Below are 144179 nucleotides of genomic sequence, written 5' to 3' on the forward strand. Positions count from 1 at the left end.
TTGCCCGTGTATATTCTGCAACCTGTCACTGACGTAATAATAGAGCATAGTAGTGAATTTATACTGGGCCGTCCACATCATTCCGCTTTATGTTCTGCGACACAGCATTACTGCATGATTGAGGTCTGGAAGAGCACTTTTGCGTTATAGCGCAACGAAAGCAGGACACACACACCATTTGTGGTTTGGAAAAGTTACAGGATTTCAGCAGGAAGTTACCGGGCTTGCACTGATTGGAAACCGGGGTTTGAATCCCCACTTAGCCATACAGCTCGCCTTGAGGCCAGTCACTGTCTCTCAGCCTAACCTCCCTCACAGCATTGTTGTGAGGATAACATGAGGAGGGGAAGAACCATGTGCGCACCACTTTGACCTCCTTGGGAGACAGGTGGGATAAAAATTGAGCCATAAATAATCATTAAGAAATCATCATGAATGCCCACAGGGGTGTAGTCATCTGGGGTCTCAGGGAGTCTTAGACCCCCTTACTTTTTTGGGAGCAGGGTACCAGCAGGGTCCCTATGCCTCCAGCATCCTACGAGCCAATCAGCATGAAAGGGGAGTGTGTTAGCCACTGAGAAGAGTCTTCTAACATGCTTTCTTGTCTCTTCCCTGCTTATTGGCAACAATCAGAATGAAAGGAGGTGAGTCAGACACTGAGATGACTCCTTTCAGTAGCTAACACTTTCATGCTTATTGGCTCCTAGGGATGTCTATTGTTGTGGAAGAAGGCATTAACAAGGATCAGAATCCAGTAGCAAGAAAAGAGGCCGTCACTATCATGAGCAGATCCTGCACTTCTGAATTTGCCACTACACAACTGAATGCACAATAAAAAGGATGCCTCACAGTGCAGTCCTACAGGTTTTTACCACGGAGTCCCACTGAACATGTAATATTGCAGCCAGAGGCTTCTTCAGCCTATTCCTAAATACAATCGGCATAAGAAAACCTGCTGGATCAGAGCAAAGCCCTCTTTATCTCGCCCACTATCCCAATTCCCACTGACTGGTGGTAACCAAATACCTAAGGGCCTCCTGCAAGCAAGAGATCAGCACAAAAGCCTTCCCACACTGTTGTTCCTCAGTGACCTCCCCCCCAGTCAGAGGCATGAAACCTCAGATCCAATGGCTAGTAGCCACTGATAGCCTTCTCCTCCATGGATTTGTCTAACCACCCTTTTAAAGCCATCTAAGTTGGTTGCTAACACCACATCTTGTGGTGGCAAATTCCTTTTTTTTTTAATAATTTTTATTCAAATTTTTCCAAAAACAAACAAAACAAAGTCAAAAAAACAGAACAATACAACAACAAAAAATGAAAATAAAATAGTTGACTTCCGATTTGTCACAGATCAGCTATAAGTATATAATATACATCAAACCTGTCCCTTAATATATACATACAGAATCCCTTTTCTCCATAGGCTGTCTTAATTAATCGTCAAATCCCAGTATCATCATTTTATTTTGATCTTTCAACAAAAAGTCCAAGAGAGGCTTCCATTCCTTAAGAAATGTATCCGTCGATTTTTCTCTAAGTAAACATGTCAATTTATCCATTTCTACTAAGTCCATTAATTTCAATAGCCATTCTTCCATTGTTGGTGTTGATTCCATTTTCCACTTTTGTGCATATAATAATCTTGCTGCCGTAATCATATATAATATTATTCTTCCATATTTCTTTTCTATTTGTTTATCCATAAAACCCAATAAAAAAAATTCTGGTTTTGACTGAATATTTATTTGTGGTGGCAAATTCCATCGTTTAGCTGTGTGAAGAAGTCCTTCCTTTTGTCTGTCCTGAATCTCCCGCCGTTCAGCTTCATGGGATCCCCCCCCCCGAGTTCTAGCATTATGAGAGATGTAGAAAAGCTTCTCTTTATACAGTTTCTCTGTTGGAATATGTGGTTCAACTCCATCTTGTGGGTTGAGGCTGCATGGGGTTAAAAAGGGTAGCTGGAGAGGAGACCTCCTCATTGCTAGGCTAATACCTATCCTTTGATCTCCTGCTGTCTCTCCCTTCCTGCTAGACTGATATGCACAGGATGTTGACCACATCTCCTTCCTTCTTCTATCTGTTGAGAGGTAGAGCAGACATCTTCTCTTTGTCTCTCCTCTCCTCCAAGCATGAGGGCAAACACTAGGCTTAGTGTTTGCATCTCCACCTTAGCTAGCTAGCTAGATGTAGAACTCTTTCCTATCAAGTATGTACTGCCAGAATAAAGTAGTGATTTCTTATTTTAAAGCTTAAAGTCTCTGTCTGACTAATTTGCAGGGAAGGTATAATCTTTAGCAAAGATTCAAACACACAAAGGCTCTCTCAGTCTCTCCATTCCCAATTTCGCCACTCTGCGACATTCTCTGCATCATGCACCAGTTTATAACTGCATCCCACTCCTCACAACACTCAGCCTTTTTTTTTTTTTGAGCTAAAAATCTTGCATACGTTGCAACCTTTCCTTGTAAAGGAGTTGGTCCAGGCCTCTGTCCATTTTGGTTCAGAGGTTGCCTTCCCTTCCCCATACCTTTTCCAGCTCTACAATATCCTTTTTGAGATGTAGCAACTAGAACTGTCTGTAGACAATATTCCAAGTGCAATCTCACTACAGATTTTTATAACGGCACTGTGATACTGGCAGGTGTTGTTTTCAGTCCTTTCCCTAATGATGTCTACCACGGAACCTCCCATTTTCACAGCCACCACACACTAGGTTGGCATTTTCATTGCACTATCCCATCTCAAGCCCATCCTGGTCCATCCTTGCCTACTCACACCCCACCAATCGATGTGTGAAGGAAGTGTTGGAATTTGTGGTTCAACTCGAACTGGTGGGTTGGGACTGCATGGGGTTGAAAAGGATAGATAGAGAGGAGACCTCCTGATTGCTAGGCTATACCTGTCCTTTGATCTCCTGCTGACTCTTCCTTCCTGTTAGACTGATACTGTATTCTCAGGATGTTGACCACATCTTCTGGTTTCTTCTTCTTTCTCTTGAGAGAGAGAGAGCAGATATCTTCTCTTTGTCTGTCTCTCTCCTCCCAGCATGAAGGCAAACACTAGGCTTAGTGTTTAAGTCTCCAACTTAGCCAGTTACCTAGATATAGAACTCTTTCCTATCAAGTATGTGCTTGCAACAGGAAGAGGGTTTTTCCCCCCAACATGCATCACTTTACATCAGGGGTGTAAACTTATGGTCCTTCAGATGTTGTTGGACTTTTAACTCCCATCAGTCCCACCCAGCATGGCCAATGGCCAGAGATTATTAACATGGAGGCATTCAAGAGGCAGCTGGACAGCCATCTGTTGGGAATGCTTTGATTTGGATTTCTTCATAGAGCAGGGGGTTGGACTTGATGGCCTTATAGGCCCCTTCCAACTCTACTATTCTATGACTCTATTCTATAACATCTGAAGGGACACAAATCCCCAACCCTGCATTACATACATACTTAAATTTAACATTTGACATTTTATGCTCATCTTCCTAGTTTGGAGAGATCCCTTAGGAACTTCTCACAATCAGTTGTTTTCTTCCTATTACCCTGAATAATTTGATATGTTCTGTACAGATGGCTGTCTCACTGTTTATCCCTACCTCTAGGTCACCCTTGCCAACCTGGTGCCCTCCAGCTGTTTTGGACTATGATTCCCACCAGTCCCAGCCAACTCAGGATGGCAGCTCTAGTCCAAAACATGTAGTCATGAACAAGTTAAAAAGCACATAGCCAAAGCCTTTGTTATGGAAATATGCAGAGATACTTAGCGTCTGACCTGCCTGTGTGCCAGTGTGTGTATTTACCTTAGAAACAGGCTTTTACCCTGCATTTTGATCACTGAGACTTAAGACTTAGTAAATTAAGAAAAGCTACTGTACTTTATTTATATAAATACATGAAAAAATGAAATGGACTGCCTTCAAGTTGATCCTAACATATGGCGACCCTATGAATAGGGTTTTCATGGTAAGCGGTATTCAGAGGGGGTTTATCATTGCCTTCCTCTAAGGTTGAGAGGCAGTGACTGGCCCAAGGTCACCCAGTGAGCTTCATGGCTGTGTGGGGATTCAAACCCTGGTCTCCCAGGTCGTAGTCCAACACTCAAACCACTACACCACATTGGCTCTCATAGATAGACATAGTGGATAGGAAAGGCATTTGTTGTTATGTGCCTTCAAGTTGACTACAACTTATGGTGACCCTATGAATCAGTGACCTCCAATAGCATCTGTTATAAACCACCTTGTTCAGATCTTGTAAGTTCAGGCCTGTGGCTTCCTTTATGGAATGGATCCTTATTTTCTTTTCTAGTGAATAGGAAAGGCATATCTAGTTCTAACTAAGTTGTGTTGTTGTGTAAATTTATATATTTGTTAAGCAGAGAATGTCAATGGTCTGAAATGTGTGTGTGCCAGTGTGTGCATTTACCTAAGAAAGCAGGCTTTTACCCTGCACTGAGACCACTGAGACTTATGACTTAGTAAAATAAGAAAATCTACTTTATTTATAGAAATACATAGTAGATAGAAAGGCATAGTTCTAACTAACTAACTAAGTTGGAGGTGCAACGCCCAGACTTGGGAGTTGCCCTCATGGCTCAGGAGAGAGAGCAAAGACAAAAATGTCTCCTCTCTCCTCAGACAGTCGAAGAAAAAGACAAAGGAAGGAGGGGCAGGTCAGCTTCCCTGAGCATATCAGTGTACAAGAGAAGGAAGTTAGGTAGAGAACAGCACAGGTAAAGGTAGGCAAGCCTAGCCAGCTGGAGGACCCAGCTCTATCTTCCTTCTGGAATACAAACAAAAGAACCCAAACTAAAATATGTAACTTGTCCCTCGGGTCTTCCTCCGTGCCTGAGGACTGGAAAGTGGCAAATGTAATGCCAATATTCAAAAAGGGATCCAGAGGGGATCCCGGAAATTACAGGCTAGTTAGCTTAACTTCTGTCCCTGGAAAACTGGTAGAAAGTATGATTAAAGCTAGATTAACTAAGCACATAGAAGAACAAGCCTTGCTGAAGCAGAGCCAGCATGGCTTCTGCAAGGGAAAGTCCTGTCTCAGTAACCTATTAGAATTCTTTGAGAGTGTCAACAAGCATATAGATAGAGGTGATCCAGTGGACATAGTGTACTTAGACTTTCAAAAAGCGTTTGACAAGGTACCTCACCAAAGACTTCTGAGGAAGCTTAGCAGTCATAGAATAAGAGGAGAGGTCCTCTTGTGGATAAGGAATTGGTTAAGAAGCAGAAAGCAGAGAGTAGGAATAAACAGACAGTTCTCCCAATGGAGGGCTGTAGAAAGTGGAGTCCCTCAAGGATCGGTATTGGGACCTGTACTTTTCAACTTGTTCATTAATGACCTAGAATTAGGAGTGAGCAGTGAAGTGGCCAAGTTTGCTGACGACACTAAATTGTTCAGGGTTGTTAAAACAAAAAGGGATTGCGAAGAGCTCCAAAAAGACCTCTCCAAACTGAGTGAATGGACGGAAAAATGGCAAATGCAATTCAATATAAACAAGTGTAAAATTATGCATATTGGAGCAAAAAATCTGAATTTCACATATACACTCATGGGGTCTGAACTGGCGGTGACCGACCAGGAGAGAGACCTCGGGTTTGTAGTGGACAGCACGATGAAAATGTCGACCCAGTGTGCGGCAGCTGTGAAAAAGGCAAATTCCATGCTAGCGATAATTAGGAAAGGTATTGAAAATAAAACAGCCGATATCATAATGCCGTTGTATAAATCTATGGTGCGGCCGCATTTGGAATACTGTGTACAGTTCTGGTCGCCTCATCTCAAAAAGGATATTATAGAGTTGGAAAAGGTTCAGAAGAGGGCAACCAGAATGATCAAGGGGATGGAGCGACTCCCTTACGAGGAAAGGTTGCAGCATTTGGGGCTTTTTAGTTTAGAGAAAAGGCGGGTCAGAGGAGACATGATAGAAGTGTATAAAATTATGTATGGCATTGAGAAAGTGGATAGAGAAAAGTTCTTCTCCCTCTCTCATAATACTAGAACTCGTGGACATTCAAAGAAGCTGAATGTTGGAAGATTCAGGACAGACAAAAGGAAGTACTTCTTTACTCAGCGCATAGTTAAACTATGGAATTTGCTCCCACAAGACGCAGTGATGGCCACCAGCTTGGATGGCTTCAAAAGAAGATTAGACAAATTCATGGAGGACAGGGCTATCAATGGCTACTAGCCGTGATGGCTGTGCTGTGCCACCCTAGTCAGAGGCAGCATGCTTCTGAAAACCAGTTGCCGGAAGCCTCAGGAGGTGAGAGTGTTCTTGCACTCGGGTCCTGCTTGCGGGCTTCCCCCAGGCACCTGGTTGGCCACTGTGAGAACAGGATGCTGGACTAGATGGGCCACTGGCCTGATCCAGCAGGCTCTTCTTATGTTCTTATGTTCTTATGAGTTGCTCTTGCCCCACTTCCAACAGCCTTCTTGTACCCTTCCATTGGGAGAACTATCCATTTATTCCTACTCTCTGCTTCCTGTTCTTTAACCAGTCAGCATCCCATGAGAGGACCTGCCGTTTTACCGCACTGCTCAGTTTCCTTTACTGTTTTCTTTACAGCAGGGGTTCCGGCACTGTGGCCCATACACATCAGTGGTCCACAAGCTTCATTTAGGTGGTCCATGACATGTCCATATTAAATATTCATATTGATTTTTAACTGTATTTTTGTTGCTGCTTTTATTTCTTTTATTGTATTTTATTCTATGGAGTGGAAACTGTAATACAATAAAATCCATTTATAAGAAGCAAAAGAAGCGATGGAAATACAATTAAAAAACATGCAGGATCTCGCACAGCGCATTGCAATGGCTGCAACAGGCAGAAAAACCATTAAGTGGTCCACGGATACCCCTGGCCATTTTCAAGTGGTCTCTGGGGGGGGGGGGAGCTTGGGAACCACTTGTTTAAAATATTTACTCAGAACCCGTTAGTGAGAGACTTTGTCAAAAGTTTTTTGAAGGTTCAAGTAAACAAACAGTGTCTCTCAGATCACCAGATTTCAGGAAGCCAGATTTCCACTGAACGTCAGGAAAAACGTCCTGACTGTTAGAGCAGTATGGCAATGGAACCAATTCCCTAGGGAGGTGGTGGGCTCTCCGACACTGGAAGCCTTCAAAAGGCAGCTGGACAGCCACCTGTGCGGTATGCTTTAATTTGGATTTCTGCATTGAGCAAGGGATTGAACTCAATGGCCTTATAGGCCCCTTCCAACTCTTCTGTTCTGTGATTCTATGACCTCTATCAGCATACTTATTAGCACTCTCAAAGAACTAATCAAGACTTACAGAAGCCATGTTAAAGAAGCCAGACAAAATTAGGCCCTTTTAGCAGCCTGATCCTATATACTTCAGGCATACTCAGAAGTATGCCCCATCTAGTTCAATAAAACATATGCCTTATACCCCAGTCCTCAGAGTGTTTACTCTCAGTCAGGAAGCCCTATTGATTTCGGTGGGATTTAGTTCCAAGAAAGTTTACTTAGGGCTGCAACCTTAAATCTTCCCACTGAAATCAATGGAGCAGTTAAAGTGCGTCATTCAGTTTGGATATAATGTTCAGTGTCTTTAAAAAGAATTGTTGGTACATTAAAAAAACAAAAACCACCGATCATAAGATATAAACGGGCTCTGCGGTGAGTTTCCAAATGACTAATTTCCACCCAGCAATGCAATAAATGAAGAGATAGTTTTTTTGTCACCCTGATTGGATCGCCACCCAATAATGGACTGAATCGCTAAAAACAGGACTTTTCTTTGCATTCACTCAGCATTGAGTCTTTTCCAGCAAAAGTTAAATTCTCTCCAGTCCTGATGAATTCCAAGGGACAATTGAGGAAGTGCATGAATCCCTCAGGTGGAACACTATGGAACTTAAGAGTGTAGTCCTGTAACTAGTAGTGTAGAGGCAAATCCAGAAGTGCAGGATCCCTTCATGTTAATCACAGATATGCCCTTCTCCACTTTTTTGCTGCAGGGTTGAGAATAAGATCCTTGTTAATGTCTTCTCCCACAACAACAGACATCTCTAGGAGCCAATCAACATGAAAGAGGAGAGTGTTAGCTACTGAGAAGAGTCTTCTCAGTGGCTGACTTACCTCCTTCATTCTGATTGCTCCAATCAGCAGGAAAGCACAAGGAAGCATGTTAGAAGACCCTCCTCAGTGGCTAACCCACTCTCCTTTCATGCTGATTGGCTCATATGATGCTGGAGACATAGGGATCCTGCTGGGACCCTGCTCCCAAAAAAGTTAGGGGTCTAAGACACAGACCCCTGAGACTCTGGATGACTGCAGTCCTGCCTGTAACCACTTACTTACCAGAGAGTAAGCCCTATTGGACTCCATGGGTCTTACTTCAGTAGGCATGTATAGGATTGGATTGCATCCTAAATGTGTCCACCTTGGGTTGGATTGCATCCTACTGGATTGAAGGCCAAGAATCAGTTCATCTTGCATATGCTTGAGAACCTGTCAGACTTTCTTTTTTTAAAAAAAGGGGGGGGATGACAGAGAAAAGTTTTGCTTTAGATTGCTTTGGAAGGAAGAATAACATCCAAAAGAGTGGTTGAAATAAAGAAAAAACAGTTCTCCACTCCACAGTTTACTTCCTATGGTTCCTTTTCCTCTTAATTTGACTACTCGGGAGTAAACAGTGTGTGAAGCCTGCAGGGAAGGTGCTCTCCTGTCATCGAAGGGATCACAGGATGCTTTAGGACTGCTGGCTCCAATGGCCTTAAAAGGCTGTCAGCTTGATCAGGAGACTAGTTGAGCTACACCAGTTGAGTTTAAGCCAATGCAGAGAATGGTTAAGATATCTCTAATGATGGGGAAGGCCCATCACTCAGTGGCAGAGCATCTGCCTTGCATGCAGAAGGTCCCAGGTTCAATCCCAGGCATCTCTAGGTAGGGCTGGGGGAGACTCTTGCCTGAAATCCTGGAGAGCGGCTGCCAATCAGTGTAGACAATACTGATCTGGATGGACCAATGGTCTGACCCAGTATTAGGCAGCTTCCTCTGTTCCTAGCAGCCCAATCAACAACCCTAGTGGTGATTGTTGCTGTTAGCACCTTCCATTAGTTTGGGTCTGTCCAGAGTTCTATAAAGGTGTGGGGGGGGGCGCACCCGACATCCAGGTCTCAGTCACCTAGGAGTTCCCAATCTTAAAACTAAGCATAGCATTTTTTGTTTCTTTTTCCTTTTCTTTTTAAGACTAGTTTCATCCTAAACGTTTCACTTTAACTGGTCTGTAGTCCCAGTTTTTAATAATCCATTGTTCAGAAAGGAGATTTAGGGTTGTTCTTTTTAAGGGGCATATTCTATTGTTGTTGTTGTTGTTCCATTCATATCCCATCTTTCCTCCAAAGAGCTCAAGATGATGTACATGATTCCTCATATTATCCTCATAACAACCCTGTGACTTAAGTTAGGCTGCCAGTCAGTGATGGCCCAAGGTCACCTAGTGAGCTTCATGGCCGTGTGGGGATTTTAACCCTGGTCTCCCAGGTTCTAGTGTGACACTCTAACCACTACACCACACTGCCTCTGTGGAAATCAGTGGGGCATAACTCTATATTGTCACTCTCTTTAACAGCTGTGGTTTTGTTTTTTTGGGTTTTTTTTACAGGCCCTCCCCTGATTTTCGTGTGGGTCTAAGGAGTTCGAATCCGCTTTAGGGATGGCGAAGACAGAGACCAGATGGTGTCAGAAACCCCAGATGCTTTAATGCGGAGTAGAAGAACATAGATATGGATATGTTCCGAATTAGTCCAATTGAAATTGACCTATCGGTGAACTGCCCATTGGTGAAGGCAGAACCAGATGGTGTAAGAAACTCCAGATTCATTAATCCGGAGTTACATAGCATCGTTTTGGGTATACCCCGAATCAGAACCATGGATTTCAACTGGATTAAATTGGATTAATTTACATACAAGCACTTCAGGGTGAAGGGGTTTATTACTATGAATCACTAAGGTACCACATTAAATGCAAGCTGTTCTCTTGCACAAGCCCCACTGAAATGCACTGACTTAGCTTCCGCTCAGTGAGTTCTGGGTTGCTGCACGTGACTGATCTGGTGTGTGTCTCATTTCATCCCGCTTTCACACGTGCCGTTATCCCTACAAGAGCGTCCAATGACAATGGAGCAAACCCCTGTAGGGAAAGGGCATGGGAGAACATTGGCTTTGCATGCAGAAAGTCCCGGATTCAGCCTCCGGGTAAAAGGATTGCAGGCAACAGGACTGGGAAACCCTGAGGAAGGGACAAAAATGAGATACGTGCAACTTTAAAGCTGGGAATAATAGAATAGTAGAGTTGGAAGGGATCTATAAGGCCATCAAGTCCAACCCCCTGTTCAGTGCAGGAACCTCTGGCCCTCCAGATGTGGATGGACTCCAGCTCTCTTTAGCCCCTGCCAATGGCCAGGAGTGATGGGAGTTGTAGCTCAGGAACAACTGGAGGGCCAGAGGCTCCCCATCCATGATGGAGAGGCGACGTCCACCAACGGAGCCGGTCCGTTCCTGCATTTGATGCGGCGTTCGTGCAGGCCTCTGTTTGGTTTTGACTTCCAGTAAGGGGGGGGGAGTCTAAAAGCTAAGTCTGATATGTACGTCTTCTGGACCACCGGATCGGCTGCCTGAGCTGACTGCCTTCCAAAGCCTTGCCTTCGAGGACAGGGGAAACTACTAGCGGCGGGCTTTGCTTGGCGCCGCCGGGCCATTCACACGTGCAAGTTAGCACGTGAGAATGCCGCAATCCTGTGTGAACCTGCTCCCACTAATTTCCGTGAGCTCTCTCCAGTCCCAGGAGCGTACAGGGTCGCACGCAGCCTTACCTGGAAACAGCCCGCTGAGACTTCAGTTGTAGGGATTTAATCAGAATGCGCTTCAAAGGAAGCTTGTGGAAGGACTGGTTAATAATAATAATAATAATAATAATAATAATAATAATAATAATAATAATAATACGTTTAATGGTTTGATGACACATGATAGTGGGCGATAACCAACGTTTTACTCAGAGAATTAAATTACGCCCACTAATTTCAATGGGTCTACTCTGACTATAACTAACGCTGGGTATCACCGAAAATCTTTCTACCATTTTGCCTGCGCAGAGGGACTCTTGATTCATCCCCGCTTTCTAATTTCTCTCTCCCCCTCCCTTTTTGAACTTTGAGGTAAGACTTTTTATGAACGGATGATGTGAGATACTCAATATCCTATCGGGGACAGTCGTAATATTGACGGTCAAAAACTATCTGCTGCTGAAGACCGAAACTGCAGGCAAAACGAGGGGGGGAAGGGAGAGCGAAAGACCCGGAGATGCTCATCAGCTAATTACAACTGCAAATAATATGCAAATGGAGCTTGGCAGAGCCACCGAGAAGCCGACTTTAAGAGCGGAGATAATGCGAGCAAATGGAACAGCCTGTAGGCTCGGGAAAATATCCAGAAGGCTCTGAGTCGTGGGAAGGGGGGGGGAGAGTGAGGATTGCTTTGATGGGTTTTGATTAAAGACTATCTACGTTCTATCTAGTTATATGACACCCAGAATGTACAAGAGAATATGCAATGCACATGTATTGTAAATATAGGGTAATGTTATATTATATTATCTTCAGCATGCAAACAAAATGACAAGCAAAATGATGAAGGAGCTAGAGCAACTCCCCTATGAGGAAAGGTTTGAAGGCTTTTTAGTTTAGGGGGGAAACGGCCTGCCTGAAGGACATGAGGAGGAGGACAGGGTATGCAGTTGCCCCTGGTGCTAGGGAAAGTGGATCTCTCTCTCGCGCTCGCTCGCTCTCTCTCGCGCGCGCGCTCCCTCTCTCTCTCTCGTATGAGAATATTTGGGAGACCAAGGTACTTTGCCATGAAGTTCACTTCTCACCCGAGGAGCCAATCGGCATGAAAGAGAAGGCATGTGTTAGCTACTTAGAAGAGGCTACTCAGTGACTGTCTCATCTCCTTTCACTCTGATTGGCTCCAAGAAGCACAAAAGAACTAAGAAACAGCTTGTTAGCTAAGTGAGAAGACTGTGGCTAACATACTCCTCTTCCATGCTGATTAGCTTGGACATAGAGTCCCTGCTGGGACCCTGCTCCCCAAAAAGTAAAAGGTCTATGACCCCCCAGATGACTACCCCCCTATTCAAGACAGACAAAAGAAAGGACTTCTTCACACAGCGCACAGATAAACTATGGCATTTGCTCCCAGAAGAGGCAGTGAGGGCCATCAACTTGGGCGGTGTTTAAAAAGAGGAGTAGAGAGGTTCATGGAGCATGAGGTGAACAATGGCCTTTACTAGCCATGAGGTCTGTGTTCTACACTTTCGGAGGTGGGAGGAGAGAGTGCTGTTTGTGCTCAGGTCCCGCTTGCAGGTTTCCCAAGAGGCATCTGGCCATGTGAGAACAGGAAGTTGGACTCAATGGGCCTTTGACCTGACCCAGCATCCAGGCTCTGCTTATGTACAATGTCTGCACACACATGCCCATGTAGATCACAGCTACATCTCAACAAGGATATTGTGGAGCTCGAAAAGGTGCAGAAAAGGACCACCAAGGAGATTGTGGCATTTTCCTTTCCAGGAAAGGCTACAAATGATTCTGAACTTTTTATTATTATTATTTTAGGGGGCAGAATGACATAGTTTCACAAAATTATGAATGGTGAAGAGAAAGGAGATAGTGAGACGTTCCCCCAACCCCCAATACTGATGTCATTGAATGAAGCTGATTGGTTAGAAGAGCCAGGGCAGATGGGAGGAAGTAAGGTGCAAAATTAAACTGTGGAATTCTCTGCCACAAGATGTGATGAGTGTTGCACTGTGTGTAATTTGTGAGCTTAATTTCGTTTAAAGCAACACAACAGCAGCAGATGTTGAAATGCGAGTGTGCCAGCGTATGCGTGCGTTTGCCTAAGAAAGCAGACTTTTACCCTGCATCAGCATCACTGAGACTTGAGACTTAATAAAATAAGAAAAGCTACTTTATTTATAGAAATACATTGTAGATAGAAAAGCATACCTAGTTCTAACTAGCTAAGTTGGAGGCATAACACCCACTGCTTGGAGAGAACAGAGACAAAGGGATGTCTCCTCTCTCCCGGACGAAGACAAAGGAGTGGAAAGGGCGGAAGGAGGAGGGGCAGGTAAGCTTCCCTGAAGACGTCACAGTCTAGCGACAGAAGGAAGTCAGTCAGAGCATCACAGGTAAAGGTAAACAAGCCTATCCATCTGGAGGATCCTAGCTATATCTTCCCTCTGGAGCACAAACAAAAGAACAAAACAGGAGTTGCTCTTGCCCCACTTCCAACAATGAGGGTCATCAACTTGGACAGCTTTAAGAGGGAATTATACAGATCGGTGAAGGAGAAAGCAATCTGTGGCTGCTACTCACAATAATTGTATATGCTACCTCTGAGACCAGAGGCAACATCTCTTTGAATGCGGAGGAACATGAGCGAGAAGAGTACTGTTGCCCTCATGTCTCACGGCTGGACTCTCCAAGAGGTATCTGGTGAGCCACAATAGGAAATAGGATACTGAACTAGTCGCGTACAAGTAGAGTTACACAGACACACACTCTCCTCATGTGGATACACACAAGGCGATGGATGTAAGGACATAATGCAGTCAAAGAGCACAATCCTATGCACGTTTACTCAACTATGTTGATTATGATTATTACATTAATATCTCACCTTCCCTCCAAGGAACTCAAGGTGGTGTACAAACATGGTTCCACCCCTCTTGATTTAATCTTCACAACAACCCTGTGAGGTAGGTTAGGCTGAGAAACAGTGACTGGCCCAAGGTCACCCAGCGAGCTTCATGACCCAGAGGGGATTTGAACCCTGGTCTCCCAGGTCCCAGCCTGGCACTCTAACCGCTACACCACACTGGCTCTCGCAGCGAGAATGTAGTCCTTGGCAAATGTGCACAGGCTTGCAGACAATGTTAAGTCCCATTGATTTCAGTGGAAGAGTTCAAGAATGTTAGAGAGATAACCAAACTCTGAAAATGCATATTTAACACTTTTACCACCTTATGTAACATACCTTTAAAACTTAAATTCTAGTCTAAAGAAACCACATAAGATCTATCTATCTTTGTATAATATGTGGACATAGCTTTGCTCACTGCTGAATTATGCTAGGGTGCTTGCATTCAAGCTGCCTTAGGCCCTGATCAGAAGAACATTTACTTGGTAATAAATTCCATTAAAATCGATTTACAAGAATTTACAGCCTAAGATTTTGAAAGAGGGTCCTAGTCCCCATGATTTCAAGCATTCAGAATTTCCTAGGCTGTGGATCAGGTGGATAGTCTAAAAACACATGTCAGTATTTGAAATTCTTTTGTGAAGTGGACTCTGTGCAATTGTTTCTCATGGGGCAGCATTTGTGTGTGTGTGTAGATAACCCAATATATGCATATTTCACATCTCTAAAACCCCAAGACACCTTATTTTTGCTTTACATTTATTAGTCTAAATCTATAGCGTTGATCTGAAATTCCTGGTGGGGGGGGTGGATTTCATGGAATGCATTTCCTAGAAAGTCTTCCTGAACAACAATCAGGGTGAATATACCCCACACCTACTTATTAGGGAGTAATCTGCATTGAACTGAATGGGGGAGTACCCATGGACAGATTACTCTGTAAGAAGTCCGACTGAAAGTTGTGCAGAGAACCTTTGTTTAGAAGTAAACAAATAAAGCATACAAGATCGCCCGGATCCCTCTTTTAAAAAAAGGATCCTTTCAGTCCTCCGATGTGAAAAATGAGCATTAGATTATTATCCTCCTTATCTCTCTCCTTCTCCATCTCCCTCCCCGCCAGCCCGCCCCTCATCTTTCGAGGAAGCGCCTGATTTGATGCTCACAGTCGCCAACTCGGCGAGACCAGGCGCGTGCGGGTGAGGGGCCTGCAAAGCGTAAACCAATCAGCACCTAATGAATCCCATTGGATGCTTTTTAGTGGGAAGCTGGCAAAAGGACACCGCACATTAGGAGGCCAGACACCTTCCTTCGGTCGAGGCGGTGGAAGCAAAACACGTGCGCGGCCCACCCCAGCGCCTCTTCGGAAACTGACCTGCGCTTGGGCGCGTTCCAAATGCACGCCGCCCCGACCGGCCAATTAAGAGCCAGTCGTAAGCTGGCGGCGGCAAGGGAACTGCAGCTGGAAAAGCTAAAAAGGCAACAAGCCTATCACCCCCCCCCCGCCGCCAAAACACCCCAGTTTTGGCAGCGATCCGGAAGATCTTCGCCTCGCCTCCCCCCACAGATTTTTTAAAGAACAAAACCGAATTAAAAGGACTAAGAGAAAAAAAATCAACTCATTTGAAATGTGGTGTTGGAGGAGAGGTTTGCGCATACCATGGACTGCGAAAAAGACAAATAATTGGGTGTTAGAACAAATTAAACCAGAACTGTCACTAGAAGCTAAAATGATGAAACTGAGGGTCTCATACTTTGGACACATAATGAGAAGACAGGATTCACTAGAAAAGACAATAATGCTGGGAAAAATAGAAGGGAGTAGAAAAAGAGGAAGGCCAAACAAGAGATGGATTGATTCCATAAAGGAAGTCACAGACCTGAACTGACAAGATCTGATCAGGGTGGTTCATGACAGATGCTCTTGGAGGTCACTGATTCATAGGGTCGCCATGGGTCGTAATCGACTTGAAGGCACATAACAACAACAACAAGGAATTCCTATTGCAATGTTTAACCAAGGAGATCCAGCAATTTCATAAGGCACCAGCATGAGTTTGTTCGAGGGGGAGGGAAATATTTCTATGGGAGATGGGGATAAAGGTAAGCAAAAGATAGATCCGTGGGGTTGGGGGTTGGGGATATTAAGAAAATAAAGGTTTAGGCGATCAGTAATTTATTTGACGAGTTTTAAGTCTCAGTCCTGTGCATACTTCCGTGGAACTAAATCCCATTGAAATAAATGAGATCTACGAAAGGGCTGCAGTCCTATTTCCTAAAAGGTAAGCTTCCTTGGGACTTATTCCTGATTAAACATGAGTAGGATCCAACTGTGCAAAGGAGAGGGGGAAAAAGCCCTTTCAAAGTGAAGCTAAGGGTTAATAGATTCCAACGCTCCCCCCCTTTCAACTTTCCCGCGTACAATTTCAGGAGAATACCTATTTAAGTCTTGCAAACGAAAAACAAACACGTCTCTGCGTTCATTTGCATACAAAGCAGCCTAAAGATTTGCTTCAGTGATGGGGGGGAGGGGGAGAGAGCAAGGCTCCTAGCTTAAAAACCACAACAATGAAATTGTTCGTCCAAATGGCGAATCGATATTTCTCCCCTTCCCTTTTTCTGCAGGAGTGTTTGTGTTTGTGGAGGGAGAGTAGATTGGCCTGCGGGATGAGCAGTGGAAGAAAAGAAAAAAACCATGGACACAATCACATTTTTTTTAATTTAAGAAAGATGCAAATTTAATGTTATCTCATCGCGGCTCTTGCTTTTCTATATATGGCTAATCGATGTTTTGCCGCCCCTTCAGGGGAGAGGGGGGTGGAAAGAGAGAGGAGTGGTGAAAGAAAAAAAATCTAGACACAAACCCATTTTTTATTTTTAAAAAGATGCAAATTTCATCTTATCTTAACTTGGCTTTTTCACACACACAGAGTGTATATGTGTGTTGCTCCCTTTCCTCCTTCCATAAAGTAAACAATGAAAAATTAATACCCTTTCCCTTCTGAGGACCTAAGCAAGTCGATTTTGTTAATTTCGTACTGAAATTGACACAATAATTAAAGGGAAGTTAACAACTCGGTTTGGGGGTAAATCAGATGTATTTTATATTTTCCCCAATTAAAATTTACTTTTAAAAAGGTAGCAGTTTTTGCTGTCCCCAAAATGAAAAAGTGCCGGGGGGGGAGGGAAGAGAAGGAGGGCTCCTTTTTCGCAACGTTGCCCATCGCTTCTGCCATCAGATTCATTGTGATGTATTAGATGCAATAAATTATCCCAAGTAACAAAACATTGGAAGCTGAAAGGTTGATAATCTGGAAACCAGAGATAAGAATTCATTATTCTGAATCATTATGAATCCAGCGTTGCCTCTGACTCCTTTCTTAATCAGCTCCTCTGATCCTGGATATGTGAGCGGCAAAGATAAGGACGGAATCATTTATAATTCTTCACCTCGCCTAATATTTTAAAATAAAGTCAGAGGCAAGAAAACGTCATAAGACACACGCGCTCGCACACGCGCACTCTCTCTCTCTCTCTCTGTCACACACAAACATACAGAGAGAGAGAGAGAGAGAGGGCGAGGGCGAGAGGCCAGGAGGACATGGCAACCTCGGAATGAAAAATCTCTTGGACATTACTTGAATTGAACAGTGAGATTAAATTAACACTGCCCCCTTATATGCCATCCTCCCTCGATACACACGTGCACATATTTCCACGTGAATTAGGAATGGAAAATGTAAATAACAGGAGACTTTTTTTAAAAAAAGAAAAGACAAGGTGAATCTTCAATTGCCTGTGTTTATTTGTAGAAAACCTATAGCTGGCTTTATTTATTTCAAAAGCATTGATTTAAGCACACACAGAGAGACTTTTTCCCCTCTAAATCTGCTCTTTCTCCAACAGCAGGCTTGCTTAACTCTAGGTTTAACGGAAATCATTTTTAAAGGAACAGACACGAAAGCAGCGAATCGATTATTGAAATAGAAATAGCAGAAGAATAGTGATAAAGGTGCGGAGAGAGAGGAGAGACAAAGACAGATAATGGCAGAATGTAAAACAATAAAGACCCGCGATCCAGTGGGGCAGATCTCCTGCGCAAGCCCCGTTAAAATGAAAGGGAGCAATTCGGTTCCAACGCAACCTGCGCAGTAAATATTCTCTCTCCCTCCCCACACACAACGGTTATTATTTTGGTGGCGGGGCTATAGATATAAGTGAATGGGGGGGGCAGGTCTGCATCCACGCTGCTCTGGATCTTCCGCAGAGCGCAAGCCATTTGCATAAATTATAGCTTTAAAGGAGCAGAGAGAATAAGGATCGGAATGTGCAGAATGTGCGTTTGTCTGTCTGTGAGCAGAGGCCGGGTTGAGAACAGCATTGCACTGATTTATGGTGGCTCTTTGTAATGCGAAGAGGACCCCTGGGAGGCGGATGGAAGGGTTGCCCGATAGGGTTGAAAAGGAGGCGACCTTCTTATTCAGGTGGTTTGGCTGAGCGAGGCAGGGGACGCATCCACACGACCAAGCCCCACAAACCACGCCAGCGAAGCAGGCAGATCTTGATGACTGGATCGGAAATCTCCGGAGGCATTCAACCCTGGGGTGGGGGGCTCTCTTTTTCTGCAAGCGCGTTCAAGGTCGGGCTCCCCTAATCCCTTTCCAGTTACTTGCCACCAGGGAAGGTTTCAGAGGGATGCACATTCAGGGGCCAAAGTGTGGCCCTCTTCCTTGGAGCCAGTGAGTGAGCTCGGTGCGACTCTTTCCCGAGGAAACATGCCCAGGGGTTAAGGCCTCCCATCGATTACAACTTCAGAGCTGCTCTGAACACCGTTGACTCCGGGCTTTTATAGCGTTCGGCTTGTGCCGGAATCCTGTGCGGGTGTGCGTGCGCCCCCCGCACACACACACGCACACGTGTGCTTTGCTATTGAAAAGATGTTGATTCCCAGAAAACGTAGATCCTACCCCTTGATCTCTAAACCATCGGTTACCATCTGTCTGTCTCCCTCAATCCAACATCTACAACCCATCTCGCATCTCGGGAGGGTTTCCGATGCTGGCTTTAGCACCGATATGAAGTGGGGCCTCCTTCCTGTCGTTTTAAGCCACGTTAGTAACCTTTGGATCGGCTGTCGGTACGGGTGTGTGTGTTTGTGTGTGTGTGTGTAGGAGATCCAGGGTTGGTCTCTGCTCATCATGAAGAGGAAGCCGGCCTTGGTGGATCCTTTTGGAAGCCAAGGAAGAACCCCGATCTTCTTGAGTGGGGTGGGCGGGAAAAGGAAAAGGGGGAATGGATGGACGGAGACGCTGCTCCGACCTCAGGTCCCTCTAGCTGGATGCGTGTGTTGCTCGATGACCCTTCGCAGAAGCAGTTCTCGCGGGTGTCTGAATGAGCAAATGTGGGCAGCTTTGCCTAGATCGGTAACTGACCAGGCCTCCACTCGGAATGGGTGGAGACTCTGGCTTTACCGGCCAGAACACAGCAGCCGATTTCTTTCTCTTTCTTTCTGTGGTTCCTGTTTCATAGGATTAATTCCACCCCTCCTCCGTTTTCTTCATGCCAATGGGCTAACCCCATCGCAGATTTTTCTACTGCCGCCCCTGACCCTCCCCAGCCCCCCATATCCTCCTTGTCTGTGCTCAGCGACTACCCCGCAAATCCTTACTTTGTGCCTACATTTCCAATTCCTTCGAGGCTCCAGTTTCGAGCCGCCCTCACCCCCCCCAATGCCAGTGGTTTCAAGACAGCTAGATTCAAGACAATAAATATCATCATCATCATCATCTTTTTATTCTGATCAGTCAATGGCATTTTAGTAGCACCCCAGCCGCCGCCCTCCCCCAAACGATCTTTAATTTATTCCCTTAATTGAATTTGTTTGCTAAAGATAGAAGTGGACGTCAGATCGCGTTACCTTTCACCTTAGAAAGGGAGTCACTTACTTACGAAGAGGAGATAGAAAGTCCGCACGTCAACAGAAAAGAAGTGGCGGCGGGGGCGCGGAGTGAGGGGGCGGCGGCGAAGATGGGAGAAGATATTTGCCATGTATAAATGTGTTCACTTTACATCCTGATTTAAGATTTCATGGGGTGTGTGGGAAGGAGAGAATAAAAGCCCTTTCAACCCTGTTTAATAACCCCACTCCTTCCATATTGGGTGGTATTCAGACCCTTGGATTTAAAAAGAAAACCCTTAATGCAATATATATATACAGCCTTGTTAAATTAAGCCTACAGTATAAGTAAAGGATTAAATTTGCATCTGAGTAGGACCTCTCTTCCTCTTCCCAACTGCACGGCTGCGAAATCTGATCCAAGATGAGAAATAAACGATATTAACCCGGATGCCAATTGCATTGGCCGGGAGAAAGCCTTTGCGAAGACCGAGCTTACTTTTTAAAATATCTATAAGAATCCTGCCGGCCGGCCTGTTCATTCCCCTTTCCCTTTCACGGCCTTGTGGTTTGTGACCAACCCGATCGCCGTTTGCTGGTGCAAAACCAAAGCAAATCGGCGGAGGAGTAAGATTGGAAACAAAACTTATCCCAATATAAAATCATTATCGTTTGAGTTTACCGGGCGGGGGAGACGCCTGGGGATTTAGTATGTGAAAGCTGCTCCGCTGCGGAGATTTTGGCAGGATTGCGCAAATTAAAGGCGGCGATTGATGGCTGCACGCGCCCCTGTGTGTTTGGGGAGGGTGCAAAGAGGAAAGTAAGGTCGGAAATCTACGGCATACAATGGGCCTTACATGCACGTGGCAAAGAAAGGACGGGTCTCCCTCGTGGGAGCACATACTAACTCACAGGCACCCACGCACATCGCAGCCGCTGCAGTGCCCACGCGAAACCACCTTTTGTTCTTCTCTCACCAGCGATGTTCATGCGCGACCACCACCCTTCTGGGTGAGAGGAAAATATAGGCGCAATATATACCCCCCCCACCTTCCAGCCGATAAGTCTTGTGGAAATCGAAGGGAATTGGCTTGGCGTTTGCTGCCTGCTTCCACGCGCCCTGCAAGATTCAAATGAAGCCATCGAATAGATGATTAGAGAAAATGATAAGTGTGTGAGAGAATGTGCTTATCTCCTGTGTGATTATACACACGCACACACCCTATATATTTCTATCTATCTATATAAATCTAGATAGATAGATATTCTTGGCGAATCATCAAAGATTTTAACAGCTTCAGCAGTCGGGGAAATACAGATGGCCTTTTCTTAAAACGTGTCGGTTCTAGGAAGACACTTTGAACTGGAGCCACATAATTCTTACTGACAAGTAAATGTGTTTCGCGTTGCGTTGAAAGAATACATTTGCAGCTTCAGGAAAGATTGGGAAAGAGGAGTGCTTCTGGTCTCGTTATATTACATGTAAATCTGTGGAGTACAAACCGCTATGCATATATATTATCGCTATGCATATGGATAGGCATATTTATATATAGTTTATAGATCCGACCGGGTGAAAATAACTGCCCCCCCCGGGTTGTTGGCTTCTTTTTTACACACCGTATTTTTTGAAACCACCGGGGCGGGAGGAAGGAGCTAGAGACGTGGGAGTTTGGAACGGATCAGAATGGAATCTGAACATATGCGTTGGAGAAGCAGGAGTTAATTTTGACCCCCGCAGCTTCGGATGAAGTACAATATGGTTGTTGTTTTTTAATACTGTTTGGTTTCGGACAACCGCGGAGAACTCACGTGGGTTTAGGGTTGCCCTTGGTGAAAATGTCCCGAAGCGAGGTCTCTGCGTGTGCCCGCAGCGTATGAACATCGTAAGAAGCTCAAAGTAGAGCCGAGACTCCCTCTGTTCTGGAAAAGGACACCCCAAACTTTTAAAACACATTACCTCCCTCCAAAGAATCCTGGGAACTGTAGTTTGCTCTTCATAGAGCTACAATTTCCGGCACCCTTTACGGGTTCCCAGGATTCTTTGGGGAACGTAGTGCGCTTTAAGTAAATGGTGTGTAGGCAGCCGGAAAATCATAGCTTGGCCGGACAGCATCTCCCTCCCTTCGGGTGCAGCAGCAGGTGTGACCTTTCCAACCCTCGATCCACAATCCACTTCAGCCAATTTGGTCCCAATCCTAAACCCATTTACTGGGCAGCGCAGGGGAAGAAAGCCAAACCGAGGCATTTGCTCGCAAGGAAGCCTCTCACAAAGGTCGTGTGCGTCCGTCCCCCCTCCAATCAATTTCAGCCCACCTTCCCCGTTAAGGATTGGTGGAGGCCAGCGTGTTTTGTCTCTTTTCCCTTCCTTGTTATGTCTGGATATGGGCGCGGGGGCGCGCGCGCCGGCGACAAGGGCCCTCCCCCTCCAACCTGGACGCAGGTTTGTGTATGTTGAAGCTGGAAGCAAAGAAACAAAACAAAGAAAGATATCACAAACCACAGCAGCGCGCACAGGGGCGATTAATGCGTAGGCTTCCAAGGCTGCTCTCTAAAGAAGCACTTAAAACACATACGCACATAACCAAAACCCTCTCTCAGATCATCCTGTGCTTTCAATCCAGGCCGACTTTTGCACAAATGTCATTTACATTTCCTCGAAAGCTTGGCCCTTGCATAGGACCACACGCTCCCTCCCTCCCCTTCGTTATTATTTTATTTGCGATGTTCCCCCCACCGGCGCCCCCTTCCTGCTTTCTGCGCCTTTCCCAGTCCTTCAGGCCCGGGCCAGGTTCGAATCGGTCCCTGAAGAAGCCTCCGCCGTCCCCTCGGCGTCCTTCCCTCCCCAAACCCCACCTGGGGAGGGGGAGGGGGATGCTTAAAGAGATGCCCGTCCTCCCCCCCCCGCGCTCCTCCTCTCTCTGGCTCCTTCATTCTTCCACCGTCCCTTCCCAACCCGGAAGCGCTCCGAGCTCTCTGGCACGGTGGTGTGGAAGAGGAGGGGGAGGGGGAGGAGGAGGAGCAGCGGCGGCGGCGGCGGCAGCAGGGAGGTTGGCCGCCTGGAGGATGCGGATCACCCAGATCCCTCTCTCTCTCTCGGCTGGGGAGCACCTTCAGCGAGGCGCGCGTGGCCCCGACGGCAGCACCGGCACCGGCACCGGCACCCACGGCGGGACTAGGCTGTCATTTCTGAGCGTCGCTCTGCAGCAGATAAACTCAGATCGGTGCTAATTCTCAGGTCAGTGCGTTTTGACTTCTGCAGCTGCGATCTCTTTTTTTTCCCGCTGCACGTGGGGCAACCTGAAGGGATCCGTTGTCGAATCTCCTTCCTCGACCCGCAGGGAGCTTGAGATCCATATGGTCTCAGGATCGATTTGGATGGTTTATATTCCGCTCTCCCTCCAGCCAACCCACCCCCTCCCGCCTTCGGTGACCTTGGAAGGGGACCCGGGAAGGTGGGAGAACCGGACTTTCTCCTGTGAGATCAGATTACGGCTTGCAGACGAAGAAGCCGTTTTCCAGAGCCCGACCTGGCTTTTGGCTCAGTCGCTGATGGGGCTGGTGGCGCCGGTTGGAGGGGTGGTGGTGTAGGAAGCCAACAGAAAACCTGACATCGCCCCTGGCTTTGGGCAGCAGAAGGCGAAGGGGAGACTGGCCCGCGCTTTGAGGCGCCTGTAGAAAGGGGGAGGCCTGCTAAAGGCTCTGAAGCCCCACATTTCGAAAGGGAAAAGATGACTGGCAGGTATCTGCAGAGGCAGACTCTATTAATGGGGTGCATAAGTGTGCGCAACTGCAACATACGCCGCGTAGCCCAAGGGCATAATTTCGACCGCGGTTGGGTATTGCATCTAAAGAAAAGAAAAGGGAGCATGCGTTTTTTTTAAAAAAAATATATTGAATTATTATTTATTAAAACTATTACTATAGCTGCGTTTAATTGTTCGCTGCTTCCTGGGGCCTCTGGGCGGCTAATAGCGTTCTTTCATTAATGCTGTTAGCCGCCCAGAGGCCCTAGGACGCGGCGAGCAATTAAACGCAGCTATATTAATTCAATAAAATAAGGATCTACGTTCACGTAATGGATATAACCTTCTCTAGCTTATTCGTTACAATAAGACTGGGACACCGAGATAAACCGTGATCTCTCTATCTATGTATTTAAAGTATCACTGCTTTAAAAAGTATGAATTAAGTGTCACGCTTAAGAAATTCAATTGGAACTGAGCCTAGAAAGAAAATGGTCCATTCCCTGTCAATTTCTACTTTCAAGGTCTTTCTTTGTCCGCCTCCATCTTTGCAGTCCCACCAATTTCTTTCCATCTTTTACACACACACACACACACACACTTTCTATTTCTTCCGCAATTATACCTAGAGATGTCCTGCAAATACGTCTGTGGGTTCACGTCAGTTCCCTTGGCTATTTTTCTTCCTAAAGCCATCACACACGCACACTCAGGATCGCGAAGGCACACCTGCATGTGTCAAGAACTCAAACGGCACCTTCTTCCAGTAGCGTAATTTGTCATTTATTTTTCTACTGGGAGAAATAAACCTGACGATCGTACTAAAAATACTAGCTCAGGAAGATAAATGCGTAGAGATCGAAAGAGAAACGCGAAAGGGGTGGAATCAATCCGGCTCCCCTCAAAATTAAACCCGAAAATTAAGCTCTCAGTCCCATTGGCTTTAAATCCACGTCCTCCTTTTGCTTAAGTGGGTCCAGAAACAATCCCTCCTTGCCCGGCGCTCTCCGGATCGAGTGTAGACTTTCTCCAGCCTGCGCCAGATTCCCGGCGGAGCAGTTTTGTCTCAGTTCTGTTGTGCGAGGTAATGAGGGCAGTGTTGCATTAAGAAAGGAGGGAAGGAACGCGCACTAGTCCAAACTGCTTTTGGTGTAACGACCATAATTTAAATGGTAGACCAGGTGGGGACTCCTAGTGGTTTGGAAACGATCCGCTGAAATGTCGAGTCGGATTTGCTGAGTGGATCCTTATCTGAACACGGGAGATCGGAGGGGGACTGCTTTAACTGTGAATGAAAAGCCTTTTATCTCTTTGTAAGCGTTCAAGGGATCACTGCTTAAGAAGCCCAACTGAAATCTAGCCTTTGTTTCACCCCTTCCAAGAAAGTACTTTGGCTGCATGCATACCACACATTTAAAGAAGCATATTTGTTTCTCTCCCAAAGAATCCTGGGAACTGTAGTTTGCCTCTCGCGGAGCTACAATTCCCAGCACCCTTACCAAGCTGCATTGTATAGGTGCATACGCAGAACCTGCATTTGTTCACTTAAAAAGCCGCACGAGGACGTTGGTGAAGACTTTTTAGCGTCAGCAAACGGGAATAGCGTCCCTGATCGGAGCTCCGCTGTGCTAGATCAGTTTTAAAAGGAGGCAGTGGTGAAAAGCGATGTCTGTGACCACAAAGCCCTTTCCGATTTCAGCGTGAAACGCATTTGTAGAGGTTACTTTGGAAAGCGGTCTGTGGGTATCCGCCCGCGAGCTGTGTTTTTGGGATTTCTGGAATTCGGACCCGCCTCGTTGATTTTGCTGTGAAATCTGTGAAGTTAATCTGGAATAAGTGGCTGGGAGTTTTTTTTTGGGGGGGAGGCAGGATATTATCACTTCTGTCCTGGGTTCAAAGGCTTCCTGACAGTGGTAGCCTTTTGTGCATTTCATGGCTAAATCCTGCCCCCTCTCCTTTTTAAAACAATCTAGTTTTAGAAAAATGACCACCCCAGAGCGGAGAGCCCTTGACTGAAGTGTGTGTGTGTTTGTGTGAGTTGTGTCCACATGTGTCTATTGACGGGGATCATAGGTGTACTGACTTGGCAGGAAGTCAATTAAAATCAACGGAAATTTCCTCCCAAGTTAAAAAAAAAAGATATTCTGACACTTTCCTTGGAAGTAAGCTGACTTCAGCAATTTCCCTTCCAGGTAGGGGTGTGCTTATGATGCATTCACAGCCTTTTGCGGTTGCTATATCGGAATTCACCATTTGAGCACTCTTCCAGAGAAATGGTAAATGGGTTAAAAGCAGTTCCCTGAGGCCCTCTCTTTGTGGTTCGTTTTCTGGGGGAAAATCTGTTTCCCCGAAAGGGGCATCCGCAGTACATTTCTTTTCTCTTGGTGTTTGTGTTTTGGGGAGGCATTTGGCTTAACATTCAGTGAACTTCCATTTGCGCCTTGGCGTAGCTTTTCGGCACGCACCCATCTATCTGTATTGCTTTGGGGCACAGCCTGCCCAGACGCTTTTCTGCGCAAACCCCAGTGCATGTCTGTCTTTCTTTCTGAAGAGACATATTTTTGTGTACAGTACTTCGCTGTTGTGTGGGCTCTAGAGGTTCCTGTCAGCTGCATGTGTGTGTGTGTGTGTGTGATGTTAGCGCGTGCATGCTGCGCTTCTATTAACTGCTATTTACTCGATTTCCCCCTCCAATTTAGTAATTTTGGCTAATTCGTGTGGTTGTCTCCTCCGAAGAGCAATCTTTACCAATGCCGTTTTGATCCTCGTCGGTATAAGCGGCGTGCATCACTCGCCCGTGCCTGTGTCGCTGTCTCTGGGATCCCTCAAACAGTTATTACAAACCAATGCGTGTGCCAAAGTATACCTGCTTCCAGGCACATGCTTCCAAGAAAATGTATTTGTGATCCGCGCGCTAACTGGTCTGAAACGAAGCTGATTTCTGGATCTGCAGAGATCTGTGGGTTGGTCTGAAGAAGATTCGCTTTTGCATACGGGGGATGCAAAAGCTTGTGTCTGTTGTGCCAATTGCAATTGTGCGAGTGTGCGGGGGGGGGGAACAAGAGATAAAAAGTAACCAAGGACCTAACTCCCCCCCTTCCCATCCACGACCTAGTTAAGTCGGATTGAGTTCCACTAAAGACCAGGACCTTCTAGTCCAACCGGTAGAATGTCTGAGGTGTTCATAAGCGGGCAGGGATGTCTTAAAGGGTCTGTGGATCCGGCCGGCGGCCAGAGAGCTTTCTGAAAAGATTGTTGGGATCATGAATATTCAGCCTGCCTCTTTACTGATTAGCTCTGGGCCACTGGACCAGTTTCTCACGTGGGCGTTCAGCAGCCATTGGTCAAAAAGCAATCCGAATTATCAGCACCCTTTAGCTTCTATAATCACTGGCAAGCGGGAATGGGCAGGATTTTCTGCAACACTTTTGCAGCTCAGACAGCACCAGTTAGCCACAGATCGCTTCAAGCAAAAGAACTCTGGGTGTATGTGTGAATTTGCAGCGGTGCATCTCCATGGATGGTTATTACGTGGGTGCTATTCCAGGACAGTGCAGTTCCCCTCAGGTCCGCCACCCCCTGCAAGAGGGAAGGTCTTCTCTATGCTCCTCCTCTTCATCGCTCTGTTCGGATTTCTAAGGAAGCCCCAAATGGAAAGATGAAAAGCCAGTAAGAAAGGGAGACGCAGAACAGAGCAAAGGGAAGACAGTGGCCTCTCTCAAAAGATCCACGGGATCATTATAGCGGCGACCATCTTGTGGCCGGGGAGGTTGATGCACTAGGGCAAGTGGGGCATTGCCCCACCAACCTCAGCCGGCCCTGACCTGCCTTCTTACTTATAACCAATCAGAGGTGGGTTCCGCCTGTCTATCTCTTACTGGTCTCCCTGCCTTCTGCCCCACTAGACCCAATGGACACCCACCACCGTCTCGTGACATTCCCTCCGGGGGAATCCTTCCATCACCTCTTGCTAAATTAAAGGGTAACCCACAATTCACCTATTTGGGATTGGGAATTGGACTGCCTTCAAGTCGATCCCGACTTATGGCGACCCTATGAATAGGGCTTTCATGGTAAGTGGTATTCAGAGGGGTTTTTCCATTGCCTCCCTCTGAGGCTAGTCCTCCCCAGCTGGCTAGGGCCTGCTCAGCTTGCCACAGCTGCACAAGCCAGCCTCTTCCGTGTTCGCCACTGCCAGCTGGGGGGCAACTGGGCTCCTTGGGACGGGATTTGAACTCACAGACTCTGGACTCCCAGCCAGGCTCTCCTCCCCACTGTGCTATACCAGCTGTCATTTGGGATTAGTACTCAGGTACCAATTCTAGTGGGCTGTTTTTGCAGGGGAGGAGCAAACAGCACATCCGTTAAATCAGATGTCATTCCAACACCCCTGCTGGGTTAGCTGTAGGTGCACTGCTAAAAAAAAGTTTGACCAGAGCTAATAAATTTGACCAAGAGACTTCAATGAGTTCCAGCTTTCAACATCTGTGTGCCTATGCAGACACACTAAGATCTTTCTGAGCAACACTTAGCATTTATTCAGTGCTTTGGTATCCAAAGCATTTGGCCTGTATCAGAAATGGAGAACCTGTGACTCTCCAAATGATGTTGGCATTCAGTTTTTATCAGACCCATCCAGCACAGCCGACGGTCAGGATGATGGCAGCAGTTCTCTAACAATATCTGGAGGGCCAGTTTCCTTGGCTCTCACCTACATTATCTCAGCAATCTGTACAATCTGTACAATAGCCCAGTGCTATTATATTATATCTACATGGAGGATGAAGGCTAATGCTGGCTTGCCTTAAGAGTTTATTACCTAACAACTTCATGACAGGAGGAAAATGGAAATTTAGGACTCCCTGGCTCAAAGGCTGTCCATATGAAGAAATGGCTTGCTGTCTTACCTACACACACACTTTAAAAATTTAAAGGCATTTTCTTTCAGTTGGTTAACAGGGAGACAACAAATGCTGAGACTTATTTGTGTGTGCGGATTCTCATTTCTAAAGCGATGAAGAGGGTCTGAGCTACAACTGAAACAAAGAACCAAACTTGTGTAAATAGGCATCCCTTATTGGGGAGAGCTCAGTCATTATTCCGTATTCATTTCTGGGGAAGGAGGAGATTAAAAAGGCTGTTTTAAAAAGTGATACACACGTATACACCTAATCAAACCTGAATTCCTTTCTGCTATCTTTGTGTAGGCCGGGGAAGTCTCTCTCTCTCTCTCTCTCTCTCTCTCTCTCTGTAATTTTAAATGTATCTGAGCAGCAGAGAAACAGCAACAAGAAACTTCTTTGGAAGTTCTGTGGGGTGCCAATCTTCAAAAGCAATCTCTTAGGCCTGAAAAAGAGGCTAACAAATTAGACCAAGTTTATTTTTGTTGTTGTTGTTCAGTTACAGAAATTTATTTAAACTACAAAGCCTCCCCGTGCAAGATATTCTAGAAGCCAGAAAATGTCTAGGTGTAAAAAGAAAATTATCTAAAAAGGTGTCATTTTGACTGACACCATGATACCATTCTAGGAGCTTTATCTCAAGGGCGACCCATTTATAAACAAATCAATTTCAGGGTTGAGTTCACAAAGAGGGTCAACGGCTTCCGCTTGGATATATGCAAGCCTTGCATTCAGACAGCCACTGTGCATTTTAAAGGCATTCGTCCTAGCTCCTTTTAGCTCCTCGCAATCACAATTACAACATAACAGTCACAAATGCAAGCACTACGGACTCACACGTGGCAGCGGAGAACCCACGCACACGTCTCCTCCCTCCCTCCATTCCTGTATAGCATTTCCGAAAAAAAGCCTCTGAACCGAAATCAATGTTGGGGGAAGGGTGTCTTGAGGAGGGTAAGGGGTTAGACATCTGTTGACTTAAAACTGAGGTTAAAAAGACAGGAGTCTTCTCTTTTCGGTCATGCTTATCTCCAATGGGGGTTTCTGAATACATCTTCCTCTCCTCTGACATGTTTACTCAGAAGCTGAGCCCACGGTGCATAGGACTGTAGGCTTAAACAGAGAGCCTCTTTCTGATGAATTTCTGTTTAAACACCTACTGTTAGGAAAAAAGCTGTGTGTGTGTGTGAGAGAGAGAGGGAGGGATGGTGTGCGAGTGAGATTTCCATCCCTACTCTTTACATGATTTGTTCACGCGTGAGCGCACACGACCGTGTGGACACAAACTCGCAAGCCCGCCGGGTGATTTGTTTATGGTGGGAAGACGGTCATCTTATGGGGAAGACTCCGCGAAGGTGGCTGGTGAGGTTCGTGTCTGAACCCCCCAGGTGGGCTATTGGTGCGCTGTGAGTTGGCCTCCGGGTATGCCAGAGCAGATGGGGGGGGTCGCTTGCTTGCTCCCGCCATCGGCCTCGCTCTGCTCCATTTCAGCCAGAAATCTTCCGCGATCTCTTGGCCGACGAGGGGGGACGAGAAAGTGAAACCTACCAAGTCCAAAGTTGAAACTGACTTGGGCCGAAGAGCCTGCTCGGTTCACTTGGTGGGCGAGGAGAGGTGAAGACCCTGCTCAGCTGGCGATCCTGGTGCAGGTTCTGGAGCATTAAAAACCCATTTTAAGCCCCTGAACTGTGGCTGGCGACGAGGCTGTTTCCTCCCCCCCCCTTCAACACCTTCTCTCCCTCTCTTAGGGAATGCTCAGAGGGCCTCTTGGACTGGTGGAGCAGGTTTCATGCCCCGCTCCTCCTCCTAAAACTGTCCTGAAGGCAGCGGCCCTTTTCATTTCAAGTTTCAGAAAAGGGCTGGAGTGTGTGTAGAAAATATATATATTAAGTCGTCGCTCCTTCTTTCTCTCCAGGCATCGTGCCCCCCCTCCCTCTTCCCAGTTCCTTTGAATGTTGCTTCCCAAACTCAAAGGCGGCGCGCGGGGAGGTTGCGTGTCAACTCCCCCTCTCCCACCTCTCGTCGGTTGCGGCGGCGAGATCACCTGAATCGATATGATCGGGTGTGGAGGCAATTCCCTTTCTCTCCACGACACGCGAATTTCCAGTTTGACTCGTTAAGGTTGGTCCCCCCCCCCGCGCTCCCTTTCAGGATTTGCAAAGAATGACAAATCAATGAAAGGGAGGGAGGGGGGAAATTTAGAGAAAAGGAGAGAGGTAGATGGTGGCGGGGGAGCCAGTTTTAAAGCACGCAGAGGAATTGCGCCGCTTTCCCCCCCCCCCCGAGGGAGACCGTAGCCTGAATTAACCACCTTCAAAGTCCCGAGGAGTTCAATGGAAGATCCGCAACACGTGCGTGAATCTCTCCCCTTTGCAAATCAATGGGGTTCTGAAGGCTGCGGTGCGCTTATCTCCTCTGCTGTAGGGACTTGCGCTTTGAATAAGAAAGCCACTTTTCTTAACAAGGAAGAAATCTAACCCTTTCCTTTCTCGTCACCAGACAGGGCCGTTTTAGGAGGTCACCTAACCCCGATTACCTGGGAGTAAGTCCCATTGAATCCAACAGGGCTTATTTCTGAGTTAGACATGAGCTGTCAGGACTGCCGCTGAGTTAGGGTTGCACGCGTAGGCCGAAGCCCTTGGTCGAAAAAGGTGGGCTTCACAGGGTTCTGGATCGCTTACAGCGCGTATAGGAGAGCGTGTATGTGTAGGTGGGGGGTAACTGACCCCCCTTCCCTTTTTCATTTTGTTTTGTTTGACGTTCAGAGTGCGACAACCGCCTCTCTCTCACCCGCCAAGGATTAAAGGCTGGTTTGTTTGGGTTGGTTTCACGGAATTGTGTCTCCTGTTTGTTCTTCGGCTGGCCCGGGGAAGCCTGCACCGTCGAACTGCCGTCGATCCGCATTTTGCAAAGAAGGAATGGCTCGCCCTCGTCTCTACCCCACTCCTCAAATAAAGTTTGGCACCTGGTTGGCCACTGTGAGAACAGGATGCTGGACTTGATGGGCCACTGGCCTGATCCAGCAGGCTCTTCTTATGTTGTTATGTTCTTAAAGTTGTCCTCGATTCCACCCACTCCCAGGGCTCCAAGTAGTTTTACCCTGGGGATTGCGGTGAAGGGAGGTAGGTGGGTGGGTGGGTGGGAACAGAAGTCTTTAGATCTCTGCCCTGGGCCGTGTCCCTTCTATAACCCTCCGATGAGTCGCTCCGGGCTGTTTACACAGCTTTACCTGTGCTACGGTCCTTCCCTGTAAAATCCCAGCCCAGTCAGCGTAACATAATCCCCCTTTCAGTCAATTGTACGTGGCCTAAAAGGAGTTGGGCGACGGGCGGAAGAGAGTGGGGGGCGGATTGTATGTGTATGTCTGTGCTAGTGACTGTCTTACCACTTCTCTCCGCCCCCAGCTTTCTCCCCCAGCACTGAGACAGGGAAATTCAGACCAGGTGCCAGAAAGCAAGACGGAGACAGGCTGACGATGAGAGCTACCAGACGCTCTGCTCTCGGTAGCCGTGTATACGTGAAAGCTAGCCGGGAGTTCCGTGGGCCCTTTCAGTGCCACCTTGGAGTGGGAGGACTCGCGTTTTGCAAGCAGAGGGCCTCAGGGTCCATCGCCGCCCTCTCCACCTAGAGAAGCCCAAGAACCAGGGTGGTGATAGTGTTGGGTATAATTATCACACCCCCTTTGAAAGCTGCTGCGTGTCTGAGTTAGGCTCTAGTTACTTCTGAATAAACAGGATGGGTGTTAGTTTGTAGCTGGTAACTACCGGATCTCACTAGATCTGCTCACTTTGTCCGGGGCGTATGATTTCCCTATAACATGCTTGATGCTACATTCCTAGAGGCACTTACCTGAGAGTAAGTCGTATTAAATCTAAAGGGGCTTTCCTCCTGAGTAGACACAGATAGATAGGCCTGTAGTGCTCATCGCGTTGTCTTTCAGTGCAATCCTAATCATGTCTACTCAGAGGTAAATCCTATTGAATTCAGTGGGCTTACTCCCTTGTAAGTGAGGTTAGGATTGCAGCTCTTCTCACAAGCAGGGTGGTATAAGGAAAGGTACCTCCTGTGATTGTTAATCATACCCCACACACACACCTTAGAGGTTGTCTGCAGGGAAACAGGAGCCCCATACAAATTGCTTTATTCCGATTGAGTTAATGTGGAATAACTACGGCTTCCATACTTATGCATATCACTAAAGCGCATTAGGACGTTACTTCTGTGTCTGAAGGAGTCGCAGAAACTCATTGAGGCTTTTGGTGTGCTAGTGAAATATATAAGGGATTAAGAAATGTTCCAGGACAACTAACCCGCATTAAATTAGGTGCCCCTGAAGCGATAATGTTTTTGGATTAAGTAATTCGGAGCACACTCCAGTTGCAATGTGTGTAGACCATCCCTCTTCCTTACGCCTGAAAATCTCCACCTCCCACTGAAGTCGGTGACCAACCTATTTATGTAAATGGATCAGGATCACACCCAAGTTCTTACAACATACACGAACCAGCTGCCGCACCAACGTTCCGAAAAATAAAGTACTGCAACCCATATCCCTACTGAAGTTTTCCTTACAAAACTCCCCCAAATTTTAATTGTTGAGGATTTCACAAACTTATTATGAAGTGTAAGACAGTGATAATAGTATACACATTTTTAAACGAACTGCCACCCTACACCATAAAGTGAAAGAATGCCTTTTATGTTGCTAATAATATCTTTGCAGTGCTGGGGTTTACTGAAAGAAGAGTCATCATTTTTAAGGACCCTCCCCTAACAGTAAGAACTAGTCGTTTCGCAGTTCCGAAGTTGGTACAGTTGTAGAGCTAGAGTTGTTCACTGATCCTTTTTGATCTGATATTTTCTAAGATTTTAAGAAGTAGATCTCAAAACGTATCGTGAGAAGGAGATGTGTGCGTGTGAACGCAGTATTTTTTTTGTTCTGCTGCTGTTCTCGGGTATCTATGGATATCTTCGCTGTGAGAGTAGAGGACACTCCTCAGGTGATCTCCGATGCGAATCTTTTTGGCTGGAAATCGATGTCGTGGGAGAAGTTTCGGACCCGATCCAAGTAGAACTCAGAAGGGTTTCGTGGAGGTCACGTGTCTTGCAACCCAATTACAAGACTCGTGGGCCTCATTCCGGTGCAGTGCTCTCGAATTGGGGCTTGCTTGCTTGTTTGTTTTACATTAAAAGTAAACTGCATCGAAGTCAATGGGACTCGCTTACAAAAAATTGTATTCAGGATCAGGCTATGTGTCCGCCAGATTTAGTCCCACCTAAATTTGCTTGCAGCTTGATGCTTAGTATATGATGCTTTCTGGGAAGTGAGTTCCACTTAATTCAGTAGGCCGTTCATTGGATGACAGTTGTAGGAAGGATTCCTACGCATCAGAAAAGAGTCCCATTGAGTTCAATGGGGCGTGTTGCTAGCCAATAGAACTGCAATCTAAGGACTTCCGTTTTGATGGACATCGACTGTCTGCCCTGAATATTTCAGACCAAGATAAAATCTACGCATGGAATTACCAATGTCTGTTAAAGATATTTTCAAACTTGTTCACATGCAAAGAACACTCTCCATTCTTGAACCCTGCCGTGTCCATTACGCCGACAGTTGAGGGGGTTATGGGACCGAAAGAGACGTCCAGATGTGTTTATTCGGAAGTAAGTCTCACGGTGCCTTTGGCCAGTGAGCAGCTCTATGACACGCGAGCATTGCCGCTGATGACATTTGTCCTCCGCTCCTCCTCGAACGCAACGACTAGGAGGGAGGAGCCCATATTATGCGCACAACAACCTTGTGGGGCAGGAAAGTGACTGGCTCAGTTTACTGCAAAGCCGAGCGGGAACGTGAACGCCGCTTGCTCGGCCTGAAGGCCAGCCCTCCAAGCCATGACACCACACCGGCTCTAGAAGTCAGCTCCCCTGAGCCCAGTCGGGCTTAACTTCGGAATAAACAGAGCTCTCCATCTGGACAGCCTTTCAGCAACAGTCCTGTTTATTCGAGGTTTCGCTTCGGCTGGCTTTGGCTCTTCCTTCCCTGTCAGCTGGATACACTCTCTCTCTCTCACACACACACGTTTTCCCCGATTCGCCAGCCGGGGCTTTAATTGACAGTTTTGCCCCCTAATAGGAGCCCCTTGTTGGGAGCAATTAGCAAAACAACCAGTTTAGCGCCGACAGAAGAGGCAGAGGAACATGTTGAGCGCTCGCTTGCGCAGTGGGGAGAGAACGCGGGGGGAGGAGAGAGAAAGGGTGTGTGTGTTTAATTCGATTTGAAGATGAGGGGCGTGTGGCCACGCTTTGTAGATCTTTTCCAGCTGAGAGCGAGGGAAAAGCGACCTGCTGAGAAAAGGAGCTGCGTTTGCCTGCGGGGAGGGGGGCTTAGCCAAATGTTAATGGCGGATGGAGGCACAGCTTTGGCTGCCGACGTAAAGGGGGAGAGAGATTAATTCATTTCGAATTTGAATTGCCAATCCCGACAGTCATTTTCGTTACAAATTACAGTTCAGTGCAGACTTGGCCCTCCGAATCTGCTTAAGGCCCCCCAACACACCTGCGGCCAGATTCCCCCCTTTTCGCGTGTTTACTCGGAAGTTAATCCCACTGAGTTGACTGGGACGTTCTCCACCCACCCACCACCTGCATTCGGATTCGCAGCCTGCCGGCGCCTCAGTTTTACAACTAAGCGGTGGATCAGCCTGCCTCTCCTGTCTACCCCAAGCCGGAGGGAGAGGCTTTGGAGGACTTGTGGACGCATTTTTGTGAGAGCGAAAATGCCCCTCAAGGAAAAGGGAATTCCCCTCGGAGCCGGCGGCAGATTTGGCAAACCCTTTTTTTCCCTCTAATGTTAAAAAGGGTATGCGATGAATAATCACTCGGAGGCTGCTATAATGGCAGCTCGCTTCCTTGATGTGAAATCCCACTGAACTCAGTGGAACTTGCTTCTGAGTAAAAGTGCAGAGGTCTTCCTGTAGCCTGATCCAGTTTTGCTGGCCAGACTCACCATACGATGAAAAGAGAGAGTCTTCTCCATACTCACGATAAGTTGGATAGAACTTCCAAACAAAACAAGCATCCATTTGCACAAGTGCTCATTGATTCTGGAGTAGACTGGAGGAAACGCAGAAATATGTATTCGGATTGAGTTCAGTTTCTACACGTTGACCGGTTTCCTCCTAAGAACATTAATTTTGGGAAATCGGGTGTTGCAGCCATTCCTTTGGCCTTCCCTTCGCTGTGCACACAGACGCAACTTTGCCCGAGAGGAAGTTTAGTGAATTCAGTGAGACCATTTGCAACCAGCGGGGAGGATTATGAACGGCCTTACTCTAGAGGAGTCCCCTGGTAGTCACCCAGACTGAAGCCAAACAGTTGCGGCTACATTTCCTTCCCTTGGCCTGGAAAACGCGGTCGGTTTACCTGCCAACAGATCTATTCTGTTCCTTCCATTAGTCCCCTTGAGGATTAACTCGAGCAAAATAAATTACACCTCTTGTAGCAGGGTCCTAGGGATGTCTACTCAGAAGGAATCCCCCTCGAACCCAATGATATTTACTTCCAGAGACACGTGCACACACTAAGGAAGGAAGCTGCATCCCTTTGAACTCTGCTTAATGCGCTTCGCCCTGGGCGCTGAGATAAACATTCCAAATGATACACATGACTGATGCCCTCAAGTGCTCCAGTGTCTGAGCGCGTGCAGAGTGTCCGCCCGTCACCGCTGCTGTTCACAGCCTAACCCCCCCCCACCTCTGAGACATGACTGGAATCCTGCGACACACTGACCACGAGGACTGAGCTCCACAATGGGCCTCCTTTCTGGGGCCTGCTGTAAAAGGTAGATCGCAGGCCAGTTGTCCACTCAAAAGAAAGGAGGAAAAAAACACACGAAAGAATGATAAAGACTTCTTTCCGAGCTCATGCTTTTCAAGATCCGGATGATCCCGTACACCACGTCCAGACCGCATCCTTGCCTAGTTAGTGTAACGTCTGTACGGGCTGCCACCCGTACACGTGAGTCCAGGGCTAGCGGGACTGAACTGAGCGGCTCCTCCTACTTCCGCCCTCTCCCCGCACTTTTGGGCCCTCCCGGATTGGCCCAGTAGCTGTGACGTCAGCGCCCAGTGGCGTGGACCAGGCAAGGGGCCTTCGATAGAGCGACCTCCCAATAGCAACCGAACCATCCAGTTCCGAAGAGAAGAGGCAGGCCCTCGCCAAACAGCAGCCTCAGCCGCACCAGGATTCCTGAGCTGCTGCAGGAGTTAAGATCAGGTTCTGGGTTCGAATCTTCCAGGGCGGTTCGTTCATTGCCCGTTCCTCCCCCCACTCCAATGCAGACACAGTGACTTGCCTTCCCCTTCGATCCTCAAATCAATCTTGCAAGGTAGATAGGCTGAGAGAGAGAGTGGAAAAGCCCTAAAGATTACGTGAAGAAAAAACGATACGTGTGAGGTGCTGTGGACACGCTGAAGCACCATTCATAGCGCATCCCTAGCAGTAGCTCCATTCCGTTTAATGGGACTTATTCCCAGGCAAGTGTGTCTAGGGGTTGCAGCCTAAATATTATTATTTAGTGGGAAGCGAGGGGGAAAAGAAACAGTTGTTAAGCAAAAAGCACCCCCCCCACACACAACACGGACACACACACACAACACGAACACACACACACACACAAATTGATTTTGTCCGGAGAGAGGGCTGTTCACAAGATGAGCAATACCTATTTCGTAACTCGGCGTTCCATTTTACCTGTTTAATCCAGTCCGACCTAATCTAATTGAAGCACTCTGAACGATAATATTGGGTTGATCCATTTACTTTTTGTCTGGACTACGTCGGAAAGCGGAGAGGAGGAAAAGCTCCAGACTTCTCATCCTTTTATCCGTTTATGTAAAAACTATTAAAATGAACATTTAAATGTCTCGTGACTTGAGAGATTAGTTGGCGTGTCTTCCCCTCCCCCCCGTCGGATTTTACAGCGAAGGGACAAAGATCTTCGATTAATCGACTTTATGCACTTTACATATACTCGTTTCGTTGGGATGAATCTTCCTCTGAGCCTGCCCAGTTTCCCAATTCTTCCCTCCCCCCCGGCTTATTCCAGTTAACACATGCGTGAAGCCTAACCAGGTCTACTCAGGAGTAAGTCCTACTGAAGTCAATGGAGCTTACTCCTAGGTAAGTGAAATTAGGGCTTCACCCTAACTGGCCTGCTGCCACGAGATCAGATTCCGAAGAAAAGGCTACTACCCCCGCTTATTCCCCCGCCAAATTTTTGCAGCAGTCATGGTTAAAAATGCATGTGAGATGGCCTGGCCAGGCCAGGCTTCTTCCAGAAGGGAGTTTTAATGTGGCTTTATGGAGGAGAGGAATCGCAGAACAGTGAACGAGGCTAAATAAATAAATAAGTTTTTTAAAGCTGCCACTCAAAGTAGGGGACAGAGTCACAAATACCATTGGGCTGTGAGGGGGAAAAAATCAAATCCTACTTAGGAGGGCAATAAACGCATTTAATGTCACGACTCGTGCATCTTGGCCAACGCCTCCCAGGTGAGTTCCTTCTTCCGTTCACTGTGAAGATTCATTCATTCTTCTTCTTAAAGGGGGCATTATTTGAATATTTCGGAGCTGCGATCTACAACCCTTGTGAAGTGCGAGTCTCACTCTGAAGTAAGCCCCACTCTGCCTCTGCTAGGATGAGCGCACAGGATCTTAGCCTTAATGAGTATTGGAGCAAGTTAGTATTGGAGATATTTGCGTCTGAGTTGATTACTGATATCTGCGCGGAAGGCAGGGATTTGCGGCAGACGCTTTACCGGCATTCCCCACACCGTTTTGGAGTGGGCTCGAATGGGTTAAATTTCCCCCTAGTCCCGGAACTTTCCAGTCCTTCCTGGTCATCGAAATCAAACAGGCTTGCGGTATTCAGAGGTCGCCTTCCTCTGAGGCTGAGAGGCAGTGACTGGCCCAAGGTCACCCAGAGAGCTTCATGGCTGTGTGGGGATTCGAACCCTGGTCTCCCAGGTCGTAGTCCAACAAACCACTAAGCCACACTGGCTCGCAAGCAAGCAAGCAAGCAAAAACTCAGCACAGGAAGAATGGCAATCAATTTATAGAGCAGGTAATAAAATAATAAAAATGATTTTAAAAAGTGTAACATTTAAAAATGCAGCTTCAGCACTTTTTAAGATAAAAAAATCCCCTCTCCTGTGCATATTGTAATATTTGTCTACCCCCCCCAGTTTGATTCCTGTTTCACCCCACTTTATTGTAGCCAAGGTCTGGGCGAGTGAGGGAAGGGGCTATGGGAGCACGAGGGGCGGAAAGTAAGACGATACAACTTGTTGCACTTTAAACCTCCCCCCCCTCAAAAAAAAAAAAAACCCCACGAAGAGCGAGAACTGTTTCTCCCAGTTCTGGCGTCTGAATGAACCACTAGGGGATGCAATGACTCAATGGACAGAACACAGAGAGAATAGTTAAAAGTTCGAACGCGAGGAGAGCAGCCAATCGCTGATGGCTTCGGCGAGCAGACGGCTCATGTTGTTTCCTGATTGGCTCCAAGAATATCCCTTCGTCTCTCTCTCTCTCTCTCTCTCTCTCTCTCTCTCTCTCTCTCTCTCTCTCTCCCCCCCCGTTCATTTTCGCGAGCCAAGTGGCCTGTGGACCAGCTCAGCGAATCATGGGTAATACTTTTCAGCGTTCGCCTCCTCCGATGAGATGGATAATTATGGGATGGAATAGTGAGGATGTTGAGAAATGAAAGTATGTTCACAGTTCAAATCAAAGGTAACTTTAAAAAGAAAAAATTCTCCCGCTTGCTCACTTTCGCAACCCTGTCCTGGAAATTATGATTAATTTATACATTTTATTCAGTTTTCTATCCGTTTAAGGCTCGCTCCTTGTCATTTTATTCTCCGCAAAACGCGCTCAGAGAACAGGACCCATCCTCCCCACTTATAAAAATCCATAATAAAAGTGAATTAGCCATTATTTAAAATATTTTCCCCCTCGGTTTACCAAAACGCCGGAGTCCCGTCTTGCTCTGTTTAACTCCAAAAAGGCGGCAGGCGGCGGGGGGCGGGGAACTCACTAAATATTAAACAGCATAGATTTATTTACTTTGATCTGCTTGAAGTTATGTGCTAAGCTCGTATATAGGACTCAATCTACCCAGGTCGGGGTCCTTACATTATATTATGCCATTTCCTTTCTCTGAAATAGCAGTTGAAAGATCCATGTGTTTTGGGCTGGGTATGACATTTTTTTGAAATAACAATAACAATAATGAGAGCAGTGAGCACAGTGCTGATCCCGTCCCCGTAGTAATCGCTTTATAGGAACTCAAACTTTACTCGAGATTAACTCTTTCTCAGTAGCTCAAAAATGAGCAGGACTTAACTCTTTCCGGCTCTGGGAGGGAGACGAGGTGTTTTTTGGGGGGGAGGCTTAGAAGGGATCAGCAACAGTTGGCTCCTTCCCCCCCTCCTTGTCACCTCCTCGTTCAGTTACAGGCTCCACCCCCTCCCCGCTGATGACACTGGAACCTCCTTAAGTTGTGTCTCGCCACAGCTGTCTGTGAATACTGAGCCGGCTGGCGCCATCCTGGTTCTTTCAGAAATAATGCCTTCCCTTTAAAAAAAAATAAAGAGCGAGCGAGCGAGCGAGCCGTAAGGGGGAGGGGGGACCGAGGGAGAGGTGGAGGGAAGCGAGGAGTACAATTTGAGTCGATCAAGTTCTCCTTGGGTCTTTCCATGCAACTTTTCCGAGGGTGGTTATTTTTCGCCGCGTTTCTTTTAAGAACGCCTTCCTTTCGGGCTCTTCCGCGCCCCGTAGACTCTCCCCACCCCGCCGCCTCTTCTCCTCTGTTCAGAATGATCACAGCTACTTCGAAATAACATTAAGTCCGTGCACAACATTTGGCAGCGTGTGTGATCGTTGAGGGTGGGGAGAAAGAAATGGTCTCCCTTTCCAAACCGACCGACCAACCAAAAACCTTAAAGGGGAATAAAAACCCTTTATGAACCTAGCAAACTTTAAAAAAAGAAAGAAAAAGATTCAACAAAACTTCCCACCGGCGCTTTTTCAGGTGAAATTGACTAAACAGAAGACTAGCCTTTTTCTTTTTTACAAACAAACCTAAGAAATTGACTGAGTAGAAGACAGCGCGGGAGGCAGTCTTCCTTTTTTGAAAAACCTGAGCCAGAGGAAAGCGGGAGGGTGGAGAGAGACAGTCAGGCCGGCTGCCTGAGCGTAGATCCCTCGGCGATTGCACTCTCCCAGGCTGCAGACTGCAGAGATCGAAAGAGAAAGAGAGCGATGCTGCGTTGTCTTTTCGGATAGGTGAGTTCGGTAGGGGGGGAGAGCGAGAAAGGAAAGGAAAGAAAGGAGGGGAAGAGGAGGTGGGCTTTTGTAGAGATCTCTTTTGAGGGGCTGCACCTTCCGCGTGTGAAAGAAAAAAATCCAAATGTTTGAAAAGATTTTTTTTTTAAACCAAGTTTCCCCTCTTCTTTCTCGCCTCCTTCCCTCCCTTCTGTTTCTCTTTTTTTTTTTGCAGGTGATCAGAAAAAAAAAGGAAGGCAGGAATAATCTGCCGAGGGGAGGAAGACTCCGTTGCCGTTTCTCGAGCCTCCAGATCTCTCCCCCTCCACCCCCACTCTCTCTCTGTTTTGGAGAGACGGTTATTTAAGCAACACCTTTCCCTGCACATAGGCAGACACTTTCCACATCTCTCTCTCCCTGTCTTCCCAGACCTTCGGAAGAGTCACTTTGACGAACTTTAACAAGAAGTTGTGTGGCATTTTTTTTTTACGCATTCGCCCCCCCCCCTCCGAGTCTCTTCTTTTTTTTTTTTTTTTTTTGCACGGGGGAGAGAGGCCAGGAACCAATTTGCAAAAATCACCACTGCCGCCACCACATCTCGTAATCGCGAGGAGAGGCCAGCATGGAAGTAACCACGGATCAACCTCGGTGGGTCAGCCACCACCACCCGGCAGTTCTCAATGGGCAGCACCCGGATTCGCACCACCCCGGACTGGGCCATTCCTACATGGACCCCACTCAGTATCCTCTGGCCGAGGAAGTGGATGTACTTTTTAATATCGACGGGCAGGGCAACCACGTCCCCTCTTATTACAGCAACTCTGTGCGGGCGACGGTGCAACGGTACCCCCCAGCCCATCACGGTGAGTCCCATCCCAAGAGATCCAGGGGAGGGCTGGTCATATATTCATTCTCTCCTTCTCTCTCTCCCTCTCCCACCCCATTCCCCAAATTGCTGCATTTGACAGCCCCGGAAATAGAACCGAACGCTCAAGTCTGTTTCTGTCTATTCCCCCCTCTCGGCTTCTGCCTGCTTGATCTTTTAAACTGCTGATTGAATGCAAGCAGCCCATTAGCAACTGACAAGCTCAAGAGCCGTTTCTGGGAACGCAAGAGGTCTGGCTGGGCCTTGCTCTGCTAGATGCTGCTGTTCCATCCCCCCCTCGGCTTCTTCGCAAAGGAGTTAAGCCCCCTCCCCACGCCAGATGGAAGGCGCTCTCTGCAGCCCCGATCCTGTTGCACGCTTTATTTTTACTCGGGAAGCAAAAAGCTCCTCTTTCTTGGTTCAGTGGGAAATGTTCCCCAGAAAGCGCGCAAGCCCCTTTAAAAACCACCCCCACCGCAGGTAGATCGATGATCTCCATGACTTCCATTGAGAACCAGGGGGCTTCCTTCCGTGTTAAACGCGCTTTAAGAGGAGAATCATCTTTCATCCTGAGAGGAAACGACTCAGGGAACGTCGAGGAACCGGCTTCCAAATAAACCCCACTGAAGCGGCAGTCCTGTTTTAGCTGCTTCCCTGGGAGTAAGTCCCGCTAAACTCGACGGGGCGTTCTTCCGAGTAGACTTGTCTAGGTTGAAAGTTCTTGCACGCTAGGCGAGTAAGGCTCCCGGAATTCAGTGAGGCTTACTTTCGAGTAAAATTTAACGTGCGACCGGGTTGTAGTATTTGTTGGCTACCAGTCGCCTTTAAGTAACTTGAAAACTTCAGCTGGGTGGTGGATGGGGCCCGTCTGGGCAAAAAAGCAGGGCAACTTGATAGCCACAATCCAGCCACACTTCTCCAAGATTTTGATATGGATATGGACTGCCTTCAAGTCGATTCCGACTTATGGCGACCCTACGAATAGGGTTTTCATGCTAAGCGGTATTCAGAGGGGGTTTCCCATTGCCTTCGTCTGAGGCTGAGAGGCACTGACTGGCCTACGGTCACCCAGTGAGTGTCATGGCTGTGTGGGCATTCGAACCCTGGTCTCCCAGGTCGTAGTCCAGCACCTTAACCACTATACCACACTGGCTCTCACAAGATTCTGAAGCCCATGTTTAAAGGGGCTCTGGTCCTGTGTCCGTATAGTTGGGAGGAAACCTACTGAACACTGTGCTGGGGCTGTAGATCTTTCTCGCTTTGAGATCAACGGGGCTCAGTTGTTGCCTCGATCCTGCCGCTATTTTAATCCCTCGCCTTCATTAGGACATCCGTAATTGTAGTGGAAAAACAAATGTACGCTTCCCAGTGTAAAACAAAGACGTTTACTTGGGAAATTGAATTCAGTGTCCCACTCTCGGGGCTTAAGACCACATCCGAAGACTTTCAGGAGTTCGTTCTTAACCAAAAAATTCTGGCTAATTAGAACCCAACACGCCCTCCTCACCTTGAAATGCCTCCCTATCTCCTGGCTGTCATTTCTAGGCTTTAAAATTAACAATAATGCAAGTTACAATAGGCTCTTTCGGACAGTGATTTTGAAACCAGTGTGAGAAAACATCTTCCAAATCGGGCAATTAAAAAAGAAAAAAAAAGGAACACAAATTGGAACCGTTCTAAAATATAACTCAGAAAAAGAGGTGTAGTGACTTGCCTCAGGGCTGAGATGTTAAAATTAAAACCTGTCAGGGAAAATGATTGTCTCACTGGGGCTTTGTTCTATTAGTATGTATGAGTCTGTATTGAATATTCACAGAGGCAATACAATGAGACTTTGTTACTAGGACCTATCAAGGCTCACAATGTGGCCTGCCAGTTTTTGGAGTGACACAGAACTCTTCCTCGGGCTGGAGGTGAACGCAACAGTACCCAGTCAGAAGTTTTGAATTCTTCTTATCCTTCAATGGGGGAGATGTACTGCAGGATCATGTGTGTGTTTAATCAGAAGTAAGGCCCACTGAGTTCAATGTAACTTGCTTCCAAGCAAATATTGGAGCCGGACCCTTTGTATATTTGCTCAGGACTGTGTCCCATTGACTTTCTAGGGATTTCAGCCCTTAAGTATGTGCTTAACAATCTTCTTAAAGCGAGATAAAAGTCTTTGGGTGGGTCGTGCCCATTCCTGTTTGATTTTAGTATTCGCCCTGAGGTACTCCGTATGATTCTAAAGCTGGTCCACCTTTGTTTGGTCTTCCTAAAATGCTTATTTTACTGGGTCTGGTGAAATGTTATTTTATAATGAACTTTCCTTGCTTAAAAGGGTGTGTGTGTGAAAAAAATAGGAGAGCCCACTAGACATGAATATACAGTTAAGGAGATGTGCGAGACAGTGTTTTACATATATACCTGAGAGAGATAAGTCCTTCTCTGTTTCTCAAATAATAAATCCCAACCTTCTTTAGCAACAGAGCTCTTGACTTTTAAGGGCCCCTTCCCTATTTTATTATTCCTTTCAAAATCAGGAAATAAAGTTTGGTGCCTATGGGGTTGGTGGCAGAGAAATATTCCCAGAATGTTAAAAAAAACCAGAAAAAGCCTAATCTATAGACAGCTGTAGGAAACCCAGTGAGCAATATTGATCCCTGATTAGTAATTGCCTTGCCCTGCTATTAGAGTCTTTACAACGTACTTCGGAACAGTGTCAACCCTCCCCCCTCTCAGTTGCAAAGCTGTTCCCTTTGATCCAACCTGAATTTGAGTGACTCCGGTGCTGGCTGCTCAAGAGTATTTTCACACGTGAGCATTAAACCAGGTTGGAACGCCTTCCCATTCTTTTAAAGGCTCTTCATTGGTTCAAAATATCCATTCGATTTAAAAATGGGTCCCTTTTCACCTCCCCACCCCAACAATATTCACCGATGGCAGGACAGTTACTGGGGCTGTTTAATTTCACATGTGAAAGCTACCTATTTTGGCTTTTCTTGGATAACCAGATCCACAACCCAATCCAGTCAAAGCAGTTGGGGATTTCGGTTCTGACTGGCTCACCCTTGATTTCATTGGGACTGATTTTCAAAATGAACCTGCATCGGATCGGAGTTCTATCTGTAGACCGCAGTCAAGGGGACGCCAGTGCGTTTGAAAACAGAGATCCTGGCTTAATTTGGGTGGTTAGGATGCTTGTTCCAGATCTTTTAGTTCCCGAAACTTTCCTTTCAGGGTTGTTTACAAAGAAAGGATGTAGGTAGTTTTGCTTGCAAATTAAATCTTTTAATCTAAATGTCTTCTTTGCCTATTTGAACTTTCTTGATAATTCACAGCATCACTAAGCAGCAATATTAAAAATAAAAATGAGGATTAAAAAGCTGCCAATTCTCCCACTTTTACCCATTAGAGTAGACTGCTCAAACCCTCAGTCACTGGACAACTCACTCAGTGAAAATGAAAGGTAATGACACTACAGTTAAAACACATTTCTTAAGAGGAATGAATCCCCTTCGATTTTTCTGTGAACATGTCCAGGGTATATTTAGTTGGAAGAAAGTCCCGTGGATTTCATAGGCACCTTTATACGTGCTTAGGATCGGGGAGCTAGCCTATGAATACCCGGATCCTAACTTAGGAAAGTGTGAGGTCAGTGATATGAATGGGACTTCGTGTGTGTCTATGCTTTCAGCTCAATCCTGTACATGTTTACTCAGAAGTAAGTCTTGCGTCCAAGAAACTGTGCAGAGGAGAACAGTCTCCATTTGGATAGGGTAGTTTCCAGGTTCAAAAACGAACGCAGATAGTCCTAGGAAACTTTTAGCAGTTGTCTTGCGAAATTCTTGTGGAAGAAATCAGATCTGGAGCTGTGTGCTATTTTTTTGGGGGGGGGGGAGGAAGAAAAAACAAAGACAAATCTTGATCGGGAAATGCTGCTAAAAATAAAATAAAGATGTTTTCTGTTAGACGGTTGTCCATGAGTGACATATTCGAAAACTGTGTTTTTCTCCTCAATCCTAAATAGATTAATTTGGAATTAATGCTCCCAAGTACTTGGATTTAGCATGTTAATGGGGTGGGGGCTAACATCACAGTCACCCACAGGTTAGTTTAAAACCTGCCTTTTTCTACGGAATGCGAGTTCCAATCCTAAAGATCCATTTACTTGGGAGTAATCCCCATTGAACACAATGCGATTTCGTGTAAAGCCAAGTATTTTCAATCCGACATCGGGCCGGATTTGCAGGTATGAATGCATATTTATCTGGGAGTGAGCCCTTTTTAATTCCACGATAATTTCTTCTGAGTAAATATACACCCGTGGCAGACTGCACGGCTGCTTTCTTGGAAGGAAGGCTGCAAGGTCCGAAAGGTGAATAACGAGGAATTTAAAATCGCCTTTCGCACTGAGACCTGGAGCCCTCTTTCACTCTCAGAAGTAACTGCCCGTGTCCAAATAGGGCTGACTCTCAGGAAAGCCTGCACAGGTGTAAAACGTGATTTCTGTAAGCGGCAGGCGTGCAACGCCATCCTGAGCATGTTTTCTTGGAAGTAAGAGCCACTGAGGACAATGGAACTTGACCCCAAGTAGGTGCACCTTGTACTGCCGTCCTATGAGCCTTTACTTGGGAGTAAACCCCATTGAAGTGCCTAGAGTCAGGCTATTAGGAGTCGAGTAAAAAGTCCCACTTCAATGGACTGGCCTGACTTTTCTAGTGAGCGTTATTTAAGTTCCTAGAGACCAAAATACGTTTAGCTTAAACCTGTCATTCTGACTTAACTGGGGGATAGTTCGTCCCTCTCTCACCCACAAAAACACAACTGCGACGTTCGTTTTTTTCCTGCGAAACGTGGGGTCTTTTCTATAGGGTTTTGTCAATTTCATGTGGCCTACTGGTTTAAATGGCCGTGCAGGATTGATTGGGGAAGGCCCATTAACGAGGATTGATTTGCCCAAGTGGGTGGGGAGGAACGGTATGGGGAGGGAGGGAGATCTAACGAATGATGGTCCTTAAGCCACTACGATTGTGCGTGAGTGTAAGCCCTGAACAGGAGTCTATGCTGTTAACTTGCACCTTTCCTCTGAACTAAACAGAGTTCTAGCTAAATCTTAGGCATATTTACTCGCTTCTTGGTAGGTGTACATAAAACTGTCGACTTTTCAGCATACACAGGAAGGTGGAAGTAAGGGCCATTTCAGATGTTAGGCAGGTCAAACTCTGGTATGTTACCAATCCAGTCAGTCCTGGGCTTTCTGACCCAGCAGGGTTGCCAACTGATCAGAAAGGAAGTGACTTGGCTTTCTCTTCTGCCTTTAACAGAAAGCAGCAGGCAAAACTTTTCACAGCAGGGAGATAAGCAGAATTTTAACAATGCCTGTGGAACAGATGCCTGCTGTTAAAGGCACAGCTAGAGTGTCCAGTTGAAAAGTTGGCAGCATTACTGAGGAGGGCATCTTTAGGGTGCAGGGTTTTTTTGTTGCAATCACTGCTACAATTTAGCTGTAGGCTTAAAAATATCATGCATGAAGAAGTCATAAAATTCAAATGAAATCTGAGGGACTTGCTTCCAAGTATTTTTTTTTTTAAAAATGGGGTATTACTAAGAAGGAAATCAAATGTACTCCTAGGTAAGGGTGAAATTTTAAGAATGCCTTTTCCCATTTTTGGGAATGTGCTTTGAGTAAAAATGCTTAGGGCTGGGTATGTAAAGCTGAAATCCTAAGCATATTTATGGTTATGTCCCATTGAACTGAATGGGTCCCATTGCCAAGTATGCAATATATGAATGTAAAAGTGCTGTGTGCTCATGACTATCCTAAACATATATATACTTGGAAGTATCTTAAACTCCCCAGTAACCAGTGTAACTTACTGTCCTGTCAATGTTTAGGCCAGGGTTAACTGCAGCTTAGGGTCAGAGACTTACATACAGTATACCCCAAATCGGAAGATGTAGAATTTAGTCCCATTTGTTCCCAAAATACGTACTTTCAACTCACAAGGTTAAGATTTGAATTTTGGAGAGTTTGTTTTTGGGACTGACTTAATTCTACACACATTTCCCTGAAAATAACCTCCAGCTTGTTGAATCTGAGTACATCCCATCATGAAAGTAATAACTGATGAGGAATCCACTGGTTTGAAATGAGTCTCTCTTGTATGTAAATTATCTTTAGCTGTTTGTTCCTTTCCAAATAACACCCTGATCTTGAAACATTTTACCAGACCATACTTCTCTTTCTTGTGTGTATTGACTTCAACTGAGAATTGCTTCCAAGCAAGTGGACAGAAAGTTTTTAAAACAAACAAGCAAACAAAAAAGGCAAGGAGATGGAACACCTCAAACTGCTTCTAAAAACTGATTATTGTTGGTTTATTATGTACATTTCCCAAACTGTTTTTGATAATAATAATAATAAAAAACCCTTAGGGCAAAGGATCTGCTATCTTGACCTACTAAATTATTATTTGAATATGTTTTGCAGTTCAATGCATCATTTTTGAACTTTTGCCGCTTGTTTTCTGCATGCTCTGTTCCTCTCCTTCCTTTTGCTTCAGAACAGAGTCCCCCTCTGTTTGGGATTATGTTGTCCATGGATAAGCCTATCTGCCAAAGGGAGGGGAGGCAGGAGTTCAGGCCTTGGGGGGCCAAGTGCAACCTTCCAGGCTTCTCTTTCTGGTCCTTGGGGCTCTCCCCAGGCTGCATCCCTCACTGGGCCATGCTCCTCACCAGCCCTGACCCATGCCCTGCCGAGTGTTTTTGCCAGCCTTCAACTGTGATGATGCCTGTCTTGTTGCTTCTCTGGAGATGCGTGGCTGGTTAAGAGAGAGTTCTGCATTTTGCATGGCTGGAATGTAGCCTATGGCCTCATCTGCTCTACACCTTTAAAGGAGTACCATACCACTTTAAAAGATCATGGCTTCCCCCAAAGAATCCTGGGAACTGTAGTTTGTGAAGGGTGCTGAGAGTTGTTAGGAGGCCCCTATTCCCCTCACTGAGCTACGATGCCCGGAGTGGTTGAACAATCGATCCCTCTTCCTGGGGAACTCTGGCAACTGTAGCTGTCTGAGGGAAGTAGGTATACTACAGTTCCCAGGATTCTTTGGGAGAAGCCATGATGGTTGAAAGTGGGATGGTACTGCTTTAAAGGTACAGTGCAGTTGTGGCCTATTGTACAAAGGCTCTGTCCTTTTTTACCACTGTCATGTGGCCTTGAGAAGGTTTCCTATGAGGGAATGGAGCCCTGCAGCTAAGAGAAAAAAAGAAGAAAAGATTCGTCATCCTTGCTGTATACACTGAGAGAGATTCTTTAGAGTCTGGAATAATGGCATCTTGAACAGGGGTGTAGTCATCCAGGGTCTTGGAGGGTCTTAGTCCCTTTATTTTTTTTTGCAGCAGGGTCCCTATGTTTCCACCATCCTATAAGCCAATCAGCATGAAATGGGAGTGTGTTAGCTGGTGAGAAGGGTCTTCTAACATGCTTCCTTGTCCTTTCCTGCTGATTGGAGCAAATCAGAGTGAACGGAGGTGAGCTAGCCACCGAGAAGACTCTTTTCAGTAGCTAACACTCCCCCCTTTCATGCTGATTGGCTCCTAGGGACATCTGCTATTGTGGGAGAAGGCTGTAATATGGCAGAATTTTCAGGACTCTGTTTCAGCTTAGCAAATATCACTGCCTGTATTTAGGAGAAGGCCAAGGTGTTAAGATGTGTGAGGGTGATTAGATTGTGCCTGAGGGGTGGGTGGGTGACAGCACTTTATTTTGCACATGGTATCAACTGACCCTCCCCAAAACATCGGGCCACCCCAATTTCGAATTGTTCCAAGGATTTAAATTTTGGGTTGCCAGCTGATCTGTACTCAAGGGCATTCGTCAATCAGTGATACAGCATCTGCTTTGCATGCAGAAGGTCCCAGTTCAATCCCCAGCATCTCCAGACAGGGATGGGAATACCCCTTGTCTGAAATCTTAGAGAGATGCTGCCAGGCAGTGTAGACCATGGTTCTTCAACCTTGGGTTCCCCAATGTTGTCGGACTACAACTCCCATCAATCCCAGCTAGCTTAGCCAATGGCCAAGGATTGTGGGAACTGTAGTCCAACCACATCTGGGGACCCAAGGTTGAAGAACAGTGCTGTATACAATAAGGAGCTGTATGGACAACTGAGTTGGCTCTGTATATAAGGCAGCTTCCAATGTTCCAGCTGACCCCATCTGTCCTTTGTCCCTAATTTGTCTCCCACCCTTATCTCACTTTGGGGGAAATCAGCTAACAGGGATCTGCTCTGTCTTTTTTTTTTTTTGTCCTAGCAGGTGGTCAAGTGTGCCGCCCACCACTGCTGCATGGTTCTCTCCCTTGGCTGGATGGGAGCAAAGCTTTGGGAAGCCACCACAGCACCTCCCCTTGGAACCTCAGCCCTTTCTCCAAGACCTCCATCCACCATAGCTCGCCTGGACCTCTCTCTGTCTACCCTCCAGCGTCCTCCTCCACTTTGTCTGCAGGTCACTCCAGCCCTCACCTGTTCACCTTCCCACCGACCCCTCCCAAAGATGTCTCCCCGGATCCCTCCATTTCCACCCCAGGCTCCACTGGTTCCAGCAGGCAAGAGGAGAAAGAGTGCATTAAGTACCAGGTGTCTTTGGCTGACACCATGAAGCTGGAGTCCTCTCATTCCAGGAGCAGCATGGCCTCATTAGGAGGGGCCTCTTCCTCCGCTCACCATGCCATCACCACTTACCCTTCCTATGTCCCTGAATATGGCTCTGGACTTTTCCCCCCTAGCAGCCTGCTAGGGGGGTCGCCGACTGGTTTCGGGTGCAAATCCAGACCAAAAGCACGTTCCAGTACAGGTAGGATCCTTAATGGACTCTTAAACTTATATTTTGGGCAGGAAGTATGTTCAGATAAAGGACAGAGGGGAAGTAATATGGGGTGAGCGGGGCTCAGATGTATTTTGAGTGCAAATCCAGGCCAAAAGTGTTTTTGATGCAGGCTTAATGAATGTAGCAAAATGTTAGAGGCCAAAGAAAACCCAATTCTTGTATTTTAGTTAAAAAGAAGCCAGGGATCAGTATAGGAAGAAACCAAACCCAGTGACGAAAAGATCAAAAAAGAGATCAAACGGACACCTCAGAACCTCCTTTCCTAAAAGATAGTTACGTTGCATTTCACAATGTTTGTTATATCCTTTGGAAAGATCCTTTGGATAGATCAGAGGAAGCTTAGATGCTGCTCTTTTTGATCTCCCAGCCGGGCACACTGACCAGGCTGTGGGGCTTAGCTTTAGGTACATCTCAGGCTATTTCTTAGGGGGCCCAGTTTGTTTGCTTGTATATGAGAAGCTCCACTGGTTTTAATGGGGATAAGCTGCCTTATATTGGCAGGAAGAGGGATGCCCTTTTTGGATATTTGTAGGGGATATACTTATTCTCTGCTCTATACCCAAGCATGTTTGATTTTGTATCCGTTTCTTTTGCATATGGAGACATGAAACATTCTTTCCCCATTTGCAACACTGTTAAACCAAACTATGCTGCTTTAGCCAAATGATGCTGATTTAGACTTCCTTCTCTCTCCTTTACTACTATAATATTCTTCTGCATGAGAAGTTCATCATATTCCCCCCCTGCAGCAAAAGGGGCTGATATTTCTATTGAAACTTAAGTCCCATTGATTTCAATAGAACTTACTTTTGAGTAAGTGCACTTTGAACCCTTGCTTAAACTGATTGGATGACACAACTGTTCCACGTTTTGCAGACTCTTACACCTGTTTTGAGCTTGTTTGCTTGGGTTGGTGGTGAAGCAAACCTTGTTGGTTTAGATGGAATTTACTTCTGAGAAAATGTTCTTAGAATTGCATAGCTGTGATCTTAAACATGTTTGACTTGGATGTAGCTGTGACTTCAGTGGGACTTACTCCCAAGTGAGTACTGGCTTAACCAATGATCCAAGAGACAGATACATGACATTAATGGGATTTGTGTTTGACTAAATGTGCTGGATAGGGGGTTCAGGTTTCTCATTATCACATTTTCTTTCTTTCTTGCATTTACATCCCACCATTCTTCCAAGGAGCTGAATGTGGCACACATGTTTCTCCCTCTCCCCATTGTATCCTCACAACAACCCTGTGAGGTTGGTTAGGCTGCGAGAGAGAGAGAGTGACTAGCCCAAGATGGATGAGTGGGGATTTGAACCCTGGTCTCCCAGCACCTTACCCATTGCACCACACTGGCTTTCATGTACTAAATTTCACTCATGCACACATTCTACCCCACTCCCAGTTTCAGAATGATTTGTGCAAGGTGGTACTCATTAAAGATGCTTTCCATATCCTGCAGGTCATTCCTTTCTCTTCCTATTTTATTTTGCCTCTTGGGAAACAGCAGCAGAGAGTTGAATCAGATTTAAGCTTAAACATCAACCCTAGGCCCCTCTTGCCCCCCACATTCAACAGACAGGGCAGCCTTGAAGTTCATTGGGGTGCAGGGTGGGTAATACCAAATTCCATAGAGCCAGATGTAGCACATGACATTGCCACATTATGATGTGCACTTAGGAGCCACTGTGCTGACTTAAAATGGAGATTTCACTCCCATGTAAGAATCTAATGGACCCCAATTTCTGCCACATGTACACACTTGTGGCAGGAATTTCTGTTTGGTAGTGGATTCATGTGGTATGAATATTTAGTGAGACAGATGGGAGTGTTTCCACCACATATGAGAGCGTGCATGCGGAAGAGATACCAGGAATCGTGAGCCTGTGGCCTTCCAGGTATTGCTGAACTATGACTCCCATCATCTCTGGCCATTGGCTATGCCGACTGGGCCTGATGGGAGCTGGAATTTAAGAACATCTGGGAAGCCACATGTTCCCCATCTCTGATAAATAGGGTTGCCAAGTTTTTAGCCTGGTTCTGTAGCTGCCACTCCCCCTTTTAAGCTGTGGCAGACATTAGGAGGCAGTCACATTTATGTTCCTATTGTGAAAGGTTTCACTGGCTGGTTTCTACAAGATCAAACTGCCCTTAAAGGGACAAGAGCAGGCCAGGCCAATTTATTTTCTTGTCAGTTTTAGTCTGTAGGAAACTGATCATGTGTTTGTCAAACATATCTAACATTGCACATTCTCTCCTGGAACCCACTTAGGAATTAAACAAACAAACAAACAGCAATTGTTTTCTGTGCTTTCACTGAAATTGACAAGGCAGGTGGAGCTCTGACACATTATCCTAAACAATAGTTTGTTTAAACCATGGTTTGTTTAACAAACCATGAGTTAACCAAGAGTTTTCTCTCAGATAATCAAACAAACCATGGCTTGTTTCTTCAAAGTCTGGTTTGTTTTCTGGCTCCTCTTGCCTCATGCCTTTGCTGTTTGGTGAGTGTCTGAGATGGGGGGTGATCAAACAAACCAGGGTTAGGGGACAATGCTAGGTTCACACATAACATTAAGCCATAGTTAAAATAACACAAGGCTTATAAACCAACAACAAACTATGGCTTCAGATTGTGGTTTATTGGTAGTAAACAAACCATATTTAAACAGTTAGGCAGGATTTATGTGTAACATTAAGCCATGGTTTGATAAACTACAGTTTATGTATGTGTATGTGTGCACCAGGTCACTCTTTCTTTATCTGGTGCTTTTCCTTGGATCATGGTCTCGTTTCTTCATACTCAAAGAGATGAAACCAGAAGAATGCATGATTCATTCCTCCACCTCTTGCTCTTGTGCAAGTCTCATTCCCAACCCACTTGCTAAATGGAGAAACTCTTTGAAGCTCCCTGCTGCTAATTTGTATGTTTCTGGAATGAACACACACACACACACTCTTATGTGTGGTGTCGCAGGGGGACCACAAAAACCGAATGTATTACGGAAATGTTATTTATTGGTTCAGTGACTTCCTTATGAGAAGGGGGGAAATGGCCATAATTGTGTTCACTTTCCCCAGTCAAAAATCTCTCTGCACTTCCCCCAATTCTTTCCCCTGATCCCGGAACAAGTTTATTTTAAGATGCTTTTTTTTTTTTTTCATGTGGAGAGCAGGGGAACCGTCTAAGAAAAGAGGGAAGTTTTGTTTAGACTGCCTGATCTGGGCCCGTCTCCGAAATATTTTGCTCGCAGGGGCAGCAATGTTAAGTACATTTACTAGAAAGTATATTGCAGAATGTCTTTGGGACGCTTTAAATCAGCCTTTCCGCACCTTTGGGTCCCCAGATGTTGACGGGCTACAATCCCCATCATCTGTGACTATCAGCCATGCTGGCTGGGGCTGATGGGAGTTGTAGTCGAACAACATCCGGGGACCCAAAGGCTTATTTAAGTGAATGGCCACAGTGTGTGGCAGAATTACAGTAGAGCCCCACTCATATGGCAGGTTATGTTCCAGACCCCCACCTAAAAGTGAAACCTGCTGAAAAGCGGAACTCCGTCAATAAAATGGTGCCCGACGCCCGAAAAAAGCTGTATAAGTGGAACAAGCTCTGTATGAGTGGGGCCTTACTCTAATTGAAAGCCGCCGTATTAGCAGAATGCTGAAAAGGGGGGCACTACTATATCTGCATTTTATGATGTAGCCCTGAGCATCCTCGTTCATGACTCAGTCCTATTAATTCAACGGGACTTACTCAATGGATTCCTGCATTGAGCAAGAGGTTGGCCTTGATAGCCTAACAGGCCCCTTCCAACTCTACAATTCTGTTCTATGATACTCTCTAGTAAGCGTGGTTGGGACTGCAACCTCAAGCCTCTGGATTTCCATGGGCAACATATAGTGGATTGTGCAGAATCCCAGGGCTAACAAGGGCTGCCAAGTTTTCAACCGTCCACTGTCAGTATGCTTTAAAAAGCAGCTCAATCTGCAGCTGTTAGCTGGTCACAATGTTTATTGCAGTATTGTGAAAAGCTTCACCTGCAGATCAAGCTGCTGTTAAAGGCACAAGAGCAGGTTAGCTGGCAGCCCTAAGTGACCTTTTGTGGTTTTTCATCCTGGTATTAAACCCTAGGAAATACACTGAAATCAGGGGGACTTGTCTTGGAATGGATGTCTTCAGGGTCAGACTGTTTGCATATTAAATAAAGATCAAAATAAGTAATTCATCCTCCCCCCTTTTTATTTTCCTTTTCCCACTGAGGCTCCTGCAAGTACAGTTGTCCAGCGTGAGTCAGATCAGTTTTCAGGGTTTTTCCAGGGTGACATTTACTCTGACTGTCTGAGCAGGGACAGTCGCTGATATGTTTTAGCTAATCCAATTATTTTCAGACGACTGCACGCGACAGTTACATTGTTTATCCAGCGCCAGGAACTTTAATAGAGTCCGGATGCGGTTAAGAGTGACAAAAAAGAGAGAGTATATACAGAACTGCCTCTTTCTGTACATGCAAGTAGACTGGGCGAGAGAGAGAAAGAAAAAAAAGAGTGATGAAGGAAGGGGCAAAGGAAACGAGAATGAAAACTCAAATCTACAAGATGGTTTAGGTTGCTGCCCATTTTTTTAAGCAGGGGACTTCTGGGCCATGTCAGGCAGAAGAGGCTTTTTCCTTTGGTACTGCAATCATGACAGCTGGTATAGCACAGTGGGGAGGACAGCCTGGCTGGGAATCCAGAGTCTGTGAGTTCAAATCCTCGCTTGTGCCTCCTGGGTGTCAAGGGCCAGCTAAAGATCATCCCCACAGTGAGTGGCTCAGGGGTTACGTGCCCTGCCACCTGTGCAGCCGTGGGCAAGCTGCGTAGTCCCAAGGAGCCCAGTTGCCCCCCAGCTGGCAGTTGCGGATGAGGAAGGGCCTGGCTTGTGCAGCTGTGGCAAGTGGAGCAGGCTCCAGCCAGCTAGGGAGGACTAGCCTCAGAGGGAGACAATGGTAAACCCCCTCTGAATACCACTTACCATGAATTCCCTATTCATAGGGTTGCCATAAGTCAGGATCGACTTGAAGGCAGTCCATTTCCATTTCACTGCAATCATGACCAGTGTTGTATCATGGAAGGGCCTTGGCAGTGCTAAATCACCTGCTTTGCACACAGAAGGTCCCAGGTTCAATTCCTGGCATCTTCAGGTAGGGTTGGGAATGTCCCCCTGCCTGAAGCCCTGGAGAGCTGCTGCCAGCCAGTGTAGGCAATACTGAGTTAGATGGACCAAGGCTCTGCCTCCATGCAGGACCTCCTCCTACATCCCTGAGTTCTTTTCTTCTGAGTCAGAAAGAGCAGACAGCAATGGCAAGGAGGAAAAACAGCGGGGCCAGGTAGTCATCTGTAAGAAACCACCTGAGGGATGGGCCTTGGCAGGTGCCTGGTGATGCCAGCCTCTGAGGTGGGCCTGGACAGTGTACACACCCTCCCCTATGCTTTGGTTTGGGAAGAGGGGTAGCCACAGCCCATATGTACCCTGTGTGTATTCCATCATTTCTTATGAAATTCCCCAGTTTTGATACATTTCCCCCCAAACCTGAGAAAAAGAGTGGCCTAGCTACAGGTTAAGTTGGCAATGTATACGCAGCTCATATCAGGAAGGGTTTCTGTTTCCCAGTTGCTTAACAATGACTGCAGTAAAATACCATTCCTTCAATAACTTCCCCATTATTTCTAAAAGAAAAATCCAACCAAATAAATTAGGCTGCTGAAATGCAGAAAGTTTAATGGAAAAGCTGGAGTGGATTTCTTGTTGGAAAGGGCTGTGAGCTCAGCTCTGGAACTGCGAACAGGTCCTCAGGCTCAGGAAGTGCCCAGTGGCTCTCTGCTCCTTAAATGTGTGTGTCTTTTGCGCCAGCCTGTGTTTCACAGACCTTGGCGCTCTAGCAGGTCTCTCAGTCTTGAAATCTTCCAGCTCTTTACTCTGTCTTAGCAGTTCCTCTTCAAACCCTCTAGTCCTGCACACTGAGAGTTGGAGATGCCAGTGATAAATGGGGGTCTTGTTAAAGTTGCTAGTTTTCCTCCTGGCCCCATTAGGGTTCCTGTGCTTTGAACACCTGCGTTACATGCAGAAAGTTAGCAGGTGAAATGATTGTGGGCAATAAGAGGGGGAAGTATCATCTGTTAAAATTCTCTGCCACATCACACAATTACTAAAAGCAGAAGAGTGGTGTCAGAACAGAAGTTGGCAATCCTACGCAGGCAAAGCCCGTGTTCTGCCTCTGCAATATTATTGCAAAGACATTGGAAAAAGTTTTGTAGTGGTGTGTGTGTGTGTGTGTGGAATCCTATATAGCTGTTGTTCTAAAGGCCTAGCTCTTTCCCATCTTCATTGTAAAAGTTACCCAATTCACTAATCGCCAGACATAACATGATTTAGTTGTGGAGGGGAGCTGGGCTGAGTGGAGTAGCTGGCCAAGTGGAGGTGAAGGGCCAGGGATGGAAAAGGAAGGAGGCCACACAAGATGGTGACGGAAAAGAACAAAAGAGGCTCCTTGGCTCCTTGCTGTCTCTGGTTATTCTCGTTTTGCTGTGACTTGCTGGTGCCAAGATGGGCAACAAAAAAGGCCACAAGAGGAAGTGGCAAGCAGGCAACAGATATTTTCTGGTTGCAGATCAGACAGGCCTGCACAGGGCGGCTGGCTTCAGATGATTGCTTTATCATGGTCAGGTCTCTTGAACAACCCCCATCCCATGACATCAAAGAAGGGATTGCCACAGCTTCTTCTCTTCTGATTCCTTGGCTAGACCTCCTCTCTGGCACAATCTGAGACCACAGGCGATCACATTTTGCATTTTGCTTGCACTTTTTAAAGCGTTTGTTATCGCACACATTATCTCAGTAATGCTTACATCAACCCTGCAAGGCAGGCCATTGTTAGCTGAATATTTGTGTGGTGCTAGAGCTAGACAGAGGTTGCATATGCACCATACATTTAAAGCACCCCCCCCAAGAATCTTGGGAACTGTAGTTTAAGGAAGCTGGAAAATGTAGATCTGTGAGGGGTAAACTACAGTTTCCACTGATTGTTATTATTATTATTGGTGAAGGAATGTGCTTTAAATTTGCTTTTACTTCAAATGTTGTGCAGCTACATGCAAACCTAAAATTCGTTTGTCTTACTGTTGCTTCCAATCAATTGGGTATTTCAGATTTTTGAAACACCAAACCCCACAAACTTTGCTAACCAGAGACAAAAACTGGGTTGAGTGTAGGCATCACAGATGGGGATCCATCTTTGAAATCAACTTCGACTTTAGGGGGGAAAAAAGGATTGCCTGTCTCTAGCTCTAGGGAGGTTTAAGGTTAGGGTGAGAATTGAATAGGGGACTTGCAAGCAGACAGAAATAGGCTGCCATTCCTGCAATAATACATATGCGGCAGCTTGAATGCTCATAAGCACCAAATAAATTCAAAGGCTTATTATTATGAGGAGGGAATGGAGACTGTTATCGTTATCCATTGTATTTCTATCCCACTTTTTTTCCTCCAAGAAGCTCAAGTTCTCTCTCCTCCTACCATTTTATTCTCACAACTGCCCTGTGAGGTAGGCTGGACTGAGAAAGAATGAGTGAGTGGCTCAAGGTCACCCAGTGAGCCTCATGGCTGAGTAAGGATTTGAACCCAGTTTCCTCCAGTCCTAGCCAGTAATGTAATGGCAAATTCAGAAGTGCAGGGTACCTCCATGATAGATGCAGCTATCCCCTCTTTTTTGCTGATGGGTTGAGAATGAGATCTTTGTTAATGCCATCTCCCACAACAACAGGAACCAATAAGCATGAAAGAGGAGAGGCTTAGCTACTGAGAAGAGTCTTCCCAGTGGATGGCTCACTTCCTTTCACTCTGATTGGCTCCAGTCAGCATGAAAGGACAAGGAAGCATGTTAGAAGACTTCTCAGTGCTTGACACACTTCCCTTTAATACTGATTGGCTCAGAAAAGTAAAGGGTCTAAGACCCCTTGAGACCCTGGATGACTTCACCTCTGGTCCTAGCCTGACATTCTAACTCAGGGGTACAGAACTGTTTTTCTGTTGACAGCTGCAATCTCTCAAGGGGAATCGGGGCCTGCAGACCTACGGTGGGCAGGGCCAGAGTAAAAAATGAACAGGACACCCCTTCTCTCTGTCCCCCCCTCTCTCTCCCCCATCACCCCTTATCTCTCCCACCTCATCATCCTCTCTCTCTCCCCCATCCCGTTACCCCCCTTCTCTGCTTCTTTCTGCGTGAGATTAGGCCGAGGTCCACATGCGGCCCTTAGACTGCCCCCACCCACTCTACCTCCTTCATCACACTGTCTCTCAGAGAAAAGCTGAGGTGGGGGAAACTGCAGCCATTTCCCCTTTGTAGGGCTTTTAGATGAGGCAGGATGGTTTTCCAGACTGCAGACTGGGAACCCTACATCGTCATTCCTGTACTACTGGTACTAGTCCAAATCATTCCCATTTTACAGATGAAGAACTGAGGCAGAGCAAGGGAGGAAAGGGCGTGTTCAAAGCCCTGGGGTGGCAAAGCCATCCTGATTGGAATGTTTGTTTGTTTTGCGTTTTGGCCTAATGGCCCTCTCTGTGGACATTGTGACTACCAGTGGTTAGACCATCTCCTGAAAATTCCTTTGTGATGTGGAATCTGGCAGGAGGTGGTGAGCTGTGGTCTGGAGTCACTTTTTTCTGGCCTTGCACCTGTGTGTTTAACAGCAGGCTGAAGCACAGAAGTGCACTGGATAAAGCTTTTGCTGGCCTGAAGATGGGGTAAAAATTACACGTTTCATGGGGGAAAATGTGTGTTGAGCTGTGATTCCCAGGTAGTAGAGCAAGGCACAGTGGAGGCTGGCCCATTAGGGCAAGTGGGGTGCTGCCCCACTAATCTTCATCTGCAACCTCAGCCAACCCCCCTTGCCAGCCTCCTTACTTACAACCAGTGGCGTTGTCTGTCAATGTCCTTCTGAAGCACCTTGGGCAGCGCCTTGGAAGTTTAGACTAAAAACAGGAATGGATTCCAATGCCCTGCTGACATGGAACCTCCAGCTGCCACTGGTGGATGTGTAGGTGTTAGGGTGGCCATGCATTCTACTTAACAGAGGACAGCCTCTATTAGAAGGCAGTCCTCTTTTTGAATGGGTCCCTGTGTTGAAGGGCTTTCTGGTCCAAGCCTGGATTAAAGATTGAAAACCCTAAGAAGGGAAAGCAGCAGTTGCCCATCAACTGTGTTAGCACCTGAACAGGAGGCAGGTTACCTGGCCTGTGGTCAAAGCCTTCCCTGCAATGGTGAGATGTATTGTATTTCTATGTTAAGTGTATCAATTGCCTACAAATTTGCATCTATACATATAAATAGCAGTATATGCAAATCTGTGACTTGATTTGTCCCTGGTAGTGATGCATTTCCTCTTTTTTTGGCGAGGTAGAGCTAGTGTGGTGTAGTGGTTAAGGTGTTGGACTATGACCTGGGAGACCAGGGTTCGAATCCCCACATAGCCATGAAGCTCACTGGGTGACCTTGGGCCAGTCACTGCCTCTCAGCCTCATGAAAACCCTGTTCATAGAGTCGCCACAAGTCGGAATTGACTCAAAGGCAGGACATTTACATTTTATGTAAGTGGCTATCCTAGTAGGCATCTATTCTGCGGAGTGTTATGTTCTGGGGCGGGATGGGTTTTATTGTCTGCAGTAGACAATGACAGATGCTCCTTAAAATAAGTAATGTCTGGATATCCCGGTAGAGGATGGCAATCTAAGCTTTGGTTTAGGGCTGGCATTGGGGAAAGGGTTCTCATGCCTTTAACAGCTGTGCGGCAGGGACATTCAACAGGTTAAGCCTTTTCTAATATGGAAATACAGTTACGGGAAAAGCTTCACCCTTAGTGCACCCTCTCTAATTTTGTGTTATGGCATGCTCTCATGGTAGCCATTTGGTGACTAGTGCCCACAGCGTTCTCAAAAGTCAAAATATGCCCACTGGTCCAAAAAGGTTGGCTACCCTTATTCTAGGCCAGCCTTTCCCAGCTAGTGGGCCACCAGGTGTTGTTGGACCACAATCCCCATCTTTCCTGACCATTGGCAATGCTGGCTGAGGCTGATGGGAGTTGTGGTCCAACAACATCTGATGGCCCACTAGTTGGGAAAGGCTGTTCTAGGCACAGAAAACTCAATAGGCCAGTGCTGTTAATTGTTGGATATGAGGGACTAGAGAGCAGGGCTAGGGCGCATCCTTTGGATGGAGAAGGACCCAGGTTCAATCCCTGACATCTCCAGGTAGGGCTGTGAAAAGTTCCTGTCTGAAACCCTGGAGAGCTGCTGCCAGTCAGTGTAGACAATATTGGAGTTAGATGGACTAATGGTGTGACTTGGTATAAGTCAGCAACTTGTATTTCTCCAAGTTAAATGTTTTTGAAAATTTGCCATGGGACTTTCCAAAGCAAGATGAACTGCGAGATGCATCTCTAGAGGGGAAATAAGAGATTTCATATAGCTCTAACTGCTTTTGAGAACACCAGCAATAACCGTAGGGAGTGGTCCAACCAAGGACCTGTTAGTAATGTAGGAAAAGATGGTTCTTAATTTAGCAAGGCTTAGGCATGTTCACATATGCATGTCCATCCCCCAAGGATGGAAACATCTAGTGTAGATGGGCATGTATGAATGAACCATCAGGGACATTATTTTATTTGTATGTATATACAGCCCGCCTATTACCAAATGGTCTCAGGACAGGTAACCAAAAAGAAAGAAAAGAAAAGAAGTACCATGTCTACTGAAAAAGATAAAACACACAAAATCAACCAATACTGGATTAACAGCAGCTCAAAACTACAGTGCACACAGTGTAAGATACTTGTTTATAAGATTTCTTACCTGCCCTTCACCGAAAGGTCTCAGAAACAGAAAATACAATGAAAAAAACAGATAAATTTGTTACAGTTATCACGCACATAAAACCATTCCAAATGAAACAGAACAACAAATATTCAGCAAAAGAGGCAGGCCCCATAAAACAAAATACCTAGATGTGCCATACAGTGAAGATGCTACACACACCTGTTTCTGTCTCTGTGTGTGTATGTGTGAGTAGGTTGTGCGTAGCCTAACCTCAACTCAAAATCACAGTGGTTTTCTCTGGAACCAGTTCATGCAGTCATCGAGTATGCAGTGTGAGTCTGGCTTAGTTAGTCCCAAATTAATCATGAGTATGTGAATTTGATTTATCATTACGTATCACCCTATCCTTCCTTCTAAGGAGCTCAGGGTGGCAGACATGGTGTCTCCCCTTCATTTTTCTTCACAACAATCCTGCGAGGGAGGTTTGGCTGAGAAACACTAGTCTGGCATTGCCTGGTGCATGCCGTGGCTGAATGCTGATTGGAATCCAGGCCCCCTCTCCCCTGGTCCACTTACCACACCATATTGGCTTTTGTTTTGGTTAGAACGGTTTAAGAGATAAAGGAAAGTGCCCTGGGAAATTTCTTTTTCACAGAAATTCTTGAAATACCTTCAGATTTTTTTAACCTGAGCAGGACATTCCAAATTTCCTTACTTTTGTTGCTTTGGTGACAGGGATGTGCCAAATGGCCTTGAGGAATGTTGGTCATTTCCCTCAGCACTCCGATTTTTCATGTGAACAGAACCCTTCACATGTACCCTGAATTTTGCTTAAAGTGACTTTTGGTGGCAATTTATAGATGGGTAAACAAACAAACAAACATCCCATCCAACCCTTGTTAGAAATGCAGCTGATTTTATTGCAAATACTTTAGGTTCCCTCCAAATTCCTTTGGCTCTTCTGTGTGAGCCACTTCGAGCTCGTGTAGGTTTTGCTTTGAATGGAATCTGGTGGAGGTTTACAACAGGGAAAGGGAACTGTTTTCAGCCTGAGGGCCATATTCCTTTCTGGGCAACCTTCTGGAGGCCACATGCCAGTCATGGGTGGAGAACTGAAAATGAATTTTCCCTTTGTATGGTAAGCTAGTTTCTACACACCCCTCTCTGGCCCCCATCCAGACAAGCAAGAAGCATGTTCAGATATACGCTCATGGGGTCGGAACTGGCGGTGACCGACCAGGAGAGAGACCTCGGGGTTGTAGTGGACAGCACGATGAAGATGTCGACCCAGTGTGCGGCAGCTGTGAAAAAGGCAAATTCCATGCTAGCGATAATTAGGAAAGGTATTGAAAATAAAACAGCCGATATCATCATGCCGTTGTATAAATCTATGGTGCGGCCGCATTTGGAATACTGTGTACAGTTCTGGTCGCCTCATCTCAAAAAGGATATTATAGAGTTGGAAAAGGTTCAGAAGAGGGCAACCAGAATGATCAAGGGGATGGAGCGACTCCCTTACGAGGAAAGGTTGCAGCATTTGGGGCTTTTTAGTTTAGAGAAAAGGCGGGTCAGAGGAGACATGATAGAAGTGTATAAAATTATGCATGGCATTGAGAAAGTGGATAGAGAAAAGTTCTTCTCCCTCTCTCATAATACTAGAACTTGTGGACATTCAAAGAAGCTGAATGTTGGAAGATTCAGGACAGACAAAAGGAAGTACTTCTTTACTCAGCGCAGAGTTAAACTATGGAATTTGCTCCCACAAGATGCAGTGGTGGCCACCAGCTTGGATGGCTTTAAAAGAAGATTAGACAAATTCATGGAGGACAGGGCTATCAATGGCTACTAGCCATGATGGCTGTGCTCTGCCACCCTAGTCAGAGGCAGCATGCTTCTGAAAACCAGTTGCCGGAAGCCTCAGGAGGGGAGAGTGTTCTTGCACTCGGGTCCTGCTTGCGGGCTTCCCCCAGGCACCTGGTTGGCCACTGTGAGAACAGGATGCTGGACTAGATGGGCCACTGGCCTGATCCAGCAGGCTCATCTTATGTTCTTATGTTCTTAGAGAGGGAGGGAGGGAGAGAGGGAGGTTGGGAACGGGGGCATATTCCAGCCAGGAAAAAAAGGAGGTTGCAAAGCAGGACCAGTGTGGGGTGTCCCTGGGGAGGAGGTCTCAGCTGGGGAGGGTTTGGAGAGGCCTGGAGGGCTACATTTGTATCCAAGGCCTGAGGTTTCCCACCCATGTAGTTTTACAAGGCAATGGAGCACTAGCGTAGTGGCAAATTCAGAAGCGCCGGGTCCCTCCAAGATAGTCACAGCCATGCCCCTCCCCGCCTTTTTGCTACTGGATTGAGAATGAGATCCTTGTCAATGCCTTCTTCCGCAACAAAAACATCCCTAGGAGACAATAAGCACAAAAGAGGAGAGTGTTAGCTACTGAAAAGAGTCTTCTCAGCGGCTGACTCTGATTGGCTCCAGAAAGCAGGAAAGAACAAGGAAGCATGTTAGAAGACTTTTCTGAGTGGCTAACATACTCCCCTTTCATGCTGATTGGTTCATAGGATGCTAGAGACATAGGGACGCGGCAGGGACCCTGCTCCCCAAAAAGTAAGAGGTCTAAGACCCCCTGAGATCCTGGACGGCTACACCATTGCACTAGGGAAAGGAAGTGTAGTTTCCCCCTGCTATCTCCTGTGGAACTCTACGTTGAGGTCTCTGGTGGTGCTACAGAACTACCTTTCAGGAATGGAAAAGTACTGTCTCTGTGTGTATGTATAAAGAGAGGAGAGTTGTCCTTGGCCTTGTGTTGAAGTTTATTGGCAGTGGCATGCATGGAGGTGTCAGAACGAAGGAACTGACGTTGGTTTCCTTGAGAGTCAAAACCAGGCCCTGAGATTCAAAAGAGCAAGTACACCAGATCCGGGCCAGCCCAAGACGTTTTGCTGTCTGAAGCTAAGGACAACCACCCCATCCCCAAATATACAGAAGCTGAGGGGACTGGCAGACGAATCTTACTTCAACAGTATGGTGTAGTGGTTAGAGTGTTGCACTAGGACCTGGGAGACCAGGGTTCAAATCCACACTCAGCCATGAAGCTTGCTGGGTGACCTTGGGCCAGTCACTGTCTCTTAGCCTAACCTACCTCACAAGGTTGTTGTGGGGATGAAAGGGTGGGAGGAGAACAAACTGCCGCACTCTGCCTAATGGGAGGGCTGGCATAGCAAAGACCACTTTGACCTGGATCCAGAGAAGGTTGATCTGGCAAGCAGAGCCTCTGCTTTGCACGCAGAAGGTCTCGTGTCCAGGTAGGGTTGGGAGAGGGATGCCTGTTTAAAATTCTGGAGACCAGCTACCAGTCAGTGTTGACAATACTGACCTAGAGGGATCAGTGGTTCTGACTCTGTATACAGCAGCTTCCTAAGTTCCATTAATTTAAATGGGCCTTAACTATGACTTGCTTTCTCTGGATCAGGGCTTTTGCAGTTCGCCCCCTCGCTCTTTCTCCCTCCACCCCCTGCATTTGCTTTAAGGATAGAATTATGAAGCAGGCGAAACAGAGAATTCATGGGGAAAAATATTGTTATTATTACTCAATTTATCTATATACCGCATTTCCCACAAGTACACATTTGCTCAAAGCGGTTCACACAAACAGTCCAAATGCTGTAGCACAAGCACACATACTAAAAAGTATAATCGCTACAACATTAAGAAAAAAGTATATACATCAAAGTATAAATGAGCATAAAGCTCAACAACAAAGCCAAGGCAAAAATATTTAAAAATGAACCCCCAAGCTGGTACAAAAATCTCTTCCAACCCCCATAGCTCAACCCAAAGGGCCAGAAAGTCTTCTGAAAGAAGCTGCGTTTGAAGGCTTCCAGGGCTGGAGGGGGGGGCAAGGCAGGTGGAAATAGCCTCCCCTGACGACAAACAGAGTCTCCCTGCCCTCATCAAAAAATAAGCAAATGTATCGGCAAAGTTCGCTTTGTGCCAGGTTTCATACAGTCATAGATTAGTAGAGCTGGAAGGGGCCTGAGAGGCCATTGACTCCATCCCCAGGGCTTGACCATGGGATCTGCTTCCAGTGTTAGGGATTGAACCTTGAAAATAAGAAGTATATCTGAGAACATGGGTAGAGTGAATTTCCTTTGTGACTCTGAGCAGCTGCAGAACAAAAGTTGGAGGAGAGGTGGGGAACCTGTGGCCCTCCAGAAGTTGGACCCTTGCCAGCATGGTCAACGGCAAAGGCTGATGGGAGGTGAAGTCCAACAATACCTGCAGGGCCACAGATTGCCCAACCCTGGATTGGAGGGGCAGGTTTCCTGATTGGAAGACCGTGTCTCCAGGCAAACTTGAGCTCCAGTACCTCTGGTTTGAGAAATGAAGCACTATTTATGGTGTCTTTGGAGGAAAGCAAGTGGACGATTACAGTTGTGGGGCTTGGAGGTTCTGGGTTCATTGTCTGATCTTGTCTCCCTGTGGGCAAATAATTGCAGCAATGCCCTTTTAGGACTCCTCCTGTAACTGCCTAAAACGCAACCTGGGTCCAGCTGCTGTTTGTGAAAAGATATACCTCTGCTGAGCAGGTCGACCAGTCTGTCTGAGAACATGGCTTCCCGAACAGAAAGTACCCATTAACTGACTCCTTGGTTGAGAAAGTTCTGTGCAGCTCGGTGCGAGCTTTGCATGAGAGGAAACTGAATCATCTGATAATATTCATCAGTTCTGGTATAACTGGGTGGAGGGAGGGGTTGGATTCAACACGAGGCAAATCTAGGCTGGGTCTAAGGAGGCTGCTTCGCTCCTGTTTATTTAGGTCAGATTGGAGATCAATGTAACAATTAAACAGGATCCTTGGACACACATTTTGGTTTCACTTGGAAACAGGGTTGCCTTTCCAGCTTCCTTGCCCAGAGATTGTGCCTGCACCTTTTGATGCTCAAGGGTGCTGCTGAGACTTGCTGCAGCCACCCACTCAGTCCTCTTGCCTGACTATTCCTCAGACTGAGGGAGACCCCTCTTCTGCTTCGATAGCCATGCACAATGGCAGTTGTAACCGGAGCTGGCAGTTCTTAGGTAGAGGTGTTGTCAACTTAAAAAAAATAAAATTGAAAAGCCCCACTTCTGGGCCTTTAAGGATAGCTTGATCTGCTGGTATTCCCACCATGCTGGAAAAAGCTGGTTTCTGTGCAGATCGAGCTGTAATTAAAGGCATGGATACTGGCAGCGGTAGCTAAACCTGGAGCAGGTTCCATCGGCGTGGAGCCACTAGCTGCCACTGGATACTGGTCAGTCTGATTCCCCCTTCCCCCTGCCCAGGTGACAACGCTATGGTTGAGAAGGAAGAAGCACAGCTGATGCATTTTAAAGTTTATTCAGTTTTATTCATTGGGGGGATATCAATTAGGAATTTTACATTTATTTATTGATCTCATTTATTTTCCCCCGCTCCCCATTTTTATCCTTACAACAACGTTGTGAAGTAGGTTAAGCTAAGAAAGCAACTATCCCAAAGTTGCATATTGAGCTTCATGACTGAGTAGGGCTTTGAACTTGGGTTCTCCCAGTATGAGCCTGACACTCAGCACATCACATGAGGGGTATTCACATGCTACATTCAACAAGTGTATAATCTGTGTACCCATTATTATTATTATTATTATTATTATTATTATTATTATTATTATTATTATTATTATCATTATCATTATTATCATTATTATCATTATTATTATATCCTGCCCTTCCTCCCAGCAGGAGCCCAGGGCGGCAAACAAAAGCACTAAAAACATTAAAACATCATAAAAACAAACTTTAAAACACATTAAAATAAAACATCTTCAAAAACGTTACTTAAAAAAAGCTATCAAAACATCTAAGATTAAAAACATTTTAAAAAAGAAAGTTTAAGAACATATTAAAAAGCAATTCCAACACAGATGCAGACTGGGATAGGTCTCAACTTAAAAGGCTTGTTGAAAGAGGAAACTCTTCAGTAGGTGCCGAAAAGATAAGAGATGTACATGAGTATAGTTATTCACATGGAACATGCCACACGTGTACAGTCAGTGTACACAATAGCTGAGCTGTACAAATCAAAAAGTGTACACTCTTCCACAGAAACACTTGTATAGCTTGTACCTATGTTCAGTGTAACCTGTGAACAAGCCTGCTGATTCGCCTATTTACAGACTTTCCCCAAAGGAGTAAATTCAAAGCAAAATCACCAGTCAGTTATTTTTGAATAGGAGGAATGTGTTTTGCTTAGGGTTCATAGGATCATAGAATACTAGTGTTGGAAGGTGTCTGTAAGGCCGTTCAGTCGAACCCCTTGCTCAGTGAAAGAATCCAATTTAAAGCGTAAATCCAATTTAAAGCTTACATAGTTGATACACAGCTTGTGGGGACTACAGTATTTTAACAAAGTGTGTTGACGGAGATTAACCATGAAAGTGAAGCTCCACATTTAAATCTTTTGCATTTGGGTTTTAGACTGAGTTGGATTTTTAAGGTTTAGTTTGGATTTTTATTGTGCAATTGTTTTTAATTGCTCTGTGCGGCATTTGGAGAACTTGTTAATGAGACATTTAACAAGTACAAAAAAGTACGTAAATAAGTCTAGGTTTGTGGTCTGTCAACATAGCTCCCGTGCAGAGAGGGACACAATCCTTACCTTAACCCCTTTTTCAGACATTCGTGGAATTTTAATTTTACAATCTAACCTTGGCGAGAGCAGTTCAGAGGCTGCAGATGATGTTATGGAAGGTAGTGGGGAGAACTAGATTAACATGAATGAATGTTGGATCAGCCCCCTAAATGTTATGATTTGACAAAGGAACGCTTGTCCTGCCAGTGTGATGTAGGCAGGGCCAGCACCAGAGTGGGCCCTCGAAGGCGGCGGTGGCATCACTGCCACTGCTGGCTTAAATAGGCCCACCTTTGTCAGCAGATTAGTACACAGTGTGCACATGCCTACCATCCCTCGAACTGGCAGGGGGGCATGTTAATGCCTCTGCTGCCATCCTGGGTGATGGCAAGTATGCGTGTACATTGCGCTGATGCAGGGACATGCACTGCAGGAAATTGCACAGCCAGCCCATGCTGCCATTTGTGCCAGCATTGGGTCACGGGGTACATGCTAGAGTGGGGTCTAGAGCCACTCAGCCCCAGCAGCAGGTCCCCTCTCGGCGCCAGTTGCCCTGGGACAATGCCCAATCTGGCCACCCACTGTCACTGGGCCTGTGTAGTGGCTAGTGTGTCAGATTGGCGCACCATCTGCACTATACATTTAAAGCAGTATCCTACCTCCTTAAGCAGCCATGGATTTCCCCAAAGAATCCTGGGAACTTCAGATTGTTAAGGGTGTTCAGAGTTGTTAGGAGACCCCTCTTCTCCTCACAGAACTACAATTCCCAGAGTTCCTTGGGAAGAGGGATTTACTATTAAACCTCTCTGATAATTTTAGCTCTCTGAGGTGAATAGGGGTCTCCTAACAGCTCTCAGCACCCTTAACAAATTAAATTTCTGAAGGTTTTTTTTTAGCTGAAGCCACAACTCTTTAAAGTGGTATGATACTGTTTCAAATACATAGCACAAATGGCACTTAGGACTTGGGTGTTCTAGGCTCAAATCTGCACTCCGCCATAAAACTCCCTCGGCGACTTTGGGTCAGCCGCTGTCTTGTGACATTTCACACTTCGCAGGGCCGTAGTGAAGATAAAACTGGGGGTGATGAATGTTGCCTTAGAGGAAAGGCAGGATGTAAATGAAATAAATCATAGGACTCTCTAACCAGAATATAAGTGGATAAAGAAAATGTAATAACTTTTGGTGTGGCTGTTTAAACATGGCTGAGCAACACCAGGAGCACAATAAACAGCCACGTTATAGTGTCACTGGTTAGTCCAGTTTTCCCCAACTGGTGCCCTCCAGATGTTTTGGAACATTAATTTAATTTAATTTAGTTTTTTAGATGATATATATATGCTGCCCTTTGCACAAGACACAGGATGGTTTAAAACAAAATCAAATAAGAGAAAATAACACCATCTTTAAAAGTAACGATACAACTCATAACAAATAACTGAATAGCAATTAATAATAGTAGAACCTCCACAGATTATGGCAGAGTATTTTTAAATAGATTGTTGATGGGTTTCTATGTTTGTTCAGCTACACTGTGAAAATTCTAAATCTCCATTCTATTGTATCGTTTCCCTTCACTGCAGTAATTCCATAGCACTCCCGAGTGTCATCTCTTAACTCTGGACCAGCACAAAGGCCACAGTCCAGATTGCTGAGTGATTAGCTCTGCACACTCCACTGGGTTTTTGACTTACTTTTCCCTGGGCAGCAGTGTCTCTCTCTCTCTCTCTCCCCGCCCCTCTCAATGCTACACAGAAAACCACTTTGACTTTGGGGGGAGTTTCAGATGCAGCAGAGTGCTTCTTGGCAGAGTAGGCCTGCTGCTCAAATGAGGAAACTTAATGAAGTGCTCAGAAGCACCAACCAGGTCCTGCTTGCAGGCTTCCCACCAGGGCACCTGGTTTGCCGCTGTGAGAACTGGATGCTGGACAGGATGGGCCCTTGGCCTGATCCAGCAGGGCTCTTTTTACATTCACTGAGTGAACACAAATCCCTGGTGTGTGTTCATCTACTGTTGGATAGTTAAAATCAGGGAAATGTCATGCAATCCATTTACCTGAATGGTACATAAGCCACAGCAGTCCTGATTGGGCTGCCTTCCGCAGGTGGAAGGGAATGAAGAAGGCTGTTTGGATGGAGCCTATTTTGTGAAATTATTAAATAAAATATTTTTGGATGGGACAAAGAAAACAGTAAAGTAGATTCTGAGGGGGGGAAGTCTGTTGTCCATGTGCAATATGTTTGGAAAATTGTGTATTACAGAAGGTAGTGGAGGTAGTGAAGGATGCTAACGCATTTATAGTGGGCTCTCCGACACTGGAGGCCTTAAGGAGGCAGCTGGACAGCCATCTGTTGGGAATGCTTTGATTTGGATTCCTGCATTGAGCAGGGGGCTGGACTTGATGGCCTTATAGGCCCCTTCCAACTGTATGATTCTGTGATTCTATGACCTAGGGAGATGGTGGGCTCTCCAACACTGGAGGCATTCAGGAGGTGGCTGGACAGCTACCTGTCGGGTATACTTTCAGTTGGATTGCTGCATTGAGCAGGGGGTTGGACTTGATGGCCTTATAGGCCCCTTCCAACTCTACAATTCTGTGATTCTATAGAGCACCCATCTTGCATATCTGCTGAGGTGCATGTTTGGATAGGGTTGCAAATTTGCATCCCAGATTTCTACTTTGAAGCTGCTGAACTGGCCATGGAAATGGTGGGGAACGGCAACACACATCCATGGAGTGGAAGAGTGCGTGCGGATCCGTATTCTTATCCAAGGGAGACGTGAAGCACCTGTTGAGGTGGGGGATGGGTCTACCAGTGTCCTACTCACAGGCAGAGCAGCAGAGAGTTGATGAGGGACAGCACCAGAGCCACAGTCTGATGGCCGTCCAACATCCAAACGCAGGGCAGTACGAGAAGAAAAATGAAAAGGCAGAGACGCAAGGTCTAAGGCAGTTTGAAGTCTGAACGCAGGGATCTGGTAGACAGGGCCAAACAAATTAGGGAACTGGTGCAGAGACATTGTTCCAATACTCAGTGGTGGACGGATGTCTCTGCGTGCTTTTAACTCTGAGCGTTCAGAGCCCTACCTAGAGTGCAGCTGCAGGCCATCTGGGTTGCCTGAGGATTTGGTCTGCTTGTGAGGACTAATTTATTTCTGAGCAGGTGTGGGAAACTGTTGCCCCTCCAGATGTTGCTGAACATCAACTCCCATCAGACCTGGCAAACTTGGGACGACAGGAGCTGCATGTTCAGCAACATCTGGAGCGCCGATGCTTCTCCACAGCTGTTAATGAGGATCCCTTCACTCCTGAAAGGTCCTTGTGGGCCCTCTGGCATCAGGCAGCTGACTGAGGCGGTCCGTTTGTAATGTGTGCCAGCTAGCTCCATGTCTTGTTGTTGTCTCTTGGCAGTTAAAGAATTATTATAGTTCATTATCCACTTGACTTTTTAACAAAAAGTAAATAAATACATACAATTAAGAATATAAGAACATAAAAAGAGCCTGCTGGGTCAGGCCAGTGGCCCATCTAGTCCAGCAACTTGTGCTCACAGCGGCCAACCGGATTGCTAACCCTTCCATTTAAGTCAGGGTTGGGAAACTGCCTCCCCCATGCCAGCCAAGAGACAGGGATGACTGGAGTTGTAGTCCAGCAACAACTGGAGAGCCTCAGGTCCCCCCCCCCCGACTCACAGTTTTAAAACCAGAAGCTATTACTTAGGAAGAAAGGCTTTTTTCATTTTCATTTTCTAGGAGAGCAATACATCAAAATGGCCTGACATAGTAAATAGTGTGTCTTTCAGTTGCAAGTCCACCAGTTAAAATGAGCTTCCATAGGAGAATCAACCAAAGCTTAAATTGATCAGTTTATTGATTAAGGCTGTGGTCCAACGCTCACTTAATGAGGAGGAAACGCCATTGGATACATACAAGTAAATATGTTTAGGATATTCACTTATCACTTGCAGCTCTAGTTAGAAAGGACTTTATGAAAATAGAGGGCAGCTCTCTTAGGCTGAGCCTGAGCTGGGCCAGGCTCGAACTAATCTTGCTTTCGCCAACATTGAATCACCAGATGTTGTCGGACTACAACCCCCATCATCCCCAGCCAGCATGGCCAATGGTCAGGGATGATGGGAGCTGTAGTCCGACAACAATGGGCACCCAAGGTTGGGGAGGCTGGTCTAATATCTCATCGGTGGTCACTTTTGGAGTGGTTGGCCTTCTTTTTCCATTGGGTTTCACTGGAGCGCTGCTTTCAAACTCAGCAAGCCTGTTGATTAGGTGGTGGCGGTGGTTGCTTTCTAAACAGTTTTGTGGCATCTTAAAAGAGCTTTTATATGCAACTGCACATGATGGCACTATGGATCCCCCATGTTTAGAAACAGTGTGCCACTGAATCATATGGCACCGAATTGCTTGGGGAGCAACTGCAGGAGAGAGAGCTATTGTCCTTGTGCCCTGCTTGTAGGTTTCCTAAAGGCATCTGATTGGCCACTGGATGGAACAGGTTGTTAGACTAGACAAGCCTTTTATGTTCTACGTATTCTTCTTCTGTTCTACACTTCTTTAGATGCATGAAAACTGCTGAAGATTCCAAACTGGCCAACAGTGTTGGACATTGTTTAATTTTTCAAAGAAATATATCAGGGGCTTAGACATCCTTCGGTCTCTCTCCCTGTATACCATGTAGAGTTTATTCCAGCATCTGCTTATAGTTACTAAATAGTGAATATTGCGCATTCTCAGATAATGTTTCACATGTTCAGAAACCCTCTCATTTTGATTTTTTTGTATTTCAAGACTGAGCAGTGACATTCAAAATTGCTGAATTAGACCATGGTGTAGGTTATTTCTACTGACCTAGGAGTTTCCATCCCTAGTTGCAATCCTAGTACACTTAACAGGGGTTAAGCCCATTGAACATTTATGTCTGAGTAAACATGCATAGGATTGTGTTATTAGTTCAGGTATTTATGTTCAGGATCACTTGCTTTAAAAGTTCCTTATCTCGTCTCATGTCAGAAGTAAAAGTTCTTATCTCTTGTCTCATGCATTATTACATTTATACTAATTTCTTCCTAAATGTATGTTAAAACATCATCATCAGGAAGATGCTTAATAGTGCCATACATTAACCAGGATTGATCAGGGTATTTTCACATGCTTCAGTCAGTCTGTAATGCAAATGTAAAACCTATGTACAGTCTTCCACATTCGGTAGTGCATTAACAGCAGTAACTATGTGGCAGCAAAATGCATGCAGAGCTAAGACACAGTTTAAAATCTTGCACATGATATCTGCCTAAGCCTTATTTGACTCTGCCTTTGACATCTGCAGCTGAGTTTTTGCACAGTTCAACTTATTTATGTTAATGAACTTGTGTTTTAGCATTCTCCGGCATTTTATTACATCGATTACATGATAAAAGGATTCTATCTCTCCACAAAATAATTATCCACCTGCTCACCTTTCCTTATTCTTATATTTGTCACCTTTACCATCTGAATATTTTCCCATACTTTTGTAATCCAGCTATCTAACGTAGGAACATTCATTTTGCTCCAGTGATGATCACTGTCAATCAAGCAATGGTTAAAAAACATGTTGCCATTTCTCTATCATCTGGTTGCACAACCTAAAAGCACCATTAATGGGCTTAGTGGTTAAAAATGTTATACATTTAAGACCGGTGGCAGAAAGGTTTTATTCTCGGGCATTATGAAAATATATGTAGAATATCAGTGTTTGAAGTTTTAAATCTCCAGCAGATATTATTAGATGCTGGATGAATCTGGTTTAATGCAGCTGGAGTGAGATACCATCTAAATAGAAGCTTGCAAAAATCTCTTTTAAATTAATACTGAATCTTTGCTATAGGTGTTTTTCCAAAGCCATTTCCAGATGTTAAGTGGTATATCTTGTCCTAAATATAGGAATGGACATGCAGGGAAGCGAAGCCCTTGCATGGTTTGACCCAGAAGGTGCAGGGTATTTTGGGGGGGTGCAGCGAAGTCGGGTGGCTCCGATGTCAGGGGGCCAGTGAATCCGCTCCGGGTTTTAGTTTGAACTTTCAAGGAGCTGTCCAATGTGCTTCTGCAAATGGACCACAGGCAAAGAAAATTGCTAGGAAATAGAAAAGACCCAACAGTGTGGGAGACAGAGCCATTACAGACAGAACAAGAAGCCAAGGTTTTAAATTATGATTAAGTAGGTTCAGATTAAATGCTGCCGCTACTGAAGCTGAGCATAACCTTTAATAGCAATTCAGCCATGGAGAAAGCTGCCTACAGAAATTGCGGGATCTGCTTTGTAAGAGGCTGTTAAGAACATGATGTGCATCTGTCAGAGGTATCCTAGTAGTAGTAATTATGATAATTTAATAATATAATAACGATCATACATGGTACATTACAGAAAGACGTGAAGTTCCCTGCCCCAAGGAGCTTCCAGTAAGTGGGTGAGATAGGATGCCTGTGTGGAAAACGCAGTTACTAATTCCAATAACAATGTAAACACTGAAGGCTCTTCAGAACACATCATAAACATTGTCTCATGTATCGACTCCATGACGTTTTAGTTATAAGATGCCTGTTCTTTGGACAGGCAGATTTGGATTAGAGGACATGTTTGGCACCTTTGTCACATCTTTCTACAATCAAGAGAAAACAGTGCCATCTGTGTTGAGCAACATTCTTCTTTGCAGGAGCCATAGCCTAAGCAGGTTTAAGAAATGAAATCCATCTTATCTGGATGGGCCTCTGAGTACCAGATTTAAGCAAATGTTCTCAGGACTACAACTACTAACATCCCTACCAAGTGGCCATATTGGCTGAAGGGAGCTGGACTCCACCAACACCTGGGAGGCCACAGCCTCTTCATCTTCCATCCCTGATCTATCTCGAGCGTGAAGGAGATTTTGGATTGCAGTTAAAATACAAAGGGCACTTCCTATTTCATTTGGAAAAGAATGCATGGATATGCTCATACTGGCTCTACTTACCAGGGATAGTCTCAGTTTCCTGGCATCTGCCCTTAGTAAATGACTATCCTCATTTTGCCATTTTTTGCTTGGGGGTAGGGTTTATTCTAAGCTTGTTTTCTTACAGCAGAAGCAGGCAGCACACTGCCTGTCCCCAATGCTAGTCAAATAGTTTGTCCCATAATATATTATAACATATTGGCAGGTCTTTTTTTGTGACAGTACTCACCAGCATTTTCTGGAAAAGGGCATGGCACTCTGAACAGGAATACTCCACACTGCAACATTTTGTTGCAGGCCCCACTGGCATTTTCTAATATATCTTGGGCCTAAAAGAAACGTGTATGTGTGTGTGGGAACCCTCTTGGCCTTTAAGTCAGAGGAGGACAGGTCATTGTGTGAAAGAGCTCAGCATTTAGCAGACCCTTTCAGTGAGGCTTGATGATGGCCGGGGGAGGTTTTTGGTGGTTCTCTTTGCTGTGAGAGTAGAAGTATTAGCAGCGTGTTCTTATTTTCCTCTGTGAAATACATTTTCTGGTATGGATTAATTTTAATCTCTTTACATTTCTTGGCCATGGAGGATGTAGTCATCCAGGGAATCAGGGGGTCTTAGACCCTTTACTTTTTAAGGATCTCAGCAGGGTCCCTATGTCTCCAGCATCCTATGAGCCAATCAGCATGAAAGGGGAGAATGCTAGCCTCTAAAAAGAGTCTTCTAACATGCTTACTTGTCCTTTCCTGATTGGAGCCAATCAGAGTGAGAGGAGGTGAGTGACCCACTGAGAAGACTCTTCTCAGTAGCTAACACACTCCTCTTTCATGCTGATTGGCTCCTAGGAACATCTGTTGTGGTAGGCGAAGGCGTTAACAAGGATCTCATTCTCAACCCAGCAGCAAAAAGAGGGGGAGGGGAGGGTGTGTGGCCGTGACTATTATGAAGGGACCCTGCGCTTCTGAATTTGCCACTACACCACTGATTATATAATGTATATTTTTCAAGTATTTCTTTTTCATATAAAATTGTCAACTATTACCACATCTACCCATTGGTCCATATCAGCCTTCCTCAACCTGGTGCCCTCAAGATGTTTTGGGTGACAACTTCCATCAGGCCCAACCAGCACGGACAGTGAAATTTGCCATACAAAACATTTGGATGGAACCAGTTTCAGAAAAGCTGATCTTGGTCTACATATGACTTATTTTTAAAAGATGATTAGAAAGCATTGTAAGTCCTTTGTGATCATTGTCTCAATCCATATATGCCTATATTTAGATTTAATCCATCCCTAACCATAAAAGTGATAGCCAATGTGGTGTAGTGGTTAAGGTGTTGGACTATGACCTGGGAGACCAGGGTTCAAATCCCCACACAGCCATGAAACTCACTGGGTGACCTTGGGCCAGTCACTGCCTCTCAGCCTCAGAGGGAGGCAATGGTAAACCCCCTCTGAATACCACTTACCACGAAAACCCTGTTCATAGGGTTGCCCATAAGTTGGAATCGACTTGAAGGTAGTACATTGCTTTGCTTGCAACCATAAAATAAAGAGCCAAAAATCTCTACCTTTTCACTATCTCTGTTTCTGTTTACATCATAGGAAAACATCTTTAAGTATTGTTATTCAGATTGTACCAATTTTCTATAAAATTTTATGAAAGGGGACCAAGACCTTTTATTTAGCGAGATACTCAGCCTTAAATATTAGAATAGTTTGGCCATAACTGTTATATCCCAACTGGCTATTTCATCTTTCCAATCTAATTCTGTCGTATGGCTTTTTAATTTTTTTTTGTTATTATCCATCCAAATCCTGAGTCGTGTAGGAATGTAAATAAATATGAACAAATTAAAAAAGTTAATAAATGCTACTAGACGGGGACTACAATCCTGTGCAAATTTATTTGGGAAATGTCCCATTGAGTCCAGTGAGGCTTCCTCTTGAGCATTGAGCCATATATCAGTGTTCGTTGCAGTATTTTCGTGTGCGATCTGATGAATGCTTATTCAGAAGTAGGTGCCGCTATGTTTAATGGATTTAACTACCAAATTAGGGATTATGGCCTCCGCAAAGGTGAAATCAGCAGGTTTCTGCTTGTATTAGTTGTAGGTCTGCAACAGTTGAAGTGATTTGTTAGTTAGATGAATCGATTAAAAACCTTCTGGGTTGATGAAACTGGTGTCCCTGATTAATTGGGCATTCATTGATTATTACACTACGGGCAACACTCTCCATCTAGGAAGAGGTGTTCTCTCTTCCCTCCTCATGCAAGAGAGAATGCCGCTTTCTAAGATGCTGCCTGCTGGGCATGCGTACAAATAAAGAGAATTATGCACCCCCCTTCAGAAATATTGTTTTATTCATCTGTGAATGTATGCAAAGTTAATTAATCAACTAGAAAGTCATACAATGGGTCGACAAAGATTTCTTTTTATTTGGACAAGCAACTTAATGGGTTTTTTTGCACCCTGCTTTTCCTGACCCACCTGGTTTTTGACCAGGAAAGATTGGAAGTGAGGATGGTGGAGAAAATCAGTGTGGTTTGGGTTTTAATGCGAATGTATCCAATCTGCACTTTCTGAAAGAACATGTGAACCAGAAATGCAGCTTCCCTTCAAACTTTGCACTCCGCTGAATTTTGTGATGTAGCTCTCTGTTCAAATAACATGTACAAAAACCTGGATATTAAGAGGAATGGGTTATCTTACCCAGAGTAAACCCATGGAAATGAAGGAATCAAAGGGAGTCGTGTCAATAGGTCTACTCTAAGTAGGGCAGGCACTGAATACCACCCAAAGTGTGCATAAAAATGTTAAGGAAAAAGGTGTGCCCATCAGGAAAAGGATTATACAAAAGCATGTCAGGAGAATTTCACGCTACAGTGCTGAGAAATTTTCATAGGGACTTAACCCCACCCCCAACTAATCCAGAAATGTGGAAAACTGAATTTAAGACTGGAAAAAGGAGAACAACTGAAATTGATAGATTTGCCCAGTCCTGATTGGAAGTGAAAGTTGAACTTGATGAGAAATTGTTAAGAGCTTTTCCGATTCCCCCCTCCCTGTTTTCCCCCTTTCTGTCCCTCAATGAACTGTGTCCCCTCTTGTTTCCAGAAGGCAGGGAGTGTGTAAACTGTGGCGCTACCTCGACCCCACTATGGAGGAGAGATGGCACGGGGCATTATCTGTGTAACGCCTGTGGACTATATCATAAAATGAATGGGCAGAACCGCCCCTTGATAAAGCCGAAGAGAAGGCTGGTAAGTGACTTGAATCTCAAAAACTGCACTAACTTCTCATTTTTTTCTTTTCTTTCCTTCTCCCTCCCTGTCATGTTGTGTTTTTTGAATTTCCTCAGCCCAAGATGGAGAACTTTCTGGAGGGACTAGATCTGGGCAGCCCCGCCCAAAGTCTTATCTGTCTGTACAGAAGAGGGTTTTTGAGAGAGTCCATCCCCCCCTTTTCACTATGCCTGCCAAGTTATGTACCATTTCTATGTCTCTCTATATATCTTTTTTAATTTTTTTTTAAACAAAAGTCAAGTAAGGGGTGATGGTTTTCTGGAATGTTTTCAAGAGGGTGGCGGCTGAAGGAAAATTGGGAGCTCGTTGGGGGGGTTGGACGCATGTGGTAGGCCTGAAAAAAAAAAGAATCCGTTTCGTCGCAAAAACGGAGGGATGTCTCGAATCGCGTTTCCCTCCCGCAAAAGCCGAAAGTGTCACGGATTAAAAATGGTGCATCAGTTTCCCATCCGAGATGGAGTTTCCGGAACTCCTAAACAACAAGGAACCTTGCAATTACGCTGGTTGTTCTTACTGAGTTAAAGGACTGTTTCCAACATTAGAGCACACCCATGAAATGAGTGTATCTGTTTGCCCAGGCTTTCCTTGATCCATAAATTTGGACCCTGTTCTTTCTGGGTGTATGTTTATACCCAATTTGTTTCAACTGGTGACCTAGTTTACCTTCCTAAGCACTCCAGAGGAAGATTCATACAACTGTGGGAAAGCTTCAAGGCGGCTTGGAACTGCTGCCCGGATTGGATTGCTGCCTGCAGTGCGTGGAGTGAGTGCTGCAGCTACACTCAAGTGTGCTTTTAGCACGATGTTGCTAAACTCCATTTAGAGTGGTGTTCAGCTCGGGTGCTCATGTGGAAAGCGCAACTTTAAACGTGGCTGTGCCAACACTTACCTTGCCCTGGGAGAATAGCCAGTATACAGAGGGATTTCCAGTTGATCCATGGCATTTGCCCCTTATGATCCACTGGAAATTTCCAAACAAGTTGGAGTTGTAGAACTGGAGTGGCTAACCAGTAGCCTTCCAGGTGTTGTTGGACTCCAACTCCCATCAGCCCCAGTCAGCATGGCCAATAGTCAGGGAGGATGAGAATTGGAGTCCAAGAACATCTAGAGGGCCACAGGTTCTCCACTCCTGTTTAAATGTACAAATCACATGTGCTGTATGTAGGAATAAGGAGAGGAGTTCTGGGGATTGCCCAAAGGCAACATCCATCCAACTAGACCCGTGTTTTCATTCAGATGCCTTTGGGAAGCCTATTAGTGAGGCATGAAGGCAACAACACACACACACGTTTGATTTCAGCATCTACTTTTCAGAGAGAGATTATCTCTGATTGTGAATGTTCTGTTTAGTCTTTATCATAGTTCATGGCCATTGACAGACTTGTCCTTCTAATAGCCCTTGAAACCTGCCCTCTTTGAATATTAGAACCTCATAATTCCTTCTGTTCTTATTTCCAATATAAGAGCATAATAATGGGAAGAGGAATCTCTTATAAGAAGACCATAAAGCTGTGGCTCATGGTGATGCCTGCACATCTGTGGCAACCTCTAGAATGTATGAATTGCTCCACGGTGAAGGCTGTAGATCCTTGCTTCCTAGGTTAAATTAGAAGCACACAATCAGAGGCCCAGTCTTGACTGTGGGGTTTTTTGGTAATGGACAAATTGGTTTGTACTTGGAAGAGGCACTGGATAGAGGGAGACACAGATTTGGTTTAGTCACGCATGCACAATAGGAATGGGGATCCTGTGGCCCTCCAGAAGTTGCTGAACTCCAACTCCCGTCATCAGTCAGCAGGGCCAGCTCCAAAGGGCAGTCAGGTGGGGTTCTGGCTGAGAGCACTTGGGGCTACAGGGGCCCTCTGCTCCCCTTCCATGATTCACGGCAGGATCGCTGTCGCTGATCGCAGAGCAGGAGCTTCAGAGCCCCTGCCATTCCTTCACTCAACCTACCTTTCTTGGCTGTGTTTGCAGCGCATGCAGCGCTGCCCTTAACCAAGATGGTGGCTGAGGTATCCCTAAGGCGCTGGAGCCTCTGCCACCATCTTGGCTGATGGCACGCGAATTGCAGAAGGGGAGCGCCAGGACCCGGGGCAGGCTTGTGCCCAAGGGCCCCGTCAGTCAACCCAAATTCTAAGAGCAGCTGAGGTAGCGGGGGCTTGCTCACAGTCCCGCTGCAGAGGGCTTTGTGCTGTGCGGACATGAAACAGAGCCTTCTTGATGATTGTGCCCTGCCTTTGTACTGTGTGCGGACATGAGACAGGGCCTTTTCGGTGATTGTGCCTTGACTCTGGAATTCCCTCCCACTAGGGATGCAGATGCCATCGTTGCTGATCATGATGGCTTTCTGCTGTTCAGTTTGGACGAATTGATTCATCTGTCCTGGAGTTTTTGAGTGCCCAATTGTACTGTTTGTATTTTATTTTAACGATTGCATCTTTTCATGCATCTGGAAACTGCTTTGGGACTTTTCAGTGAAAAGCCGTCCACAGATTTCCTAAATAAAATAAACAACCCTCTGGAGCCCTGCCCCCGGTCTGCCATCACTGATATGTGTTAATCGGATTTCTCATTGCTTGCTAACTTGGCATTTGCTGAATTGTAAGAGCCCGTGTGTGAGCTGAATTGACACCCTTGACAAGTGTTGCTTGTGGTAGTGGTCATGAAGGGTTCTTTCTGTGGTGTTTCATCTGTGATGGTCCATTCACACATGCGACAAGTCTTCAAGTTATGCTGCTGTCAATCAAGGGCCCAACTAGATGTGATGGTGGAACACCCATTTGTTAAAAACTTGGATCTGTCCCATTCACATACATAACAAAAGTGAGTGTTTTATAGCAGGCATGGGGAACCTTCAGCCCTCCGGATCCTGCTGAACTATAACTCCCATCATCTCTGGCCATTGGCCATGCTTCCTGGGGCTGATGGGAGTTGGAGTTCAGCAACATCTGGAAGGCCAGAGGTTCTCCACTTTTCGTTCGGAGCAAAAGGGGGCTCAGGTAAGCACAGCTGGATTCTTCCTATCTCTGGTGCTGACCTTCTTCCATCTGTGTTTCTTCTTTCAAGGGGAAAGATATAGCGGACTTTTCTCTTTTTCATGATGGGGTGAAAAGCAGCTTGGGTGATGAATGTGAATGCAAAACTGGCCTGAGGGGAAAGGGTTAAGGAGCCCCTCCCTCTGCCAGTGTTGCACTCACGAATGCTGCCTCCTCCCAAGGCTGCTTTTGATTAGAAACAGAGTGAAAAAATGGTAGGAAATGTACACATGAGTGGATGTACCATGTCGTTTGGCCCTAAGGAAATAGGACATTTGTTTGTTTCTACATCTGTTTCTCTAAATGTTTTGGATGATTTACAATGCTGTCTGGATTAAAAAAAAAAGATTTGTGCTGTAAATTATAGTGGGGGGGAGCAAGGGGAAACTGAATGACTCACAGCAGTCTACATACAATGTCACAGTGTCCAATTGTAGGACCCTTTTTAGTTGAGGCTGGGCTACCCAGTGTCTGGGGGAGAGGGTCATGCATCCCCCTCAACTGCATCCCGTAGCCCATTTACAGTCCAAAATGGGAAAGGCTTCACTGGGAACTAAGAGTGCAATAAAACTCGCATTTACACTGGGCTGAGGGGAGTTGGATGCGGCATATCTCCAGCTGAGCCGGCTGTGCCTTGGCTCAGCTGGGCTACACTGGCATAAGTCCCTCAGCCCGGCTGAGCTGAGACCGGCAGAAGTGGAGCCGGCGTAAGACGGCGTAAGGTCTGAAGAAGGGGCATGTTGGGGGAGGGGCCGAGGTGAGAGGACTTTGGCTACATCCAACTCATGTTCAGAGTGCTCCTGCAGGTCCCAATCCAGGCAGAAGTTACGCCGGGAAAAAGGTTGGTCTAAGAAACCAACTGCACTAGAAGTCAAAGGAGAGGGCTTACTCCCCGGGAGGGGTATTTGGGAGAGCAGGCTTTTACTTTCTGGTCTCTGTGCACAGCTTCCCGGCTGAGCCAGCATTCAGCCAATCCAGAAGCTCCTGAAAGCCTTCCCACCGGCTTCTCTCGCTGCGACAGACTTTGTGTGCAAAGGGTGCCAGTTTCAATCTCTGCCATTTCCAGCTGAAAAAGTAAGACGGGGGAGGCTCAGGTAGACAGGTGGTGTCAAAGGCCTCTGCTTGAGACCACAGAGAGCCGCTGCCAGGCACAACAGACCTTTTTCAACCCAAGGGCCGCATTCCCATATAGACAACCTTCTGGGCATCCACATACCAGTAGTGAGAGGACCAGCGGTAGAAGTGGACAGAGCCGTGCATGTAAATTTTACATTTGTACAGCAGGTTAGTTTCGACGCCCACTCACATACCTCTCTCCATCCTCTGTTCAGTGAAGCCAAAGGTGTTATCAGAGTTCAAGGGCACGTTTCACTCAGGCAAAAAATAAAAAAGATTAAAAATTAAAACCAATTGAGGTGTGTTGAAGCAGGGCTAGTGAGGGGTGTGGCCTAGGGAGAGGGGAGGGGTGGCCTGAGGATTGTTCTGAGGGCCAGGAGGCCTAGGGGTCTGCATTTGGTGCCGGGCCTGAGGCTCCCCTCTCCTGTAGCAGACACTACAGACAACAGATGGACTAATAGTCATGATGTGGTCTAAGGCAGCTTCCTATGTTCAGTAGACTCTGAGAGCGGAAGGATCTGCAGCCTAGCCTCTTCTGCATTTTTGCCCCATTCCAAGGCAAGTCAAGGGGCCTCCTCGCCCAAAGGCCCACACAAACTCAGGTGAACTTTCCATCTGCGAAAGCCGGAGGCTTCTAAGGAAGACCAACTTGCCACCTCAAGTGAAAATGAAAAAGTCACTTTGAGCTTCTTTTCAGAGAAAGAGGTCTACATTTCCTGGCTCTGCTCCATTGCCCTTTCAGACAAATTGCAACCGAAAGTCGAGGTGCCACCTCAACTTTCTCTGGCTGTTTCGTTTGAAAAGGAAGCTTTCGCCCTCCTGAATAAGGAACTTCTTTGTCTCTTTATGTGGAGAAAAGAAACACCCACAAACACAAAAAACTTGTGGGGAAGGCCGTAAGTCAGTGGCAGAGCAGACGGTCCCACATTCAATTTGTGGCGTTACCAGGTAGGGTTGGGAGAGATTCCCTGCCTAAAAACGTGGGGAGCTTCTGCCAATCAGTGTAGACAATAGGTGAACCAATGGTCTGACTCAGTATAAAACTACTTCCTATGTTCCTAACTGTTTTCAGGGGAGGGAACTGTCTGTAGGACTGTGACCCAGGGCTTCCCATAGGCATCTGGTTGGCCACTATGAGAACAGGATGCTGGACTAGACGGGCCATTGGCCTGATCCAGCGGGTGGTTCTTATGATCTGATGCATTCCCCTTCCCCACAATATTTTTCACTCCTTTTAACTTTTTTAAAAAAAAAATATTGAAAGCATAGAAGCTAACTTCTTAGGGAAAATCTGTGGAGATAATACATGATAAGCAGTCTTTCTCCCCCCTTTCCCCCAATTTTAACCACTACATCAGGCAGGAGGAATATGTGGATCTCCAGATCCCAGCTGCGCCAGTCAACAAGGCCAATGGTGAGAAATGATGGGAGTTGTAGCACAGGAACTAGGGATGGAAAGAGCTGTCCGTTTTGGTTCTCTCGGTATCTCGTTTTTTCAATGTTAAATTCAGTTCTCTACATTTCTACAGCAATCTGCGTGTTTTTTTTTAATCCTCATGAAAATTCTCCACCACTTTAGTGCGATTTCTCCAAATAAACACATTTTTTGTAGGCAGTCTTGAAAAAGGTACACATTTTTGGAAGCCATTTCTCATCCTTTTTGCCTGTTATTTTCACTCATATATTCATTTTTATGCACACTTTCCCCTAATATACACATTTTTGTAAATGTTGTTTAGTTGGTGAACTGCACCCCAAAATTCCAATAAGTGCGAATTTCGAAGGACGGCTGTGTTTTGGTTCTCATATTGTTTCGGAAAGTGCGAATGTGATAAATTCCGCTTGAAATGCGAACTGAGTTGAAATTCCCACCCATCCCTTCCAGGAACATAGGAAGACCACAGGTTTTATCTGTCTCAGGATCTTTAGGGGAAGGGCTTGAATCTCAAGGCAGCGGGACAGACGTTTTCCAGCTTGGCTCTCCCCCATTCCACCAGGTTCTGTCCTCTGACTTATCAGTAGGGATGGGGAAGGAATTTAATTCATTTCACATTTAAAGGCGAACCTACCAATTCTGCACTTTCTGAAAACAATATGTGAACCGAAACACAGCCATCCAACCAAATGCAAACTTCTACAGATTTGGCAATGCAGTTCTCCAGCTGAGTAATGTCTGCAAAAACACTTACGTTGGGTAAAACGTTGCATAAAAATGCATATATTAGCGGTGAAAATAACATGCATTTTATATTAGTGGAAATTGCTTTGCAAAAATGTGTATATTAGGCAAAGTCACATGTTTCTCTTGGGATAAATTATTATTATTATAAATCCTTAAACTGATGTGGAAATCTGACAGAAATAGAAAATAACAGATCCACCTATCCCTATTTATGGGGCACTACCCCTGAGCTCCTCCTGAATTTCAGAGACCTGCCAACCTTGGTAGCACTCAAGGCAGATTGGCATGAGCTTCTGGCTGTATGCCATAGGTAGGCCTTTTAGGCATTCAGACTAAAATCCTTACTGGTGCCCATCACTTGTGGCATCCATGCTATTGATTGGCCATTCATCCCTGAATCCTATCTTTCTCTTTTCTTATTCATGTTCCAGGTGTGCAGCTTTGGTTTTAAAGATATGTTCCAGGGCCAGGCCCTGCAGTGACCCTCACATTAAATTCTGCTTTCAGGTGAGCGATCATCTGCCCTGTCCAGTATGAGCTGATTTAGGTTTAGGGAGTTGAGTGTGCCACATACTCCAGTGCTCTGTCCAGATTGAGCACTTTTGTACAAAACGCATTGTGCTAGAATGTGATGAGTAAACAAAGGCTGGAGCACTCTCAAGACATGCCAAAGTTAACTTTAAAAGGTATCTCAAATAGGCTTTGCTCACAACTCATTCAGTCCTTAAATCCAATGTCTGCAGAGACTCAATCTGGTTAAACATGTTTAAATCCCAGTGATTTCAACAGCAGGGTTAAGCAGTTGGACTGGACTGCAAGCAACTAAACTGGGACTGTGATTTGTTTCCTAGATGCCCATAAGTATGGCTTAGTTTTTTGGCATTATCTGACATCCTCAGCAGGGCTGTGCATATTCCAAGATGTATTGTGCTCTGGTAGTGTGGATTTTGGTAATTGGCACAGACTTCAGCACCTCCAAACTCTCATATTTTTTTTGGTGGTGGTGGTGGAAGCAAGTTCCTAAGCCTTAAGGCTACAAATGGGCTGCCTTCAAGTCGATCCCAACTTATGGCTACCCTATGAATAGGGTTTTCATGGTAAGAGATATTCAGAGGAGGTTTACCATTGCCTTCCTCTGAGGCTAGTCCTTCCCAGCTGGCTAGGGTCTGCTCAGCTTGCCACAGCTGCACAAGCCAGCCCCTTCCTTGTCTGCAACTGTCAGCTGGGGGCAACTGGGCTCCTTGAGACTCTGCAGTTTGCCCACGGCTGCACAGGTGGCAGGGCACTTAACCCCTGAGCTACTCACTGTGGGGGTGATCTTTAGCTGGCCCTTGACACCCAGGAGACACGAGCAGGGATTTGAACTCACAGACTCTGGACTCCTAGCCAGGCTCTCCTTCCCACTGTGCTGTAGAGCCTTGGCTTTAAAAGTGTGCGGGCATCAATGCTTAGTGAAATCTCAAAGGACAGAACTTGGTAAGGATTTGCCAGTGGTTTTGTGTATGTGTGTGTTTGTAGGAGGAATTCAATAGCATACTTAATTCTATTCTGTGATCTTTCAGCAGAAGCAAAATAAATAACTGCAGATGTAAAAAGTTACATAATGTATTCATGTGCACAGAATTTAGTTTTCCTTTCTACATGATTTGGTTACTTTAGCACAGAATTCTGATGTGGGTATTTGTGTGTGTGTGTGGGAGGAGCGCAGAACATATCCACTTATGTCCCTTGGCAAACTTTTTTTTTTTAAAAAAATCTCCTCTCTGGTGAGATTTATGCAATTTTATGCAATTTACAGGCTTAAGCATTGATTTCAATGGTCCACTCTGAGTAGCTGGACAACAGCCACAGAAACATACTATTCAGCTATTAAACCAAAATTGAGGGCAAAAGTTTGGGATCCTATTATATAGCATACTTAGCATCAGAATTAGTTTGGCCCTGAAGGATTGCCCATATAATTCTCCTTTATAGGAGTACTGTGGTTCAATAATAGAGCACATATGATATTTTACAGACAGAAGGTGCCAGGTTCAACCCCCAGGATTGCTAGATGAGGATAATAACAATAACAATAAAGATCATAGGGAAGAGGACTTCTGTAAAATAGGTTACAGCCCATTACTGGATGATCAGGAGACTGGGAAACAAAGCCCAATGAGGAGAGATGGAAAGAACTGGGCATCTTGAGAAGAGAAGACTGAGGGGAAATATGACAGCCCTCTTCAAATACTTGAAAGGTTGCCACACAGAGGAGGGCCAGGATCTCTTCGTGATCATCCCTGAGTGCAGGATACGGAATAATGGGCACCAGTTTGAGGAACCCAGATTTCAGCTGAACATCAGAAAAAAACGGCCTAACAGAGCAGTATGGCAATGGAACCAATGACCTAGGAAGGTGTGGGCTCTCCAACACTGGAGGCCTTCAAGAGGTAGCAGGCCAGCCACCTGTCATGTATGCTTTACTTTAGATTCCTGCATCAAACAGGAGGTAGGACTTGATGGCTGATAGGCCCTTCCAACTCTACTATTCTATGATTCTATGACTGTTGGTGTCTGATATGGTATAAAGTAGCTCCATATGGACTGATTGAGTTCAATAATTACAGAATAATTGCAGCAAGAGCCAGCAAAGCCTTATCTGGGAGTTTGTTTTTATTTCATGTATAACAACATTGGTTGATGTTTGTGGATGTTTTTGAACATTTATTGTTCGCAAGCCTGCATTTTTTGCCCCTCCCCAGAAAAAAAAATGTGGAGGATTGCAGGGAGTGGGCCAGTTCCTGGTATCTTGAGTTAAAAGGATCAGTGGATGAGAAAGATCTTTGCCAGAAATCCTGGGGAGCTGCTGCCACTCAGAGCAGACAATATTTGGCTAGATGGATAATAGCCTGAGCTGGTAAGCTTCCTAAGGTCCTACTGGACCACCAGCCATGTCTATCCACATGCTTCAAATCTCTCTCCTCCCCTCCTTCCCCGCTCCAATTTTTTGCAGTCCAAGTATATAGCACACCAGAAGGGTTGTTGAGCCCCTGGTGGGCCCCAGTTAGGGTTGGGGAAGAAATAGGTTCAGTTTGCATTTTAATGCAAACATACCAAATAGGTAAATGAAAGCATGGCTGGTCTCCAAGATCTGCACTTGTATGAATTTTGCAATGCAGTTCTTCAACCCCACAATGTGCATGTTAGCGAAAAGTGCACACAAAAATGTGTATATAAGTGAAAACAATGTACCAAAGGCATTATATTAGGGGAAATTGCTTGCAAAAATGGGTACAAAAGGCAAAATTGCATACCAAAAGATAGATATTAACACAAATGTGCAAAAAAATGCATATGCATTTCCGTGCAAACTTAAAAAAAATAATTTGCAGAATGAAGTGGCAATGAGGTGAACTGAATTTAAGATCGGAAAAGAACAGCCTAGAATCTGGAACAGACAGATGCTGCTTCTGGGCTTCCCAGAGGCATCTGGTTGGTCAATGTGAGAACAGGATGCTGGACAAGATGGGCCACTGGCCTGATCCAGCAGAGTTGTTCCTATATTCTTATTTATCCATCCCTGTCCCCTCTGTATTGTGTGCGGTTTGAATTTTGGCTCAGTAGGTCATATACTAACATCACTTGGCTCAACAACACGGATACAGTGTAATAGAATTCCACAACATCTCCAGAGAAAGGAGATACCTTGCATTGGCGGACTCCATCATAGCCTTAAACTCATGAGAGGTTCTTTTGAATTCAGTGTAACATCCTCCCATCTAATGGGTTTATGGCTGGGGTGAAAGACACCCCCCTTTGCAGTGAAAGTCTTGTGATGCCCTCTTATTGGAGCAACCTGTGTGTGTGTGTGTAGCCAGCCAATCAAGTACATAAAAGGCTTTACAATTATTTTTGGCAAAGATGCCGCTGTGATTCATTCTTTGGCAAAACTGTATTCTATTTCTTTTGTGCCGCAGAAATCTCTTGGGAGTATGAATATACGCGTTACTTTTTTAAATCGCCATATTTGAAAAAACAAAAAAGGCTCTTCTATGGTGCCTAATATTTCTATGCCTTTACAAGAATTTCAGCTCGACAGGGTAACGATTTAGTATCCCACCCCTTGGAATTCGCTGCCTCTCCCAATTTTGCTATATGATATGGCACAATGGGAGTACGGTTTCACCTTGCTTTCCTCTTAAGGGTCACAGACTATCTTTATGTCTAGTTTTAATGATGTAGTGGCTCCTGAAATCAATGGAGCTCTTGTTCCCCCTGGGATAGGAAGATGGATCCCTTCACATTGGTGGTAGAATCTAGCTCTGGTCCGGGTGAAGCAGTTTTACTGTGAATGCCTCATTGCTTTCTCCATCCCCACCCAAGTCCTGCGGATGGGGAGATGATTCCATATCACCTCCTTGCACATCCTCCGACAGCTTGGATGATTCAGTTAGATAGAACCAGTGTGATGTAGTGGTTAGAGTGTCAGACTGGGACCTGGAAGATGAGGGTTCAAATGCCCACTCAGCCATGAAGCTCACCGGGTGACCTTGGGGCAGTCACTGCCTCTCAGCCTAACGTACTTCACAGGGTTGTTGTGAGGAGGAGGATGAATCATGTTTGCATGCCACCTTGAGCTCCTTGGTGGAAAGGTGAGCTAGAAACATAATTAAATAAATAAATAAGCTGCCCATGTCCCCTGCTTTTCAAAAGACAGTCCAGCTCCCATCATCCCCAGGCAGCATGGCTAACATTCAGGGATGATGGGATTATTAGTCCATCTGGTGGGCTGCAGGTTTCCCAGCCCTGTGTCCAAGAGAGACGTAACAGGCTTCATTCTCACTGAGGCTGCATACACTGTAGATGCCATACATTTAAAACACATTTAAAATCCATGACTTTCCCCCAAAGAATCCTGGGAGCTGTAGTTTATCCATCTCAGAGCTGCAATTCCAAGCACCCTTAATAAACTACAGTTCCCAGCATTCTTTAAGGGAAATCATGTACTTTAAATGTATGGTGCGAATGCAGCCTGGATGTGATTGGCTGTGTCCAGGCTGTCCCACTTCACAGTGCAGATGGGGTGTGTGTGCTGAAAGATGGAATGTTCCTCTGTACCAATAAATAAATAAATAAATTCCAGGCACTAGATGTCAGGAGGAAGGGTTTAACATACACATTTTTCTGTGGGAAGGAGTGCAAGTGTGTGTATAATGGAGAATTCTAGTATGTGACTCTCCCCGCCTGAGGTCTGAACTGGAACAGTCCAGAGAACAAGGAAAAAAAGTTTTGTGTAAAACCTGGACTGGAACTATTTCAGACTCTAGTGAACTGGAACACAAAAGCCACAGGCTGGATTTCCATAACATAACTGTTTACATGCTGCAACTGAACATTATTCTTGGTCTCCTAAATATCTGCGTACAATATTTGTATGTGCAGGGGCTAGAATAAGAGTCTTTCAACCTTGGGTCTTCTGATGTGGTTGTACTACAACTCCCATCAGCCCCAGTCAGCTTAGCCAGTCATAGTCTCACAAGATTTGGGAAACACTGTGCTAGGTCTTTTAAAGCAGCTTTTAAACCAAGCTGAGAAGTTGGATAGCAGGCAGAAGACAAATCTTGCCACTTACATACCATTTTGCGTCTGGGATATGATGCAATAGAGTCAATTCCTTTTTGAGAGAGAGAGTGTTGGTGTAAGGTAGTGGCACGCTAAGTGCCTGAGCTATTAGCCAAAAGCCTGTCATTCAGATCTCCAGTCAGCCAGGAATTTTCTAGCTGGCTTTACACAAGTTCTTCTAACTCAGCTGCCCATCTGTAAAATGGACATAACATTGGCCATTTATACAGTGTCCCCCCCCCCCGGCACTTTCATAATTTAGCAAAACCTCTATATGAATACTGGATATTTGGCCAGTGTTAAGACAGATAAAAGTTTATTGTTACGTCATACATTTGTGAAATCCTTGGTTTTCAAACTTAGTTTCTGGGGATCAAAGTGGCTTAAATTAAAACCCTGGCTCAAATTAAACTTTAGATTTAAGGCAAGGTTATTGGGCTTGCTAGTGCTATTCTAGTGCTATGCTGTCTTCTGAAAATGTGTATCAACTGCACCCACTAGCAAGTCTGTTCCAAAGATCCTTGTTACTGATGCATACAGGATTGTTGCTCATTCACAATTTTTCAGGACTCTTCATATTCAGGAATTCTTTTCTTTAATAAATCAAAAACATATGGAGATAATTGTTCTGTATTTTTGGTTGTAGTATGAAATACAGCTTCAATGAATAAAATAATTTTTGCATGACTTATGAATAACAGACAATGTGTTTTGTTACTTTGATGGATGTTGGTGGATGTAATGCACTGTGGATATAATGCAACCTATGTCATTGTCAACCTTGTACCACTTTGATTTGGTGTTGCAAGATGCATAGTAGAATAATGAATATGATCAAAGGTTCACAATTATACCGTAGGTGCAATCATCCCTCTGATGTCTTACTTAGAGTGGTGAATCTCTGGACTGACGATAATTCACCACTTTGGACGTACATCATTACTCCACCGTCTTGAAGATTCCACTTTTCTATATTTTTGTGACATGTCTGTTTTCTCTTTCTACCCCAGTCAGCTGCAAGAAGGGCAGGAACATCGTGTGCAAACTGCCAGACCACCACCACCACCCTGTGGAGGAGGAACGCCAACGGTGATCCAGTGTGCAATGCCTGTGGGCTATATTACAAGCTCCACAATGTAAGTGAGATGATACCTCTCTGAAGAATACCTTTGGGGTTAAACCAAAGTAGAATATATCTGTTGAATTATGTCTGGCCAGATTAACCACAGAACTCATCTGGAAAACCCCTGCTTAGGGCCTCTTACAGTGCACGCTGATGCTGTTCAGTGAACTCTAATGCATCCTGAATGAAGCAGTGCTAATGAGGTATAAATGCACTGAAGCAAGAGAAATCAAACTAAGAGTCCTTTAATGGGGCTGAACATTGTACTAAATGCTCCTTAACTGAAGTGAGGTTATGTCTTGTTGCCTAGTAACTCCAAGGTATGTTTTTCCATCCATTTTTGGTTTGGCTTAGTGCTACATGGAGATGTCTTGTACTTATTAGGCAATCGGACTGGGATTTCTTACTTCGTGTATCATCTAAGACAGCTGGTCCATCTGTGCAAAGGACACACTCTTATGGAAGTCTAATGGCAGAAACAGGACCAATATATAAAAAAATTGTATATTATTATCATTTTGTCTTACGTGGGCCAAGAAAAAAAGGAGGGCTTATTCATTTTTATTCATTACAGTTTAATTCTGCCCTTCCTCTAGTAAGCTCAAAGACAGCGAACACAAGTTGTATCCCAGCCACCCATTTATCCTCAGAAAAACCCTGTAAGGTAGGCTAGGCTGAGAAATAGTGATTGGCCAAAAATTATCCAGCAAGCTTTATGGCTGAGTGGGGATTTGAACCTGGGTCTGGTCCAGTAGTTTAACCCATACACCACCATACTGGGCTGTTGGCTAAGGAATAGGTTTCTAGCCAATTTGAATATTGTCTGATTAGAAAGGCAGTGAGTACACAGGTACCCTTTATAGATTCCGTTGCTATTCCTGCTAGGGTTGCCAACCTTTTTTCTTGCCAAGTTCCTGGAGACATTAAGAGCTATCAGACCCACTGAAATTCAACAGGCAAAGCGTTTTCTCATAAATATACTGCCTCTTCAACAAGAAAAAATTTGCCCCTTGATAAATTTATGGTAGCAAAAGTCCTAGGAGCCCCACTGGGAAAAAAATTGGCAACCCTGTAGTTCTCGCAAAGTTTTGAAACCTTGTACATGCCAAATTCACTTCTTTTGAGGAATTGCTCTCAGAAAGTTCTCCCAAATGGCACAAGTAATTCCTCAAAAGAAATGAATTTGGTTTAGTTTAGTGGGTAAAGCCGTCTGATCTGGCTGTGTTGGGGTGTCATCTTACTCTTCATAGAAAGAGATGGGGAAGTTTAAATGGAAAAACTGGGACCTGCAACAAACCATTCCAGTGCTGAATGCTCCTGTTCAGAGTTCCAGCCAGCCAACAAGGCATGCCCTCTTCTGGGACACTACATTCTACCCCCTGGTTTTCCACACCCCCAACAGCCAGTCAGTATTCCATGCCGACTGTTCATTTTTTTTGGGGGGGGGGGAGTTCTCCCTCTTAGGATTTCCCCTAAAGTTTATGTGTACCTCTGCAAACCTTGGGGTTCTCCCAAGCCTCCTGATGCCCCTTTGGGCATGGATGGTGCTGTTTTGGCAACTTTAGGACTGGCACTCAGAGAATGAGCTTCATATATATGACAGAGTGGCCTACTGTACAGTCTCAAGGACATAGGAAGAACCCTGCTGGATCAGGCCAAAAGCCCGTCTCGTCCAGCATTCTGCTCTCAAAGGGTCCAACCAGATGCCTGTGGGAAGTTGGCAAACAGGACCTGAGCACAAGAGCGCTCTTGCCAAATAACCTTCTGTCCTTCAGAAGACAGTCTTCTGTCTGAAGGAGTATTTTATTTGAAGAACTGTCTGGTCCAAGTCTGGTTTAAAGATGAAGGACCATTCGAAAGGGAGTTCAGAGGCTTTTAAACTGCCCACCCACAGCGAGGCCCTGGACAGCAAACTGAGCAGGCACCCAACTCACCTGGTCACAGTCTTCCACACTATGGTTTCAAATTTGCATCTGAAAGCAATACACAAGTTTTATGCAAATGTACATCCTCTGTTTTTGTGGTGCGTCCCCTCTCTCTCTCTTTTTGGCAATGCCTTAGTGGCACCCCCCATATATGATGCCTGGTAGACATTGTTCTCCCATCTAGGTGCAAAGGCAGGCTTGAAAGAAATAACAAAAAAGAATGGTCTTACACTTGGAAAGGAGTCGCAGCAAGATAAAAGAGAAGTTTTAAAGGCATTTCTATTCTTTGCATAGCATTAGAATAACCAGGACGAGATTTTTCTGTTGCTTTGCTTTGATGTCCCTTGTACTTTTTCAAGTGGTCGCTGGCTTTTATGTGAGACTTCGCAAAATAAACCTTCTGCTCTTAGCAACTCCTACACAACTCCCCCTTCAAAGCCAGTTGGGGTTAGGTGGGGTAGCTCGTACAAAGAGTGTATTCATGTCTGATTTTAATCTGGATTACCGGCCCCCTTTCCCCCTACTTCCTCTCCTTGGTGAGTAAATATTTTTGGGTGAAAGAAAAGTAGAGACACTCCCCCCCCCCCATGGCAGCTGGTGTCTCCATGTCAGTGGGGCAGTGGAATCCACTACAGGTTTTAGTCTGAACTTTCAAGGAGCTGTTCAATCCTTGGACAGCTCCTTGAAAGTTTGGACTAAAACCCAGAACAGATTCTAATGCCCCCCTGATATAGAGCCATCAGCCACCACTGAACCCCACCCCACCCTCACCCAATAATGATGTGAATCATACACTAGGGCAATGGGATTTCTAGCACTAGGGCAATGGGATTTCTCTCTTCTCCCTTTGTGTGTGCCCCACACCATCCCCGAATTATTTATTTATTTGTTTATTTATTTATTTATATCCTGCCCTTCCTCCGAGAAGGAGCCCAGGGTGGCAAACAAGAACACTAAAAGCACTCTAAAACATCTTAAAAACAGACTTTTAAAACAAAACATATTTAAAAACATATTAAAACAAAACATTAAAAACATCTTTCTTTTTTTCCTTTAAAAAAAAAAAAAGCTTTAAAAACATCGTAAAAAGCAATTCCAGCACAGACACAGACTGGGATAAGGTCTCTACTTAAAAGGCTTGTTGAAAGAGGAAGGTCTTCAGTAGGCACCGGAAAGATAACACAGATGGTGCCTGTCTAATATTTAAGGGAAGGGAATTCCAAAGTGTCGATGCTACAACACTAAAGGTCTGATTCGTATGTTGTGCGGAATGGACCTCCTAAAAAGATGGTATCTGCAGGAGGCCCTCACCTGCAGAACACAGTGATCGACTAGGTATATAAGGGGTAAGATGATCTTTCAGGTATCCTAGTCCCAATGTCCATACAGCTTTGTACACCAAAACTTGAACTTGGCCCCAAATCTGCTTCAAAGGTTTGGGGACATCCTGTCAGCAGATTTAGGGGTCATGAGGGAGGGGGGAGGTGAGGTGGAGAACGTTTCATTGCACAAAGAGAAATTAATGAGATAATGGAAATTTTCACCAGAGCACTATTTTGGATACAATCTGAAAGACCATTTTTTAAAAAATGCTCAAGAAGCTACACCCTTGACAAAACCAGTCATTATACATTTTGAACACATTACCCATTAGATGTAGAAAAGCTATTGTGTCAAAGGTCTAACACAATGTTTCCTTTTTAAATTCTAGGGATAAGGATCTAGATGTTAGTTTAAGTCTTAAAATGAGCTGATTCTTTATAGGAGGGGTCATAGCTCAGGGGCACAGCCCATTTTCCATGCAAAAAGACCCAAGTTAAGTTCTTGGCATCTCCATTTAAAGGATAGCAGGTATCAGGTGATGAGGATGACCTCTGGCAGAGACCTTGGAGGGCCCCTGAGAACCAGAGTAGGCAATACAGGCTTCAACCGACAAACACTCTGACCTGGTATATATATCTTCTTCTTACATTCCTTTTCCCCGTTCATCCTTCCCTAGTTTCTTCTTTCCTCTCCTTTCTGCCTTTTTCCTTCTCTTAAAAACAAGAAAGAGAAAACGGAGTTGGTGCTGTCCCTGTAACACACTTTGAACTGAACACAACTAGGAGGGATGGGTGAATCTGACAATTTCAGTTCCTCATTTTTAAGCTTAATTCTTCACATTTCCATATCCATTTGCAATTTTTTTTAAAAAATTACAACTTCTCATGAAAATTGACTGGCATTTTAGTGCAAGTTTCTTCTAATAAGTTTGCAATGTTGCCTAATCTATTCGCTTTTGCAAAGTAATTTGCCCCGAACATAATGAGTTTCTAAATGTTATTTTTCACAAATGTGTGCATTTTTATGCATTACTTTAGTATGTGCATTCTTGACTATTATTTGACTGGAAAACTGCTTTGCAAAATGCAGAGTAGTGCAAATTTTAAAGGATGGCTGAGTTTCAGTTCTCCTAGTGTTTCAGAAAGTACCAATTAGGTAAGTTCGCCGTTAAATGCAAACTGAATCTAATTTCTCGCCCATCCTTAGATGCAACCTACCAGTTGTACACTTAAAAAGGGAGGAAACTGCCTTGTGGCAAGTCAGACCATTGGTCCATATAGCTCAGTACTGTCTACACTGATCGGCAGTGGCTCTGCTGGGTTTCAGACTGGGGACATTCACAGCCGTAACTGAAGACACCAGGGACTGAACCGGAGACCTTCTGCATGCAAAACAGATGCTCTACCCTTTAGCGTTTAAAGAGCAGTTTGCAGCAGATGACTTCTAGTAAAAACAGCCTTCGTCCCCGTTGAGCAAGGAAGGTGTTAGTAAACCACAAACCTACATTTAAAGAAAACAACAAAAAACCAGAACCACCTGCAGATCACAAGGTCTTTTGGTTAGAGTATACAAAGGTTCAGCTTGTTTTGTTGAGGGAACTCTTCTTTCCCCGCCCCGCAGGCCTCCCATTTGGCACAACAGCATTAGCTGGAAGTTTGGGATTTTTGGGATATGCTGGTGAAAGAACGTCAGCCCAGAGGTGGGAGAAAAAGGGTTGAGGGTGTGGTAGACTCTGGGAGCATATTTGGGAGTCTGGGAAGGTTCAGAGAGAGGGATACAGATTTTTAGCTTTTTTAAAAATTAAGTGACTTTCTAGCTCTGGGGTCAGATTCCAGGTTTTGGGTCCTATGCATGTGTCAGTGTTAAGATTTAGATGCTGGTGGTGCAGTTGGATACTTTTAGACTTCAAACTGAACGTTCTTACAGCCCCCTCCTCTTTAGATGGGAATGTGCATTGCTTCATTAACTCCAAAACATATGTTGGAATTGCTTTTTCAAATGTTTTTAAAGCTTTTTTAAAAAAAGATGTTTTGTTTTAATATATTTTATAGTCTGCTTTTATGATGTTTTAGAGTGTTTTTAGTGTTTTTGTTTCCCACCCTGGGCTCCTACTGGGAGGAAGGGCGGGATATAAATCTAACAAATAAATCATAAATAAAAATAATAACCCAGCCCTGCTCTGTGGTAGTATCAGTAAATGGTGGCTGGTGCCCATTGGGACTGCTATGGAGAAGGCAGGGAGCTCAAGCAGTAGGTTGAGCCGGACTCAATGCCAGGCAGAGCCAGCCAATCCTAGTGTCTTCCCCGTCCCCTTTCCTATCGAGTTCTACAAGGGTAACCTTAGAGATGTGAAGACCTCCCCATTTTTTCCCCACCCACCCCATATTTTCCAGAAAAAAGGGGGGAAATATTTTTAAAAAAACAACCAGGTCTCCCCCATTTTTCTGATTCCCCCCCCCCGGCCTTCACAGCTCTAGGTAACACTGAGACTAAGGAGGAGGAGGAGGAGGGTTTGGACAGGTATTGCAACCCCCTGGTGTGGTTGTAAGTGGGAAGACAGGCAGATGGGGGCTTACTGAAGTTGGTGGGGCAGTGCCCCACTCGCCCTGATTGATCAGCCTCCACTAGTAGTAACTGTTGCTGCTGCTGTTATTTATTAGATTTAGTAGTTGCTTGTTACCAAAGCTGTGTGTGTGTGCCTGCTTGCTGATTCTGCTGAGTAAGGCCCTGGACTTATGTTCCAAAGTCCTGTCCTGACAGGCTGGATGAGCAAAAATGCCCTCATTTAATAATAATAATAATAATAATAACTGTAAACCACCCAGAGAGCTTCGGCTATGGGGCGGTATATAAGTACAATAAATAAATAAATAATAAGAGTGATTGTAATAATGATGATACAATGCTAATAATAATAGATATTATTGTTATTATTATTATTATTAGCCATTGGTCCTGAAGGAGCCCAAGGTGGCAAACACATCAATGATAAAACAGTTTTTAAATAAGCATCCTAAAAAACAATGAAAAACATGATCTTAACCAATAAACTCAGGGTTGCCAGGAACAGTATTTTCCAGTCATCAAATGCCGGGGTAAACAGGAATGTTTTTAGGTTCCTCCTGAATTTTAATAATGAGGGAAACGCATGCACTTCAAATGGGGAGCCACCAGCAAAAAGGCCCTGATTTTATTTAAAATACTGTGTCATATCTACTGACCCAGAATTCTTAAGTGGTGGCTTGGGAGAACAGGGGCGGAGACGCGATGGCCCCACAAAAAATTAATTGATTTTTGTTTAGATTAACAGACCCCTGACTATGAAGAAGGAAGGCATCCAGACCCGAAACCGCAAAATGTCTAGCAAGTCAAAAAAGTGCAAAAAGGTCCATGACACCTTGGACGATTTCCCTAAGAGCAGCTCCTTCAACACTGCCGCCCTCTCGAGACACATGTCCTCCATCAGCCACATCTCGCCCTTCAGCCACTCGGGTCACATGCTCACCACGCCAACTCCAATGCACCCGCCTTCCAGCCTCTCCTTTGGACCTCACCACCCCTCCAGTATGGTCACCGCCATGGGCTAGGGGCACGCCCGACGGAGAGAGAGACTTAAATCCCTGCTACCGTGCTTTTTTTTTATTTTTACGTTCTCAAAATGAGAGGGAGGTTTCTAATCCTTGCCTTGTTAAGAGGTGAGAGAGATTTTACCCATTTGAAGCCCTGGGACACAAATGGACAAAGAAACAGAAAGAAAGGCAAAGGAGATTTTTAAAAGCTGGTTGAAGGCATCAACGAGCAAACCAAAACAAATGTCGTGGAAAGGTGAACTCTCGGCTGCCTTCTTGCGTGTCTTGTGGGTTCCCAACCACCAAAATCGGGGGCCCGTTTGTGAATAAACAATCCTGATGCAAGTTCGCTCTTGGACTGGGTTTCTGGTGCTGTGAAGAAGGAAGAGCACGCCACCCTCCCGTCCCCATTTCCCTCCAAAGACAAGCTGATTAATGCTGAACACTGTATAACTTATATTGTAAGAAATACTGTACATTTTTTTGAAGCAGACTGACATCTGGTTAGCTGTAAAAAAAAAAAAAAGGAAAGAAAAAAATTGCTTGGACTTGTTGGTTAAGGCACTGCAAATGAAATACTGAGATGAATGTTTCCTGGTACAGACCGAGAAAAGCAAGGTCAGGCCAGCAAATGGACAATCTGCCAGTTGTGTTTTTTGCTGTCTTTCTCTCTCTCTCTCTTTCTTTCTTCACTCACTGGCTCAAGTTGTTTTGACGCATTTAAAAAATAAATTAATCCAAGTTGTAGGCAAATCATCCATTCCAGGCTGTGGGCCTCTGAACAAGAGGGGAGTTCTGAAGGGTTTCAGGGCAGTCAGTGTGACATTCAGCTTGTTGCTGCGGCGAGTTTGTCCGAGCCTATACCCATTGTGTACAAGTTCCTGTAATTGTTGTTTGTATGTATAATTCAAAGCACCAGAATAAAACAAGATGTAGATTTATTTCATCCTATGATACAGACTGAATGGTTGTACAAATTTTACTTACTGCTAGTGTTAAGAACTGCGCTTTTGATTTTGTTTTCATATTTCCCTCCTCTTTTTTTGGAAGAATAAACTAGATTAAATTCTGTTGATCTGATGTCTTCTTATGCTGTTGGAGTGATGGAAAGGCTGTGTGCACGCGTATGTTTCCATGGAAGAACAACCTAGCGTTTGGTACTGGGCATAGAATTCTCAGGGTCCAATTGTCAGGATTTAAGCCCAGCAACATTGGGACAAGTGTAAAGAACTGTAGGAATATGGGAAGCTATTTTATACCAAATCAGAACATTGGGCCATCTATCTCAGTATTGCCTACACTGACTGGCAGCGGCAGTCCAGGATTTCAGACTGGGGTCTTTTCCAGCCCTACCTGGAGATACTGGGGATTGAACCAGGTATTCTCTTCATGAAAAGCAGATGCTCTACACCACTGAACTATGGCCATTCCCCTAGCTGAGGAGATGTGCTCATTCTCTTTTCCCTGTTGCTTTCTCAGCTGTTCCTGTTTTCCCACCCCAATATTTATTGCATATAACTTTTATTTATCTGGTAAATTTTTTTGCAGTATTTCCAGGGTAATGTGGCTCTAGCTTTTAACTGCAAGATTACACACTTTATGTGATGTCTGCCATATTGCTATAATGTTTGCTACTATAGTTTGCTAGTTGATCTGTGGTGAACGACACAAACTACTGTAGTTTGCTAGTATGATCTGCAGTGAACAACACAAACTACTGTAGTTTGCTAGTATGATCTGCAGTGAACAACACAAACTACTGTAGTTTGCTAGTATGATCTGCGGTGAACAGCACAAACGACTGTAGTTTGCTAATAAGATTTGCGGTGAACAGCACAAACTACTGTAGTTCACTAGTATGATGTGCGGTGAACAATCCAAACTTATTTTATCATGGTTTGACTTCCTTAAAAAAACCAGATGGAGAAAACACAAATAAGTATGAATATGAATTTCATCATCCAATGACATATTTCAATATGACTTTGACCATTTGCACATACCTCATTAGTCCAACTGTCCTGATTAACCAGGAACATTTTCTATTTTTTGGTTGTTGTGCCTCGTAAATCATTGTGCCCTAAAGTTTGTTGGCTCTCTTTCTTGCTCTCTCTCTCTCTCTCTCTCTGTGTGCGTGTGTGTGTGTGTGTGTGTGTGTGTGAGAGAGAGAGAGAGAGAGAGAGAATGCTGTTAATGTGGGGTTCCAGCACTGCCATCCTTCAGAATCAGTGCTAGAATCTCTAGAAGTTAAGTCTCTGAGTGGGAGGTGGATACATTTTATGTCTAATGTCTATGCAAGTTAATCTGCCTTCCCTCAAACTTACGAGTCTGCTTTTTTTTTTTACTAGCTTGCTAGAGCCTTGCACAAGAGAAACAGGAACTTAGGAAGCTACCTTATACTAAGCCAAACCATTGGTTTATCTATTGTCTGTACTGACTTGCAGGGGTCTCTTCCAGCCCTGCCTGGAGATGCCGGGAGTTGAACCTGGGTCTTCTTGTATGTACAGCAGATGCTGTACCACTGAGCTGGGGGGAAAATGGCTGGAAAGTTGCATTTCTATGCTGGGTGTGGAGGAGGGGGCTTCTCTAACAGCCCCTTCAGTTTCTATGAAGGACATGGAGGAGGGATGGAGTGCTTCATTACCAGCTGACACACATTTCCCTCACCTGCACAGAACTCCTGGTCACCTATGGTTGAAACTAGTGCATAACGACAAAGCTGAAGGAAATGCCTCCGTATGAATGCTAAGGGTCAATTCAGACAATCATCTAAGCCTGGCATGGGGAACCTGTTGCCCTCCAGAGCCACAGCCAGCATGCCCTATATGGTCCGGGGTGATGGGAGTTGTAGTCCAGCAACATCTGGAGGCCACAGGTTTCCCACCCAATTCAAAGCATGGTTTTGACAACTGTCTGAAATGGGTCACACAGCCTGCCATTTCACCCACAGTAAAAGCTGCAGAGAAAGTGTTGTTCCGGAGTGGTATTTTGGGATTCCTATGAGATACTGCAGAGAATTAGGTTTTTTTCTAGTGTATCTCTTTGCTAAGCTTCATGGCTGTTAATCCAGTGCAGGACCAAGGCTATTGTATATACCAAGGCTGGGGAACTTGCGGCCCTCCCAATGTTACTGGAACTGCAACTACCATCATCCCTTACTATTTGCCATGGTGGCTGGGGCTGATGGGAGTTGGAGTCCAACAGCACCTGGAGGGCTCCCAGAGAAGGTCCCTCAACTCCTGCCGTACAGCATAGATGTACTGCCTTCAGCAGTGAGGCATCCTTGTTTGAACATAAAAGGTGGTCTTCTTTACATCTGCACAATGTTGGAGGGTATGTTAAAACCAACCAGACAACCTGCACATCTCTGAAGAAAGGAACAAGCCACAGTTTAAAATTGGCAGGGCGTTCAAAATGGAGGTGTGGGAGGAATGCGACATGTGTCACAGGGATGATGTCATGGATCATAGAGCCTTAGAGTGGGAGGGATACCTTGGGGTTCTCTAGTCCGCCCCACCCCACACGCCACACGCCTACAGTATCCCTGACAGAAGACTGCACAGCCTCTGCTTAAATATCTCCAGTGAAGAAGAGACCATCACCTCCTGAGACAGCCTGTCCCGCCGCTGAAGCGCTCTTACTGTTAGGAAGCATCTCCTAATGTTCAGATCAGGGCTGGGGAACCTATGGCTCTCCAGATGTGGCTGGACTCCATGAACCCCAGCCAGCATAGCCAATGAACAAGGATGGTGGGAGCTGTAGCCCATCAACATCTAGAGGGCCAAAGGTTCTCCAGCCCTGGTTTAGATGAAATCTCATTTGTTTGCATTTTCCATCCCAGTTCTGTTCTGTGGAACAACAGAGAACACGTCTGCTTCATCTTCTGTGTGACAGCCAGTGGTGGTAGGGCAGAAGTCAGAGAGCCCGACAGAAGGCAGAACAGGAGTCAGTGAAGATGATGGTGAGGAGATTTATTTTGTCCTGCTGACACCTCTGAGTGTTATATTTGCTGGAGCAGGAAACGCAGTTTGCCAGGCAGAGGCAGAGCCAATGACAGGCAGAGCAGGCTAATTCTACCTTTATCCTCATCCTCTTCCCTGCTGAGTTCTACAAGGGCAACACTCAGGGCTCATTCATACTGGAGTTGAACTCATCCATCGTGATGGGAGTTGAAAGCTCACACGTCCTACCTTCCAATAGCTGTTTTCTGTTCATACTGAAGGGAAAGGGTCAATCTTGCAGCTTCCTAATGACCACACCCTCTTAAGGTCAAACCATCACTTCCGCTGGTTATCTTGGCAACCGAGCATGCTTAGTTTTTTCCATTGTAAGTTTCATAAAAAAAGAAAAAATCCTCAAGTTTGATTATTTGTATTTTCAGAATCTAGCACAAATACTTGTTTAAACTATGTTATGCTTTTTTGTACAAGTTACGGGGGAAAGAAAAAAAAAGCACCGTTTGCAGCAGGCTTACAGAACGGGAGGCAGCATAAATGACATAAGAAAGGGAAGAGGAGGGAGTGGGTGTGGACTCACAAAAGCATCAGAGCTAAGTGTCTACAAGCCCCTAGAGATACAAAGTACAGATGGTTTTTTCTTTCCCTTTTTGGATTAAAGTTGGATTTGCTGCAGATTAAAAGCTGAAAGCACCGGGACACCTTCCCTTTGCCTCCTGCGTCATGTGATTGCTGCAAATTAAATGGGCATGCAAGTAGAACCCATCTCACGTTAAATTGCCATGTGAACCGGCCCTCAGACTAAAGAAAGGGAAGCTGACAGCCACGGCCACCTCCTGGACTGACTTACCTCCTGGATATCAATAAGAAGGCAGGTGCTTAGGGGCTGGCTGAAGATGGAGCAAGAGTGGTGCCACAATGCCTGATTTGCCTTAAAAACCTCCATTGGCGAGAGCCCTTCAGCTATTTGGAGCTAGCCATAATGCCATGGTCACTATCCAACAGGCAGGGCCTGTACTGCCTCAGGAATAAAGAAGAATGGCAGTATAAAGCACCAATTATGATTATTTTTATTATATTAAATTTATATACTGTCATTCCTTGGAAAGGAGATCAAGCTGGCAAACATGAAAAGTTTTTAAAAAAAATATATAATTAAAAATAAAAACATTTTAAACAATTAAAAACATGTTTACACAAAAACATCTAAACACAATTGCATACCCGCACAGGTAATAATGTAGAGGTTGCCAAGAATAGTATCGCTTAGCCATGAAATGCCTGAGGAAACAGGAATGTTTTTAAATTCTTCCAGAATGTTACTAACAAGGGAGACAGCTGCACCCTACTAGGGAGGACATTCCACAAACTGGGAACCACCACCAAGATGGCCCTGTCATGGGACACTGCTGACCAGTACAGAATCCAACATCCTGAGAATGGTAGCTTTTATTTCACCCCCCCCCCAAAAAAAAACACCTAAGCAAGGTTCTAGTCCGGATGGCTGTAATGATATGCATGAGAGCATGTGAGTAATGCTGGCTGAAATCTCAAAAGTCACAAAGAAAGCAGAATACAATTTCTAGTGGTTGGGGCCAATACTTGTAGCCTTCACATGTCCTTGCCCATTCCAGTCTTTTTTTTTCATTACTAGAAAAGCCAGAACCAATTATGCTAAATCATGGTGGTGGTGAGGAAATATGCAATAAATAAGGCAAAATAACAGAAATTATGCATATTTTCTCAGTTTGCATAATACTTTCTTTCAACAGTTTATATATTGCTTCATTGCAATAATCTCAAAGTGGTGTACAAGTAACTCAACAATACAATAAAGATTAAAAATCAGAATATTTTAAATATATTTATCATATATCAGAATATTTTACTTCTCAGACTATTTATATATATATAAATTTCCTATGTGGTGTAGTGGTTAAGGTGCTGGACTACGACCTGGGAGACCAGGGTTTGAATCCCCACACAGCCATGAAGCTCACTGGGTGACCTTGGGCCAGTCACTGCCTCTCAGCCTCAGAGGAAGGCAATGGTAAACCCACTCTGAATACCACTTTCCATGAAAACCCTATTCATAGGGTCGCCATAAATTGGGATCGACTTGAAGGCAATCCATTTCCATTTTTTTTCATTCCAAAAGATTGCAGACATTAGAGGGAAATTTAAAGGGTAGGGATGTTGAATAATCAACAGGGGAACACACTGACTGACAGAGATGAAATAAAAGGAAGATGGAAGCAATACACTGAAGAACTCTATAAAAGAGATGCAAGGATGACAGATTCATTCAAGGAGGAACCGTGAGGAAGAACCAGAAATAGTAGAATGTGAAGTGAAAGCTGCTCTTAAAATACTTGGAAGAAACAAATCACCAGAAATAGATGGCATACTAATAGAGTTGCTACAAGCTACTGAGACTGAATTTGTCCAAATTTTGACAAACATTTGTCAACAAATATGGAAAACTAAACAATAGCCCGCAGACTGGAAGCATTCAATACACATCCCAATTCCAAAGAAAGGGGATCCCAGGGAATGCAGTAATTATCAAACTATTGCCTTAATATCCCATGAAAGTAAAGTAATGCTCAAGATTCTACAACAAAGGCTCTTACCATATATGGAGAGAGAAATGCCAGATGTCCAAGCTGGATTTAGAAAGGGAAGAGGCACCAGAGATCATATCGCAAACATAAGTTGGATAACGGAACAGACCAAGGAATTTCAAGATAAAATCACCCTGTGCTTTACAGATTACAGGAAAGCCTTTGACTGTATAGATCATTAAAAACTATGGAATGCCTTAAAAGAAATGGGGGTGCCACAGCATCTGATTGTCCCGATGCGCAACCTGTACTCTGGACAAGAAGCTACTGTAAGGACAGAATATGCAGAAACTGACTGGTTCCCTATTTGTTTAATCTATACACAGAACATATCATACAGAAAGCGGGATTGGACCAAGATGAAGGTGTGAAAATTGGAGGGAGAAATATCAATAAGATATGCAGACGATACCATACTATTAGCAGAAACCAGTAATGATTCAAAACGAATGCTGATGAAAGTTAAAGAGTAAAGCACAAAAGCAGGACTACAGCTGAATGTCAAGAAGACTAAAGTAATGACAACAGAAGATTTATGTAACTTTAAAGTTGACAACAAGGACACTGAACTTGTCAAGTATTATCAATACCTTGGCACAGTCATTAACCAAAATGGAGACAATAGTCAAGAAATCAGAAGGCTAGGACTGGGGTGGGCAGCTATGATAGAACTAGAAAAGGTTCTCAAATGCAAAGATGTATCACTGAACACTAAAGTCAGGATCATTCAGACTATGGTATTCCCGATCTCTGTGTATGGATGTGAAAGTTGGACAGTGAAAAAAGTGGATAAGAGAAAAATCAACTAATTTGAAATGTGGTGATGGAGGAGAGCTTTGCGGATACCATGGACTGCAAAAAAGACCAATAATTGGGTGTTAGAACAAATTAAACCAGAACTATCACTAGAAGCTAAAATGATTAAACTGAGGTTATTATATTTAGACACATAATGAGAAGACAAGATTCACTAGAAAAGACAATAATGCTGGGAAAAACAGAAGGGAGTAGAAAAAGAGGAAAGTTCAACAAGAGATGGATTGATTCCATAAAGGAAGCCGCAGACCTGAACTGACAAGATCTGAACAGGGTGGTTCATGACAGATGCTATTGGAGGTCGCTGATTCATAGGGTCGCCATAAATCGTAATCGACTTGAAGGCACATAACAACAACAAAAGATTTTTTTACAGAATAATTTGGTATTATTTGGGCATGGTATTTATTCTTATTTAGCCCTGATTATATAATGTCCTCATAACATTATGAGGTGCTCATAACATTAGGGCAATGACGATTAGATTTATTTTGTCCCACTGACGCTCTGAGTGCTGTATTTGTTGGAGCAGGAAACGCCATTTGCCAGCAACTTGGGTTTAACAGTATAAGCACTGGCACATAATGACTCCCCACATATTTGCTGGCATGGTGACATTGCCTGGGTCTGATGGTTTGGTGGCGGCCGGACATTCTATGATGAGCTTCTGCCGGGCCTTGAAGACTTGGCTCTTCAGGCAGGCTTTTGGGGTGGGCTAGATTTTATTATCATTGTTTTCAGATTTTTAATGTTTAATGTATTTGTATGTCTATTTTGTACGTCGCCCAGAGTGGCTGGATAACCAGCCAGATGGGCGACTAATAAATTCAATAAACAAACAAACAAACAAATAAATCTATTATTTGCTCACAGCATCAGGCATTTAATGGTAAACTGCTTGTGGACCTAGAGGCTCCATTTAGTTATTATGGACAGTAGGGTATTTCCACATTTTGTGATGACCATTTGTCAAGACTTAAGTCCTATTTCTAACTCTCTCTTCATCACGGGCAATCTCAAGGCAGAATACAATACAATTTAAAACAGTATCACTGCAACCAAGTTATCATTAAAATCCACTGAATAAGGCGAGCAGAAGAAATCAGTGCAACTAAAACCCAAACGCAGAAATTTTTTTCTCCATCTCTCATAACACCACAACTCGTGGATATGCAATGCAGCTGAATTTTGGAAGATTCAGGACAAACAACACATAATTTGACAAACACATAGCTTAACTATGGAATTCACTCTCACAGGAGACAGTGATGACTACCACCAACTTTGATGGCTTTAAAAGAAGACTAAACAAATTCATTGAGGATAAAACAATGAATGGCTACTAGCCACAATGGCTATACTCTGCCTCATGGTCAGAGGCAGTTTGCCCCTGAATGCCAGTCGCTGAAAACCACAAGAGGAGAGACTGCTGTTGTTGTGCTCAGGTCCTCCTTGTAGGCTTTCTATAGGAATTTGGTTGGCCATTGTGAGAACAGGATGCTGGACTAGATGGGCCACTGACATGATCCAGCAGGCTGTTCTCATGTTCAAAGGGTTGTAATCAACTAAGTCTTACTCAGAGTAGACCTACTGAAATTAAGGAACCTAAGTTACTGATGTCTATTAACTTTAATGGATCTACTCTGAGTAAGACTAGCATTGAATACCAACATCATAAAATAAACTTTGGGAGGTTTTGGGAGGTTTTCACTTGGTGCATTCCACAAATGGGGCACCACCAGCAAGAAGGTCCTTTCTCGCATTGCCATATGGTGGACTTCTACCAGTGGTGGGACTACAAGAAGGCTCTCCTTTGAACCTCTTGAAGCACAAGGAAATTGAAACAGGGAGAGAGACTCTCTCAGGTATTTAGATCCCAAATAACTGAAGGCTTCCTAAGTAATTGCTAGCACCTTGAATCTCTCTCTCTCTGTCTCTCTGTCTCTCTCTCTCTCTCTCTCTCTCTCACACACACACACACACACACGCCATCTAAACACAGCAAAGAGTCTTCTGATACCTTAAAACTATCACATTTTATTTTGGCTTCAGAAATTGTAGGCAAAAATTCATTCTGCCTAATATTAAGGGGAGTTGGGTTTGAGGGATGAAATTCAAGTATCCTTTGGCTTCCAGGCCAGCTGCATATTGATGGCTGAGATTAAATTTAGGCCTTTTTTGGACCCTACACTGGTTTTTCATATGTCGGGCTTGCATCCCTGTGTAGTGCTAGATAGTCATCTGGCCAAATTCCTACTGGTTATAAAATCTACTCAATTTTCATCACTTTTCCATCTGGTTGATAAGAGAATTACCTAAACCAAAATAAGCTGTTTCTTTCTTTCTTTCTTTCTTTCTTTCTTTCTTTCTTTCTTTCTTTCTTTCTTTCGGTCTCATGTCTCTTGTTAAAATAAATACATCGCTCTCAAAAGAGAAAACGAACTTGCAAAGCTTTCAAGTTTTTCCCCTAATGCTCCTAATGTTAAAATTGTAAAGAAATTTTTAAGGGTCTGTAGGTTTTTTGTAAAATCAGTTTAATTGATTAATCAAGTGCAGCTTTAGTTGATTAATCAGCAGGTGATTTTTCTTGTGCATGTGCGGGTGAAAGTTTGAGGCTATTTTGGTTCTGGTGTACTATTGCAACCGGGAATGAAAAAAAAAAAATAAATACAAAAAGTCCATACATTTTGTCCATTAGATTTCAACCTATTTTATACTTCCTTCATTATCTTAGAAAGGCACATTTTGAGGTCTGGTGATGTGCAGATGTATTTAATCAGTTCTACAAGTTAGGCAATTCATCAGCTAAACATTCCTCCTTGCTATTTCTATGTAATGGCAGCCTTGTTCAAATATTACATGAACACATGGCGGGGGGGTGGGAGCCTTGACCCCTCCATCTCATAATAAGAACCATGCACATGCAACTGCTTGTTCAGAAAGCTCTTTCCACGTAGGAATCCTGAAATAGTGGGTACTTCATTACATGGGGAGAACCCTCCATGTGCACAGATTAGGGTTGCCAGGTTCCTGGCCTGAGACTGATCCTGTATTTTTAGGAGAAGAGAAAGACAGCCAAGTGCAGGTTTTCTTGCAACACTGTAATGAGAAAAACCACAAGGTGGAATTCTCCCTCCCCCCTGCACAACTTTTAAAGATACAGAAGACCTCTTGGTTCCCAGGCCAGGCCTTCATGAGGTCTTCTGACTTTCTCTTCTCCGAAAGATACAGGATCAGTCTCAGGCCCTGAGCCTGGCAACCCTAATTCAGAAGCATACCGCAGAACATAGCCATCATGGCTAATAGCCATCTATAGTCTTAGGTTATCTGATAGCCTAGTTTATGTTCACAGGGCAGCTGACAAATATCTCCATACTGCACAACTGATTCACCCTTCCTGTTTCCTACATATCTATCATCCCCCAAATTGATCTTGTTCCCCTCGGGGTTTGTGTGTGTGTGTATGAAGTCCCAATCATCTGGACAGACTGATCTTTGTTCTCCCATGGGGTGAGACCTACACAATCTATTTCAGATGGAACTAAAGCCCTATTCAGGAATTGCCCCACTAGTATGTAGGGATGGAAAGATCTGTCAGTTTCAGCTCTCTCACTTCCTCATCTTTCCAACCTTAAATTCAATTCTCCACATTTCTGCAGCAATATGTGATTTTTTAAAAACAAAACATCCTCATGAAAATTCTCCAGCATTTTAGTGCAAATTTCTTCTAATAAACACATTTTATAGGCAGTTTTTACAAATGTACACATTTTTGCAAGCAATTTCTCATTCTGCAACACATTTTTGTATGTTATTTTAACTTGTATATTCTTTTTTATGCACACTTCCCCTAACACATAATTTTTTGTAAACATTGTTGGGTTGGTGAACTGCATTGCAAAATTAGAGTAAGAGCAATTTTGGAAGGTTGGCTGTGTTTCGGTTCTCACATTGTTTCAGAAAGTGCAAATTTGATCGATTCGGCTTCAAATACAAACCAAACCAAATTTCTCACCCATCCCTACCAGTATGTTAAAAGTGTGGAAAAACCCCCCCCCCTGTACCTTGCTTGTCCAGCACCTGAACTTCTGTGTTCAAGGAGAAGTCTGGAAGGGGTGTCTCTGGATGTAAAACAGGCACATAGGTACCTCTTTCAGAATTTCTAATGAATGTGTGGAGAGATCTTGGGGTGAGGCTACTGGGTATGCCCCACTCCATCCATGGAAGCAACATCTGAGCCAGTGTGGTGTAGCGGTTAAAGCGTTGCACTAGGACCTGAGAAACCAGGGTTCAAATCCCCATTCATCCATGAAGCTTAATGGGTGACCTTGGGCCAGTCACCACCTCTCAACCTAATCTACTCCACAGGGTTGTTGGGAAGATAAAATGGGGTAGGGGGTAGGGTTATCAGACCTCCGTTTTGCAGCCAGAGACTCTGGTTTTTGGGGGTCCCCTCTGGGTCTCCGGGTGACTCACCTGAAGCTCTGGACTTTCAGCTTTCATTTTAAAACAATTAAGTTTCTAGGTGGTCTGGTTGCAGAGATATACACCAAAACTTCACCCCCCCACAACTTCTTAGTTGCTCTAAATTCTGCTCTAATCGCTGCCCTTTCAAACTTTTAGCCAATGAGAAGTCAGGGTTGTGATTGACAAGGAATTATAGAGCCAAAAACCAATGGAGTCAAATTGAATTAGAGAGTCAAATGGAATTGTCTGCTTTCAGGTCGATTCTGGCTTATGGCGCCCCTATGAACAGCGTTTTCATGGTAAGCGGTATTCAGAGTGGGTTTTCCATTGCCTCCCTCTGAGGCTGAGAGGCAGTGACTGGCCCAAGGCTCAGAAAACTAGCTTTTTCTTGCTTTTCTGAACATCTCACAGATTGAATAAGTAAACTTTCAGTCTTTTTCTCTCTTGTGTGTAGGAGTCAGACAGGTTTATATTTTGAAGAGGGTAGTGTTTTGCAAACTTCCCAAATGCAGCTTTAATCCAGTACTTGCTTTTTCAGAGTAAACACACCCAGAGTAAACCTCATTGAATTCAATAGGACTTCCTTTTGAGTAGACATGGTTAGCATTGTGCTGTAAATTGATGGGACTTTTGAATGAACATATGAAAGAATTGTGTTTGTGTTGTATATCTTTCTCTCCCCCTCTAATCCTATTTTTAAAGCAATTAGGCTGGGCTTACTTAGGTATCACTGTTTTTATTATGGAGGAAACTAATACTGATTTTTTTTTATGTTCTGCAATGATCAACTGGTTTTGACAATAAACTATTATATGGGGTATATTTATTCTTACATATCCAGTGTGTGTGTGTATATGGGAATCTTTCCAACAACCCTGTGAGATAGGGTTGCAGTCTGGAAACCAAGGCCGCTCACAATAAGAAATAAATCCCTTTAAAATCCAATAACTACAAAAACAAGTATAAACAGTTGCAAAACAGCTTAAAGTGGCATGATTCTGAATTTTGGGTTGTGTGAAAGAAGTTGCTTATCGCTTGAGGTTGCAGTTCTGTCCCTGTTTGAGTAAGCCCCACTGAATGCATTGGCACTTGCTTCTGAAGAAATAAACGTAGGATTGCACTATAAATTTCTTTACAGGTTGTATAAATAATAAACATATTTGATAGTCATGCTTATACAAATATTTCTTCATTTTTCATATCTTTGGTTTTTGGTTAGGAATCCTGACTGGTTGTGGAACGCTTAGTTTTCTGCCTTACTAGTAGGAATCTTGTTGTGGTTGGTATGGTATTGCATTTAAGAAATCATCACTGTCTTTTGTTTTTCTTTTTCTATTTGCATTTCACTTGCCTTTATCCTTACTCCCTTTCATCCCTAGAAGCAACAACAGTGGTTCTATGCGCTCAGCTCTACCCCCTTAAAGTCACTGATGATGCACCTTGTTGGTTGCATGACAGTTTGTTTCTTGCCCAATACTGCTAAAAGAGAATTCACATACTGGGAAGTGTGGCTGCAATTGTTCTTGTTCCCAAGCTGCTGTCTATGAAGGTAGACCAAACCATGTGTGCTTTCTCTGTGTCAATATTATTCACTGGAATTGGGTTGGCTGTCAAAGTGAGTTTGTAGCAGCCCACAGGGGAGACAGAAAAGGGTTGAGAATCTTACTTATTTCTCAGATCTCTTTCTGAAGGGTCAAATCTGTAAAAAAAATTGGACGTTAAAAGGCTGGGGCAGGGCATTCCAGGCAGGGGGTTGTCAACCCTATTGGATATGGATATCTTTGCAAAGGATCCCTAGTCAAGCTTTACCAACACCACAGTCCAAACCATATCTACTGAGAAGTAAGTCCTATTTTCTATGGGGCTTAGTTTCTTAGTAAGTGTGTTTAGAATTGCAGCTCTTCAGGGGCATCTGTCTTCCTGAATGCTCCCATCTAACATTTCCACAACACTAGGCTCCTTTCTTCCTACAATGGCCTTCTGGTGACTGGCCTGGCCTGAGGGCACTTGAACCATTTTTGCCAGAAGTGAATTGGCTAGACTAAATGTTCCCTATCTAGGCTCCATCTTTTAGCTAAGATTTCTATCTTAATTTCCAATCAGATGTGCCAAGCAACTGTGGTTGATGCTTAATGCATCATGCTTAATGATGCCACTTGGACCCGCCCCGTGATGTCACTTGGGCCTGCCCCATGACATCACTTGGACCTGCTCCATGACATCACTCGGGCATGCCCCATGACATCACTTGGCCCCGCCCCCAAAATCTCAGGGTTTGGGATGCTTCTGACCTGGCAACCCTAGGAGGGGGAGAACCATGTGTGCCCCCTTGAGCTCCTTGGAGGAGAAGTAGGATTTAAATGTAATAATACATAGACATTTTTTTAAAAAAATCTAAATAGGACCAGGCAAGTGAGGGAAAGCACATGGCTCTCAGAAATGAGGGGGAGGGGCAAGAGTGTAGTGAGCCAATTTTCATTTGGTGGGGCTGACACAAAAAATGGGGGGCAGAAGAGTTGGAGAATCTGTCACTTTAAAAGAGGTTTCGGGAGGGAAAGTTTTCATAGTTAATAATAAAAATAAACCCCTATTTATGCATTTTAATTAGGAACTATGACTTGTGAGGTTACAAAAAATCAAATCAATTTAAAATATAGTATTTTCCACGTGCAGAACAGTTGCTTAAACTAAATTACAGTGACTAGGAAGTAAATGTATATGGTGCAAGTCATCCTACCATAATAATCTGAACTGTTAATGAAGTCTAATGCACCATGATTTCTCTGCCAACTTGCAAAGGAGCTGTTCACTTGAAATTCCTTCAAATAAATTACTTTCAAAAGCCGAGATTACTACGTTTGCTTTTCTCTAATGAAGCATTGAACGCCAGTATAGTGTCAACACATGTGTCAAAGTTGAGAATGTATTTTCACACACAGCTGTAGATGCACCAAAGGTGAGTCCTGCAACATACAAAGTGTAAATGCGTGGCAAGGCTGCTTTGTACAGGTACAATGTTTTAGTAAGCTCGTGAACTGCAAGTGCAGTTCTTCTGAGGCAGCTGCATCCTGGAACTCATTATCCTGGTCTCCTTTGCCATGCCAGGAAAGCAATTCAGAAAAGTTTCACTTTAAAAATTAAATTAATACCTGTAAACATCACTTTTCATAAGGAAATGCTTGACAGCATGTCACATAGGAACTATATGTCTCTCCAAAGTACAGGTGCTAGAATCAACTGTGCAAGCACACAATCTCTGTTCTACGGAAAGGCCCTGGGCCAGTCAGCTAACACTGCTTCTGATGGCTCTGCCAGCAAATCTCACACACCCTATTTAGGTAGCACATAAGTTCACATGAGAAAAGTTAAAAAAGTGAATTATTTACAAAGATAATTTGCATAGTTAGGTGGAGGTGTAAAACTGTTACAGCTAAGGCTCTAGCTACATTATACTCTTCAAAACCATTTTGAAATGGAACCAGCTTGAAAGGATTAAAAGTATATATTTTTCAACTTTTAAAACAAACTAGGGAAGAAAATGCCTCCCAGACATGCACACACACACAATATTCCAGCTTCCCATTGCCTGGGTTAAGTTCGTATGGTCTGATCAGGTTTCCTGGGCCTTGGAGAGCCAGCTCACTCACCTCTCTGCTTCTTTTCAGGTCCTGTCCTTGACTCAGCTAGGCTGCGGCACAGTCTAGCCCCCAAAGCCTAGGCACACCCACCAGATGCACGAGTAACACCCACTACCTACAGGGGCTGGTTGGGCACTACAGGGGAGGGAGAGATGTTCTGCAGCGCATAACAATACTATCCTTCCCGCCTTTCTTTCCTCCACTTGCAAACCCTCCTCCATCCATCAAGGTTTGTGTTCACTTCAGTCACACCTTTAACTTTTATATTTGCTGTGTTCGCATTCCCTTTGTTACTTTGCTGTATCCCAGAAGTTTTGCTACTGCAATGCTACAAATTTGGGGACTGAAGGAAAATTTCATCTGGGGGAGCAGAATTATCATTTTGGGGGGGCAATACCCTCATTTGCCCACCCTGTTGCTACACCCCTGGGGAGGATGGTTAAAGAGTGGATTCCCCCTCCCCCCCCGATTTCAGTGTCTGTCAGTGGAGACCTGGACATTCTAAAGGTGGCAAAAGTGGGTGAAACAATGGATTTGACTCTTACTTTTGTTACAGTAGGCGACATTCCAGCTATGTAAAAGCTAGAGGCTTCGACACACACACACACACACACACACACACACACACACACACACACACACACACACAGTTCCAGGACACATCGTATCTGGGGAAAATTTATGCATTATTTATTTGTTTACGTATTTATAAACCACACTTTCATAAGTGTTGTCCACACACTGGTAACCTCCAGGCTGGATTACTGTAATGTGCTCTATGTGGGACTGCCCTTGAGGTTGGTCCAGAAGCTGCAGCTGGTGCAAAATGTGGCGGCGAGACTGCTCACTGGGGCAGGGTATTGCCAACATGTCACCCTGCTGCTGAAAGAATTGCACTGGCTGCCCATTTGCTACCGGGCCAAGTTCAAGGTTCTAGTTTGGTGTACAAAACCCTATACAGCTCAAACCAGGATACCTGAAAGACCATCTTATCCCTTATATACCCAGTCGATCACTGAGCTCTGCGGGTGAGGGCCTCCTGCAGATACCATCTTAGCAGGAGGTCCATTCTGCACAACATAGGAAATGGACCTTTAGTGTGGCGGCACCTACCCTGTGGAACTCCCTACCCTTAAATATTAGACAGGTGCCGTCTCTGTTATCTTTTTGGCGCCTATTGAAGACTTTCCTCTTTCAACAAGCCTTTTAAGTTGAGACCTTATCCCAGTCTGCTTCTGTGTTGGAATTGCTTTTTAATATGCTGTTAAACCTTTTTTTGTTTTAAAAAACAATGTTTTTTAACCTTTTTTTAAAAAAAAATGTCTTAAAAGCTTTTTAAAAAAATGTTTTTAAAGTTGTTTTGTATTAATGTATTTTAATGTCTGTTTTTATGATGTTTCAAAGTGGTTTTTAGTGCTGTTGTTTGCCGCCCTGGACTCCTGCTGGGAGGAAGGAAGGGATATAAATAAAAAAATAAATAAAATAATAATAATAAAGAACATATCAAGTTGGAGTACAACATATAACCATTAAAATCAGTGAGAAAACAACCACAAAAACATCACTGGAAATATCAAACATCAATAAATACACATTGGTTAAAAAATCGAATTACAAAGTCCGGTCTAAACAATACAGTTTTCACAAGATGTCTGAAAGTAGCAAGAGAGAGTTCCTGCCAAACCTCTACTGGCAGGGAGTTCCACAAGGCAGGGTCTCTGCCACACTAAAGGCACAGTCCCTGGTGGAGGCGAGCCGAACCTCAGGGCGTAGGGAACCACCGAAAGTGCCCCATCGGAAGATTTCAGTGATCAAGGAGGAGCAAAGGATCAGACAGTCCTTAAGGGACTTTGGGCTCAAGTTGTTTAGGGCTTTGTGAATTGAACACGAGTACCTTGAACCTGGCCAGGTAGCCAATCAGCATCAGCGCAAAAGAACTTGAGGGTGTGAGGATGGGCCACTGAGAGGCATAGCTTGGAGAGAACCCTGAAGGCCAGAAGGCTGCATTTGGCTTTTGGGCCTTTCGTTTCCCACCCCTGTTCGAATCTAGAGCTGTGGTTCCCAACCTTTATGAGCACGGGACCCCCTTTATAAGCTGAAATTTTTTTGTGACCCCCTCCCCCCAGGGAGGCAGGCTGGCTGCCAAGAAGGAAGGGGGAAAGCAGCCTTTCTTTGCAGGCTTGCTTCTTTTTGCTTCACAAAAAGCCCTCTCCTCTCATTCTAAGTAAGGGCGTTGCCAGTAGCGGCAGTGCAAGGAGACGGGAATCAGTGATAGTAATCCCCTCTTCTTCCTGGTAGCTCCACCCTCAGCCTCCTTTGGCATCTGCCATGTATTTTATAGGCAGATGCCTGCCCTTAGTGCACCTGAAAGATGCTCTGGCACTTCAGCAAAAGGCCTCCCCTCTCGTTTGGAGCAAGGGGGAGGTGACATCTGCAGCAGCAGTGGAAAGCAGACAGTGTCGAGGGAGTGAAGACTTCTTTAAAAAAATTAAATCATTTCTTTACTGTTCACGGTCCCCTCTGGATTACTTCGCGGCCCCCCTGGGGGTCCCGCCCCCCAGGTTGGGAACCACTGATCTAGAGCATATTAGTGACGATATCTAACTAGCAAGTAGGGATGGAAAGATCTGTCAGTTTCGGTTCTCTCAGATTCTCCGTTTTCCCAATCTTAAAGTCAGTTGTCCACATTTCTGCAGCAATTTGTGTGTGCTTTAAAACATCCTCATGGAAATTCTTCGCACTTTAGTGCAAATTTCTCCCACTAGACACATTTTTGTATGCAGTTTTGACTAAGGTGCACATTTTTGCAAGCAATTCCTCCTGCTATTAATGCATTTTTGTACGTCATCTTCATGAATATATTCCTTTTTATGCACCTTTCCCCCTAATACGTGCATTTTCATAAAGATTGGTTGGCTAGAGAATTGCATCGCAAGCTTTGGCTAAGTGAGAATTTCAAGGGATGGCTGCATTTCGGTTCTCCTATTGTTTCGGACAGTGTGAATTTGATAGATTTGGCTTGAAACGAGAACTGAACTGAATTTCTCTCCCATCCTTGCTATGGAGTGGTAGTTATTTTGGGTTAATTCATGTAGAGCAGGGCCAACTCTACTGTTAGGCGGAGTGGGGCAGCTGCCTCAGGCGGAAGATGCGGAAGGGCAGGCAGTGACAGTGAGGTGTTGAAGAACAGATCTGTGTGTGCCATGAGGCCTGACCTGCACCCCTTAGACCAGTCTCCTGACCACCTGTTGCCAGCGTTGAAGTAAAATTCAATTGCTGGTCCAGTAAGCTTCTTTATATGCAAAAGGGGGCAGCACCATCTTGTCCTTTGCCTCAGGCAACCAAATGTCTTGGGCTGGTGCTGATGTAGAAGACCAGAAGGGTATGGTCTTCTGTATGCAGACTTATTTGCCCTAGAAAGAATAACAGCAGAATCATTTCTTTAAAACACTATCTCTATTGGTTTTCTATTGAAAGATTGGGGATCCAAGGTGTTTGACAAAATCCAGCATAAAATAACAACAAAAGGACAACATGTCTGCACATTATGCGGGTTTTGAGAGATGGGAATGTGGAGAGCTGTTTGAATTTTTCCCCACCTTTTCACTGGCACCGACCTTTGCACAAAGCCGCCTTTGTTAAAGATGAAAATGAGGTCACCCTATGGGATAGGATTTGCAAAACAGGCATTTATGCCAGGACTTAATGTGCCACAGAGGCAAGGTAGGGTTGCCGAGAATGAAAGACGGCTGCCCTCTGAGAGCCCTATGAGTTTAAACAAATTACCAGAAGGTTAAACTGGGGAGGGTGTTCTTTGATCCAGACGAGGAACCATGAGCTAGCTGTGTTCACACCATTTTTCGGGAGTATTATAAAGCCCTTTCTTAGGAAACTGTTTGCCAATTTTTTTTAAAAAAAAATCCAAATTGAAATGTGTCGACAGAACAGTTTCTTGTGCCTTCCACATAAGCAAATTCCCTCTTGAGTCACCTTGTCACATAAGAGACTTTTTGACAAGTGACCTCTGAGGATGAGAGGTGCAGTGAATATTCTCCAGTTTCCGTTGTTAGGTAGAGATTAACGCCTTTGGTTTGGTAGAACTGTCCTCTCAAAATTCTTAATTCAGGCATGGGGAACCCATCTCTCAGAAGCCAAATGTGGCCCTTCAGACCTCTCCGTGTGGCCCTTGGGATTCTCTCCAGGCCAGACCTCTCATTGGCTCTGCTTCATATCCTCCTTGTTTTTACCTGACAGGAAAGTGTCCTTGAACTCTGATCATGTTTCTTGCTTGCCTTGATGGAGGACAGAGGGGTATGTGAGAGTGTGTAGAGAAACCAGCATACTGTGCAAATTGACATTCATTGCTTCATCTGTTTTTACCAACAAACCCACTTCTGACCCTGCCCACAGGTCAGTATTTGCAGCTGTTGTTTGCAGTCTGCAAATGACACATAAGCAGTGATGATTTCCCCCATTTAAATGGCATTTCCTTTGCACTGAAAATGAATGGCCTTTGCATTGAAATGAATGGTGCAAAAATAAATAATGCCATTATTATGCCAAATTTGCAATGTATGTAGATTACATTAAATAGCAGGCAGCGAGATGAAGAACATCACATTTGGCAAAAACCGAACTGCAGTGGAACGGAAACAGTTGCGCTCATTGTGACGAAGACAGGTTGGAATGGAAATTGTTGCCTTCCCTAGTCTGGAGACCTGGGGCAGGAGAGAATCCTTTTCATGGCATCAGATGTGAAGCACTTAGAGGACACAGCAGCATCATGTTTAAACTGGACCCTAACTACCAAGTATGGTTCTGTATGCTATACTATTGCATGCCATCTATCCAACGTAATTCAGTATCGACCTTAAATGCCATCGTGTGTTAAATACACATATCAAATGTTCATTCAGGCAGCAAAGCATTCTAGGCCAGCACTGGGCTGGGAGCTGGGGGCTGGAACTAGGGATGGACTGAAAAGTCAATTTCCATTCTATATTGGTTTCACATATGCTCATAAGTCTGTCCCTTTCCAACATTACTATGTAATATGCTTTTTTTGTGATGGTACTCACTGGTACAGAGTACAGTCTTTTTTCTTTTGGTGCCCAAGGAAGCCATTTTATGCTGGAACCCATGGCACTTTTATCAAGACATGGGTACTGGCACCTCAGCATCAAGTACTGAATGCACATTATCACACAGTTTTGCACATGCCCTCAGTTTGTTGTACCACACTGGCTCTCTCCCCTCAACAACATGTCTCTAGGGGTTTGGCGCTCCTCAAAGTCATTCCAAAATGCCTCGATGGAAAGATTTCTGCTGATCCACAATGTTCAGAGTTTAACTTGAAGGCAATTTATGAGGTTTGGCTTGGAAATGGGTCATCTGGAACTGCAGTCGTGAGAATTTCTCTCCCCTTTCACCCCCAACAAATTTGAAAATGCTCATCAAGCCTTCTCCCCTCTAAACACTCTAGAGCCCCACCCTCTTCAAAAGATTGTCATGGCAAGTACTTCATGGACTTAGACAAGTCTCGACAAATCAAGTCCCTCCATTTGAACCCTTCAGAGCCAAAAGTCATATGCATGCTAAAGAGATTTCCAAGGTCGCTGAGATCTGTGAGCTGTTTCCTAAATCTAATTTAGAGGTTAGATTAAAATGGGAAGGCTCCACATGCCCTAAACATGTGCTCCCCATGTGCCAATAACAACAGGGAGTGGTGCAGGTATCTCTAGCATGGCACTTCTTTTGCCTAAAGACAGGAATAGAGGTTGCTTGGTTTTATTTTTTAAATGCAGGGTTCCTTCTGTAGATATTGTCTCTTCCTCCCTCCATGTCTTGACACAGCTGCAGAAGCTGCCTGGAACACACACAGAGCTTCAGCCCCGCTTCTGGCTTAACAAACAACTGGGGTGGCACTACTGGGTTAGCACCACAAAAATCACAGATGTGGAAGAACTAAAACAAAAATAAAAATGAAGGCCACAACAAGTGGAGCAGCTAAGCAATGGTAGGCTCTGGGCTTAATGGTCCTTCTTTAAATGGCAATGTAAGAACATCAGAAGAGCCCTGCTGGACCAGAAAAATGGCCAATCTAGTCCAGCATCCTGTTTTCACCATGGCTAGCCATATGCCCCAATGGGAAACCTCCAGGCAGCACCTGAGTGCAACATTACTTACTGCACAATGCAGTAAGCCAGCCTTGCTGTGTTTGGGGACCCTGTTATGCTCCTGTTGAGTGGGAACCCCAAGCCCTACCCTGATGGGACTACTGGCCACAACCCAGACATGACAATAGCATGCATCGTACAGTATTATTATTATTATTATTAACTTTATTTATACCCCGCCGTTTTTCCAAATTGGAACTCACGGCGGCTTCCAGATAAAAGACACATATAATTAAAAACCTATCAAAAATAAAAGCATATAATACATAAATGAGTAAGTATAAACAGATATAATTAAAAATGAACTCTAGTTTAAAATAGCATTAAACTGTTCTAATAATTAAAAACCATAGTCATAAAATCAGAATAATTAAAAAATAAACTGGCAAAAACAATATAACATCCTTTTGGGCCTATCCTTGGCAGCCTTCGGAATCAAAGGCTTGCTGAAATAAGAAAGTTTTTAACTGTTGGCGAAAGGACTGCAGGGAAGGGGTCATTCTTATCTCCCTAGGGAGGGAATTCCAAAGCCTAGGGGCCACCACCAAGAAGGCCCTATCTCATATTCCTACTAGTTGTACTTGTGCAGATGTAGGTATTGAAAGAAGGGCCTCTCCTGAAGATCTCAGGGTCCGGGCAGGCACATAGAGGGCGATGCGATCTGACAAATAGCCTGGATGCAAGCCATATAGGGCTTTATAGGTCAGCACCAGCACTTTGAACTGTGTCCGGAAACAAACTGGCAGCCAGTGGAGTTTTTTTAACAGGGGATTTGTATGGTCCCTGTAATCAGCCCCAGTTAACATTCTGGCTGCAGCACGTTGTACCAACTGAAGTTTCCGAGCAGTCTTCAGAGGCAGCCCCATGTAGAGTGCGTTACAGTAATCTAAACGGGATGTGACTAAGGCATGTGTCACCATGGTCAAATCGGACGGGTCAAGGAACGGGTGCAGTTGGCGCACTAATCTTAACTGTACAAAAGCACTCCTGGCCACTGCAGAAACCTGGGAATCCAAATTTAAAGCTGAGTCCAGGAGGACACCCAACTGCGAACCTGTGTCTTCAGGGGGAGTATAACCCCATCCAACACAGGCTGTATCCCTATTCCCTGATCTGCCTTACGACTGACCAGGAGCACCTCTGTCTTCTCTGGATTAAGCTTCAATTTGTTCACCCTCATCCAATCCACCACTGACGCCAGACACCGGTTTAAAACCAAGACAGCTTCCTTGGAAGAAGGTGGAAAGGAGAAATAGAGTTGGGTGTTATCAGCGTACTGGTGGCACCGAACTACAAATGCCCAAACAACCTCTCCCAGTGGTTTCATGTAGATGTTAAATAACATAGGGGACAAAACTGAGCCCCGAGGGACTCCAGAGGCCAGTGGCCAAGGAGTCGAACAGGAGTCCCCCAATACCACCTTCTGGGTTCGCCCCTCCAGGAAGGATCGGAGCCACTGCAAAACAGTGCCCCCAAGTCCCATCCCAGCTAGGTGGTCCAGGAGGGTACCATGGTTGATGGTATCGAAAGCCTCTGAGAGGTCCAGCAGAACCAACAGGGACACACTCCCCCTCTCCAGTTCTCTGCGTAGGTCGTCCACCAAGGTGACTAAAGCCGTCTCCGTCCCATACCCAGGCCTGAAACCAGATTGAAATGGATCTAGATACTCCGTTTCATCCAGGAATCCCTGGAGCTGAGAGGCCACCACACGCTCTATTACCTTACCCAAGAATGGAATATTGGACACTGGCCGGTAGTTATCCATGTTTAAGGGGTCCAGGGAGGGCTTTTTCAACAAAGGTCTCACAACTGCCTCCTTTAGGTGCATTGGAATTCTGCCTTGTTGTAAGGAGGTGTTGACCACTCCTTTCACCCACTCAGCCAGTCCCTCTCTGGCCTTTTTTATATGCCAGGAAGGGCAAGGGTCCAGCAGACATGTGGTGGCTCTCACCTCTCCAAGGATCCTGTCCACATCCTCAGGCTGTACAAATTGAAAGGTATCCATCAATATTGGACAGGCAGGCGCCAAAGTTACATCCCCTGAGACTGTATCAATCCTAGCATCTAAGTTGGAGCGAATCTGAGCGACTTTATCCGCAAAATGTCGTGCAAACTCAGTAAGCCAGGGCTGGGCCGAAGCTAGCACAGGATCTACTTCATGGAGGATAAGGCTATCAATGGCAACTGCCGGTGATGACTATGTTCTATGTGATGTTCTGCCTCCACTGTTGGAGGTGGTAAGCCTCTAATACCAGTTGCTGGGAACCACAAGTGGGGAGAGCACTGTTGCACTCTGGTCCTGTTTATGGGCTTCCCATAATCATCTGGCTAGCCACTGGGAGGATAGGATGCTGGACTAGATTGGCCATTGTCCTGATCCAGCAGGGCTCTTCTTGTGTTCTCACTGATAGATCTAGGGAAGATTTGATGCTTTCTACAGCCCAGGAATGCTCTCTCAAGGACGATAGGAGAGCAAGCTTAATATCCACAAAAGCATGGAAAGTCAGTTGCAGCAGGAGAACAGTAACTGGGCAGAATCAATGATCTTCAGCATATTGCTTTGCATGGTCTGCCTGAAAAGCAATATATAAATGCCATAAATAAACAAATGCCCAGGTGAAATTGAGTTCTGGAGTCTCTTATTTTAACAGTGAAGCACTGAAATCCAGAGGTCCCAGTTTCTGTCCTCCAGAGGCATGATGCAGCCACTTACTTTACTGAAGCTAAGCAGGTCTGGATCTGGTCAGTGCCTGAATGGAGACAATCAGGGAATGCTATATACAATACCTTGAGGTCCATGGAAAAAAGATGGAATATAATTGCAAGCAATGGTACAAATCCCTGTACTTCTGGGAAGCTGTGAGAATCCAGAAGACATCTACACTTATTGGATGCAACACAGAGTTTTCCTTTATTGGAGCCACAAAGAGGCATTCTGTTCATTTGTTCTTTTGTTTTTAAGATGCTTTAAAGTGCTTTTAGTGTTTTTGTTTGCTGCCCTGGACTCCTTCTGGGAGGAAGAGAGGCATATAAATGTAATAAATAAAATTAAATAAATAAAGCTGGATTGTGTATAACCACCCTGATACCATCATGAGCACAAACTATTGTTTAATGCACAATAAAAGGGGCCACAGAGGCTTGCTGCTGGATGTCCACGACTTCTTCCCTAACAAAGTATTCAAAAGCTAAACTGAAATTAATTGTTAAATCTTTGAATTGTGCATTTTTTGGGGGGTGGCTGGGGTGTGAAATGTTGCTTTTAAGATTAGATGTCGATGCACACATATCTACATAAACAACATAGACCTTTTGTCCTGGTATTTCAGGCAAAAATATTAAATATCAGTAAAAGATAAATGCATTTGTCTTTTTTAAAAAAGCATCTCAAATCCAACAGCAGCTGTAACTGCGAATGTTAAAAAATCAAGTAGAAGAATGCAAAAATATGTGGGCAAAAGGAATGCAAGAGTATCTCAGATCCATTGATTTCAGTCGGTTTGCTTTGTGTGACTTACCTTGATATTACCCAATCTCTTCGGTGATTTTTGTTTGCGTGAACAATTTTGGCACAAACATTTTTACTTCAGTAGTGATTTCTTGGACTCCTCAGAGGAATGACTGAATCTGTCATGGTTTTCTCAGTTTCTAATTTTTCCAGTCTTCAGTCCAGTTATCCACATTTCCACAGGTTTTTATTTATTTAACAAAATTGATATATCACAATTGTAGAGAACATCTAAGCAGTTTGCAAAAACACCAGTTTGCAATTTTATTTTAAAAAAGCATCCTCATGAAAATTCATCAGCACATTGGTGCAAATTTCTGCCAATATACACATTTTTGCAAAGCAATTTCCTCTAATATAATGCAATTTTTGTATGTTGTTTTCAATACTATATGCATTTTCATGTGTACTTTACCCGAGTATATGCATTTTTGTACACATTACTTGACTGGAGTATTGCATTTCAAAATTTGGAGAAGGGCAGGTTTTGAGGGATGGCTGTATTTTGGTTTGCAAATTGTTTCAGAAACTGTGAATTAAGTAGGTTCTCCTTTAGATGCAAACTGAAATCGAATTGCTCCCCTACCCCTGTTCCTCAGCGGAAAGCAATGTTCCAATGTCTATTTGCAGATCTGCAGAGGCAGAACATGACATCCTAGCCCTCAATATTGCTTCTTATACATTGGCAGGTGAAATTCCAGTTAGCTCGTGACCTCTCCCATCTATCACAGAAGAGGGAATTCCCTGCAGACAAGAGGGGAAAATGTATGGCCTTGGGTGGGTGTGAGTTAACTTAATCAACCATTTGAAATGTGGGAGGTCTAATTCCAGAAAACAGAGGCCTGATTTGTAGGCGAAAGATTACCCCACTGGCAAGGGCTCCTGCTTTTCTCACCTTGCCCCCTCCTATTTCCCTCCTCTTCTCCCTGCGCCTTCTTTTTAACGTGAAACTGGCGGATTTTCCTCCCCCTAAATTATAATGAAAAACGATAGGTGCTTGTGTAGGCTTGCAGGAGGATTTGTGTGTGTAACGAAACAATTAGGTGCTGGAGGGAAGAGCTGGCTGCCCAGAGAAGGTGTAATTAGCACCGGGTAAATGTCTAGAGGTTATACCTAGGCTCGATTCGGTTAAGTACATGAAATTGCCGCTCTGATGAATTGCCTCGCAGCCCAAAGGGCCCAGCTGTATCACACCCAGCCTAACTCTAGATGCCACCCACTTGAAAGATATCTATTATGCACAGTGTGTGTGTGTGTGTGTGTGTGTGTGTGTATGTGTGTGTGAGAGAGAGAGAGAGATCACATACCTTGCATTCACTGCTACTTAAGCCCTTCTTTTTAATTCAGGAATCACAATTAGGAACGAAGGAAACCACCTTGTAGCAGGTGAGATTATTTGTCCTCCCAGATCACATTCATATCATACATTTATTCCACTATTATTAAACAGTCAATGCTTCCCTCCAAGAACCCTGAGAAGCATAGTTGGTGAAGGGTGCTGATAGTTGTTAGGGGACACCCAGATTCCCCTCCTAGGGCTGCAATTCCCAGGGTTCTCTGGGAAGAGGGGCTGAATAGGAAACCACTCTACTGTAGCTCTGTGAGGAGAATAGGAGTCTCCTCACAGGTCTTGGCACCCTTCACAAACTACTTTTTCCAGGATTCTTTGGGGAAGGCCATGACTGTTTAAAGTGGAATAATCGTGGTTTAAATGTATGGTGTGGATGTGGCCTTAGTCCTGGCTTGCCTTCATTAACTGGTGGTGGCTAGACAGAGATTCAGGCCAAAGTCCTTCATATCTCTGGCTACCTGTTCCTTTGTGTGTGTGTGTGTGTTGTGTGTGTGTGTGTGTGTGAAACTGGAGACCCCAAGGACTGAATCTGCATGGGAAGCATGCACTCTGTTACTGAGCAACAGCCCCTCCCCAAATAATTTAGGCAGGTTCATGTTGAAGTCAGTGATCATGGATAAACATAAAGACCCTCTTCTGTACTTAGCGCATCCCTCGCCAAGTTTCCTCCTTCCTCCCAATCTCCTTTTTCTTTTGTGTTGTGTCTTTTAGTTTAGAGAACATTCCCTCAGGTGACACCTGCCTTATGTCAAGCAGCAGGGCACCCAGGAGATGCATATATACCGCCTTTCATATGGCATCCTAAGGCAGCGCACAACAGCGTGGAAAAGGTTACATAAGGATGAAGCTACAAATGACTACTAGCCATGATGCCTCTCTTGTACCTCCACTGTCAGAAACAGTATGCCTCGTCTCAATGCCAGCTGTCGGGAAGCACAAGTGGGGGCACCTGCTGTTGTTCTCGGGTCCTCCTTGCTGGCTTCCCATTGGGGCATCTGGTTGGCCGCTGTGAGAACAGGATGCTGGACTAGATGGGCCATCGGCCTGATCCAGCAGGGCTCTTGTGTTCTCAGAATGTAAAACATTAAAACAATAGTACAAATCTTTAAAAAATGAAATACAGCAGTGATCCAGAGCAAATGAACATAACGAAGGGGGTAGGGCCGTAGCTGAGTGGCAGAGCATCTGCTTTGCATGCAGAAGGTGCAAGGTTCAGTCCAGGTGCAGCTGGGAGAGAATCCTGCCTCCTCCTCCTTCTTCTTCCCCCGTCCCCCCCACGCAGCCACAGGAAGCTTTGGCAGCACAGACTACATTATTTCATCTCAGTCTATCAGATGCCTGGGAAAAACGTATGTCTTTACCTGGTGCCTAAAAGATGTCAGTGAAGGCACCAGGTGGACTCTTCTGGGGAGCATGTTCCACAGATGGGGAGCCACAACTGGAAAGGCCCTCTCCCTTTCCACCACCCTACGAGCCCCCTTCAGAGAGGGGACCTGGAGAAGGGCCTCAGAAGAAGATCTCAGAAGAAGTGTAGACAGTACTGTGTGAGACGGCTCAATGGTCTGACTCAGTGTAAGGCACCTTCCTATCTTCTATGGTTGAAGAAAGGTACAGAGAGCGCTCTTTGAAAATGTATCCTAGTCTAACATGTTAGACCGTTAAAAGCCAGCCGAGAAGAAGCAAATTAACATGAGTGCCTCCTCAGAGTAAACAGGCTAAATGCCTTCAGGTCTCTCCTGAAGATATGTGATCCATCCATTTCATCCAAGATAAACACCCTTTGAGGTCTCCTTGTGTTCCAGGTCCACATTCTTAACGTCTACACAGGGCTTCTCCCACGGTCAGTCACAATCGCTCACAGGCAGGACTATTATTCATTATTAACAGAGCTCTGCAAGGCGTGTCAGGGCTGTTATGGACAAATTAAACAACCGGGGCCCTTCCCCCAAGGAGCGTCAATTAGATGAATTCAGCAAGGACTGCCCAGGAAATAATAGCAGGATGAGTTTGATGTTCAGAAAAGAGCATGAGAAAAATCTAATGGGAATAAAGGTTCTTCGGAAGAGGGGTGGGTGAGTGGGGAAATCTGGGAATCCTTGCCCAAAGACTGACTTTTCTGCTGCTGTTAACTCCCATTGGAAGCATGACCGCTAATTTGGCTTTCTTCTATTGCACAGCAAACATTTACTTATTTATATTCTTTTTAACACCTCCAGATCTTCAACCCTCTGGCTGTGCTGTGAGTCACATAAACATGCACCTTGGGCAGCTCATTGAAAGTTCTGACTAAAACCCCGAGTGGGTTCACTGTCCCATATTGGAGCCACCAGGCTCTGCTGGTACCTGGATATCATGTGACGACTGCAATAATCAGGTGGTAGCCTAAGCCCATGTTATGCCAGCCTTCTATTGCTCTGCATTCACAAAAATGTCCATTGATATGAAAGCAGCCTGCAATTGCTCCAGATCTGGGCTCTCCCAGTTACGTGCCATTTGTGACAGAGCACTTTTTTCCATGCTAATGTACAAAACAACAAAAGCAACAAAATGTGCAGGCCCTGTGGGTGGGTGGTTCCTGTGTTCAGGAGATTGGCCAGTTATTATTATTATTATTATTATTATTATTATTATTAAATTGTGAACTATTTATTTATTTATTTATTTGTTTCATTTATAGACCGCCCATAGCGAGTGGCTCTCTGGGCGGTGTAAAAAAGGTTAAAATACAAAATATCAACAATAAAATCAGACAACAAACAATAAACACAAGCAGCAACTAAAGAAAAAAATAAAAAATAAAAAATTTAAATTATAACATAAACGCTTAAAATGCCTGGGAGCATAGCCAGGTCTTAACCTGGCGCTGAAAAGATAGAAGTGTAGGCGCCAGGCGTACTTCTTTGGGGAGGCTGTTCCACAGTTTGGGGGCCACTACAGAAAAGGCCCTAGATCGAGTAACTGTCCTCCGGGCTTCTCGATGGGTTGGTACCTGGAGGAGGGCCTTAGATGCTGAGCGAAGTGACTGGGTAGGTTCATAGCGGGAGAGGCGTTCCACAAGATATTGCGGTCCCACGCCGTGTAAGGCTTTATAGGTCAAAACCAGCACCTTGAATCTGGCTCGGAAACAAATAGGTAGCCAGTGCAAACGGGCCAGAACAGGTGTTATATGTGCTGACCGGCTGGCCACCATTGAACAGGCCCTCACCTGTCATGTCAGATGTGAGATAATTAATTTGACCTTAATAATTCATTCTGTTCTCTTCCCTGAGGTCTAGCATCTGCTTATGACATTCTTAGGCAGCTGACCAGGCCCCTGCACCCTGTGAGGGCTCACTGCTGATGCCTGCCCTGTGTCTCTTCCCCCACTCTTGAAAATGTGTCTAGGACCTGGAGCAGCCCTCTGTATCCCCCACAATTCCCTGGGGTGATGCAACATCTGGGAAATTTAAGTAGTGGCTTCTAGACATTTCTGCCAGGAGCCAGACTGGATCAGCGTAAAGGTGCCTGCAAACTCGCTTTAGGCCAAGCTGGGTCTTTACCTGCCCCACCCCTGACATGGGGCAAGTGGGTGTGGTTTGACCCAAACAACCTTGCGGGCCAAAGGAGGAGGCCTGCTGTGCCTAATTAGGCCAACGGCAACGGGCCAGAGGTTCTCCACCCCTGGCATATCCCAACCTAGCAGGCTGCATGTGTGTGGGGGTGGTAGGATGAGTCAGGGCGACAGAACTGGAAGGTCTTTAACCCTCATTAAAAGCTTCCCTTTGAAGCAAATGGGAATTCGACTTCATTAAAAGGCTGACACGCCGAGGGATGAATAAACTATGAGTCAACTGTTTAAGGCTGAACACCTTGTGAGTCCCCTGAGACAGGCATAGATAGCAAAAAATAAAAATAACGCGTTCTTAATAACCAGGTAGCTCATTTGAGATGGCTGCATCCCAGAGAAGACAAAGATGATGGAGGACACAGCTAACCTTTATCTTGAAGAAGAGGGCACAGCTAACCTTTATCTCAAGGAAGCTGCTTCCCAAAGCAGATGCTTGGTGATACCACAGTATTATTATGTTCTCCTAATTTCTCTCTGAGCGCTGAGGGTTTTCAGGGTTTTTTGTTTCCTCTAGACAGGGTAGCGATGGAGAGAGACTGTTGTGGTGTTTCTGTACCCTGAACTGCAGAATGGAAGAATCTGACTTTAAAGCTCTGAGGGGCATTTCGTGTTTGAGGGTGAACGCTAGGGATGGAGAGTCCTGTCAGTTTGGGTTCTCTCAGTTTCTCATTTTTCCCAATCTGAAATTCAGTTCTCCATATATATATATATATAAAAAATCCTCGTGAAAATTCTCCAGCATTTTAGTGTGAATTTCCCCTAATAAACACAGTTTTGTAGGCAGTTTTGACTAGTGTACACATTTTTGCAAGCCATTTCTCATCACACAATGCATTTGGTTGCTTTTTTTTTTGCTCTGAGGCCACTGATTCATAGGGTCGCCATAAGTCATAATCGACTTGAAGGCACATAACAACAACAACAAATGCATTTTGTCTGTTATTTTCACTCATACATTCATTTTTATGCACACTTTCCCTTAATATATGCATTTTCATAAACATTGTTTAGTTGGCAAACTGCACTGCAAAATTCAAATAAGCATGGATTTCGAAGGATGTCTGTGTTTCTGTTTGGTTCGGTTTCAGTATTTGATAGATTCAGCTTCAAACACGATTTGAATAAAATTTCTCGGCCATCCCTAATGAGCCCTTCCTGTCTCATGAACCTGGGTGTTGTGGTGTACAACTTTTGATTAAAAATAATACTCCTGAAGTTTCAGCTGTGGGTCAAAGAGCAGCTGGGAGATGCTAGAGGACAGATTTGTGTGTGTGCCATTTATTTAATTTAATTATTAACCCATTTATTTAATTATTGTACTTATATACCACCCCACAGCCGAAGCTCTGTGGGCGGTTTACAGTAACTAAAAACAGTAAAACAAATATACAAATTTAAAAACACATCTTTTAAAATTATTTTGCACCTTCTCAGCCAGCCAATCTAATCCTGATCGATAATTTCCAGTTTATTTTATTTTTCAGATTTTCCTCAGAAATCCCAACACCAGTGCTGAAGTAAGATCTAGCTGCCAGGCCAGCTGGCCAGCTGTTGCACATGAGTGGAATAAGAGGAGGGTGCCATCTGCTCCTTTGCCTCGAGCAACAAAATGTCTCGGCTAGTTCTGTGCCGTCACTAAGGGTAGAAACACACATACTGTTCTGCTGGTTCCGCTGCGTCTCCATCTCTCTCTTCAGAAAAACCAGGGCCCACGTTGCTAGTCAAATCCCACCCTTTTTTTACTGTGAAACCTTATGGGAGCCACTTGAGTGCGCTTTTTGAAAAATTCGGCTTCAAAGAGAGTTCACAGCTGATCGGCAGATAAGCCCGTTCCCCCTCAGGGTATGGCTAGTGGAAATGCTTTGATCCGGTGACTAGTGTGTTTACAGCCGAAGTTGGGGTAACCAACATGTTGCTCACCCAAAGTTGTTGGACTCCAACTCCCATCAGCCCCTGCCAGTCTGGGCCAGTGGTCAGGGATGGTGGGAGTTGTAGTCCAATGACATCTGCAAAAAGATCCTTGTTGTGCATCTAGGGGTGCTATGAGCGTGCCCCTCTTTTTATCAGTGAAATGTTGGTGTATGTGTGAAATAATAAATAGTAGCAGGTTTGGGGACATTGAGAAAGGAACTGTGCTTTGGAGACAGTGAATGTTTCCTCATGTCATGTTATTGGCGGACTCAGTGCTGGTCATTATTTATTGTTATTTATTCCATTTATGAGTCGCTTACCGTGAGGCATCCTGAAGTGATGAACAATATAAATCAGGTATGCAAGATCTTTCACTTCATCCACATTATATTGTCCTCATCAAAATGCCTTCCCCTATTATGCCCCCCAATCTAATCCTGATTTACTATTTCCAATTTATTTTATTTTTCAGATTTTCCTCGGAAATGTAATTTTGATTGACATGGAGATGGGGTGGGTGGGAGAATAATATGGGATGGCATTTTGTTTAGGCAAGGAGACATGTACTTTTAACATGTAATTTTATTATTTATTTATTTATTATTATATTCCTATCCCACCTTTCCTCCAAGGGGCTCATGTTGGCACACAAACATGGTTCTCCCCCACGCAATTTTATCCTCACAACAACCCTGTGAGGTAGGTTAGGCAGAGAGACAGTGACTGGTCCAAGGTTGCCCAGTGTGCTTCATGGCCAACTGGAGATTTGAACCCTTGTCTCCCAGGTCCCAGTCTGACATTCTAACCACTACACCACACTGACTCAATCTCTTATTTCGTATTTGAAATAACTAAGTAGCTGAGTTAGCTACAGGCCTCTGTGTTCATTTTCTCAGGCATCTGGTAAGCTAAGATGATGTTGTTTGCATTAGGGTGCTGCCGCCATATGAGGGTGGTTGTTATTGCTTTATTTTTATTTTATTTTATTGAATGGTATATTTACTTTTTTAAAAACAACATTGTAAGTTGCTTGAAGACCTTTGGGGTAATGTGACTAATAAATCTAATAGCAGCAGCAGTAGTAGTAGTAGTAGGAATAATAATAATAATAATAATAATACTTTAAAGCAGGGGTGGGTAACCTTTTTCAGCCTGAAAGCTGCATCCCCTAATCAGAAATCTTTCAGGGGAGGGGAAAGGGGGTGCATGCTAGTGGTGGGCGGGGCCAGGGCAAAAGTGGATGGGGCAAAGGATATGATTCTTACCTTTGTACATTACACAAGATTCCAGCTATGCACAAATCAGAACACACGTTTCTCCATTCTCCATCCAGGACAGCAAAAAAGAAAAGAAAAAAGGAATGGTCACAGTTCCAGGACATATTCCAGCGAGAGCTTGGAAAAGTTACTTTTTTGAACTACAACTCCCATCAGCCCCAGCCAGCATGGCCACTGGATTGGGCTGATGGGAGTTGTGGTTCAAAAAAGTAACTTTTCCAAGCTCTGACTGAAGTCCTCAAGGACGGCATGGAGCAGGGTTGGTGAGGGGGTGGCCTGGGAGGGGGTGGCCTACATGTGGAGGGATGTAATCTGGGGAGAGTCCTGAGGTGCTGATGGTGAGGCCTGGAGGACCACATCCAACCCCGGAGCCTAAAGTTCCCCACCCAATTTAAAGAGATTGAGACATCTTTGTGTTTTGCCCCTTGAGCCAATCCAAATGATTGGATATTAGGAACACCAACGTGCATTCTGAGAACACGTTTGAGCAATGCATCCCACACAAAATGCAATGTCTTCCCCTTTTTAACGTGTTCCCTTCTTGGTTCAGGCCTATATGTTACTATCTAAATGCCCTTTCACGTGGCTGCATCCTCCAGCCGACTGACAAAGAGCTCTCTGCATGTTGGCTACCGCTGATTGTTTGCACTCAGAACCTGTTTGGTAGTTGCTTAAAATTTTTTTTTTGGGGGGGGGGAGAGAAAGCGACCGGCTGTTGTTACAGGCTTAGACTTATACAAATAGAACAAAGGGATCGGGCACAGCATGCAAATCTGTTGGCGTCCTGTTGAATTGACTTATTGTTATGGGCAAAACACCAGTACAATTTGTCAATGGAGAAGAAGGAAGTGCTAGGTATTAAACAGACAGGCCATTACATTTTGGGCAAGACAGGATGGACTGGTTGTTCTGTTCTAGAACTCTTTACTCCCCCCCCCCACTTGCTCTGGCCTCTATTTCCTTCATGTAGTTCATTGGGGAAAGAACTCAGCGAACAACACCTCTGTGTGCAGGCCTCTGTCTTGGCTGGCAGGACCTGCCAAGTACAAAGTCAGCCCTTCCATTGGGAGGAAGGAACCATTGTCCCAGGCACTGAAAGGCTGAGCACGGATACCTTTCAAAGCTTTTAGAGGTGGAAATTTCAAATGCAAATGAGCCACGTGAGAGCCTTCCCTTCCCCACCAGATGAAACACCTGAGGATTTTGTCTGAGAGAATCGCCTGCAAAATTCGTCATGGCTTGGCTTGACGGGCCTTGTCAGTGGCTTGGTGTTAAGAGGCGCCTCTTCCTTCCTGTTTGTGATTTCTCTCTCTCTTCTGTTGTGACTCCCTTTGGGTAGAAATTATCATTTATTTTTCGTGCCTTGAGGGGTAAGCACAAAACCACTAGCATAAAGGTGTGTGGAACTGATTGCAGAAGGAGTGCATCTTGTTTAAACTAGAAGCCAAAATATATTCCAGAAAAGGAAAAATCATTAGCATTTTCATTAAAAGCCAGAGTACAGCTTAGACCTACCCCAGGCGTCTTTGGCTTCTAAGGTGCTAACTTTATTGAGAACTTTTCAGCAGGACTTAATTGATTTAGATTTATTAGCTTGGCTTTTCTTCTTTACTACCGGTGCGCTTTGTGAAGCACAAATCACACTATCTCCACTACCTGGAAATAAAAGTTACACTTATGATCTCGTACCAAGGCATCATTAAAATAATTGCTCCCCAAAAGGAATGCAATCAAAATGAAAGGAGAGGGGTAATTTACTGTTAAGAAGCATGATGCCATCTTGGTCTGGAGATGATGTTCCTTCCACTCACCCTCTAGTGTAGTTGCCCCCCAGCTACCCAATGGAATGTTAGTGCATTGACTTCAGCGGTTAACATTTGGGACAAGGACTGGGCAGAAACCCCATCTCAGCTCTGCTGGAATGCCGGAGGCAGGCGATTCTCCGTATTCGTTCCTTCATCAAATGAAGAGACAGCCCCAGCTTTTTGTAACGGGCTTCAGTGGCACTGCAATAAAGGCAAAGCCCACACTGCCTTGCTCACTTTAATTAATATCAATTTTTTTTTTGCTAAACAGGGAAAACCAGTGGAGGCTAGTCTACTGGAGCTAGTGGGGCACTATCCCTCCAACCTCAGTCTACCTGCCTTCTTACTTATAACCAGTCCAGAGGGTGGCCCTGGCTGTCAACCTCCTCCTCCACCTTTGTCTCAGTGTTGCCCCTTGTAGGACTCAGCAGGGACAAGGATGGGGGCAAAACGAGAATTGTGATTGTCTCTGACTCCACCTAATGTTGGCCTCCCTGCATTCTGCCCCACTAGTCCCAGTGTGCACCAGCCACCACTGGGTTAAACGTGTACAAGTCCTCCATGAAACTGACTTCAAGTCGAGGCCGAAGACACATGGGTCTTTTATGTAAGAGACACAGATGGAGTGAAATGCCAGTGTGTGGTATGTGCTATGGGTTCCAAGAAGCATCACCTGCTCCAAGTGTCCACGTAGGACAAGAAGGAATTCCCATGCGTGAGGCACCAGGATGTTTGCTGTCACTTCGTCTTCCAATGGTGGCAGGTTGGGCCGTGGAGAGACTTTTGACAACGTCCTCCTTTGCACTGTGCTGGAGCCATGTGCTGCTTCCTAGATGCTGTACCCGATACCGCTTTTTATGCCTCAACAGTTTGAAAATGCGCATCAGAGAGCATGACTAGGAGCCACATCCTTGCCAATAAAAAGCTTAGTGTGAGGCACTTGCAGAGTGGAATTGCCATTTTGTCATGTGGGAAGCATCTGCCAGATGGATTTATCTATATACAGGCTCATCCAAATGACCTGTTTATTGAGCATTGATCCTGATTTGCTGGCACAAACCTACACAGTGGTTAGGCACCTCCAGACTGTCAACATTTTGTGGGAGGAGTGATTCAACTGCATACCAGAACTTTAGGTTTGCACATTTAAGTTTAGTGCAGATTGAAGGCACTCTGTTGTGCAATTTGTTCCATGCGGAACAAATCCACTTTTAAAAAATCCCAGACTTTTTGCGGTTTGAAAAGTGACAGGGATATGCATTCAAAAGGACAAATATATGTGTAAACACCCTGGAAGCCAATCAGGATGAATACCTAATAATGACTGAATGTAATCAAACCTCCATGGAAGCTTTGTACAAGCCAACTAGGACGTGCCCTCAATAAAGAAGTCATCCGGAGGGGGCCTATATCCAATCTTTATTGAGCATTAGTTCTGATTTCTTTACAGGGTGGTTATATGACAACGAGCATTCATCTGGCATTTGTCCTGATTTACTTTTGGGGTGCTTGCATATCTTCCCGTTAATCATTCATTGATCCCACACTTTTCAGTGCATTTCCACATCACTTTCCAAACTGCAAAACGTCCATTTTTTAAAGTGGATTTGTTGCACTAGGGCAGCAAAGCACTTTAATTGTTTTTTTTAATTAATCCATTTTAATTGTGTAAACCGGAAATTTGAATATGTGCTTGAATCCCTCCCACAAAATTGTGACAATCTGGAGCTGCCCTATGTTGATATGCCAAAATACAGACCTACTACAACTAGAGGTGGACAAATCTGTCAGTTTCATTTTCTCTCATTTTCTCATTTTTCAAGTCTTAAATTCATCACAATGCAGATCACAATTCTGCATCAATTTGTAACTAAAAAAACTCATAAAAATTTGTCAGTGCACATTTCTCCTAATAAACTTTTTTGTGTGCAGTTTTGACTAACCTACACATTTATGCAAGCATTTTTCCCTACCATAATGCAGTTTTGTATGTTATTTTCACAAATATATGCATTTTTATATGTTTGCTTTGGTTGGAGATCTGCATCACAAAATTCAGAGAAGTGCAAATTTCAAAGAAGAGCTGAAAAATGTTTCATCTGGCATATTAGGTAGTTTCTCATAAAAAGCAAACAAAATTGAATTTCTCCCCAATGCATAACTACAACCCAAATAAAATTATAATTAGTATAATGCCTGTTGATAGCTTGCTAGGTTCATGTAGTTCTCCTTTGGCCTATCCCCCTGCCCTGGAATAAATATTAAGTAAAGTTCCTTTCCATGTACAGAAACAGGATACTTCTGAATGCTCAATGTTGGGACGAAGTAACAGAGGGTGATGATCACTTTGATGTTTGATTGTGAATGTCTAGAGCACGGATAGCCAATGACACAATGGCTTATCAGCAGTAGGGAACCTGTAGCTGATGAGAGTTGCTGTTGGACTCCCATGAACACCAGCCTGCATGGGCAACGGTCAGGGACAGTGGGAGCAACATCTGGAGAACACCACATCAGCTGTCCTGGTCTAGAGGCACCTAGCTAGCTGCTGTTGCAAACTAGAGCAAATATGCCTCTCCCCAGGGATCCCTGGAAACTGTTTTGTATTGTATGTTTTATTGTATTTCCATATTGTTGTGCACCATCCTGGTATTTTATGTCCATGGATAGTATATAAGTATTTTAGAAATAAACACATTTACAGCAGAAACATTTGATGCCTGTTTTTTTTATCATAAACTGCTTTGAGTCTTGGTGCAAAAAAACCCCAAAGGCCATGGCAGACATTTTCTAAATTGGGTGGGGAACCTCTGGTCCTCTAAATGTTGTTGGAGTTCAGTTCCCATCAGCCCCTGGCCAGCATGGCCAATGGTGAGGGATGATGGGAGTTGGAGTCTGGCAACATCTGAATTGCCACAGGTTCCCCATCCCTCTTCTAAATCAATGAACCAACTGGAACAATGTTCCCAGAACCCCCTCCAAACTATAATTTCTGGGAATCTTTGGGGGGTGGAACCTGAGAGTTAAAGGGATATACTGTATTTCCATCCCAGTCCCAAAGCTTTTTCCCATTGACTTCAGTGGGCTCTCTGATGTGTAAAACCAAATGATGTACAGCTAAATGTTCACTGCTCATTTAAGGGAAGTCAGATTGCTGGCCCATCAGCCCCAGTATTGCTCGATTGCCAGACCGGGTCTTCAGAGTGTTTCCAGGCTCTGCTAATGTGAGACCTTTTAAAACTCGGAGTCAAACCTGCCAGGATTCAACGATGGGACTTTCTCTATGCAAAACAGGCACTTTACTACTGACTTATGGCCCTTTGTCACCACCTGTCTACAATTTGCATTTGTTTCAATGGGGTCTCTGATGCTGAAAGGCCAGTTATTTAAAAAGAGCTTATTTAATGAATCATCATCACAAGGGCCCTTGCTAGAACCATGAAGGACTGGCTCAGGCTGTCATTGCTATTACTGCCAGCTGATACTAAGGAGAGAGGATAGAAATAAAATCTAATTGTCTAGGAGCCTGTAATCAGATTGCCTCCTGGGGTGAGGACGGTCCTTTCCTTTTCAGTAACATTAACTCATAGCTAAGGGTATATTCCCCCATCCCTGGACTAGGAGGACACAGAACAGAGGTACAAGAATCATGCTAGGTATGCTTAGCTAAGGGGAAAAGGCAGCAGATGTAAATAAGAATATAAGGAGAGCAGGGTAGGTGCCAGAGGATGGCCAGTTTGGGCACTGGCCAAGGGCCCCTGTGGCTGAGAGGAACCCCTGCTGGGGATGGGTAGATGTAGCTCCCGCTCCACAATCCATGCTAGCATCAGGTCATGGACCTTGCACCCCACAACACAATGCTGGCATGGATCATGGAGCAAGAGCCACCTCCCAGGCAACACTCTTCCCCCCGCTAGCATGAGTGCTAGCTTCCCGTGTTGCCCCTTGCTCCCCATGTTGCTGCATTAGTGTGCCAGCATGCTGTGCTGCCACTGCTGAGGGCCCACTGTAGTCTGGTGCTGCCCCCCAAGGACAGCCCTGCTCATTCGGACCGAGGGCCCATCTAGTCCAGCATCCTGTTCTCACAGGGCCAACTAGATGCCCATGGGAAGCCTGCAAACAGGACCTGAGCACAACAGCACTCTCCCCACCTAAAATTCCCAGCCATTGGTATTCAGAAGCATACTACCTCCAACAGTGGAGGTCCAGAGCTTGGAAAAGTTACTTTTTTGAACTACAACTCCCATCAGCCCCAGCCAGCATTGCCACTGGATTGGGCTGATGGGAGTTGTAGTTTAAAAAAGTAACTTTTCCAAGCTCACAACCGTCATGGGCTTATTCTCCATGAATTTGTCTAAATCTCTTTTAAAGCCATCCAAATTGGTGGCCATCACTGCGTCTTGGGGGAGTGAATCCCATAGTTTAACTATGTCAGAGCTGGGGGAACCTTTGGCCCGCCAGAGGTTGTGAACTACAACTCCTGAAGTCCCTGGCCATTGGCCATGCTTGCTGGAGCTGATGGGAGTTGTAGTTCAATAATATCTGGAGGCCTAACGGTTCTCCACACCTGTGCTGTGTGAAGCACTTTTTTCTTCTCTGTCTTGAATCTTCCAGTGCTCAGCTTCGTTGGATAGCCTTGAGTTCTTGTGTGGGATGGGGACTTTTCTCTGGCCACTTTCTCCACACCATGCATAATTTTATACACCTCTGTCACGTCCCCACTTACTCGCTTCTTTTTTAAACTTAAAAGCTCTAACTGCTGTCACCTTTCCTCATAGGGAAGTTGCTCCATCTCCATGATCATTGTGGTTGCCCTTTTTGAGGTGAGGTGACCAGAACATGTGATGTCGGCTGCATTTCAAACTTGCCCTCCCTCTGTGGAGCTCAGGGTATCTTCACAACAAACACACACACACACACACAAAATGGGAAGCATCCAATGACTGATGAACCAAACAGAGAAATAATTCTCAGAGATGCCCCCCGAAAACCCCCTTAGTTTGGACAGAAGCCATCCAGATCAGTTTGTTTTAAGAAAAAATAAACCCTTGACAAAGGCCATTTGGCTCAGAGCTTGGAAAAGTTACTTTTTTGAACTACAACTCCCATCAGCCCCAGCCAGCATGGCCAATGGATTGGGCTGATGGGAGTTATAATTTGAAAAAGTAACTTTTCCAAGCTCTGATGCATTGGGCAATTTGTCAAAATAAAGAATTTATATCGTCACTACAACCTTGAAGGTAGGTGAAGCTTCATGGCTGAGTGGAAATTTGAACCCAAGTCTTCTCTTGAAACAGGATGTTGTTTGCATCTGAGGAGTGCCATCGAATTCTGAACAGAGTAAAACAGTTCTGCTGATTGCTTTTCCTTCGTATTTTTTTCTTTTCTTGTTAAAAGAAAGGCATACGTTTGCTTTTTGGGGAAGGGCCATAGCTCAGTGGTAGAGTCTCCACCTTGGACGTGCAAGGTCCCAGGTTCAATCCCTGGTGTCTCTAGATGGGGCTGGGAATATTCCCTGTCTGAAACCTTGAGAGTGTAGACAATTTTTAAAAAATTGTTATTAATTTTTAAATTTGTGTTTTTAAATTGTTTTTTGTGTTTTAAAATTTGTATATTTGTTTTTATTGTTTTTAATTGCTGTAAACTGCCCAGAAAGCTTCGGCTATGGGGTGGTATATAAATGTAATAAACAAACAAACACACACACAAAGCGCACATGCCTGCCATTACCCAAGATGGCAGTGGGGGCGTGTTGACACCCCCACTGCCATCTTGGGTGAGGTGTGCATGTGATGGTGCATCCAGGGATACTTAAGAGCCTCTATGTTCATAATAGGACAAGACTGCAATCCTATGCAAACATATGTGCATATATGTGCAAACATATATGCCGCCCTGGACTCCTGTGGGGAGGAAGGACAGGATATAAATCAATATGTGGAAGCAACTTCTGAGTAGATATGCTTAGAATTGCATTGCATTGTAGTGGGGCTTACTTTTGAGTAGGAATAAGCGAATCTGTCAATTCTGGTTTTTCACAGTTTTTCATTTTTCCAATCTTAAGTTCACTTCTCCACATTTCCACAACAGCTTGTGGTGTTTTTTTTAAAGTCCACATAAGAATTCACCAGCATTTGTGTATTAATTTCTCCCAATATATTCATATTTGTAAGTTGTCTTGCCTAATATAAATATTTTTGCAAAGCAATTTTCCCTAGAATAATTTATTTATTTATTTAATTTGTATCCCGCCCTTCCTCCCAGCAGGAGCCCAGGGTGGCAAACAAAGCACTAAAACACTTTAAAACTTCATAAAAACAGATCTTAAAATACATTAATACAAAACAGCATCAAAAACAATTTAAAAAAAACAACCTTAAAAAAGGGTTAAATACATTATTAAAAAACATATTAAATAATGCATTTTTGTATAATGTTTTCACTCATATATGCATTTTTATGGACACGTTGCTCTAGCATATGCATTTTGCACACATTACTTGTCTATGGAACTGTATTGCAAAATCTGGAGAAGAGTGAATCCAGAAATTGTGAATTAAGTGTGAAATAAGTGCGAAGGATGGCTGTGGTTTGTTTGCAAAGTGCGAATTGAGTCAGTTTAAATGTGAACTAAACTGAGTTCCTTCCAGTCCCTGCCTCTGAGCAGACATATACAGGGCTGCCCTGTAATTAAAAAAACAACATAGAAGAGGGCACAAAGTGTGGAATAAGCCAAGCTTTTAGGTATATAAGAAAAATTCCAAAACAAATTCTAACCAGCATAATTTTGAGCCTCAAATGCTGGTTTGAGAAGGAACCAGCTGGTAGAACTGCAGACAGATCCCTCCGTCCTATATACTTTCCCAACTCATATATAATCAAGCTTCAATTTTTAATTTTTTTTTTACTGACAGGGGCTTAGTCCAAAGAACTTGTAATGTGGGGGAGAAAAATGAACCCAAATTGCTAATCAATGTGGACAGTTTTGGGAAAATCATTCCGAATGACCAAGGGTTCCACCCACACCCACCTGAAAAAGAGGAATTTGCTCTACAAGCACATGCCCAAGTCAATACAGAATTTTTTGTTTGGGGGCTGCCAACTGATTTAATCCAGGATGAGCCAATGAAAGTCCAACACACTTCAGGGGTGCTTAAGTTATTTCCTTCAAAGTTTCTCATGGAGTCTGTTTTGCGGAGATAACAGTGGTTGAGAAGATTCAAACCTGACCTTTTCAAACAATCCTTTCCAGGTTCAAATATCCCTCCTAACTCACTTTTGGTCCATTCCACCCCATGCAGTTAACCAAAACCTCTCTATTCGTCAAAGTGATTAGATGACCACCCAACTCTGCGGTAATCACTAAATGGCACGGCCTGTTATGGTCATGTCCTTGAACCAATCCTTATTGAAATATATGAGCCTAGGGTAGCTAGATGTCTTACTTTACAGTGGACAGTCCTCTGATTGAAGACTCTTCGATTTGAAGGACTGTCCAGACCAAATCTGGTACTCATTTAGACAGCCCTGTTTGTGCAGATTTCTCAGTTGTGGTGAACCTACACCCCCGGTGCATGCAGGGCCTGGTAGGGGGCGTGACCAGCTAGCAGATCCCTGCTCTTTGCCTGAAGAGGAATAAGATTAATAGTCGTACAGACAGCCATGCAGCAATAAGAAGGAAAAAAAACTTACCACCTCATAGCAAGTCATCTATATTATTGGCTCTTAGTCAAGGCACAAATTGTTGGCAAATTGTTCCCTCAGGTGTAGAACCGAACTAACTTTACCATGAAATTGCAGCCCCCTGACGAGTCCTTCCACCTCCATCATCTCTAGTACAATTTACTCAACAACAATTGGCCAGCCCTAAGCGGCTGAATTCAGACTCAGATGCAAAGGTGTGCTTCTCTTTAATAGGTTTAATAGAAAATTTCAGTCCAGACCACTTAGATCAGCTTACAGGTGGCACAGGATACCGCCACTCTACTCGGCATAACGAGACATGGCTACACAGTGCTAAGACGTTGCTACAGCAATTTGAGATGCCCCCTTACAACCCTTAAGTAAGTGTGGGCGGGTTCATCTACTTGCGTGAGGAAGATGTCACTGAGTGTGTGCTCCTCCTTAGAGGAACTGGGAGAAGGCTTTGAGCCTGCTGGCACAATTGCCTCCATGTCTGAGGGCGGCGGAGACACATCTGTGAGGTCTTCCTCTTCGGGAGGAGTGTGTGACAGCAGCGGCAGCGTGGACAGGGAATGGGGGGCGCAAAGGAGGTGAAAGGGCAGTCTCTTGTTTGGGCGATGCCTCGTCAGTTGCAACTGGAGCTATAAGGATGGAGCTGTCAGGGTCAACGGAGCTGGGGGCTTTGGTTTCAATGCCCTCTGGCTGCACGACACTTGGGCTCTCCCCCAAATCCAAGTCCATCTCCTCCTCGTCTTCATTGTTGCCCCACGGACATTCCATGGGACTCATGGCAACAATGATATCATAACACTGTGTGTTTCTCTTGCCCTGCTTGGCAACATTGATGGGAGTGAGGAGACGTGTAAACACAAGGACACCAAGGCATGGGGAAAGCTCTGCTGCATGCTGCAGAGGGGAAGAGCTTAGCACCTGTGACAAGTTTAGAGGGTGGCACAAAGGAGACGGCCTTTTTGGTTATGGCTCCCCATCTAAGAGTGCTCTCCCAAGCACAGCCTGCCTGGCACCAACTGTAACTTCCTTTTGTCACCAGGTTGATACACCTCCTCTCCCAGCCTTTTGAGGGACTATGATAATCATGCTTATTGTAGTTTCGGTGGGGGCTTTTTGGAGGGTGAATATTGTTGTTTTATTGTTAAACATGATGGCCTTATTGAAATTTTGTATGTAAGTCACCTAAGAGACATTTTGTATTAGGGGACAAACAAAGTGAATAAATAATAATAATAATGGTTATTATTACTATTATTTTTCTGCCCTGCTGTTGGGCTTCCAATAACTGGGGAAGGAGTATCCCATAGTAATGAATGTCTACCAGCATCACCATAAACAGTATTATTATTAGTAGTAGTATTAATATTATGGTTAGTAGTAGTATTAATAGCATTAGCATTAGTATTAGTGGGCAGGCCTCTGTTTATTGTAACATTAGTTCAATCTCTTAATGGAACAATTTGCCTTCAGTTTCTGCCTTGACTAGCAGAAATCTAGAGAAATAATTTTTAAACCCCAACTTTATAGTTCCTCTACTAATTTGTGGTCTTCTTGACTTGTCTGGTAGCCTGAACTTAGCTTTCCTGCTGCAGTGTTGAACATGTTCTATACCTCTTGCACTAACTTCAGCAAGTCTCAATGCTCCTAGATGTACAGTAGCTCTAAGATGGTGCCATGATTGAAGAAGGGATGAGGAGAGCGTGATGGATCATCCACCTGATCCAACACAGCTGTTCCCCTTTACATGTGTGTATCCATTTCTCTATAATTGCAACATGAATTCATGATGTAAACTCTGATGTAACATTATGCACCAACTCAACTTAACTTAATTACTGTACAAATGAACAACAGAGCAAATGACAAGCAGCATCAATTAAAGTAATCAAAACTTGGGTGGGGAGGTGGTAGAAGGCGGCGATTAAACTCCAAAGGAAAAATACTCTCTCATTTGAACATAATTATTAAATTTTTTTTTTACACAGCCCCCTTGGCATTTTCTCTTTCTCACTCTTTCTCTCTCTTTCCCTTTTTAATTTTCCTACCTTTTCCTGATAAGAGAGAGAAAAAAAACTAGCCTGGACCTATCTTTGGAGAGCAAATGTTCTCTGAGTTGTGCTCAGTCCGTCTGTGTTTTTGTACGTTAATCATTAAATATAATTAATTAGAGCATCTTGTAATTAACGTGGAAAGAATAATTATACAAGGGAATGAGTTTGTAACCACATCACATTTCTTTGATTTGGAAGGGAGCAAAATAGGATAAACGGCTTGTAGAATTACGCTGGCTTCATTCACCTGGAGATGAAATGTTGCTCTTGAACTCGGGAACTAATTTATTCAATCAGCTGAAGGAAGCAATGAAACTCCTTCTGTATTGTGCTGTTTTGAGGTTGCAAATGGGGAAGACTACTCTCTTATAAAGGAAAAATGTCCTGAATGTAGAAAACTAGCATGTTAGGAGAAGGGTTCAGCTTAGCCTATTCCCTACATCAGGGATGGGGAACCTGTGCTTCTCCAGTTCCTTTTGGACTACAGCTTCCATCATCCCTGGCCATTGACCATAAAGTCCAACAGCTTATGGAGGGGCGCAGGTACTCCATCCCTTCCCTACATGATAGGTTTCTATGTGTAGGGTGCCTTCCCCTGCCTCTCCATCACTGAACACTCAAACATGGACCCCCCCCAACTGCAGGTTGAAAAGTCATGATCCAGAAAAGCGTTACTTACTACTTGATTCTGTTTATATAAATTGGACCCAAATTTGAGAGCAACATTTCTTCTCTAGGTGGAATGACTCCAGTATCCATCTAATTCCATAAGAAACTCTGAGCAATGCAGAATAATAGTATATTTATTTTTTTATCATTAAATTTCTACCCACTCTTCCTCCCGTGCCACTTCTTAAACAGCTGTACTGGTTACTGAAGCTCTTTCAACAAGCCTTCTAAGTAAATACCTTTTTCCCAGCATGCATCTGTATTGGCATTGTTTTTTAAGATGCTTTAAAATGTTTTTCATTGTCTTGTTACTTGTTTTATTGCTTTGCTGCCTTGAGCTCCTTTTGGGAGGAAGGACAGGATATAAATTGAATAAATCAATCAATACAGCTTTTCAAAGCAAAAACAAACGTGCTGGCTTGAACCTTTAAAGCAGAGAAGGACTCTAGCTCAGTGGTACAGCATCTGCTTTGCATATAGAAGGCCTCAGGCCCTGGTATCTCCAGATAAGGCCAGGAAAAGATGCCTGCCTGAAACCCTGGTGAGCCGGTGCCAGTCAGTGTAGACAATGCTGAGGGCCCAATGGTCTGACCCAGTATAAGGCAGCTTACAATGAG

General features: G+C 44.7%; 1 protein-coding gene across 9 annotated transcripts; it reads left to right on the forward strand.

The window, feature by feature from the left end:
• Positions 1–22733: 22733 nt before the first annotated feature.
• On the forward strand, positions 22734–99086 carry GATA3 (GATA binding protein 3). Of its 9 annotated transcripts, none has more exons than XM_061638308.1 (6): positions 22734–22883; positions 40852–41479; positions 49780–50319; positions 77947–78092; positions 91082–91207; positions 97745–99086. In XM_061638308.1, exons 2-6 carry the CDS (start codon positions 41239–41241, stop codon positions 98027–98029), a joined length of 1338 nt encoding a protein of 445 aa, XP_061494292.1. In that variant the 5' UTR covers positions 22734–22883; positions 40852–41238; the 3' UTR covers positions 98030–99086. The 9 variants fall into 9 exon arrangements, with proteins under 9 accessions (XP_061494292.1, XP_061494293.1, XP_061494300.1 ...); XM_061638309.1 differs by lacking the exon at positions 22734–22883 and adding an exon at positions 38946–39083; XM_061638314.1 differs by lacking the exon at positions 22734–22883 and adding an exon at positions 39952–40637 and having other exon boundaries at positions 97753–97895.
• Positions 99087–144179: the final 45093 nt, after the last annotated feature.

Source organism: Rhineura floridana, chromosome 8 (genome assembly GCF_030035675.1).
Source record: "Rhineura floridana isolate rRhiFlo1 chromosome 8, rRhiFlo1.hap2, whole genome shotgun sequence".
NCBI lineage: Eukaryota > Metazoa > Chordata > Lepidosauria > Squamata > Rhineuridae > Rhineura > Rhineura floridana.

Coding starts and splice junctions, on each gene's coding strand:
- GATA3 (XM_061638308.1), top strand. CDS start 41,239: ATGGAAGTAACCACGGATCAACCTCGGTGGGTCAGCCACCACCACCCG. Junction 41,480..49,779: donor GTACCCCCCAGCCCATCACG/GTGAGTCCCATC, acceptor TTTTTGTCCTAG/CAGGTGGTCAAGTGTGCCGC. Junction 91,208..97,744: donor TATATTACAAGCTCCACAAT/GTAAGTGAGATG, acceptor ATTTTTGTTTAG/ATTAACAGACCCCTGACTAT.